Consider the following 107,539-nt stretch of genomic DNA (forward strand, 5'->3'; position numbering starts at 1 on the left):
GGAATTATTGCGATTACGCTGCTATTAAATATTGGAATTGTTGATGTTCGGTGAATGGGGTGAATTACGCTGTTGGGAAGTTCATTTGATTTGATTGAATGAGGTGAATTGTGCATTCATTAGTGACGATTATTCGTTCTATCTATGTGATATTGTGTTAAATCAGGTGAATTATTGATTCATTGGTGCTCATTATTCTTTCTATATATGTTATATTGTGTTATGGTGGACTGTTCAGTTGACTGAATGATGTGATTTATGTTGTATTGTAATGTTCATTTGATGGAATGAGTTGAATTATGCATTCACTGGTGCTCATTACTCATTATATCTATGTGATATTGTGTTAATTAAATGAGGTGAATTATGCAGTCATTAATTGTTTGTGGGTAGATTGAGTTTTGTGGCAGCAAATTTGATATAATCGTTCTTCGGACAGGATTATAAAAATGTCAGCGGGGAATGGTAAGAATAAACGTACAATGGTGAGGGGTTTTGGGATGAAGATTGGGGTTGTGGTTGAAGATGTTGAAGAGGGGTATGGGCTCAGTAAGAAGCGTAAAGTATGTGAGCAGAAGACCATGCATTTGTATCCAGAATTGTTTAAGGTACTACAATACTCAATCTAAGATTGTTCTCACTGTGTTTTTGCATGATTAATGTTTACGAATGAATTAAGTATACTGTTTTTTTGTGTGATTAGGATGACAAATTAAGTTATGGAGGGACTGTCAAAGGTAAAGCGGAGGTGATGGCTGAACATACCAAGGCATCAAGTCGGGTAAGTTTGCTTCCTGATTAAGTGGTCAGTGGGTCTAGGAGAGGATTATTAATGCAATTTCATTGGCAGCCTCCTAACATGGGTTGCTGCATCGAGTCATTTGGGCGCATATGTCAGAAATTTGATGATAGGAGAAGACGTTGGGTTTGTGAGATGGGATTTGGTAGTCTTTTACATCTTGCTTTAGATATGCATTTACAAAGACAATTGGCATATTGGGTCATGACACGGATGGATCCAATTGGTGAAATGTTAAGAAGTCCCAACGGTATAGAGTTTAAGTTTTCAAAGAATCAGGTTAGGTGGGTACTAGGGATACCAATGGGTTCTAGGACTGTTCCTTGTACAAAAACCATGACCCATCATGAACGTGTAAAGGTTCAGAATATAATTTTAAAGTATGGTAAATCGTGGGAGTCCAAGTCTGGGGGACAGTCTAGTCAGATCTACACGTCTGTAGGCATACCATTAAGTTCATATATGATGAGTCGCTTGGAGGGGTACTTTGATGCTGAAGAGGAAGAGGAATTCAAGACGTTGTTCTTGATAATTGCTTTAGAGATGGTGTTGTGTCCCACTCAGTCACCCCGGCTTGCGTCTGACCTACTACCTGCAATAAGCTGTGCTATGGAGGCAGTTGAGTATGACTGGTGCTCTTTAGTGATGTTGAAGTTGCTGAAGAGCGTACAAAGTTTTTGTCGACGTTTCTATGCTAATGGGTTTGCCAGTGGATGCGGCAGGTGTGCAATATTTGTTGTAGTATGTGTGTTTCAGTGTATTATTGCTTGTTTTGTTTTTTCTTTGTGGTTCCTTTCTTAGTAATTGCTTGTTTTCAACATATTGGCAGATATTGTACTTGGATCGGTTGGATAGGGATCCTATTCAGTGGGGTGTTTTTCCTAGAATTAAAGTGTGGACTATGCAGCAGATTGGGATGGCAGCAAAGTCGGACAAATTGCTGTCTGGCGACTACGGGAAACTTTGGGTAAGCACTTTTGTATGTGTTTTATTGCACAGTCCTTCAAACAAATATGGTGTAGAGAGGAGTAACCAATTTTCATTTGAATTTCATTTGTGTGGTCTTTCCTTGTGGTGGATCAAGCTATTATTGGATATTGCCTATGGTGAACAACACCCAAGGGATGTACGGGATAGCATTGGACCCCAAGCTGGAGTGAATAATGTGAGGTTTGATCTTATAGTAGTTGTTTCACATGTGTACATTGAATCTGAATCTCTGTTGTGTGGATGCAGATGCATGATTTACCAGTGCCTTGGATTAACTTCAAGGCTAAGCAAAGAAGGGGTCGAATGCCTGAGGTGATTCTAAACTGCAAGGGAGGTAACAATATGTACAGTGTGTAATATGTAGCATGTGTTGAACGCAATTCTAAGTTTAATGTGTAATGTATTAAGGGTTCTTATATTTGTTGGATTTGGATTTTCTTATATTTACTTATTGGTTATTTCTTGGACAAATAATTTTCAGTTTTGTTTTTTTGACATATAATTTGTAGTTTGTTTTGTGACATATAATTTTCAGTTTAGTTGAATACTCAATTTCCAATTTGGAATGTGCAAGGGTAAAGCCCAGAAAATATACCTGATATCTGGTTTTTTTTGGGCTTATTTTGCTCAGTTTTTAGAATGTGTAATGTTCTGGAATAATGATTATAGTTGTAGGATTTGGATATTCTTAATTACTATTTTTACTTAATTGAATATTCAATTTTCTTTTTTTTGACAAAAGAATATTCAATTTTCAGTTAAGTTAAAAACTCAGTTTCCAATTTGTGTAAGGGTAAAGCCCAGTAAAAAAAGGCCTTGAATACTCAGTTTCCAATTTGGAATGTGTAAGGGTAAAGCCCAGAAAAAAGGCCCCTGATATCTGGTTTGTGGGCTCCTTTGGCCCAATGTATTGGTTAATTTTATTTTTGGCCCAATGTAATGTTCTGGAATAATGATGATAGTTGTAGGATTTGGATATTCTTAATTACTATTTTAACTTAATTAAATATTCAATTTTCTTTTTTTTTGACAAAAGAATATTCAATTTTCAGTTAAGTTGAAAACTCAGTTTCCAATTTGTGTAAGGGTAAAGCCCAGTAAAAAAAGGCCTTGAATACTCAGTTTCCAATTTGGAATGTGTAAGGGTAAAGCCCAGAAAAAAGGCCCCTGATATCTGGTTTGTGGGTTTGTGGGCTCCTTTGGCCCAATGTATTGGTCAATTTTATTTTTGGCCTTATTTTATTTCAAATGGACTTTGTCATAATTTTATGGCATTGTATAATTTATAATTTTATGTTATAGATTTCATAAGTTGTGCTGAAGTGTATAATTTTAGTGTACTGTATGTTTTACAAGTTTAATTGTATCAAAGTACACTTTATAGTTATTAAAATTTGAGCTAATGTGATAATTGCAGGGATAATTGTTAATTCAAACAATTGCATATTGTGCTAATTAAAACAAATTAACATCAAGTTCATAAGAAAGTTAAAAGCTTCAAGTTCAAAAGCAATACATCATCATCATAATGCCCATACTAAGGGGACTTTCTAATACATAGGTCCTTCGGGCTTCCTACAAAAGGCGATTGCATTCACTATCTACCCTAGACCCTTAATACATGATTTTGTTCACACATGACCTACTTGTCTGTGAACCAAAATATTTCATCCCCATTCCTCATGGCCGCACCCCGAACTAGGTGAATTGGAGTAACCTTTTTGTTCTCATGAATCATCAGGATTTTGTTGGGCCTTACATTGACCTCCTCACTCCAAGCTCGAAGCAGCCCGTCCAGAGAGTCGTCTAGCTTAACCAACACCTTCTTCTTCACTGACCGTGTTCGCGGCTCTCGAAGAATGACTAGCTTCTTACGAACATCCATGTTGCCATCAGCATGGTTCTACAAATCAAATCAAAGCAGAAATTAACAACTACATTTTAACTAAATTTAATGACATAAACTATATTTTTTTTAACCACTTTCATTCATTGCTATCTTAACTCAACAACTGTGTTTTAACTCAACTAATATTTTTTTTAACCACTTTCATTCATTGCTATCTTAACTCAACAACTGTGTTTTAACTCAACTAATATTTTTTTTAACCACTTTCATTCATTGCTATCTTAACTCAACAACTGTGTTTTAACTCAACTAATATTTTTTTTAACCACTTTCATTCATTGCTATCTTAACTCAACAACTGTGTTTTAACTCAACTAATATTTTTTTTTAACCACTTTCATTCATTGCTATCTTAACAACTTTGTTTTAACTCAACTAAACGACATTAAGAACTACAAATTACCGAAATTAACAACTAAAATCCAAAAACGTGTTTTATGTATTTAATTCAGTTTTACAATGGATTTAATCCACTTGAGTTGTTCACATTAAGTTAAAATCCATAAAGTACTTCAATAATTAATAACTGAATAATAGTTGCCGAAATTTAAAGACAATAAGATCTACAAAGTTATCAAGATTAATAGCTAAAATTTAGCTAAATTAACAACATAAATAATTTAACGACTATTAACAATAAAATTTGAACGAAATTAACGACTTTAAAAATTAGATTTTAACAGGTTTAAAAATTAAATTCGTGTTTAGCAGGTAAAAGTCAACGAGTTTAAAAATTAAATTTTAATGAAATTAACACCTAAAATGACTTATAATTTTAACTTGATGAAAACAAAAGCAAAATAAAATGATTAAGTTACCCGGTGGCCACGAACCCACAGGACAGCCTCATTCACAATCCCAGCCACTATTGGATTGTGAGTACAATAAATTATCCCACGAGCATTCCTTATAGTAATATCATCCGAATGACAGTCCACCCTCCTAGCATAGTCATATTAAATTTTCAGGAATGTTTCATTAATCCTAAGCTCATACTCGAGCCCTGGATCGTCGTCGTTTAGGCTGCGAATCCTGAGAGAGATCTTAGGAGCTAATACTCCAGGCCTTTTCTTCCTAAACCTTGGCCCTTTCTTAGCAACAGGCGCTGGCTTAGCAGTAGGAGGTGCCATGACAACCACATCATCAAGTTCATCATTTTCTATCTCAACAATAACATCCTTAGAAGCAACGGGCTTCTTTTGTTTAGCACCATCGACGTCCTTCTTCTCCTGATCAGCTACATCCTCCTTGTTTTCTACGGCAGCAACGACGTCCTTGTTCTCTTCAGCATTAGCAACGACGTCCTCCATCTCTTCAGCAGCACCAACGACGTTCGTGTTCTCTTCAGCAGCAGCAACGACGTCCTTGTTCTCTTCAGCAGCAGCAACGACGTTCTTGTTGTCTTCAGCATCAGCAACCTTCTCTTCGGCAACAGTTCCTTTTGGTTTCGTAAGGTCATGTACAGGATCTTCAATGAGGTTAGGAACAGAACGATGAGACTGCAGTCTAGCGCGACATTTTCTTCCTCCGACCCTCATGCCACACACTAACTGCTCCAAGAGGCTGGGACGCCCGCTAGAAGTCTTCCTTTTCCTACGTGGTGGACCGAGTATGGAAGGGATACCATTAGGGTTAAGATTTGAAGGGGCGGAGGAACTCATTTCGGATGAATATCTATGTGTGGATGATGTTGGTGAATAAGTTATTTTGTGAAGTCTTATATAACCCCCCCTTGCGTAGGAATACACCTTTTTTTTCAATTAAAATATTAATTAAATTATGCAAATGAGAATGAGAGTGCAAAGCAATATTTCCATACTATATATAATATTTTTTTCCTAATTATACCACGGTCGATGACTGTCTCAATTGGTTTACATTCTACCTACACACTATATTTGGTTCTAGGTTCGAATCCCAGCAGCCGCATTTCCCATCCCCCAAATTTTTTTATTTGTTGCTTTTTACACTCCTCCAATATTTGTTTTGGACTTTTGGGTTTATAAAAAGGTAGTCCAATTTTATCTTTTTATACATGCAATTACACTAATTGTATCTATTTTTAAAAAGTTACTTTGTATGTATTAGTATAAACAGTTGTATTAAAGATAATTACAAATCATGTCTACACTAATTAAATATGATGATAATAATAATAATAATAATAATAATAATAATAATAATAATAATAATAATAATAATAATAATAATAATAATAATAATAATAATAATAACAACATATAATTTTGTACTAAAAGGAGTTGTCCTTTATCCGCGAGGTATTAACTAAAGGACATTGTCTACGCTTACAAAATCACATTGAGGCCTGCCAAAATTGTTTAACAGAAAAAGGGAAACATGTATCTTCCTATGAATGTTCAGCACTTCAGCTATAATCCTTTCTAACGTCCCAAAAGCATACTCGTAAGTAGCTATCCTAGCTTTATCTTAGGCCAAATCTTATCCTAACACTTCACATTTATCATTTTACCACGGTGAATCCAATTTCTTTTTACCTCTCCAGTCATACTTCCAAATATCTTACACACCAAATTGAAAATCGTATATGTACTGTTGCTAAGGCAATTTTCACATTGTGGTAAATCAATCAACGACTACAATTTAAAACATCAACGCCTATAAACAAAGAAATTACTTGATTAATCAGCTCAAATTCGATTTCATAGTATTTATTGTAAGTTTATGGAAATATTTCATAACCTTACACCTAAAAGTATGATCTAACATGGTTTTAAAAAAAATATGCTTTAACAATAAAATTGGTTACTGGCAATTAGGGTTTCTAGGGTTTAGGGTTTAGGGTTTCTAGGTTTTAGGGTTTGTGTATAGGGAATACATGAAATAAAATTATCAAAGTTGTTACGTTTATTGACATAATTAGAGTTCATTTCGATCTGATAAACCAAAGAACAATTGAGCTTCGATGATCAGCTATATAGAGAAACAATATATGAACATCATTACTACGATCGACTACAGAGAAGAATTCGATCACCAAACAAACTATTATAATTACATTTTACTGTCAATTTTAAAATGTACAATTCTATTTTGTAGTTAAGGCGGAGAGTTTAATTTTTAAAACAAAAATTAGATTTTACTGTCAATTTTAAAATGTACAATTCTATTTTGTAATAATTAAGGCGGAGAGTTTAATTTTTAAAACAAAAAAAGACAATACAATAAGAATTTAGTATGGCTTATTTAAGGATTTAAGAGGGTTTAGGGTTTAGTGGTTTAGGGTTTAGGGTTTGGAGGGTTTGACTTCCAATTCTTATTGTTTTAGTTTTGTACAATAAATCTGACAAACCAAAGAACAATTGAGGTTCGATGAGTTCATTACTTCGATCAACTACAAAGAATAATTCGAACACCAAGCAAACTACGATTTACTACATAGAAGAATTCGATGTCCAAGCAAACTTAAATATTTTTAGAAATATTGTCATTTATAAAATGCATGTACAATTGACAGTTTATAATGCAGATTTAAATTTTTGAATAAAAAGTTGATAGACTACTTAGAAAGTTAGAATTTAAATTGTCAATAATTAATTTTTTTAATTACTAGTACTTTAGAATATTAAATAATTTTTATTTTTTAATCTATTGTCATAGAAATGGAAACAAAAATCCAAAAAATATTCACCCACACCCTTTCCAACGTTTATAAATCATACCTACAACCTACCTAGCCCTAATCATAGCTACCCTACTCCTGACTTACCATGGTGAAACAATGTCCTTTTACCAAACTAAACAATGTCCTTTTTACCAAACTCATACTTTCAAAAATCTCACACAAACATTTGAAAATCGTATCTGTAGTCCTACTAATGCAACTGTCACATATTGAATTTTTTTTTACTGGACTGTCACATATTGATAAATCAACGGCTTTAAATTTAGATCGACTATTCAACGGCTGACGACTGTAATTTGTTTGTGAACACTAAATTTTGTTGTTGATATATATATATATTATATATATATATATGTTATATATATATATATATTGACTTAACAACAATTTATAGCTAAATATATTGAAACAAATAGAAATCAAGTTTATTTTATAAGCGTAAAAAAATACGGAGTATATAAAAGTTTTACATCATTAGAGGTACATAAGAATTTAATTAGTATGACGATTGATCATATATAAGTGTTTGGGGTTGGAGGAGGGTTTAGGGTTTGAAGGGTCTAGGGTTTGGAGGGTTTAGGGTTTGAAGGGTTTAGGGTTTGGAGGGTTTAGGGTTTATAGGGTCTAGGGTTTGGAGGGTTTAGGGTTTGAAGGGTTTAGGGTTTGGAAGGGTTTAGGGTTTGGAGGGTTTGATTTCAAATTTGATCGTTTACAACTTGAGGTGTACATTATTCGGATATACACCGAAATAGGTCAATCTAAACCGAATTATTAATTAGGATTGGATAACTATAAATCGGATCGGATTGGATTGAAACATTTTGAGAAATCGGATTTTTGGATCGGATCAAATTTTGACCTTGTTTGCATCCAATAAATAAATTTCATCGAAATATGAAGCCATGATGTTACAAATGAGGGTTGTTCATCCTAATCATGTGAAATTATTTTTATGATTACGTTGATTGTTTATAACATGCAATTCCATTTAGATTCTAATGCAGATTTAGATTTTAGTTAAAAAAAATGATAGATTTTCATAATAATTTAGTCCAAATGAGTATGGATCATATATATTTAATGATTTCAGGGTTTGAAGGGTTTATGGTTTGTTTATGGTTTGAAGGGTTTAAGGTTTGAAGGGTCTAGGGTGTGAATGGTTTAGGGTTTGGAGGGTTTGATTTCCAATTTGATCATTTATAGGACAACTTGGGGTGTCCATTATTCGGATAAAAACCAAAAAAGTCCAATCTAAACCAAAGTATTTATTCGGATCGGATAAATTTAAATCGCATCGGAATGGATTGAAAATTTTTTAGAATTCAGATGTTTCGGATCGGATCGGATTGACCTTGTTTATGAGTGTAGGGAATAATTTCAAGCCTTTAAATCCCACTAGCTTGAACCCCACTGTGATCATACACTAAAGTACGGTTGCGTCCAAAAGGGAAGAAGATAGAGCAAAAGAGTCGCCAACAAGTTTTTAAGGAACTTGTAAACCGTTCACGAGGTGAAGGTTACACCCCTTAACGATCCAAGAGATCGTCAACTCCATAAGGTCATGAACCAAATAAGGGTTCGGGGATGAAGGTACAAATCCAACCTAAAAGAGATTGAATCTGCCCTAATAATAGGCCTCTACTTTATTCTGCTCGTATTCATGTGCGCTTTCTGATTAACATGCAATCAATAGGTTACCCTAAACCTGTTTAATCTATGTTGGTTGAATTTAATGCACAAATAAATCTATTATTGGCGATCACTTGAATTATAATCTCAATTAACCCTAACAAGATTATTAAATATCTTATTAAGCGTGATCACAAGTACAAATTCCCTTTAACATGCAATAAAAGGTGATCAAGCAATAACAATAAATATAATATGTATAAAGCAACATAATAAATAATAATAACAATAATTATAATCGTTATCAAAATAATAATAATAATATTCATAATCATCATAAATTATAACAATTATAATCATAATCATGTTCATGTTAATATTAAAGCATAATAAAAATAGCAAGATCCTAGGCATGATACTAACAAGATTAATAACAAACCCTAGCATGTCACTAAGCAATAAAAATCAAATCTTTAACCCTAACATGATACTAGCAATCATAAATATTAGGAAGAACATAGGAAGCATCGTAACAATCATATTTAATATATTTGATATTATAACCTTTTCCCTAAACATGATACTAGGAATATCATAATAACTATATAAACATGATTTCTACATCATAACATCAATTAAAACATTAAATTACTTACTTGGATGCCTCGTACCTCTTTCTAATAACAAAATACACACGTTAGTAACTTCAAGGAAAAATAATAAACAAACAATTAAATTAAATAATTGAAAGAGAGATTTGGGACCAAACCCTCAGAAATTAAACCTTTCACGTCTAGGGCGAAGGCAACTTCGAATATGGCTAGGTGTTTCTAGATCTTACGAATGCGGAATTTTGTATGAAAAAAGAGTAAGAAAGAATTGAATGTTAAAGAATGCTAAAGGATTAATGAAAGCTAATTAAAACTAATCGTTGATGAGAATTCGTGAATGAAAGATGATGATTGTACATGAATGAATTGTAGATGAATGCTTGCGAATGAAGAGAATTGGTGAATGAAAACGGAGTTTTTGATACGATATTTATAGAGAAAATCAGCCAAAAAAGATAATTTAACAAAACAGAGTCTGACGATTGCAAAACAGGATTGGCGCCAACCCTGGCTAGCCGGCGCCAGGCACCAGTGGCTAGCGCCAGGCGCCAATGGCTAGCGCCAAGCCTGGTTCCAGGCGCCAAGGCCTGGGGTTGGACGCCAAACTGGAATTCAACGCGTTTTTGAAAATCTGATAAATTTCCCGTACTGGAAGATAAAATAATATAATTTCTTCGAAAATGCTATTTGATCTTGATTAAAACTCTGAAAAGTCAACAAAGTCAACTTATCAATGCTAATTGAATTAGGAATGAAAAGAACCTTCTAGCAGATTCTAGAAGACTAAAACCATTCCTAATTACATTAGGAATGATAAATCATATTAGGCCCTCCCCTAGATCATTGGGCCGTACATAAAGCTCAAACCGGGCCCAGTTTAGTAAATTGGCCATAACTTTCTCAATATTCATCGGAATTGGGCTTATAATATATCGTTGGAAAGGTCTTTTCAAACCCCATCCAACTACACTATTATTGGACCCATATCATGGACCAACCAAACTGGATTTTCTGTTTTCTTAAAATAAGTTTTCAAAAACAGAGAGAAGAGAAATGAAATTAAAACTATCCGCAACACTAGACTTTCCACACTTTCACTTCATTCGATTATGATTCGACGCGAAAGGTACTCATCACTGGGTTTGGTTTTGGGGAGACACAAATGGGTGTCTACAGAAGCCCCCACTTTGACTGAGTTTGGAGAAACGCAAGTTTCGAAAACAAAAGTCAAAGTATCGATAGGGACGGAGAATGATTCAGAACGTTCTGCGATCCTAAATCAATCTTGTAACGCCGATACCTGCAAAACTAGCGTTAGTTAAACAGATAAAAGAGTTAAGAAACGCGTATCTTCTACCAACGAGCACACGTCTCTCAAAGTAACCGATTGTTTTGATGACCTTCTACAAGCTAGAGAATGTCATCCCGCTTGAAAACCGCTACGCCCGTAACTGCTTCCAAATTAGAAGATTGGTTCGCATGAAACTATCCTTCCTGCAATTAATAATATTCCACGTCCAAGGGAATACTATCGAAGATTGCTTCTCTTGAAACAATCCCCAACCGCATAGATAATATTCCACGTCCAAGGGAATACTATCGAAGATTATTTCTCTTGAAACAATCTTCATCTGCATTATGACCATCTTCCATGCCTAAGGGAATATGATCGATGACAACTTCGCCCGAAATTACCTCCAGTTGTTTGTGACAACTCTCCGCAAGCTAGGGAATGTCGTCGAAGATATCCTCACTTGAAGTCATCCTCATTTGATGCGATAATTTCCCAAAGGAAATTACCGAAGACCCACTCCTGTCGATCTTTAAAAGTTCGCCTGAACTTTGCTTCCGCTATGCCTGTATGTCGACACTTCTATTGCTTTGAACCTGTACGTCGGTGCTTTTGCTGTGATGACAATCCTCTTTTCTTTGGGAATAGTTGCCAACACAACTCTTGTATGATGTATGGCAATCCGATTTAGGGAAAGTTGTCAATGCTTCGTAACAATCCATCCTTGGAAATGTTGCCACGATGATGCGACAATCCGTATCTCGGAAAATTTGCCAAAATCCAATTTTTCATAAGAACTTTGCTACGATCGACAATCCACATCTTGGAATAAAACTCTTGAAAGCAATCCACCTTGGAAATTTGCCAACGCTATGCGACAATCCTCTTGGGAAGATATTGCCACAATTGACAATCCGCGTCTTGGAACATTTGCAAAAAAGAGTCGACCGACAATCCACTTCGGGAAAATTTGCCACTTACTGAAATGAATGACAATCCACGTTGAGGAACTTTTGCCGATAGTTATGATGAATAGAAACCTACAACAATCCTTTGGGAAATTTTGCTATAGGGAACTGGGTGTATGACAATCCAATTTCGGAAAACTTGCCAGCGATGACAATCCGAACTTGGAAAAAATTGCCAAACAAAGAAGGAGCACGACAATCCACGCTTGGAAACTTTGCCAGAGATGACAATCCACTAGTAGAAAAAGCCTCATTTGCGTCGCCATATTTGCGTCACTCATTCTAAAGAACGACGCAAATGTGTATTTTTACTATACTTTAAAGTTATTTGCGTCGCTTGTTATTAAAGAAGCGACGCAAAAAACAAATGTATGTTAGCTTTCTATCATTTGCGTCGCTCTTATTTATTAAAGCGACGCAAATAAGTTTATTATTTGCGTCACTCATTTACTGACAAGCGACGCAAATAAGGCACTGAATAATTTGCGTCACTCTTTTAATAAATGAGCGACGCAAATAACAAATTTTCAGCATTTCAGATTTTGTTATTTGCGTCGCATTTTTATTATGAAGTGACGCAAATAACTCTGCTTTAGGTTACCCATTCTGCGCTTTTGACCTTAGCTTTTCACTTTCACTAATTCACTAAACTGCAAATCCCCAGCTTTTCAATTTCGACCCTTCAATCCAACAAATTCGCCCAAAAAACACCCACAAATTCGCCCAAAAAACTGCAAATCCCCAGCAAATTCAACATCCAAAATCGCAATCAAGTTCAACACCCATAATCGGCAGCAAATCCGAGCAATTTCGAGCTAAAATTTAGACCAAAAACCCTAATTAATTCGAACCCTTAAACCCCAGAAAAATTGATTATTTTCGACCAAAAATCCCCCATTTCGAGCAAAAAATGTACTCAATTCCATACGAATTCGAACCGTAGAAACCCCAAAAAATTCAATTAAAAATCCTGCTGAAAAAATTCGAGCAATATCTGATATTTTCGAGTGGAAAAATCGCATAATTTCGCCCCCAAAAACCCGAGGAAGTTCAAGCAAATTACAGCAATGTTGAATTTTTGAATTTTCGAGTGGAAAAATTGCTTAATTTCGCCCCTAAAAATCGATTTCGGCTCGACATTGTTGAATTTTAGAAATCAATTTCACCTATGGTAAGATTGCTTCTATTTATGTTCAATCTTTTCATGGTAGATAGAATGTAGCATTTAACTTGAACTTTTAGTGTTAGTTCACTAATTAGAATGTTCAATCTTTTATGTTCAATCGATTTCGGCTCGGACTTAGTTTAATTTCAGGTTTAGTGTTAGTTCACTAATTAGAATTTATATGGCAGATTTAATTGAATTTTTATAATTTTCAGTCATTGAATTTTCATTTGAGCATATTGCATACTTGTGAATTTCAGTCATTGAATTTTTGAAGTCAATTTTCATCTGAGCATATTGCATAGTCATTGAATTTATATGGCTGTTTTGCAATATTTTACTGGTTGCTTGTTTGCATCTTTGAACAGTCTGTAGAATAGCATAGTCATTTGAGCATATTGCATAGTCCCTAAAAATGTTGCATGATAAGCCAGGCCTCTAGCTTATGTCCTAATAGAGAAGTGATATTGTAATTGGAATGCTAGGCTTAATCATCTGGGATCTTTTCAATATTATGTACGGTATAATTATGGAGCAAATATTGAACTTTTTCTCTTTGGGTCTTTGACCTTTAGAAGTAGGCGGATACTTGTGAAGGTATCACAGCCTCACAGGTTATGTACTCAGCCTTAGTTTTTCTCTGGCGTGTAGGAAATTGTCTTTTACTTTCTCTATGTAGTTTAGTTAAGTAAGGAGCTTATTATTACTTCATGTTATTGGCGTAGGAGTGCAGTCAACTTGACATAGTTGTTCACCTGCAAAGCCTGCTTTTATGCGATCTGTTCTTCCACCCAGTGAAATACTATTGCACTGTTCAAAGCCTGGATACAATTTGCGGTAAAAGTTATTTGGGGCTTTTTTTTTTTTTTTTTGAAATACCATGGTTTCTTTGAAGTTTCAAACTTCAAACTAAAGTAATTTAATAGATTGTGTTCTTTTACTATGGATAATTGTTAGTGCTCCATTTGTTCTGCAAATTTGTTTGCATTTAGTCTGTAGATTTTTACAGTTGCTGTTTTGCAATATACTTGACATCTATGATTCTTTGAATGTCTTATTAAAATTATTTTTTATCATTTAATTTTTTTGTAGGCATCATCATAATGGGCGATGGGAAGCACGAATTGGGTGCGTTTATGAGAACAAGTACCTCTACTTAGGCACTTTCAGTAATGTCCTGAACTCTATTTCTCTCGTGCTCGCTCTTGTTCTATGAGATTTAGGATCACGAGCACACACGCAAATACGTGGTCAGACAAAGTGATTATCATAATCACAGGGACAAAGTGATTTTCAAACTATGTTGGTTTAATATATGTAATTTTTTATGGCAGATTCTTAATTATGCGGAAGTGAATTCCACAAGTTGCTCGAGGTTCTGGTTGTGGACAAACGATTAAGGCGGTAGTACGCATACGAGATTGTCTTCACTTGTGGTATATATATCTGAACCATTCTTTGCAATATTAACTTATTTGTTCTGGTTGGTATAATGATTGTGAATTGTATGAGATTTTTAATTGTGATATAATTGATTGGAATTGCAATAATACTTGCATCATTGACTTAGATACCCGTTCAGGGCTTACTCATTAGGAGTAAGTCTTGAATAGTCCCCGGTTTGGGACTGTTCTTGAATGTTCTATCTCATTTAGGTGATAACTACTTGAATTGTTTTGGATCTAAGAAGATCATGGCTCACTATTTCCCGATTGTTCTCTGGGTACATATGTTGATAGCCGATTATCTACATTGTGTGCTTGGAGAACTGTAGGGAAATGCTGCCGGATTTTCTTTAGAACCAAACTTTACAAGTAGTTATTAGTGAGATAGGACATTCAAGAATGGGTTAGGTTGGAGTGATAAGGACCTTATTGGATCATCCGGAGTTGCATTTACATGATATAAACTTTGAATGAAAATGTTTGATGCCTTATATTCTTGTTTATGGTTAAGGAGCTATATATGTTACAAAATATACACATTATCTTAAAATTAATTTTGTTATTCAGTGGTTGAAAATGGATCGAAGTTGGATGTATGGTAAACGAAATTGTACAAGTTTTTTACGAGGAATTGAAGAGTTTAGCACTGTTGCCTTAAAACACCAAACAGAGAATAAATCAAAGAATATTCTTTGTCCTTGTTGTGACTGTAATAATTCGAGGGGATATCGTGATATAGTTGATATTAAAGATCATCTAATTCGTCGTGGGTTTAAAGAAAACTACACGAGGTGGACATGGCATGGTGAGAGCATATATATTGAGGCAAGTTCTAGTTATTGTCCAAGGGAAGATGAGAATCATTGTGATGATGATAATGACCCCCAAGGTGAGGATATCGATACAGCTGATGATATTGGTGTTGAAAGTGAGAGTGAAGTGGAGAAGGACAGGATAGATGAAATGATGCAAGATGTTGAAGACCATTTCACAGAGTGTCCCCAGACATATGATAGTATTTTGAGAGCTGCTGAAACCCCGTTATATCCTGGTTGTACAAAGTTCACTAAACTTGGTGCTATTATGAAGTTATTCAACTTAAAGGCGAGCAATTGTTGGACTGACAAGGGTTTTACGCAGTTGTTAGAAGCCTTAGTAGAAATGTTTCCCGACGGGAATGAACTTCCAAACTCCACCTATGAGGCCAAGAAACTTATGTGCCCCTTGGGTATGGAGTATGAGAAGATACATGCTTGTCCCAATGACTGTGTGTTGTATCGAAATGAGTATGCTGATTTGCATGAGTGTCCAAGGTGTGGAGTTTCTCGTTACAAGATGAATGATACTGGTGAGATGTGTAAGAAAGGGTCTCCGGCTAAGGTATTATGGTATCTTCCAATTATACCGAGATTTAGGAGACTCTTCTCGGATGAAAAAACTGCAAAATTATTGAGGTGGCATGCTGATGGGAGGAAGAAAGATGGGTTAATGAGGCATCCTGCTGATTCCCCGCAATGGAGGAACATTGATCGAAAGTTCAAGGACTTTGGTGAAGAAGATCGAAATCTTAGGCTTGGTCTTAGTACAGATGGAATGAACCCATTTGGGACACTAAGTACCCAATATAGCACCTGGCCGGTTCTTCTAACTATCTACAATTTGCCTCCTTGGTTATGCATGAAGTCTAGATACATTATGTTGTCCCTTCTAATATCTGGGCCTAAACAACCTGGAAATGACATTGATGTGTATCTAGCGCCTCTCATTGAAGATTTGAAATTGTTGTGGAATGAAGGTGTCCAAATGTTTGATGCATATAGTAAAACCAATTTCACTTTACGTGCCATGATTTTTTGTACGATAAATGACTTCCCAGCTTATGGGAATTTGTCGGGGTACACTGTGAAGGGAAGAACTCCTTGCCCCATTTGTGAAGATGATTTGGAGGCATTGCGCCTAGACAATTGTGGCAAGCATGTATACATGGATAATCGAAGACATCTTCCAGAAGACCACCCTTTTCGATTCAATAAGGGGTCTTTTAATGGAAAAGTGGAGTTGAGAGAAGCTCGTGGCCCTTTACGTGCAAGTGAGGTTTATCAGCGGGTCAAAGACATTGAGAATGAGTTTGGTAAGCCTTACAAAAGCAAATCAACTGGGGGTTACAAGAAGAAGTCTGAGCTATGGTCTCTTCCATATTGGAGACATTTGGAAGTTAGACATTGTCTAGATGTAATGCATATTGAGAAAAATATATGTGATGCCATTGTGGGAACTTTATTAAACATGCCAGGAAAGACAAAGGATGGAGTTAAAGTAAGAAAAGACATGGCTGCTATGGGTCGTTCAGAGTTGGCACCCGAATCTCGAGGAAAACGCTGGTATCTTCCCCCAGCTTGCTTTACCTTGTCTAAAAAGGAAAAAACTAGCTTCTGTGAGTCATTGCATGGTTTAAAGGTCCCGGCTGGATTTTCTTCTAATTTTCGTAGACTTGTGTCAATGTCTGACTTGAAATTGGGTGGCATGAAATCTCATGATTGTCATGTCTTGATGCAACAATTATTACCAGTTGCCATTCGAGGAATTTTGCCACCTCAAGTGAGGTATACAATTACAAGATTATGTGTCTTTTTTAACACTATCTGTAACAAGGTCATAAATCCAAGTATTTTAGATGACTTGCAAGCAGATATACTTGAGACAATGTGTCGATTTGAAATGTATTTTCCCCCATCTTTTTTTGACGTGATGCCTCATTTGGTTATTCATCTTGTACGTGAAATTAAACTTTGTGGACCAGTGTGTATGAGATACATGTATCCTTTTGAACGAGAAATGGGTGACTTAAAAGGAAAAGTCATGAATCCGGCCAAACCTGAAGCTAGTATTGTACAACGAACAGTTGCTGAGGAAGTGGCAGCATGGGTTGCTCAATATCTTGCACGTTCACAAAAAATTGGGTTACCAAAGTCTCGACACGATGGGAGGCTTGGAGGTCAAGGTACTATTGGCAGGAAAAGGATATCCATGGGCTTTGAAATGAAAAATAAGGCCGAGCTTTTTGTGTTGCAAAATCTTAGTGAGGTTCATCCTTACTTGGACGAGCACATGCTTTTTCTTAAAAATAAATATCCTTCCAAAAGTGATCTTCAGCTGATAAAGGAGCATAATTGTTCATTCGTTACATGGTTCAAGGAACGAGTGATGTCCCAACTATCCACCACACCTAACGATATATCTGACACATTGAGATGGTTGGCATATGGTGCTAAATGTCAAGTCATGTCATATGAGGGATACGACATCAATGGGTATTCTTTTTACACTAGCCGACAAGATGACAAGTCAACAATGCAAAACAGTGGTGTTAAAGTAGTAGGTTTGTCATCTGAGTATGTTAGTGCACATGATAAAACACTTGTGGATAAGAAGAAATTTTATTATGGAATCATTGAAGAAATAATAGAGCTGGATTATGTTGATTTCAAGATTCCTCTATTTCGATGTAAGTGGGCTGATAGTAGCCGTGGTGTAAAAAAAGATGAACAAGGGAACTTGACCCTTGTAAATCTTGGTCGACGAGGGCATCTAGCTGATCCATTTATATTAGCTTCACAAGCAAAACAAGTTTTTTACATGGCTGACCCAGCTGATTGTAAGTGGTCAGTTGTTTTAGAAGGTAAAAGAAGGATACTTGGCATTGAAGATGTGGTGGACGAGGAAGAATATGATGAGCAATTTAATGAGTCACCACCTTCCGTTTGGAGCATCCCTCCAATAGTCGATGATTTTGACACAACGTTGAAACGAAAAGATCATAATGAAGGATTTTATATCGCAAAAGAGAAGAATGAAGGCGGTATGAATTCTATGATTTTTATTGTTATTGCATAAATTGCTTATTATTGTTATGTGTTCAAGTTTATAATTTAAAAATGATATAAATCGACGTCTTAATTTATTTATGTCTTTTTTTTTCAGGTAAGTAATAATGGAGGATGAGGATTTGCATAATCCTTCCATGTCTTTGCAAAGTGAGGAAGATGAGCCACACAATCAATCACAATTAGAGCTACAAACAACCGACTCTCAGAAGAAGAAAAAAAAGCCAAGAGGTCCTTCAAAGGGCCTAAAATCCATGCCTGGGGTTCCTAGAGTGCTTGAATGGGATGAATTGTGTCGACCCATTGGTAAGTGGGCAAAAGCATACAAAATTCATGTTGGTGAAATAAGTCGTGCAAAGGTGTCTATATTGTATAAAGATTGGAATCAAGTTCCACAAGGAATAAAAGACACTTTGTGGGAAGATGTTAAGGTAATATTCACTATTATATGTTAAATGTTATACTATTATATGATCATTTTGACATTATTTGAATATGATGAAAACAATTTATTTGAATATGATGAAATTATTTACTAACTTTTTTTATTTTTTTAATTTTTTGCGTAGAGAGAGTTTCAAATCGAAGAAGATGAAGACAAGAAAAAAAAGGTCCTACGCACTTGTGATAAAACTTGGAGAGATTTCAAAACAAAATTGGTCAGTGGTTGGATCACATGTACCAGGAATATGCCGAAGGAGAAAAGAATGCCGTATGTACTGTATGATTTCATATCTGAGGATATGTGGAAAACATTTGTGGAGGGGCATACGACAGATGATTTTAAGGTTTGTGTGTATTAATATCAATGATCATGCGGGTTATTAATACTTTGTTAACGGATTCGTATGTACTAATCTTCATTTATGCTCGTGAAAATAGGAAATCAGTGAGAAGGCAAGACAAAGCCAGTCTTTCAACGAATACCCTCACCATTTAGGAGCCAAATCATATGGTGAAATGAATATTGTATGGCGTAGAAAAGGGTATATTCCCACGACATCTTCAGCATCCAGTACTTCATCTTGTTCTTCGGTTGTGTCTAGTTTGCCGGATAGGACATATGCTTGGCTTCTAGCAAGATCAATAGAAGATGATAAGGGAAATCCTTATTTGCCGGATGAGAAAACAAGAGAGGTGAAAGAATCCATTGTAAGTATATAATAAGTATATGTAATAAGTCTTTATTTCAAGTTTGAATATATTTTGTTAAGTTTATGTATTGCAACCAAAGTTTTCTAACTTGAAGTCATTGTGTAGGATAATTGGAGAAAGCAACAAGCTGAAGGAAACTTTGTTCCTAATAGGCATGATGATATCTTATCTCGTGCCCTTGGGAAAAAAGATCGTAATGGTCGGGCAATAGCATTTGGCAGTGGAATTGGCATTAAAGCTGTATGGGGATCCGGAGAGAGGCGTAGTGGCCGACGGGGTAGGGAATTCGGAGATGATGAGCTGGAAGAATTAGAGGCAAGAGTAGCCCGGAGGGTACGAGAGGAGACTATGCAGGAGATGGATTCTAAAATGGATTCCATGGTTCAAGAGAAGTTTATGTTATTTGCTAAACAGATTGGTATTCAAATTCCAACTGAAATGATAGAAATGAATAACATAGGCCGGACGACTCAGCAAAATCCTAGTAGTTGCCAATCAGTGGGTGATGATCCATTTGCAAACATACAGGTATCCAACACTTTGTTATTTTATATTTTGTATCTTTTTTTTTTTAATAATTTATGACTGCGACATACTTTTAACTTTGTAACTCAGTTTTCTATATTTTTTAATTATGATTTTTTTCTATCTTTATAAGGAACCGGTTCCTTGTCGGCTATCATTGTTGAAAAATGACTCTGAGAAAGTCATTGTAGCTGAAGGTACATATCATCCGGAGTTAATCCTTGATCATCATAGTAACCTCCTTCCGGATCACGTGAGGGTGAGTGTTGATGATTTTTTTGACGAGTTCAAAGAATTCTCGGTTCCAGTTCCTTCTTCAGTCATCAAGAAACTTAAGCATGCTCATGGTACATTTACCCAATGGCCGAAATACTTGGTTTCACTCATGCATGACAAGGTAAATTATTTTTGTAACAATTTACATATAGTTTGCCATACAAAATATAGCAAATTGTTGAATAGATTTGCTTTACTATTGATTAGGAATTCATATCAAATAAGAACAATGGTAACAACAAAGCGGCCAAAGAAAACATGCAAGACAAAATGAAAGTAGTTGAAAGTGGTCGCGAAACAAAAGAGTCCAACACCAATCCAAAAAAAGTTTTTCTTATGGATTATGCTTTGGAAAACTTGTCTCAGAAGTGTGGGTCTTTGAATAGTTTGTTATCTTCATTACCCGAAGGTGAAACTATTAAGGTTAAGGCTGATGCTTGGACCTTTAGTTATGAAGACAGTAAGGACATCATTATCAAACATGAAGATGTCAATCAACTTCTCACAGGAGCTTGGCTGAATATTTCAGTTTTGCAAGTTTTTATGATGTAAGATATTCAAATTTCACTCTTCCCATATACTTATTTATTACCATTTATAATGTTATTACATGATATATATGTAGGGCCTTGAGTGACTTACTCGATACGGAGGAAGTGGCTTCCATTGGATTCATGTGTCCGGAAATGATTTCAGAAACCTATTTGCATAGTGATGCTGATCGTATCCTACTATACATGACACATGTGATGGAAAAACAAAAATCTAAGCAGTTCATCTTATGCCCATACCATGAAAAGTATAAACTTTGAACTTGTATTTATTTGAACTTTGCAAATTGTTGATATTATTTTACTCTTTTACAAATGTGTGTCTAATTTATTATGTAGGAATCATTGGGTTCTTTTGGTCTTATGCATGGCTAAGCGTGAAGTCATCATCTTTGATTCTTTGAGGCAGAAGCGAAATTTAGCAATTAAGTTTGCAATGACAAAGTAAGTCTAGTTTGTTATTAATGTCATGATTTTATGTGTGTAAGGGTAATATATATGTTATTTGTTTCAAATGTGTAGTGCTTTTCGAAGTTTTAAGGCATTAAGTGGACAATCTAGGGGAAGTAAATTGACATGGCATTTGGGACAGGTTACCTTAATTTCTGACCCTAAATTTTAGTTTCTTAATAATTGAAGTATAGCAATTTAATTCAACTTACAAATATATTACATGTAGTGTCCTCAACAATTGGGTGGACGTGAGTGTGGCTACTACGTCATGCGTTATATGTACGAAATACTTGAACATCACCATAGCAGTGAAGATCTTATTCAGGTATGAGTTGTCAAATATTTCATTTTTTGTTTGATAAATACAATTTGATGTTAGCTACAATCTTGAATTAAAACTTTCCTCTTGTATATTTGTTGTGTTGATAGGATTTTTCAAGAACTACACCGTACACCGAGGAGGAGATAAATGAGATCCGAGATATTTGGGCAGAGTATTTTATATGTAATGTTGAACTTTAGATTTACCACTTAGCGCATGTTTGACTCTTGTTTTGGATTATAGGCTTGAAATGAAGTAATTTGGTTAATTGGTGTTGGGATTATGAGTATAATGTCTATGATATTGAGATGTAATCTTATTGGACAGGTTGTTAATATAATGCCGTCATTCCCAATTTTATGGGTAGGCCAAATTACAAAGGAGACTCTGCCGAAATTTACATTTGCATTATTCAATAATATTGCATTTTAATTTCAATTATATTAGCGTTAGCATATTACTTTATACCTAGGAAAACAGGTACTACAAACATATACAAGGCAATTATTATATTATAATTAAAAAAAAAAAATTCACCTCATTTGCGTCACTCATTAAACAAACAAGCGACGCAAATAACAAAAAAAGTTTAGCAAAAGAGTCATTTGCGTCGCTTGTTTATAAAGGGGCGACGCAAATGACTTAAAATAAGTTTATCAGAAAAGTTATTTGCGTCGCTCTTTTATAAAGGAGTGACGCAAATGACTTAAAATAAGTTTATCAGAAAAGTCATTTGCGTCGCTCTTTTATAAAGGAGTGACGCAAATGACTTAAAATAAGTTTATCAGAAAAGTCATTTGCGTCGCTCTTTAATAAAGGAGTGACGCAAATGACTTAAAATAAGTTTATCAGAAAAGTCATTTGCGTCGCTCTTTTATAAAGGAGTGACGCAAATGACTTAAAATAAGTTTATCAGAAAAGTCATTTGCGTCGCTCTTTTATAAAGGAGTGACGCAAATGTCAAAAAATAAGTTTTTAAAAAAAGTCATTTGCGTCGCTTGTTTATAAAGGAGCGACGCAAATGACTCTTATTTGCGTCGCCCCTAGGAGCGACGCAAATGACTTAAAAGTCATTTGCGTCGCGAGCAGTTGCGTCGCTCATAGAAGCGACGCAAATACACTATAAATGAGCGACGCAAATGAGGCTTTTTCTACTAGTGATCCAATCTTGGAAAAATTGTCGTTGAAGAAGATGCACGACAATCCATTTTTGGAAATATTGTCAGTTGGGGATGACAATCCAATTTTTGGAAAACTTTGTCATTTATAAGAATGCGCGACAATCCATATTTTGAAATATTGTCGTTTAAGTGCTTGCTTTTGAACCGATTGTAATGAGCCAGTGTTTTAGGCGCTTAAGCTAAGTGAGACGATTTTTTGTCAGGTCAATCACTTACTACGATTGTAATCGAGCCGACTACTAATCATGTCAAATTGCTTATAGGGGCTAACTGGCGTACCAAGGAACCCGAAATTGCTGCATGAGGTCGAAATCACCTTTCTGGGAGGCTTCGAGCTTTGTCGCTGCTGAAATATCTCTGGCGCCAGGAATTGGAGTAGGGTCTTCCCTATTCTGCTGCACCTGTATTATTTTTTACTATAGAGCTTTGCCAATTTCTTTAATTATCTTAGGGTTGACCTAAGGCTTAATGTTGCTTGACTCATCGACTTGACACAACTCAAGGTATAAACTTGACTCGATATGTTTGACTGACTCGAGGTTGACTCGACTCGAAGTGTAATGAAACATGCAATATGTTAGACTCAAATCAAAGTGATATGGCACGACATGACTCAATGTGTACATGACTCGTGTGTGCATTGTGATGTGATCGTGCGACTCGAAAAATGCAAAAAAGCAAAAATTTTCCGTCAATTTTGTGGAGGGTACCAACTTTCTCCCGAAAAAGAAAGACGTGAAAAAGAAAATCAAAAGTTTGAAGATGCATGTTGAATGAGCTTAGTCAAATGTTGTTTGATACTATCTCTCAAGGTTCAAGGATTAATTCATCCTAGGCTATCTCAACTGTTGACTCCATGATGAAAGTATTTGGGTAACTTAGGCACGGAGGCTAAGCACTTCATACTTCGTGATGCAATGACAATTATGAGTGATTTTGACGAAGCATGCTTTAGCGTTAAGATTTCATGACAAAGGGTTCCTAAGGGAAATATATTTGGTCATGTATGCGTGATGTGTGTGATAGTGACACTAAAGTTAGGCCGCAAGAGCTAAGTGTGTGGAAAAATATATTATTGAAAAGAGTCAAATGGTGGTGACTCTTAGGCTAGGTAAGCTAATGATGAAGGGATTAAGCCCCCAAGTCTAGCTCTAAATGAATAGGGATGAGCATAGGATATCCCTTGATATGATCATGGTGTAAGTGTGTGAATGTGAATATGAATGCATTTTTATTATGACCGCACCTCGATGTGAGGTTGCCTACGTATTCGTTAGGAATCAGGCCGAACGTAGCTCTAGCCGAACCTCGCACAAGTGTGTATACCTCAAAAAAGGTTTTTCTAAGGGTTGTAACGTGGTTAGGCTAAAGGTTTGAAGAAGAAGGGGATAAAGGCTCAAGACCCTAGATAAGCCCCCAAGGTGTGCAACCTTGCTTTTGAATATTTGTATTTTTATGCTTGAGGTTTTCTACTCTTTTCTTAGCTCTTTCTTTTGCTTTAGCATTTATTTCATTTTTATAAGTGTGGGCAATCTCGATCATGCGGTCTATCACTCACTTAGCATTCATGTTTCTCGAGCACTCGATAAGAGACGCAATCTGAGACGTGTTCATATCGAAGATATTTTCATATCAAAGACATTGGAACACTTGCCCTTTTGTACACTTTTATTTATTTTTTGCTTTTGCTTATTTTTACTATTTTTTTAATTTCTGAAATCACTCAAGCTTTGTTCTTTGAAAATTGCATAAGTTGCACACCATCCCATCCCAAGGTTAGATAGATGTAGGTTGAAAAAAGAAAGGTCTATCGTTAGACGAGGCTCAAAGTGGTTTATGAAGAAAGGATTTGTAAATTAGAAAGGCGAAAGGAGATATGATGTGGCTACAAGGGGTGCCTCAAATCATTGGTATACCTTGTGCTTAATTCGACATGGATTTTTTTTCTTTTTTTATTTTTTTTTATTATATTTGATGCAATATAATGAAATGATCATATATAAGGAAATAAATGCTCATTTTATTAAAAAGGGAAAAGAAAAGAAAAACTACAAAAATAATCTAAAGGAAAAGAAAAGATGCCTATGCTAGACTTATTGGGGAAAGGAAAAAATGAAAAAGAAATAGAAAAAGAGGTCATGAAATCTTGTCATTGAAGCTCGCCTCTTGTCTTGTGTTGTTTGCTCCGACATCATCCAGTCTTCTCGCTAGCTAGAGGCAATGGGATCTTATTTGCCTCTATGAGATCTTGAATGAGGTTTTGAAACCTATAGCATTCATCAGTAGTATGACCGCGCCCTCGATGGTACTTGCAGTAGGAGTTTGGATTCCATCTCGAAGATCGATTTTCTGGTGTTGGATCCTCGGTAGGGCCAATAGGTTTGATTAATCCTCGATCATAGAGATGATCGAAAGCAGCATCGTAGGTCATTCCAATGGGTGTAAACTCTCGCCTGGGTTTCCTTTTAGATCCTTGATTGTCCATGGATAAGATATCATTATGGTCAAAGGTACTAACATTATTACTAGAGTGGGCGTTTTCGGAAGAAGAAGGATTGTCGCTCTTCTTTCCTTTCCAGCCACCGTGGTTACTATTGTTAGTAGCTTTTTGCTTCGCGAGGTCATCTTCGATTTCAATTCTAATGTCATAAACGGCCTTGAAAGTATTCAAGTTGTGTTGATATTTTAAGTGCTTTGAATACTTTTCTTGGAGATTCTTGATAAACATCCTCACAGACTCCTTTTCGGTGGGGACCTCAATCATCTTGGCGGAAGTTTCCCTCCACTTATTAAAGAAAGAAGTAAAGCCTTCATTCTCTTTTTGTCTTAGCATCTCAAGTTGTCTATGGTCGGTTTTAACTTGGATATTGCACTTGTACCTATCAACGAAAGCGTTCACTATTGATTCCCAGGTAGAGGTTTTTTCCTTGTCAAGGGAGAAAAACCATTGTTGGCAAACGGTTTCAAGAGATAGTGGGAACAGAGAGGGAAAAACCTTCTTATCGATACCCTTAATGTTCATTATTGTTTCGAAAGCTCTTAAATGGAAGTAAGGGTTATCTGTTGCCTTGAATTTTGGGATGTCAGTGGCGTTGAACTTATGTGGAAGAAGTTCCTTGTCCAGCGAGACCCCTTGTGAACTCATGCCTTGGAATTTATAGTCACTAGATAGCTTGCTGAGACTCTCTTGCATGAGTTCCATCTGTTGTTGCTTTACGGGGTCATCGACCCTAAGTGCGAGAAGTTTCAGTGTCTCAGTCACAGTAGCCAATTGGTTCTTAAGATCATTGACTTCTTCTTGAGTTTCCATTATCTTCTTAGCCTTCCTCCTTTGGCGAATCGGTTTATCAAAAAGCGAGACTTGAATAAAGAGGTTGTCCTTGATTAATCGCCCTTCTCTCCTCGGCCAAGTACTGTGGAAAAGGAATTTGGGGATACTTACTGTTAATTATTGACTCAAACTTTATTCAACATGCAATGGATGGAGGAAATGAAGAAAAATTGGAGGGATATGAAGAATTAGGAATAGAATGTACCCCCCAACTCAAATGACGGAAAGACCGACTCATGCATGGACCTACGACATGGTCATGGTGATGTGTACTCAAAGTGTGTGCTAAGACTAGTGAGTGTAGGTGACATGTTAAGACTCGTGTCATGACCATGTGGCTAGACTATGTAACTAGACTCAAGCAAAGACTAAGTTAAGACTTCACATATATGCATTAAACTGGACAGACTGTGGTATTTTAGTCATAACTTTTGATCTGCGACTCTGATTGGGATGAAACCAACGCCAAATTAAAGAAAAAACTCGGGGCTACAGATCCATAGGGTGTACGACTCGTATTTCTTTCTATAACTCCAGCTATGACCAAAACAAGTTGACGTTTGTGCAGTATACGGGAATAAAAATCCGGGTTGACTTAAAGGAACTATGACTCGATTTTATGTTTATTTATTAGCTCAAATTAATTAATTAATTAAACAAAGTCCTTTAGTCATTAATCAGTTTATTTAGTCTTAACACAAGTCAAACAAACGGTTAGGAAAAATCACATAGAGTATGCACAACAAATAATGCACAATTAGTCAAGTAGGCACAATATGATGCAATGAGTTTGCAACCTAACCATGGCTCTAGTTCTCTAAAGTTCGGGATATGGTTTAGTCAATAGAGGGTCCATGGTTAATTGTCCGGATGCACCGCGCGGAAGCCTAACCGTGAAGGGTTGGCGCGAGTGGATGGGACACCGCAAGCTTTAGAAAAAACTCGCTTCCATGGTTTGGTGAATTCAACATCTCGGATGTACCCTTTGTTGCACGGAGCGTTCAATCGGGTAGATGGAGCATGAATTCCCAGAGGGTTATTTCCATATGTAGAACACATATGGGTTTCAGAAAAGTGAGAAAAAATTCAATCAGGAAGTAGGATCGAGCAAACAATACGAAAAACTGGTCGAAATTAGAACGCATATTTCTGGCTCGGTATTGGGAGAAATTGGCGCCAGCAAACAGAGACTGGCGCCAGCTTTTAACTGTAGCGCCTGGCGCCAATGCTGGCGTCTGGCGCTACGGCTAAAAGTCTGGCGCCAAGCTCTGGCCCCTGACGCTACTTCCCACATGCCTCAGCAACTTTCTGTGCTCGATAAAATTTTCCAGTTTCGCGCGGTGTTATTTCAGTCCTAGTTGTGAAAGACATTCCTCAAATTTCCTACGTGTAAAATCCTATGTTTTTAACTCATTACGGATGGTCTTTCCAATGAGATCTTTTTTATGCATATGACAATAATGTTAATCAAAATTACGCACATGAAATACTTAGAACTTTTCGAGTCTCATCCACTCATTCTAAATCATTGCCGAAATAAATTTCAGAAATTAAAATAGAAATCCTCCCCAGTGGAGTCGCCAAAAAACTGTAGGGAATAATTTCAAGCCTTTAAATCCCACTAGCTTGAACCCCACTGTGATCATACACTAAAGTACGGTTGCGTCCAAAAGGGAAGAAGATAGAGCAAAAGAGTCGCCAACAAGTTTTTAAGGAACTTGTAAACCGTTCACGAGGTGAAGGTTACACCCCTTAACGATCCAAGAGATCGTCAACTCCATAAGGTCATGAACCAAATAAGGGTTCGGGGATGAAGGTACAAATCCAACCTAAAAGAGATTGAATCTGCCCTAATAATAGGCCTCTACTTTATTCTGCTCGTATTCATGTGCGCTTTCTGATTAACATGCAATCAATAGGTTACCCTAAACCTGTTTAATCTATGTTGGTTGAATTTAATGCACAAATAAATCTATTATTGGCGATCACTTGAATTATAATCTCAATTAACCCTAACAAGATTATTAAATATCTTATTAAGCGTGATCACAAGTACAAATTCCCTTTAACATGCAATAAAAGGTGATCAAGCAATAACAATAAATATAATATGTATAAAGCAACATAATAAATAATAATAACAATAATTATAATCGTTATCAAAATAATAATAATAATATTCATAATCATCATAAATTATAACAATTATAATCATAATCATGTTCATGTTAATATTAAAGCATAATAAAAATAGCAAGATCCTAGGCATGATACTAACAAGATTAATAACAAACCCTAGCATGTCACTAAGCAATAAAAATCAAATCTTTAACCCTAACATGATACTAGCAATCATAAATATTAGGAAGAACATAGGAAGCATCGTAACAATCATATTTAATATATTTGATATTATAACCTTTTCCCTAAACATGATACTAGGAATATCATAATAACTATATAAACATGATTTCTACATCATAACATCAATTAAAACATTAAATTACTTACTTGGATGCCTCGTACCTCTTTCTAATAACAAAATACACACGTTAGTAACTTCAAGGAAAAATAATAAACAAACAATTAAATTAAATAATTGAAAGAGAGATTTGGGACCAAACCCTCAGAAATTAAACCTTTCACGTCTAGGGCGAAGGCAACTTCGAATATGGCTAGGTGTTTCTAGATCTTGCGAATGCGGAATTTTGTATGAAAAAAAGAGTAAGAAAGAATTGAATGTTAAAGAATGCTAAAGGATTAATGAAAGCTAATTAAAACTAATCATTGATGAGAATTCGTGAATGAAAGATAATGATTGTAGATGAATGAATTGTAGATGAATGCTTGCGAATGAAGAGAATTGGTGAATGAAAACGGAGTTTTTGATACGATATTTATAGATAAAATCAGCCAAAAAGGATAATTTAACAAAACAGAGTCTGACGATTGCAAAATAGGATTGGCGCCAACCCTGGCTAGCTGGCGCCAGGCACCAGTGGCTAGCGCCTGGCGCCAAGCCTGGTTCCAGGCGCCAAGGCCTGGGGTTGGACGCCAAACTGGAATTCAACGCGTTTTCGAAAATCTGATAAATTTCCCGTACTGGAAGATAAAATAATATAATTTCTTCGAAAATGCTATTTGATCTTGATTAAAACTCTGAAAAGTCAACAAAGTCAACTTATCAATGCTAATTGAATTAGGAATGAAAAGAACCTTCTAGCAGATTCTAGAAGACTAAAACCATTCCTAATTACATTAGGAATGATAAATCATATTAGGCCCTCCCCTAGATCATTGGGCCGTACATAAAGCTCAAACCGGGCCCAGTTTAGTAAATTGGCCATAACTTTCTCAATATTCATCGGAATTGGGCTTATAATATATCGTTGGAAAGGTCTTTTCAAACACCATCCAACTACACTATTATTGGACCCATATCATGGACCAACCAAATTGGATTTTCTGTTTTCTTAAAATAAGTTTTCAAAAACAAAGAGAAGAGAAAAGAAATTAAAACTATCCGCAACACTAGACTTTCCACACTTTCACTTCATTCGATAATGATTCAACGCGAAAGGTACTCATCACTGGGTTTGGTTTTGGGGAGACACAAATGGGTGTCTACAATGAGGATTGTTTATCTTAATCATGTGAAATTTTGTTCATGATTACGTTGATTGCAATGTATGACGCGAATCTTTAAACTAATTAGTGTATATAAATTGTTGCAATTTAATTTATGATTGTAAATGTTGTTAAAAAAAATTAAATACAAATTTTCTGGTATTAACAATTTTTAAAATAACAAAGGTTAATGAATTTGTTTAGGGTTGTATTGGTTTGGCGCCCAAACAACGGATGAATTTCAGACCTTGTTCAGGAGTGTTTTAGCTACTTTATTTGACGAAAGGACAAAAGGAGGTTACTTGTCAAAACTGTGCAAAGTTGCAGACCTTCACAAAAGCAAGTACGGAGTATTATCGTAAAAATGGAAACAAGAATCAAAAACATATCCACCCACATCCTTTCCAACGTTCCAAAATCATACCTATCCATACTAGCCCGAATCATACCTAAGCTACCCTACTAATTACCATGGTGAAACCGTGTCCTTTTACCAACGTCCTTTTACCAATATCTCATACACCCATTTCAAAATCGTATATGTAGTCCTACTAATGCAACTGTCACATATTGATAGATCAACGACTGTAATTAGTTTGTAGAATTCTAAAATTTTGGGGAGTATATTATTTGTGGTTATGTTTTCACTTAAAACCGTAACAATTAACAAAATCATAGTAAATCTACAAAGCTAGAGGCAACTAAAGCTATAAGGCAATTAAATCTACAAACATAGTAGGCAACTAAATCATATTCATTCACATAGTTATTCTAATATAAATATTTATGATATGAATACGTACGGATTATGTAATGACCGACATTTCAAAGCATGTCACTGTTATCGACTAAACTAGGGGTGTAAATAAGTTGGAGTAAAATTGAAATCCAATCCAATCAATTCAGATCGGAACTCTTAAACGGATCGGGACGGATTGAGACTTTTTGAAAGTTCAGATTAGGATGTTGATGGATTTATTGACCCTAACTGGACCGAATCCAATCCGAAAACCAATTAACGTTAAATTAGCTTGTTTAAATATGGATTTATTTTATTTTAAAAGTTTATCTCAAATACTTACGATCGACTAGAGTAGGTGGAACAAACGCTACTTCCGAGCAACTAGGAGGAACAACAAGATCAATAAAAGGAACCACATGATTTATATATTTAACAACGTTTAATGGATCGACGGAACACAATTGAACTTCAATGATCGACTTCATTGAGGAATTATACATATTAATTGCTCAATTTGTGGAGTATAAGTATTAAAAAGTTTATATCACTATAAGTACATAAGAAGTTAATTATCATGATCAAATATAAGTGCTTAGGGTTTGTAGGGTTTGGAGGGTTTAGGGTTTGAAGGGTTTAGAGGGTTTAGGGTTTAGGGTTTGGAAAGGCTTTAGGGTTTGGAGGGTTTGATTTCCAATTTGAACTTGGGGTGTCCATTATTCGAATAAAAAACAAAATAGTCCAATCTAAACCGAATTAATAATTCGGATCGGATTGGATTGAAATATTTTGAGAAATCGGATTTTCGGATCGGATCGGATTGACCTTGTTTGGTTCCAATAAATCAATTTCACCGAAATATGAAGCCATGATGTTACAAATGAGAGTTGTTCATCCTAATCATGTGAAATTATTTTTATGATTACGTTGATCGTTTATAACATGCAATTCCATTTAGATTTTAATGCAGATTTAGATTTTAGTTAAAAAAAATGATAGATTTGCATAATAATTTAGTCCAAATGAGTATGGATCATATATATTTAATGATTTCAGGGTTTGAAGGGTTTATGGTTTGTTTAGGGTTTGATGGGTTTAGGGTTTGAAGGGTCTAGGGTGTGAAGGGTTTAGGGTTTGGAGGGTTTGATTTCCAATTTGATCATTTATAGGACAACTTGGGGTGTCCATTATTCGGATAAAAACCAAAAAAGTCCAATCTAAACCAAAGTATTTATTCGGATCGGATAAATTTAAATCGCATCGGATTGGATTGAAATTTTTTTAGAATTCGGATGTTTCGGATCGGATCAGATTGACCTTGTTTATGAGGATTGTTTATCTTAATCATGTGAAATTTTGTTCATGATTACGTTAATTGCAATGTATGACACGAATCTTTAAACTAATTAGTGTATATAAATTGTTGCAATTTAATTTATGATTGTAAATGTTGTTAAAAAAAATTAAATACAAATTTTCTGGTATTAACAATTTTTTAAAATAACAAAGGTTATTGAATTTGTTTAGGGTTGTATTGGTTTGGCGCCCAAACAACGGATGAATTTCAGACCTTGTTCAGGAGTGTTTTAGCTACTTTATTTGACGAAAGGACAAAAGGAGGTTACTTGTCAAAACTGTGCAAAGTTGCAGACCTTCACAAAAGCAAGTACGGAGTATTATCGTAAAAATGGAAACAAGAATCCAAAACATATCCACCCACATCCTTTCCAACGTTCCAAAATCATACCTATCCATACTAGCCCGAATCATAGCTAAGCTACCCTACTAATTACCATGGTGAAACCGTGTCCTTTTACCAACGTCCTTTTACCAATATCTCATACACCCATTTCAAAATCGTATCTGTAGTTCTACCAATGCAACTGTCACATATTGATAGATCAACGGCTGTAATTAGTTTGTGGAATTCTAAAATTTTGGGGAGTATATTATTTGTGGTTATGTTTTCACTTAAAACCGTAACAATTAACAAAATCATAGTAAATCTACAAAGCTAGAGGCAACAAAAGCTATAAGGCAATTAAATCTACAAACATAGTAGGCAACTAAATCATATTCATTCACATAGTTATTCTAATATAAATATTTATGATATGAATACGTACAGATTATGTAATGACCGACTTTCAAAGCATGTCAATGTTATTGACTAAACTAGGGGTGTAAATAAGTTGGAGTAAAATTGAAATCCAATCCAATCAATTCAGATTGGAACTCTTAAACGGATCGAATCGGATCGGGTCGGATTGAGACTTTTTGAAAGTTTAGATTAGGGTGTTGATGGATTTATTGACCCTAACTGGACTGAATCCAATCCGAAAACCAATTAACGTTAAATTAGCTTGTTTAAATATGGATTTATTTTATTTTAAATGTTTATCTCAAATACTTACGATTGACTAGAGCAGGTGGAACAAACGTTACTTCCGAGCAACTAGGAGGAACAACAAGATCAATAAAAGGAACCACATGATTTATATATTTAACAACGATTAATGGATCAACGGAACACAATTGAACTTCAATGATCGACTTCATTGAGGAATTATACATATTATTTGCTCAATTTGGGGAGTATAAGTATTAAAAAGTTTTATATCACTATAAGTACATAAGAAGTTAATTATCATGATCAAATATAAGTGCTTAGGGTTTGTAGGGTTTGGAGGGTTTAGGGTTTGAAGGGTTTAGAGGGTTAAGGGTTTAGGGTTTTGAGGGTAAAGGGTTTAGGGTTTGGAGGGTTTAGGGTTTGAAGGGTTTAGAGGGTTAAGGGTTTGGAAGGGTTTAGTTTTTTGAGGGTTTAGGGTGTGAAGGGTTTAGAGGGTTAAGGGTTTAGGACTTAAGGGTTTGGAGGGTTTAGGGTTTGGAAGTGTTTAGGGTTTGGAAGGGTTTAGCACTTTAGGGTTTGGAGGGTTTAGGGTTTGTAAGGGTTTAGGGTTTGGAGGGTTTATGGTTTGGAAGGGTTTAGGACTTTAGGGTTTGGAGGGTTTAGGGTTTGGAGGGTTTAGGGTTTTTTAGGGTTTAGGGTTTAGGGTTTGGAAGGGTTTAGGGTTAGGGTTTAGGGTTTGGAAGGGTTTAGGGTTTGGAAGGTTTGATTTCCAATTGTCTTTTAGTGCATTATATTTTATTCTACAATATTATTTTGCACAACATTTATTTTTGGCCTTACAACCAAGAATCATTTCAATTAACTTTATACTGGATCACTTCCTCAAATGCAATTTTTTTTTTACAATGGCAAACTTCGTGGGAAACAAGCACCAAATATCTATCAACCCATAACCGTAGCAGTTGTATTTTAACTAAAACTCTCAACTAGGCACGTGCCAGTTTAGTTTACTTTATATATTTTTTTTTCTTTTCCTTTGAGAGGAGTTAACTTACCTTACCAAACCTCGAGTTAACTTACCTTACCTAAGCTAGGGTGTACTATGAGTGGACTTAAGTTAACTACAGTTGCTTTTCAAAAAAAAAAAGAAAAAGAAAAAACTAGAGTTAGCTACTTCATTATCAGAAGTTAAAGTTTTCAGACAGAAAAGAAACACACCCCAATACTTTCCTCCTTTCTTCCCCAAGTAATATTTTCATTTCCCACCATGGAACCCAACCAAGAAGTGTCTTACCCTCCTGGGTTCTTCCCGGCTACGGCCACTAATAATGCCAAACACTGTTTCAAGTACAACACGAACACTGAACAAGAAATAAACTTCAATGATTTTGTCTATTTTCATAGTCAAAATGGAAACTTGACCTTGCATGATGTGGAGTATGATATTCTGAGGAAAATTGTTGCCAACCCTAAAGAAGAGAAACACTGTATGGACAAATTGATGATGGTCAATGAGGCTGGTGAGATTTTTCCGGCGCACGTACCCAACATTACTGACGTTGTTGGTAAGCCGGAGGTGCAAGCTGCCATTCGTGAGCTGGAAAAGGATGATGTTGTGGAGTACAATGGTACTGCAAAAATAATTCCAAAATTGTTGGTAGACAAGATGGATCCGAAGCCAATTATACCCACGAGTGGCCCTGTTTACTCCCTTGGATTGGCTGGCTTCATCACGGATTTTGGTAGCTACACCGATGATGTTATTTTCCTGCAGGTACCATTTTAATTAGTAGCCAAATAATAATTTAATTTTAGATAATTTATGTTAATTTTATTGCCTGCTCTTTGATTTAATTTAATTGCCTGCTGTTTGATTTAAGTTAATTTAATTTGGGAAATTGATGTGCCATATAATGGTTGAAATTAAAGTAGATTAGAGTATTAGAGTCCCATGAACGATTTTTGAATAGATATGTTTGACCAGTGAATGGTAATTTAAATTTGGTATGTAATTTGCTAATATAGATGATGGTTTAATTTTACTCATGGTAATTAAGCATTTTCATTAACTTGTTTACGTAATCATGTTGTTATTCAAATTAAGTTAATCCAGATAATTTATGTTTTTGTTCAAATTAAGTTCAGGTAATTGTTATCATTCACTTAATTTTTACATAATCATGCTTTAAATTTTTATCATTCACTTAATATTTAAAGTGCAGTATATTAAGTTAATTTTTAAAGTTAAGTATATACGGAGTAAAAAGTATATAAAGTTAATTGAGTAGTGAATCATTATAACTATGAACCCGTACATGATAATTTAAGTTGATTGAGTAGGTTAATTATGAATATGACATTCACACACAATAGATCGAGCCCCATCCCCCAAAGTTTTTTTTTTTTTTTAAAAAAAATAATTTTTTTAAACAATTGATTATAAATTTTGATCCAATAAAATAAGTTGGTTTGAGTAGCTTATAATCTGCACTACATTTAGGTGAGGTCTCCTATCACGGAGATCAATTACTCGGTTGTGAGGGACCAGTTCATCGAAGAAGATCTCACAAGCCGTTACCAATCTATTAGACTTCACCCGTTGGTAGAAGCTAACAAGAAAAGAGTGGACATTGGATCGTCTGTTGTGCTATGGAATGGTCGTAGGATCACCCGTCCTTCCTTTGTCGACCACTTTAAATAAATTGTTGCAACCCATAACCCAATTCTGATGATAGTGACAGAGGTGGGGGCAACATCCACCAATTGTGAAAGGATTCTTGCCAAACTAGGCACAACTATGACTTGGAGGTTCGTTGCGGGTGGAGGTGTGCTTGGAGGGACCGTAGTTTTCTTTGACACTCGTAGGGTAGACTCAGTCGTCCTCCTAGCTGCAGATGAGTCGAATGATGAGCGTGTCATGGGCACAATTACCCCAGTTGAGGTTGAACTCCCTCACTATAGATCAAAAAAATATTGTTATTATGTTATTTAATTAAATTACTAATCCTTTAATTTTAATGTCCAACACAGGTTTCTGGTGATGGTGATGGTGAGGAGAACTAGTATCAAGTGCAAACACTGATGGGGAAGGCTGCAATGTGAAGTTAGAAAAACTGTACTGTTACGCGTACTAATCTATGTAAAATAATGTGTGTTGTTAGAGACTTGGAGTTTGTGTGTCATGGAATTGTCTTGCTATGGTTTGTGTCTAAACTTGTTGAGTTTGTGTTGTTTAAACTTGATCTGTTAATGTTTATGTATGAATGTGTTATGAGGCCCTAATTATATTTAATAACTATCTCATTACTACGTTTTGCCCTTTTAAATTTGGTGGCTTATAGTTTAAACCCTATGTTTTTTTAGATTAGTAACCGAATAGTGATATAAGAAAGATAAAACCTAAATCATAAACACCATTTAGTGATCGATTCTTAAACAATAAAATAAAACATAAAAAAAAACCCTATCTTATAAAAAGTAAAAAGTAAAATTAAATAATGTATATACTTCGTTCACATTAAATCAGTGATAATTTACACCATTTAATTTTTTGTTTTTTAACTAAAACACCTTTTAAGTTATTTTAAATAATGTATAATTGTTTTTTAAAAATAAATTTTACGGATAAATCCAAGTTTAATTAATACATCAAATACAAAATTTCATTAATTTAAGAAAAGGACTCCTTTGCATTAATAATTGGACATAGTATGTTGCAATAATTCATAACTTCTAAAAATAACAAAGGATCAGGGGTACAACTCTAACAAATATATTACATTAATTACTACTAGTACAACATTCCTTCATTCAATGAAAATCAGACAGAATAATTCTCCTAGCTTTTAGGGTTTGAAGTTCAATCATTACCACCATTACATTAAAGACACTATAACAAATGTAAAACCAATTGATTTCACCGCCGAATTACATAGGTTAAGTTTAAATCCTTGGCTTGAACAAGTCAATTGCACCTCTTCCCACAACATTTGAATGAAGGTTTAGTAATTCCGAGATTGGGTTTCTTCAACAAAGGCTGTGTGCCCTGTGATGGTTAGGAAAAAAAAATGATTAAATGTACAAGATGGACTATGATTTATCTTAATATAAACGTGTTTAATAACAAAAGGTAAATAAAGGTAAATAGTAGTAAAAACTATGGTAATTGGACTTTGAAGTTTACCTGAAGCACCACGTTGATTACGTCAGGCCCGGTAAAGGTAGGGTGCTGGTTGATTTTGATATCCTCTGGCTTCCACAAGACTGCGACACCGCCGGAAAATGCACGAACAGGGGAAGTGACGAAACTAAAGTGGCGTGGAAGCCGACGTATCATCTCAGTGACATTTTCTAAGAAATGCCTTGTCTCAAGTAATATAATCACGGATGGTTGCATAGCTTCATAAATTGTTGAGAAATTACGAAAGAAGGACTCCCTAGTGATACCCCGAACATTCCAGGTGAGAATGCGAGTGTTTAATGGCACATTGTTGACATTGGGAACCCATGGAGGGCATGATACCGGATCCAATGCAGCATAATGCTAGGGTGCACGCTTCGTAGACTGTGGCACTAAATGGTGGGATGCACGCTTCTCAGACTGTGACGCTTTTAAAACGGTTAAGATTACTACACTTGGATAGCGCGGAACATTGACCACTTGAATGGCGTCTGAGAAGCTGGCCATGAACAAGAACAAAATGTCGAAGTCAAGTTGAAATGTAGGAGAAGTTTGATCAATAACGGGCTCTGGATCAATTAAATGTTGTAAGAAGTAAGGAACGGTGAAATAATTCCTGAGATAGAATTCAAGGATAAATTTTGCGGTTTTAGGCAACGGATAACAATCATCCATGTGTCGTATGTGAGCCGGTTGGAGCTCATAAGTGAGATCCTTTGACCGCATTTTCAAGGTCGAGAACTCAGGTGTCACATTAGTGGGATTGAGTATGAAGTTTGCAATAGTTCGTTTAGAGACATATGAGGGGTTGTCATTAGCGTCCCGGCATAAGAACAACTTTGAATCGAGGTCCAATTCCGGGGCTAAGCTACGAGGGGGGTCGAAGAAAAGCAGCGCCCGACTACCCTCAAGAGTTATCGCAGCTCTGGGCATGATGGTTGAGTGCTTGGGGTTGAAGATGGGTTCTGTAATTGGGGTTATGTAAAGGGTGAATACTAGTGATTTGTAATGTCAGTATTTGTTACTAAACAATAATAAAATCCTCATGCTTCCCCACGCAAAAAGGACAGCATAAAGGAGGGAAAATAAGCAAATTTTGTTTTTTATGTGTGGGATGTCTGACTTACTCCAGTAAGGTAAAGGGAAGAGCTCTTCCACTCTCCCACTGACATAGACCCACAAAATTGCAAAAGGACCTCAAAGAAATTATATAGTACATCTATGATATATTGACAAGCTAAGGGTATTGATTTGTAAGTAGAGGTGTCCATTATTCAGATAAAAACAAAAATCCAATCTAATCCAAACCGAACTATCAATTCGGATCGGATCCAAACTTTAAATCGGATCAGATCGGATAGAATTTCTTTTTTAATTTGGATTTTCGAATCGGATCGGATTGACCTTGTTCGGATCCAAAAAACTGAAATAACCGAATTATGATTTTTTTTTTTTTTAATATTAAGCATGTTAAACTAAACTATGTTCATGATTATAATAATATTAATAACGTAAACATATGTTTTCAATACTGGTAAATAAATCATGTAATACTATACTTTCAAGAATTGTAATTCGTATTGGATCGGATCGGATCAGATTTGGTAAGTAATTCAGATTGGATTGGGTAAGTAATTCGGGTCAGATTGGATTTGAAAACTAAAAAGATTGGATTTGGGATAAATCCAAACCGATAACCGAATGGACACCCCTATTTGTAAGCAAAGGAAAAGAAAGTGATATTACTTATTGGGTAATCGAGTACCCAACTGGTTCTGGTTCGAAAAGGTAGATAATTGGAATTGGAACCACCGGTTCTAATTCCGCCTCCGGATCAGCCGGTTCCTACCCGGTCCCAGTTCCAATTGACAGTTACAAAGACTTTTTGCTCACCCCTAATAATACTTCAAAATTACACTTGGATTTACTAGTTTCAAATAAAAGTAGTACAACGACAAAAAATATAAATAAGACTAAGTAAAATAGATTGTACTTCAAAGTTAGAGAATTACCATATCACAAAGAAATAAGGTACATGATCTAAATTGTTTCACTGCAACGAACACAAACAGCACATGATCTAAGTCCAACCGCGCGGATTAATTCTAGAAATCCTTTCTTTATCATATATATATTTTTTAAAACATTAGATTATTAAAGGAGAAACATTGATTGACGAAAGTTAAAACGAAATTCAAACAGCGTATTATTGAAATTGTAAAGATGACAAATTTGGAAATAAACAATTAATTATACGGTTAAATGGTTGGTTAAAGCTATACTTATATACGTAGTTTATAAACAAAACTTGTTCACGTGTCACCTCTATCAAGTCCGACATTTCATAAACGTAAATAAATCATGTAGTACTATACTTTCAAGAATTATAATACGGATTGGATCGGATCGGATCGAATTTGGTAAGTAATTCGGATCGAATTGGCTAAGTAATTCGGATCGGATTGGATTTGAAAACTAAAAACGGAAAATTATTTCGGATCGGATTGGATTTGTGCTAAATCCAAACATAAAACCGAATGGACACCCGTATTTGTAAGCAAAGGAAAAGAAAGTGATTTTACTAATTGGGTAACCGGGTACCCAATCAAGAATTATAATTCGGATTGGATCGGATCGGATCGGATTTGGTAAGTAATTCGGATCGGACTGACTAAGTAATTCGGATCGGATTGGATTTGAAAACTAAAAACGGAAATTTAATTCGGATCGGATTGGATTTGTGCTAAATCCAAACATAAAATCGAATGGACACCCGCATTTGTAAGCAAATGAAAACAAAGTGATATTACTTATTGGGTAACCGGGTACCTAATCAAGAATTATAATTCGGATCGGATTTGGTAAGTAATTCGGATCGGATTGGCTAAGTAATTCGGATTGGATTGGATTTGAAAACTAAAAACGGAAAATTATTTCGGATCGGATTGGATTTGTGCTAAATCCAATCATAAAACCGAATGGACACCCGTATTTGTAAGCAAAGGAAAATAAAGTGATATTACTTATTGGGTAACCGGGTACCCAATCAAGAATTATAATTCGGATCGGATCGGATTTGGTAAGTAATTCGGATCGAATTGGCTAAGTAATTCGGATCGGATTGGATTTGAAAACTGAAAACGGAAAATTATTTCGGATCGGATTAGATTTGTGCTAAATCCAAACCTAAAACCGAATGGACACCCCTATTTGTAAGCAAAGGAAAAGAAAGCGATATTACTTATTGGGTAACCGGGTACCCAATCAAGAATTATAATTCGGATCGGATCGGATTTGGTAAGTAATTCGGATCGGATTGGCTAAGTAATTCGGATAGGATTGGATTTGAAAGCTAAAAACGGAAAATTATTTTGGATCGGATTGGATTTGTGCTAAATCCAAACCTAAAATCGAATGGACACCCCTATTTGTAAGCAAAGGAAAAGAAAGTGATATTACTTATTGGGTAACCGGGTACCCAACCGGTTCTGGATCGAAAAGGTTGATAATTGGAATTGGAACCACCTCCGGATCTGCCGGTTCCTACTCGGTCGCAGTTCCAATTGACAGTTACACAGACTTTTTGCTCACCCCTAATTTGTTCACGTGTCACCTATATCAAGTTCGACATATCATAAACATGATATGTGAGTATGTGAGTTTCACAAGTATTAAGTTTGACATGTATTAAGTTTACATTTTAAAAATGCTTATAATAAGACTTGAACTGAAGACCAACATGTCTTAAGTTAATTAAGAGTCTTGCCATCTTAGATAAGTTAATTTGTGTTTTCAAATTAAAACAATTCAAATAAAAATTTCTTCAAAGTAAGAAAATGTACAAATAAAAAAACAAGCAAAAAAAAAAGTACAAATAAAAAAAAAAGCACAAATCAGAAAAAGTACAAATAAAAATAAAGTACAAATTAACAATAAAGTACAAATAAAAATAAAGTACAAATAAAATCCAAAAAATCTTTTAACCTAAATTGAACTCGTATAGTGTTTACTCTTTACAGTCAGTCAATCAAGTGTCATCCACTCATCCTTCTCCCTCTATTTCCTTTGATGCGCAGTTAACGTTCTCCCTTGTGTTAGCTTCTGAGGTAAGATGTTACTTTCTTTTTGTCGTTAACCAATTTCAGTTTCTAAATATTGGGATATAACCTAAAATTTAATAATCCAATCTCAGTTACAAGAACAACTCGAGTGATGACGTCAAATGTAGGTAAGTTTGATTTGAATTGAATTTTGCTTTCACATATTTGCTTTCTTTTTTTTTTTTAAATTGTTTGGCTGGTACATATTTCTGTGAATAATCTTGATAATTTTGGGAAATTGTAATTTGGAATTATAATTGCTTAAATACGTGAATCTATAGTCACTGCTGATTTTATAATATAGAGATTTTAAAATCTTCATATTGAGATTAACCAATATGCAAAATTTGAGTTCAATTCATTTGAATCTAGATCTGAAATTCAATTGCAAGCATTTGGGGATTATTTTACGCGTTAATAGTATTGAAAAACAAACTTACTAGGTTTTAGTTCATAACATACTTATTGGTACATCATAATTTAAAAAAAACATAGCAACACCTGAAAACATGGAAATCATAAAAACTAAACAAATAACTACTCAGGGGTGGGGGTTGGCCGATTGTACTTGTTTTCATTTTCTTTCAGAAACTTGTCTAAGGCAAGATGTTCTGCCTTCTGTTTAACACGGCGCTGCTCAGAGCCATGTGCCACCCCATGGGCATTTTGTACGAGAGACGTGAAATTGTAGTGCTTAATTTTCTTCCCCAGGCAGAAGGGGCACCTCAATCCCTCTACTGACTAGCGGATTTTGGTCTTGCCGTCGACTAAACGCTTGTATGGTTTTTCTGCACACTCCTCTATTTCAGATTCACTGTACTCACTTTCATCACTTGAACTCCCCATATTCTCCTAAACTTTTTCTTTGTAAGATGATACTCTCTTGTCTCTACAAATGTGAGTCTTTAGTTTATTGGTAGTGAGTATTTATAGGAGGGTGAATGTTGGTACTTATGCTTTGTAGGATAAGGCAGTAGTCAATTGGTGAACTATATTGGTCAAAAACTCTATTAATTCCAGAGTCAATGTTAACTTCGAAGTGTTGAAAAGGGTTCAAGTCTTAGTTTCCAATCTTATCCCAAATCAGTACACGTCATACTCTTTGCAAGCATTACAAATTTTTATTTTTATTTTTAATTTTTTTTTTAATCATGGAAAGGAAAAAGAAAATATAAAAACTCTAAAAAAAAAATTATCGTTCAACGAAAACTTGAAAAGAAAAAAAAAATTGTTTGGGGGTGGGGTGTTGGTAGGAATCGAACCGCTGACCTTATGCTCAGTAGCGTGCTAAGAGTTGAGAGTGAGTGACCATTGGGACGGTACCTCGACCGTGATACATTGGCCTTAAAAAATGTATATGTACCTTTAGAAATTCTCATTTTTGTTTATAGTCTTATAGAGTATCATTTTTCAAGCAATATCAGCTTTTTTTTTTTTTTTTTTTTTTTTGGTTTTTTTTTTTTTTTTTGTTTTTAATCTTGGAAAGGAAAAAGAAAATATAATAAATTTTAAATTTTTTTTATCAATCAACGAAAACTTTAAAAGAAAAAAAAAATTGTTTGGGGGTGGGGTGTTGGTAGGAATCGAACCGCTGACCTTATGCGCAGTAGCGTGCTAAGAGTTGAGAGTGAGTGACCATTGGGACGGTACCTCGACCGTGATACATTGGCCTTAAAAAATGTATATGTACCTTTAGAAATTCTCATTTTTGTTTATAGTCTTATATAGAGCTGTCAATTCGGGTAAATGGGTCGGGTTTGAGTCAGGTTAGTGTGGGTCGGGTCATCTCGGGTCGGGTCAGTACGGGTTAATGTCGGTACCTATGCGGGTCGGGTTCGGGTTGGGTCATGATTGAGTCGGGTCACGTCGGGTCATACATCTTATCGGGTTTGGGTCGGATTTCGGTGGGGTCAATAAAAGGTCGGGTTACATTCGGGTCGGGTGAAAAACAGATCGGGTAACATTCGGGTTTTTACGGGTTTAAACGAGTTAGGGTCCTGTTCGGGTTCGAGTTGGGTTCGGTTCAAGTCAGTCATTTGCGGGTTATAATCAGGTCGGGTCATTATCGGGTTCGGTTCAAGTCAATAATTTGTGGGTTATAATCAAGTCGGGTCATTTCCTAGTCGGGTCATTCTCGGGTTCGAGTCAGGTTCGGTTCAAGTCAATAATTTTATTTTTTGATTTTTTTTAAAGCTCCAAATCAAATTGCATAATTTAAAACATTTAAAAAAAAATTAAAATAAACAAGTGAATACTAAAATTTGAAAAAACGGATCAATAAAAGGATTATAAGTAGTTATATGGAAGTTTATTTTGAAGATAAATTTAGAAAAAAAAAAACATTTGGCTGATTTAATTAGACAAAATCACTATCATCGATTCACCTCACTCACCTCATATAGCCTCAAATACGTTTAAATTCGGGTTAGTAATAGGTCAGGGAAATAACAAGTCGGGTTGAATTTGGGTCGGATCAATAACAAGTCGGGTTGATTTCGGGTCGGGTTTGTAACAAGTTGGGTTTAAATTCGAGTCGGGTTAGGAACGGGTCGGGTCCTCTCTAGGTCGGGTTATGGTCGGGTTTGGGTCTCACATACTCGGGTTCGGGTTACCATTTTTTTCGGGTTCAGACGGATTAGGGTAAGGGACGGGTTAGGGTCGGTATTTCGGGTCGGGTCAGGTTTTGACAGCTCTAATCTTATAGGAGTATCATTAGGTATGTAACTGATGTACTGTGGTTAGCTTACTAAATGATGATTGAATAACATTGGTACTTATTATTTTATTTGGGTTGATCATTATGCCATCTTTGAATTTTCTTGACTTGTAATTATGGTTGGTATGACCATTGGGAAGGAATATTGAAATTAAAGATTCTTTCAGTTACCGAAAAATCAGATTGTTCAAGTCTTTTCTTGTCAAAGTAATATTTAATTGCAATTAATATACTACATAATTTTGACAATAGCTTTGTTATATATGTATATATATATATAGCATAATTCTCCTATCATGCAAATTAGCTCCTGAATTGTGCGAAAAAGCTAAGTATAAATAAAAATCTTAGTAAATTGTTCAGAATATTGAATGGCAAATACTGCGATGACATTTACCATTTGTTATGAGGATCATCACAAAGATAAGCTGGTATGAAACATATAATTATTTCTTTATTATTGCTGTAGTTATGTGTTTTGGTGAGATTACTTTCTGACATGTGTATGTTTGGTTGTTGCCTATATTTTGAGCTGGTATTTTGCTAATGTGTATTAATTTCCAGCGTATTCCTGATAAATTTAAGAATATCTTGAATGATGGTAATAAAGGGGTTGACTTGCAACTACAACAGTATGGCAGAGTGTGGGAAGCTACAATGGCACATGAAGAAGACAGAGATGGTTGGATGACTATCTTAGCAGGTGGTTGGGTTGATTTTGTTGAAGAAAATGAGATAATGGTTGGCGATGGTCTAAAGTTTACATATAGAGGGAATAGCTGTTTCTTGGTAAAGATTTTAAGGCGATCAGGAAGCAAGAAATCACAAAGATCTGAAACTGCAAAGAGCACTGGTGGCTCGAGCTCGAGTAAGAGGCCAGGACCTCGCTCAAGCTCGAGTAAGAGGTCAGGACGCAGACCTGCTTACCATGGTAGCTCAGCAAATATAATTGAAACAAATGAATGGATTGATGACCTTGCACGTTCCTGTTCAGAGCCACATTTCAAGTTCATTTTCAATGCAGCTTACCTTAAGAAAGGAGTAATTGTATGTGATGCTAATAACTATTACACTTTTTTGACCTGATAAAATATTTGTACTTATTCCGGTTCAATTATTGCAGAATGTTTCTGTTGACTTTGCTAACAAATGGTTAAGCAACTGTGGTGATTCAACTAATGTGCTGCTTCAAAACTCTGATGAGCAAATTGCTGCGAAGCTGAAAGTTGTGAAGAAGGATGGTCTCATTACCAAGTGTGAACTAAGTGGTGTTAGGGAATTTACTGATCGGTACAACGTTCAGGTAGAAGAAGGTGCATTGATTAAGTTTCAAGAAGGACATCCTACAGTGTTTGTTGTAGATCTTGTCTTAGTGTGAGCCACTAAAGATGATCAACTGTATTGTTGGCTTTATTATGATTGAATGCAGTTTCAGTTGTTTATTTTTTTTTCTTTTGTTGATTTTGGATCAAATTTTTTTTTTTTTAGTGGTTGTTTATGCATGTATATTCTGTTGATTGTTAATTGTTCCAATTAATGGGATATTTTAAACTATGGCATTAGAGTTTTAATAAAACCAACAGTAAAAAAAAACTAATTCTCTTTAATTAAAACCAAATAAAAAATAAAGTGAACCGAACGGGTTCAAAGGAATATAAAAAATAAATAATATCCTTTCAAATCAATAACATTAGCTAGTTTAGGAATTAAATTTTATAATTAGCCGTTTTGGTAAATACTTTTGTCAAAATAGCCATTTTGGTAAAAGATCCAATGCTATAGGGCTATATATAAGGATTAATTACATAGTTTATTCTCTTACAATTTCTAGAAAGTATAGAATATGACTCAATAAAAATGCATGCAATTGAAATTGGACGAATATAGCCTAATTGAAAAACATCCATACGAGAACATGAAATTTGGCCTAACTTATTTGACGACTTTTTTTGTTTTCTTTTTTTGTACACGATGGTAGGATATTAGCTACGGAGTAGAATTGTTTATTTTCCTAAGAAAAGTAGTTTAGGAAGTGTTATTAAATGTAGTGTTATGAAAATCTATCCTATTAATAACACTACATTAAGTAAATCAATTGTTTAATTCAATTATAATATTAAATTCCATTGGAATATGAAAAAGTGCATTAATTATATGAAATTGTTGTTTTTTATATTTATGTATAGCAAAACCCAAATTAAAATACTCCATCCGTTTCATAATGTTAGTCCCACATACTATTTTTGGGCGTTTCAAAAAGATATACCCATATTGAATATATTTCATTTATAACTTGATTTATTTTTGAATTAATAAGTTGTGGATTGATGACATGACTCTAAGTAAGGAAATTTTTACCTTAAATTATGAAATTTTGAGTTATGTTTTCCTAATAAAAATTAAAAAAGTTAAACTTATTATTAATTATGTTGTACTTTAATGTTACATTCCTAATATATTTCTTTTCTTATTTCACGTGATTGATTCTATATGGGACTAACATTATGAAACGGAGGGAGTAACAAATTATTAAGCTTTAAAACCTAAAATCTTTATGTATTCCTAATGAAATTTGGCCTAACTTATTTGACGACTTTTTTTGTTTTCTTTTTTTGTACATGATGGTAGGATATTAGCTACGGAGTAGGATTGTTTATTTTCCAAAAAAAAGTAGTTTAGGAAGTGTTATTAAATGTAGTGTTATGAAAATCTATCCTATTAATAACACTACATTAAGTAAATAAATTGTTTAATTCAATTATAATATTAGATTCCATTGGAATATGAAAAAGTGCATTAATTATATTAAATTGTTGTTTTTTATATTTATGTATAGCAAAACCCAAATTAAAATAACAAATTATTAAGCTTTAAAATCTTAAAATCTTTATGTATTCCTAATGAAATTTCTTGCAAATTATAAGTAAGAAAATTGCAAATTATTAAGCTTTAAAATCTTAAAATCTTTATGTATTCCTAATTCCTAACTTGCAAATTATAAGCTAGAACTCGTAATTGTTACTCACAACCATAAAACAATAAAATATGTACTTGTTACTCACAATATCTACTTATTACTACTTAATTGTTCAACACATAAAACATAAATTAGACATGCAACAATAACATATCTAGTAATTACTACTTAATTGTTCAAACTACACGCATAAAACTTTAAACAAACATAAAACAATAAAATATGTACTTATTACTCACAATATCTACTTAATTGTTCAACCCATAAAACATAAAACAGACATGCAACAATAAGATATCTACTAATTACTACTTCATTGTTCAAACTACACACATAAAACATCAAATAAACATAAAACACTAAACATTAAACATTGAGCATAATTGTACAAGCTAGTCAAACTTTTCGATGGTAGAAGCAGAGTGACCGTAAGCACCAGATGCATCGCCAGAAACCTCCGGAGACCAGTGATCACGGACATGATATGGAGCATGGGGAACTACCTCCGTCGGGCTTGTGGATCTCCTCTGCCTCACTGTCCACTGCCTCGGCCTCCGCCTGTTCCCAACCGGTTGCACTCCTCCTGCAACAGCGGGTCCCTGTCTAGTAGCAACACCCACTATTTCTTGCCCATCACCAGCCCCACCAGAAACCCTTTTCATTGCCTCCGACTTTGCCCCCTTCGTGGGTCTCTTCCTACCCCTTGTGCCCTGTTCCTTTTTTGTCAGTGCTTCATTGGCCTCTACCTTATCTTTGTGAATTTTAGATATGGCCGTATCAACATCATCCATTTCAGACTGCAGGGATTTGCACATTAACTGGTAGTCAGTCAATTGATCTCTTATCATTTTCTTCCTCAACTCAAGGAATTGCAATTCAGAGTATTTGGGTTGATCGTGCTCTGACAGAACCATTGGTTGTTTGCCCTTGTTTTGTTTAACCATTTTTGGATTAATAGAGAAAGAAAGTAAGAAATTGGGAATAATAGAGAGAAGTTATGTAAAAATGGAGAGCAAATTTAAGGGGAAATTGAAACAAATAATGGAAGTTAGATTTATAGAGAGTGGGAGTGGAAGTTATTGATCATGGGGATGATGTCATACATACCCTTTCAACTCCCTCTTTCATTCCCTCTTTTTTTGAGCCAAAAATGAGAGTGCAAAGCAGTAGTTTCATACTATATATAATATTTGTTTCCTAATTATATCACGGTCGATGACTGTCTCAATTGGTTTACATTCTACCTACACACTATATTTGGTACTAGGTTCGAATCCAAGCAGCCGCATTTCCCATCCCCCAAATTTTTTTTTCTTTTTTTGCTTTTTACACTACTCCAATATTTGTTTTAAACTTTTGGGTTTATTGGTTGAAAGGGGTGGCAGAATATGATTAGACATGAAAGGTTGCTTGTTCATGTATTAGATTTTGGTGGCATGTTTATTGAAAAGTTTGTTCTATAATTAAATCTACAAAAGTAAAGTTATTTGTGAAGTCTTATATAACCCTCCTTGGCCCTTGTGTAGGAATACACGTTATTTTTTTTCAATTAATATATTAATTAAATTATGCAAATGAGAATGAGAGTGCATGCAAAGCAATAGTTCCGTACTATATATAATATTTGTTTCCTAATTATATCACGGTCGATGACTGTCTCAATTGGTTTACATTCTACCTACACACTATATTTGGTTCTAGGTTCGATTCCCATCAGCCGCATTTCCCATCCCCCATTTTTTTTTTAATTTTTTGCTTTTTACACTACTCCAATATTTGTTTTGGACTTTTGGGTTTATTGGTTGAAAGGGGGGGCAGAATATGATTAGACATGAAAGGTTGCTTGTTCATGTATTAGATTTTGGTGGCATGTTTATTGAAAAGTTTGTTCTATAATTAAATCTACAAAAGTAAAGTTATTTGTGAAGTCTTATATAACCCCCCTTGGCCCTTGTGTAGGAATACACGTTATTTTTTTTCAATTAATATATTAATTACATTATGCAAATGAGAATGAGAGTGCAAAGCAATAGTTCCGTACTATATATAATATTTGTTTCCTAATTATATCACGGTCGATGACTGTCTCAATTGGTTTACATTCTACCTACACACTGTATTTGGTTCTAGGTTCGATTCCCAACAGTCGCATTTCCCATCCCCCATTTTTTTTTTTTTTTTTTTTTTTTTTTTGCTTTTTTCAGTACTCCAATATTTGTTTTGGACTTTTGGGTTTATTGGTTGAAAGGGATTGCAGAATATGATTAGACATGAAAGGTTGCTTGTTCATGTAGTAGATTTTGGTGGCATGTTTATTGAAAAGTTTGTTCTATAATTAAATCTACAAAAGTAAAGTTATTTGTGAAGTCTTATATAACCCCCCTTGCGTAGGAATACACCCTTTTTATTTTCAATTAAAATATTAATTAAATTATGCAAATGAGAATGACAGTGCAAAAGCAATAGTTCCATACTATATATAATATTTGTTTTCTAATTATATCACGGTCGATGACTATCTCAATTGGTTTACATTCTATATACACTATATTTGGTTCTAGGTTCGAATCCCAGCAGCCGCATTTCCCATCCCCCATTTTTTTTTTAATTTTTTTGCTTTTTTCACTACTCCAATATTTTATCTTGTACATATACTGTTGTACAAGAAGGAGTTGCTTATATTTTCAATCTTTGGTAATGTTAATAGCCTGATTAGCAAGTATGCTAGTGTTTTGAGCCTCAAGTGTGATATTATAAATCCTAGATTCAAATCATGTTCATACATTAGATTCAACACATAAGACTCAACTCATAATAGATCAGACATTAGGTTTTTGTTACTAATTTAAATTTTTTTTAACCAACAACGCTTCACCATTAGCTTAGTACAATAAACGCACAAATCCACATCAGCAAACTTGTTCGCCTCCCGGGAATACGTATGCCTTCCGGTTGATGTAGTATCCAAACTTACAAGTCACGCCCCGTTGGCCATTAGTTCCACAAGCCTTTTCTGTTTCACCACCTTATGCTTCACCACCTGTGAGTGATGTGTTAAATATGATATAAAAAATAATTTAATTGGAACCACATAAATGACTGTATAAACTTACAGGTTCAGCATTGCCCTTGCCCGTGCCCTTTTCCCTTTCCCTTTTCCTTATCTGGTTCGGCATTGCCCTTCCCCTTTCCCTTAATTGTTCCTGCCTTGCCCTTGATTGGTTTGCCCTTTCCCTTGCCCTTACCTTGTTCTGCCTTTCCCTTGATTGGTTTTCCCTTTCCCTTGCCCTTACATTGTTCTTCCTTTCCCTTTCCCTTTGCCTTTACCTTAACTATTCCTACAGTCGGTGCATGTTCATCCTCCTCATTCGCATCCTCTTCACCCTCCTCAGCACAATTTCCTGCATCCTATATGATATCCAAGTCAGCTTATTCCATAAATAAAAAGTAATGACAATAAAAGCATAAATCTTACTGGGCTAGGCTTCTTGTTCTTGTTGGGTTTCTTGTAGCCAGTTTCAGCTAACGATTTGTGCCTTGAACCCTTAGGCCTGCCCCTTTTCCTTTTCTTAATTATAGGGTCCTTTATAACAGGCACCATGGCAGATGGACATGGGTCTATAGGATCAGCATGAATTGAGACTGATGAAAACGTTCTGTCTTCTTCAGCGAGTGATGAAAGTGTGCTAACTACAGGAACATGTTCCTGACTCTTCTTTTCCATACAATCATTAACAACTTTTTGAAGCTTTGATAATGCTTCAATTACAATTTGGACTGTTTGATCTTTGAGCATGGCAGCAGTGTCACAGATGGGCTCGAACTTTTTCATGATTCTGTTGAATCTCTGCACATTCTCTGTGTCGCTCGGATCATGGTAGGACACCTTGACCCTAGTGTGCTTACGGGGTACATCCTTCCACCAACGGTCTAAAATGTACTTTTGTGGCAGATCTTCAACCTCGTTTTTGTCGAGAATTCTAATACAGTGTTTGCAAAGTATGCCACTTGTCTCAAACTTCCTGCAAACACATTGAACCTCCTTAGTCATAGGATAGTAAGTAACTTGGTAAACCCTTTGCCTATCTATAATAACCTCCTCACTAGCACCTGGAGGTACTATCCATACACGATCGATCAGCAAATACTGAATAAGGTTTTCAGACAAAACCTCCTTTCCTCGGAGGCTGCAATACATCAATCTCGAACACTCCGTTTGAACTTCTTGAAACTTGTTGTCTGTGTATAACTTTTGGAAATTTTTTTCGACTTTGAAGCCACTAACCAACCTCCTTAGGTACTTCGAGCAACGTTCATCTGCACTCACTTCATCTGACACGCGTTGAGTTAAGGACATGTCATATTTCTGAGGAAACTCGTGGAGTTTAGTTTTGCGGTTTACGTAGCCATCAAAAAACCGATTAATGCTCTCCACCCTTAGTGTGGTCTTCATACCAGCCCAGAAATACTCCTTCATGTACGCAGGCACCCACATATGACTCTCCTTGTGGAGGCTATGCAGCTGACAAGGTAAAGTCGTATCCCCTAATAAAAAATAATTACCTAATTCACTAACTAAAGTAGATAGGGAAGTAGGGTCGATCTCCACAGGGAAACAAGTCTTTTTACTCCTAATTAAATATTATAATCTAAATTATTTAAGTAACCAATATTAAAAGTTGAATATGAAACTAAACTAAAAAGAGTAGGAAAAGGGAGAAAATAATATATAAAAGGATCTAGGGCATAGGTTCACCAATAAATAATACTCCGGGGCAAAATAGGGTAATCAATCATTGACATTGCATAAATAACATGATTAACAGGCTCTCGCAATTTATTAACCAACATAGATCTAACAGGCTCTCGCAATTTACTAGATCTAAGTCCTTATCGAAAATAGCCTTTAATATCAAATTAACATCTGCTCAATTCATCAATTTAATATTGCTATACTTTTACAAGCCGCAATTGTAAAACATTAAAACAATCCAATAAGAAATCATCATGCAATACCAACAATCAATAATAGTCAATCATCAATGCATCAATTAACCAGATTGTAAAGGGCTCTCGCTACTTATTACAATCACACAATTAAATTACCGGTATTAAATCTCATCTCTCGAATCTTGACTTAACCATTTATAAATTAACTTGCCTATTGAAACTAGACCTAAACATTAATTCTCATCTCTCGATTCTTGAATCAATATTGTCAAACTCATGCATAAAAGATAGGCCTAATCTAGTCACAGAGCATTAAATCAATCAATAGGAAATTAATCTAGCATTGATAATCAACAACAATAATTTACCCCTTCATATTATTTATTAGATCCCCATAAACCCTAGAAATTGAACTACTCACACATAATTAAATATAAACTAAGCAAAGCAATAAAATAAATCATGATCAAAGGAATAAAATAAATAACTAAGATTAAGGGAAGAGAAATCGTCACCAAAATAAATCTGGAATTAATCAAAGAAATAAGAACAAAGGTTTAGAGAGAGATTAAGAGAGAGAGAAAACTAAGTAGAGAGAGAAAGTCTAGGAGAAAGGATTAAGAGAAGAAGAAGTCGTCACTAGTAGAAAAAGGCTTATTTGCGTCGCTCATTTATAGTGTATTTGCGTCGCTTCTATGAGCGACGCAACTGCTCGTGACGCAAATGACTTTTAAGTCATTTGCGTCGCTCCTAGGGGCGACGCAAATAAGAGTCATTTGCGTCGCTCCTTTATAAACAAGCGACGCAAATGACTTTTTTTTATAAACTTATTTTTTGTCATTTGCGTCGCTCCTTTATAAACAAGCGACGCAAATGACTTTTTTTATAAACTTATTTTTTATCATTTGCGTCGCTCCTTTATAAATAAGCGACGCAAATGACTTTTCTGACAAACATATTTTTTGTTATTTGCGTCACTCTTTTCTAAAGGAGCGACGCAAATAACTCTTTAGATAAACTTATTTTTTGTTATTTGCGTCACTCCTTTATAAAAGAGCGACGCAAATGACTTTTTTGATAAACTTATTTTTAGTCATTTGCGTCGCCCCTTTATAAACAAGCGACGCAAATGACTCTTTTGATAAACTTTTTTTGTTATTTGCGTCGCTCCTTAATAAACAAGCGACGCAAATGACTCTTCCAATAAATGGATTTTTTTGTTATTTGCGTCACTTGTTCATATAGGAGTGACGCAAATGAGGTGAATTTTTTTTTTTTTTTTAATTATAATATAATAATTGCCTTGTATATGTTTGTAGTACCTGTTTTCCTAGGTATAAAGTAATATGCTAACGCTAATATAATTGAAATTAAAATGCAATATTATTGAATAATGCAAATGTAAATTTCGGCAGAGTCTCCTTTGTAATTTGGCCTGGCTTACCCATAAAATTGGGAATGACGGCATTATATTAACAACCTGTCCAATAATTTACATCTCAATATCATAGACATTATACTCATCATCCCAACACCAATTAACCAAATTACTTCATTTCAAGCCTATAATCCAAAACAAGAGTCAAACATGCGCTAAGTGATAAATCTAAAGTTCAACATTACATATAAAATACTCTGCCCAAATATCTCGGATCTCATTTATCTCCTCCTCGGTGTACGGTGTAGTTCTTGAAAAATCCTATCAACACAACAAATATACAAGAGGAAAGTTTTAATTCAAGATTGTAGCTAACATCAAATTGTATTTATCAAACAAAAATGAAATATTTGACAACTCATACCTGAATAAGATCTTCACTGCTATGGTGATGTTCAAGTATTTCGTACATATAACGCATGACGTAGTAGCCACACTCACGTCCACCCAATTGTTGAGGACACTACATGTAATATATTTGTAAGTTGAATTAAATTGCTATACTTCAATTATTAAGAAACTAAAATTTAGGGTCAGAAATTAAGGTAACCTGTCCCAAATGCCATGTCAATTTACTTCCCCTAGATTGTCCACTTAATGCCTTAAAACTTCGAAAAGCACTACACATTTGAAACAAAAAACATATATATATTACCCTTACACACATAAAATCATGACATTAATAACAAACTAGACTTACTTTGTCATTGCAAACTTAATTGCTAAATTTCGCTTCTGCCTCAAAGAATCAAAGATGATGACTTCACGCTTAGCCATGCATAAGACCAAAAGAACCCAATGATTCTCCAAGCACACAATGTAGATAATCGGCTATCAACATATGTACCCAGAGAACAATCGGGAAATAGTGAGCCATGATCTTCTTAGATCCAAAACAATTCAAGTAGTTATCACCTAAATGAGATAGAACATTCAAGAACAGTCCCAAACCGGGGACTATTCAAGACTTACTCCTAATGAGTAAGCCCTGAACGGGTATCTAAGTCAATGATGCAAGTATTATTGCAATTCCAATCAATTATATCACAATTAAAAATCTCATACAATTCACAATCATTATACCAACCAGAACAAATAAGTTAATATTGCAAAGAATGGTTCAGATATATATACCACAAGTGAAGACAATCTCGTATGCGTACTACCGCCTTAATCGTTTGTCCACAACCAGAACCTCGAGCAACTTGTGGAATTCACTTCCGCATAATTAAGAATCTGCCATAAAAAATTACATATATTAAACCAACATAGTTGATTCAACTTAATCTGCCATGTGACATAAAAGTTGTTATTCGGCATTGATTCTATTCTTTAATCCTCTTTTTGTTTTCTTTTCTGATAAAATTTGACTTTATTACATATCTTTATAAGTAAAGGTGGGGGTGCATAACTGCATATGTAATAGTCAGGTGTGACGGGGTTCAAGCAAAGAGCAGGAATCTTAGTGGATCATAATTTTCACCAAAACCTTACCTAATTAATTAATCATACTAATAATTTTCTTCATAAAATCAGATCAAGCAACCCATTCCTAAGAGGTATTCACAATATTTGACTCACGTGACGCCATGTGAGTCCGTAGGAGCAATTTTTTAATTAATGGCATATCTACTGGTACCGTACTCACCCCCTTTCCTTTATATCTTATTGTTTATAGTGGACAGGAATACATACAACATATACTATATATGATGATCACAGAAAGTGACCAAACCAAAAGGGACAGTCCAAATATTAAGTATCTTTGTCCCTGTGATTATGATAATCACTTTGTCTGACCACGTATTTGCGTGTGTGCTCGTGATCCTAAATCTCATAGAACAAGAGCGAGCACGAGAGAAATAGAGTTCAGGACATTACTGAAAGTGCCTAAGTAGAGGTACTTGTTCTCATAAACGCACCCAATTCGTGCTTCCCATCGCCCATTATGATGATGCCTACAAAAAAATTAAATGATAAAAAATAATTTTAATAAGACATTCAAAGAATCATAGATGTCAACCAGTAGTATATTGCAAAACAGCAACTGTAAAAATCTACAGACTAAATGCAAACAAATTTGCAGAACAAATGGAGCACTAACAATTATCCATAGTAAAAGAACACAATCTATTAAATTACTTTAGTTTGAAGTTTGAAACTTCAAAGAAACCATGGTATTTCAAAAAAAAAAAAAAAAAAAGCCCCAAAAACAGTGCAATAGTATTTCACTGGGTGGAAGAACAGATCGCATAAAAGCAGGATTTGCAGGTGAACAACTATGTCAAGTTGACTGCACTCCTACGCCAATAACATGAAGTAATAAGAAGCTCCTTACTTAACTAAACTACATAGAGAAAGTAAAAGACAATTTCCTACACGCCAGAGAAAAACTAAGGCTGAGTACATAACCTGTGAGGCTGTGATACCTTCACAAGTATCCGCCTACTTCTAAAGGTCAAAGACCCAAAGAGAAAAAGTTCAATATTTGCTCCATAATTATACCGTACATAATATTGAAAAGATCCCAGATGATTAAGCCTAGCATTCCAATTACAATATCACTTCTCTATTAGGACATAAGCTAGAGGCCTGGCTTATCATGCAACGCCTTCTCGGTTTTTTAGTTTATAAAAGTTACTTCTGGCTTAAATTGCAAAGTTAACAATTTATTCATGCGTTATTGACTATGCTATTTAGGCTTGGGTATGCCGGTATGGTACATATCCGTTTTCAGGGACTATGCAATATGCTCAAATGACTATGCTATTCTACAGACTGTTCAAAGATGCAAACAAGCAACCAGTAAAATATTGCAAAACAGCCATATAAATTCAATGACTGTGCAATATGCTCAGATGAAAATTGACTTCAAAAATTCAATGACTGAAATTCACAAGTATGCAATATGCTCAAATGAAAATTCAATGACTGAAAATTATAAAAATTCAATTAAATCTGCCATATAAATTCTAATTAGTGAACTAACACTAAACCTGAAATTAAACTAAGTCATTGTTCAAGTTAAATGCTACATTCTATCTACCATGAAAAGATTGAACATAAATAGAAGCAATCTTACCATAGGTGAAATTGATTTCTAAAATTCAACAATGTCGAGCCGAAATCGATTTTTGGGGGCAAAATTAAGCGATTTTTCCACTCGAAAATTCAAAAATTCAACATTGCTGTAATTTGCTTGAACTTCCTCACATTTTTGGGGGCGAAATTAAGCGATTTTTCCACTCGAAAATATCAGATATTGCTCGAATTTTTTCAGCAGGATTTTTAATTGAATTTTTTGGGGTTTCTAGGGTTCGAATTCGTATGGAATTGAGTACATTTTTTGCTCGAAATGGGGGATTTTTGGTCGAAAATAATCAATTTTTCTGGGGTTTAAGGGTTCGAATTAATTAGGGTTTTTGGTCTAAATTTTTGCTCGAAATTGCTCGGATTTGCTGCCGATTATGGGTGTTGAACTTGATTGCGATTTTGGATGTTGAATTTGCTGGGGAATTGCAGTTTTTTGGGCGAATTTGTGGGTGTTTTTTGGGCGAATTTGTTGGATTGAAGGGTTGAAATTAAGCAACTCTGTTTAGTGAATTAGTGAAAGTGAAAAGCTAAGGTCAAAAAAGCGCAGAAAACCTAAAGCAGAGTTATTTGCGTCACTTTATAATAAAAATGCGACGCAAATAACAAAATCTGAAATGCTGAAAATTTGTTATTTGCGTCGCTTATTTATTAAAAGAGTGACGCAAATTATTCACTGCCTTATTTGCGTCGCTTGTCTGTAAATGAGTGACGCAAATAATAAACTTATTTGCGTCGCTTTAATAAATAAGAGCAACGCAAATGATAGAAAGCTAACATTCATTTGTTTTTTGCGTCGCTTCTTTAATAACAAGCGACGCAAATAACTTTAAAGTATGGTAAAAATACACATTTGCTTCGTTCTTTAGAAGGAGTGACGCAAATATGGCGACGCAAATGAGCCTTTTTCTACTAGTGCGTCCTAAAATCGTATTACGGAGGAGTATTTATACTCCGTACAAAAATCCTAAACTAAAACAAATTAATACGACTCTAATTGTCTCCTAAATAAACACATGCCCGATCGGGCGAGGCACCGCCCGATCGGGCGCGCCTTTTTATCTTTAATAGCTAATCTCACGCCCGGCCGGGCGCGTCACCGGGCGCTTCTCCCGCCCTTTTTGGCCGGGCGGATCATTTGGGCCAATATTTGGACTTCGATTGGGCTCCAATTCTTCGGGCCAATCTGGGTTTCCTCTTTGGGTCTTGAATACTCGGTCCAAACGCCCCGGTATCACCTCTACCGAGCCCTTAATCACCGGTTCGATGGCTCCAACCGGCCCTGGGCTATAAAATCTGGTCGTGCTTCTCCAGTGCTCGTGATTGCTCCAAAATATCTCGGGAAAATACTCCAAAAGCATAAATCCCTGCAAAAGTCAACCAAATCTACGAAAACACTAGAAAACACCAATTAGTAATAAAAGTGGCTCTAAAGAGCCAAAAACACTACTAATTATGACCAAGGGACGGGGGTAAAATACTATATAGAATGGACACATCAGCAGCCATTCATTGTCCTCCAAGTTATACTCCGCTATGAACTCAGCCCATCGGGTATTGAACTCCTCGGGATCAAAACTCTCATACACCTCTTTCAGGGGGTTGACAAAGTCTTGGTACCTAGACAAAAATTAATTTACCATCACAACATATACAATGTCTAAAAAAACTATGGTCTAAAACTATAACATCTTGAAAAAAACACAAATGCAAGCAAATTATATTTAACAAAACAGCACAGCAACTTGAAGACTCTAACTCTGTCTAGTGTGTTTAGCAGCAATCTTTTGTATACCACCAAGCCTCCTGATCATTTTGCTATTGTATATATTTGCTCTAAAGGCCTAATAGATCAGACTCCTCTTCACAAAAAAAAAATAACAGAAAAATAATACTCTGGCTCTGATAGTTCATATATTTTTATCCTGCACCCAACTTGGCATATCATTAAACTATTACATCAGATTTGAAGGCCAAATATTAGCCAGCATCAGTCACAACAGATCATATATCATTAAACTTATATTGTACTCTCAACAGTTCATATATCATTAAACTTATATTGATCAATAATTATCTAACTCTTATTCCGAAGCCTGTTAAGGCCTAATAGATGAGACTCCTCTTCACAAAAAAAATAAAACAAAAAAAAAATTAATTAACTTATATTGAACTCATACAACAGATTATTGTACTCATTGAAGTCAAACAACACCTAATATGAACTAATAATTGCATAAGCCACTTACCGTGCGCACTTGCCAAGTTTTTCAGGGATCTTGCTCATTATATGCCATATGCACCAAAGATGAATCGTGTTTGGCATGACTTCAGCTAGGGGCCTCCGCATAGTTGCCGCTTGGTCAGTCAAAATGGCACTAGGAGCTTTGTTGTTCATACAAGCTAGCCACTACTGAAATATCCACCGAAAAGTATCGCAGTCTTCATGAGAAACAAGAGCACATCCCAACAACAACGATTTCCCGTGGTGGTTCACACCAACAAAGTTCGCAAATGGGAACTCGTACTCATTTGTTAGGTATGTTGCGTCGAAGCATACCACATCCCCAAAGTCCTCATAAGCAACCCTACTTCTTGCATCCACCCACATCACATCCTTAAGCCTCCCTTCTTCATCCAACCGTTGGACATGGAAAAAAATTTGGTTGTCGGATTGCATTTTTCCAAAAAACTCCATTATTGCCACCGAGTCCCCTCCAACCATCTTCAACCGCTTTACCTTGTACACCTCATGTTGTAAGTCTTTGACGGTGAGACGCATTTTGTCCAGTCCTTTTCGTTTGGATGCCATGCAACCGTGTATTTGAGAAACTGGTACACCTAGCTCATAGTAATCCATCAACGTCCTCCTCAATGATGGGGTCAGGTGCTTCATGCGGTACTCCTTCACAAGCTTAGAATTTGCTGGATCAATCTGGTGATTATGCTCTAGGTGCACTGTCTTCAACCCCCACAAGCCATCTTCATTCATTCTAGCATAAACACGGGCCTCACATTCACACTTTTTCGAAGTCCTCTTCATATGACGTAACTGATCCTCACATACCACCCCATCAACTAAACCACCTGAAACTCCAACAACCATTGCCTTTGCCCTCTTCTTGGCTTCCCTCCTAGCCCTCATGTCTGGTTTTCCCCAACACTCACACTTCCACATGTTAGCTATTCTTTTTTTCCTGTTGTCCTTCTTACAATTTACACCTGAACCCTAGACACTCCAAACCCCATCTGCTCAGCATACTCCTTATAGTAGGCTTCAACATCTTCCGAAGACGGGAAGACCATCCCTTCCTTAGGCTCTTCAACAATTACTGTCATGTCATTGCTACCAACTGCCATATCGTTGCTACCAACCATAGTGTGAGTTGTCTGAATTGTATTCAAGGGGGATAAATACCCAACATTCATGTTAACATCTTCACTAACACTATCTGCAACAACTGTGTCTTCTAAAACCTCCATATCAATACCCTCCATATCAATACCCTCCAACATATCAATGTTACTCCTCCTTACCTTAACTCCACTGCCCCTATCACCAACACAAACATTACTGCCCCTTATAACATCTTCACTAACACTATCTGCAAGAACTATGTCTTCTATACCCTCCATATGAATATCCTCCTAAACTTAACTCCACTCTTATAACATCAAAAACAATTCACTTCCACCCTTCAAAAGAAGATCACCAACAAAATTATGATACAAATTGAAACAATCATAACTCTCCGAACAAAGTACGACAATTCAACCAACACGTTTTGGCATCACACAAGACTATAACACAGTTTTATAAAGTATGAATTGAATTTTTATCCAAAATCAATCAGCAATTATCAGAACTTCAAACCCCATTATAATAGATCGCATTACATATCATTATTGTACAAATTAAAACAACCATAGTCTGTGTAACTACAACCAATTTAAAAAAAGTATGAAAAATCGACCAAGACAACACCAACACGTTTTTGTAGTAACAAGACAACAACACATTCGCATATTTTCCATTTTACACCCTTTAAACCAAAATCAATCACCCATTTTCAGCCAATTTGTACCATTTCAACATAGGAATGTCAACGCATAACCCTATTACTTTCAATTATTCTGATTTCGGTCTCAATTGTGAATTCAATTTGACCAAAACTCTGGAACCAGAACAACATATTAGAACAAAAATTAACATGAAGGGACGAAGAAGAAAGAATAGAAAACTTCACCAACCTGTTATCTTCGACGGATTTCCGACAACTTGAAGACCCAATTAAGTCATCTGGGCAGGTGAGGAGAGGTTAGGAGCTCTGATAGAGTTGAGGAGAACTGTGAGCTAATTCTGAAAGTGGTGAGAGGAGCTCAGCTAATTCTGTTATTCCGTTTTCTTGTTACGCCATTATTCAACCAATTTGACACATAAGCTGTCCCCACGAAATCCAACTCAGCATCTCAGTAAGTGGAAAACATCAAAATATTTTCAAAACTGCCATTGTGAGGAACAACCTTGTTTCTCACGATGAGCAACTGGGGCTCGCTCCATCTTGAAGGGAATCAAACCCAAAACATTCCAAGACTTGGTGACTCGAGCTCATGATGGAGTTTACGATAGCCAATCGTGAAGATAGATCTGATTAGACGATCATCAACATCTAAAGGGGGCAAAGATGATTTCCTTGACGAATTTTGAAGATCGGGAGAAGACTGCAGAAGCACCAGCAGTCCACCATTCTTGAGATTTGAAGAAAGCACTACATCACCAAGTCAAATAAACAAACTCGATTTGACATGGATGATGAATAAAACTCCCATCAAGATTTATCGTTATTGCCTCCTACTTCATGTAAAAGTCGATCAGAGGAAGTTGTTCTTGTTGCACCTATTATAAAAAATAAAAAAATAAAAAAAGAAAAAGAAAAGAGGGAGTTACGTGATGTCATGATCTTATTATGATCATGATCATCATTTAAAAAAAAAAAAAAAACAAAAATGACATCGATATCATGATCCAAGCATGATAGCCATTTTCATGATTAAAAAAAAAAATGTCAGTCACGTGGCTTGTGACGTTTGCTGTTAATATTTCATGATCACCATGAAATTAATATCAAGTGTTCGATATGATATTAATAAACAAGAAGTGCTCCACTTAGTTTCTTTCTCAGCCATTAAAGCGAGCGTAGATACCCACGACGAGAAATACTTCGTCTAGTTCTCTGTCCGTCCAAGATGTACGAGAGGCTTGACGTAGCTCCAATGTGAGGCGATCAAGACTTGGGTGATGAACTCCGGCATGGTGTCTCAAAGACTCAGGGTCGAGGCTCTATAGTGCGGCTTGATGTGGTGAGGCGAGAAAGAGTAGTTCCGGCAGTGTTGTACGTCTTCCGTAGTGTCGCACCAGTTTCAGAGTCTGATGAGTGGTCGATGCTCTAGCAGCGTCGTCCGTATGAGGTGCACTTCTGGTCGAGACACAAGACTTCCGAGATTGATGGTGGCTCTCCATGGAACAAAGATCACAAACCTGCAAACAAAACAAAGCAAAAAAAAAGAAAAAAAAAAGTCATCGCAAAGGCATCGACGAAGACAACGACTTTCGATGTTGGATCCTCATCTTCTTGGCATGGTGTTGCGGCGTGGCATCAAGTAAGTTGTTGTGGTGTGGCTTGGCTTGACAAGTCCATATAGTGTGGCATTAAAGTAGCTATTGCGGGCGTGACGTCAAATAAGTTGTTGTGGCGTGGCGTATCCTGGTAGCTCCCTCTAGTGTGGCATCGTTTGTGTCCCGTGGTGTGACGGCTTCCTCATGCTATTGATGTCAAGTAGGTGGTGCTCCTCCGTGGCTCCATGGCGGGTGTCGGTTCGAGACCTTCAAGTAGCAGCTCTCTTCATGGGCTGTTGCTAGAAGGCAAGTCATAAATAGTAGCGGACACTAATACACTACGGTGACTTGGTTTTAATTTGGTGACTTGGTGTAATTTGTTGTAGAGAATCCATTCACCTTTGGATGTATATATAGCCAAAAGTGTGGTGATGATGACAACTCTTAATAGTTGCTCTCAAGTTTATCTCCCAAGATGTTGAGAATTTTGTGAAAATTGGTTGAGCCATATCCAATTTGTTGCATTTAAAATTGAGGGCTGCCCAGTTAATCTTCATGATTAACGTTTTTTGTCAATCTTCGCTGCCACATCAGCTTGCTGCATTTGAGGGAGTCCAGTAAGCAACCCAATCAGCATCCTAGTCACATGTTGAAGTATACAACTTGGATGGAAATGATTAACGGCTCCGTCACTTGTTTTGTCACTAGTTGCATTTATTGTTGGTTTGACCATGCAAATATATGTCATGAATGTTGGGTACATGTCATGACCTTCGTTAAACAATCTAAATTTGAATTGCGATAAATAATCAAAATCACACCATAAGCCAATTTACCATCTATTAAACAAACAACCTAACCCATTTCAATAAGATTATTAACATTAGGGCTGTCAAAAGCTGACACGACACGATAACTCGATATGAAATAAGCGGGCTTGGGTCAAGTATTCTCAACCCGTTTACATAATTGGGTCAACATGAACCCGACACGAAATAAAACGGGTTAGGTTTGGGTTGAAATTTTCAACCCGAAACCGACACGCATAACCCAATTATATAAATGGGTTGAACGACAACTCGCTAACCGAACCCGACACGATTAACTTATTAATTAAGTAGTAAAAAAATGGAAAATTTTATTCTAAACTTGTAATTTTGTAAATTGCCTTGGCACCAAGTATACATTTACGTAATTTTTGGCGGTTAATTTCGCGGATAAAATAAATTTCAACTTTTGTTAATTAAAATTTGACTATTAATTTGGGACAATTCTTATGCATAGTTGTGCTGCTAAAGCAACCAATTTTAAATTCCTGTAGTACTTTTGCTATATGGGTAAAAGGTTACAAGGGTAGCCCGTTTGATAAGCGGGTTAGGTTTGGGTCAAGGGTTTTCAACCCGTTTAATAAATGAGTTAGGTTTGGGTCAAGAGTTTTTCAACCCGTTTAACATCTATCGACACGAACACGAACCCGACACGACATGACCCGTTTGACAACTCTAATTAACATTAATTAATAGATACTCCGTAATAGATTGGAACTATAACTCTACAAGGATAATTTGACAACTTTTACCAAAAAAAAAAATACTCCTTTGTATTTTAAAATTTAAATGTCAATTATTACTTCTACTTACAACTAATCATTCTAGTCAGTTGTGACTTCTACTTACAAGTTTCAACTATGGATAAAGCATGCACATTATAAGCTAGGGTTGTTACTTTTGTTATGAAAAACAGTTGTTAGAATGTATATATGTATCATACTAAATCCAATAGTAATGTATTTAATACGAATGAAATACTACAAAGAACAAATTTATGAGACCACCGTACCCGAATGAGCATATTACATAGAAGAATCTCTAATCTTATTATCTATGAAAAAAACTAAACTTATGAGCAGGTATTACTCAATAAAGAAGATTAAAATGCTAGACATAAGGTATGTAAAAACAATAAAATGATAATGAACCAAGAAAGTCGTTCATGAAGCAGTAATTATGCACGTAAATTAGTGCCTTCTTAAGGTGTTTCAGTATGTGATAAAATGATCCATCATTACCTGAAAATAAGCTAACATAAATTATGTAAAAAAAAATGAGAGATATTACCTCTCACTTAATCCCGTACAATTAAAGGTTAAATTTGCTAACATCATTTAATTAAGATTAAACAATAATCAAACCAAAAAAAATTTAATCAAGTTTCAGTAATTATTTTATTTGAAAATTTAATATCATTTTTGAATATTAATTATTTAATTTAATTACAAATATACGTACACTTACTATCATAACATGAACAAATAAACAAAAATACTTTTTATTAAATGGATTAATAATCTTGTTGTACACATTTTTGAAGTGGTTTTGCATGTATAAACTGATGATATACATTTATATAGAACCACGTTTTATAATTATTTAATTATTTTCTAATAACTTGTCATAGGAGCCAAGATCATCTATTGGTTAATGGACAAAAAAAATCAAAGGGTGCATGATACCATGAGTCCATGACAATACACTATGCAAGTCTTCATTTGTTACTCAAGTCTAGCTTCTTGTTGAAGTCATTAATAGCCAAAGTCATCATTGAGGTCATAGTCTTGCATGTTGAATTTAAACAAGCTTTGCATGTGGAACACAAACTACTCTTGCATGTTGAATTGAAGTCTTGCATGTCCAATACAAAGTTTTGCATGTTTGAGGTGTAGAGTGTAGATTATACCCTTAAATGACCTACTCTATACTACATACTAGCTTCTTATGCATCACTAGTTTACTACCTATAAATTTTTAGCAACTTAAACAATGTATTAAAAATGATTTTTGCTAAATTTACAAACATATACTTCACTTATGAATAATTTACAAAATCATGTATTGATATCAGTATTGAAATTTACTTTTGATATAATAATTGATATAAATTTTGTTAATTGGATACTTTCTCAAATAAAATAGCATTCAATATTTTACAATTACATTCGTATTTCAATGAGATATAAAATATAATTTAACTCACTAATTCAATTTTATATATTATTACAAAGTCACTGCCAGGCAATAGTACAATACCATGTACAATTATATACATATTAGTTGAAATTAGAGGATTATATACATTTTAGGTGAAATCGATTTACTTCAGTTATTTTATTTTTTAACTTCAAAAATGGCCATTTTGGTAAATACTTTTGTTAAAATGGCCATTTTGGTAAATACTTTTGTTAAAATGGCCATTTTGGTAAAAGAGGATTATATACACATAGGCACGGGTTCAAATCGGTGCCTTAGGCCGGGTTTGAACCGGTGCCAAATGCGTTTTTTCTACTAGTGTTTAGCTGTAGTGCCTGGCGCCAATGCTGGTGTTTTGCGCTACAGTTAAATGCCTGGCGCCAATGCTCTGGTCATTGGCGCTACTTCCCACATGCCTCAGCAGCTTTCTGTGCTCGATAAAATTTTCCAGTTTCGCGTGGTGTTATTTCGGTCCTAGTTGTGAAAGATATTTCTCAAATTTCCTACGTGTAAAATCCTATGTTTTTAACTCATTACGGAGGGTCTTTCCAATGAGATCTTTTTTTATGCATATGACAATAATGTTAATAAAAATTACGCACATGAAAGACTTAGAACGTTTCGAGTCTCACCCACTCATTCTAGATCATTGCCAAAACAAATTCAGGAATCAAAATAGAAATCCTCCCTAGTGGAGTCGCCAAAAACTGTAGGGAATAAATCTCAAGCGTTAATCCCCTTGCTCGAACCCCACTGTGATCATATACTAAAGTACGGTGGCGTCCAAAGGGAAAGAAGATAGAGCAAAAGAGTCGCCAACAAGTTTTAGGAACTTGTAAACCGTTCACAGGGTGAAGGTTACACCTCTTAAACGATCCAGGAGATCGTCAACTCCATAAGGTCTAGAACCAAATAAGGGTTCGGGGATGAACGTACAAATCCAATATAAAAGAGATTGAATCTGCCCTAATAATAGGCCTCTACTTTATTCAGATCGTATTCATGTGCGCTTTCTGACTAACATGCAATCAATAGGATTAACGTACCCTAAACCTGTTTATCTATGTTGGTTGAATATTAATGCACAAATAAATCTATTATTGGCGATCACTTGAAATTATAATCATATTTAACCCTAACAAGATTATCAATATCTTATTAAGCGTGATTACAAATACCAATTCCCTTTAAACATGCATAAAAGGCGTGATCAAGCAATAAAAATAAATAATATCAAGCAACAATAAAGAATCATAATAATAATCAAAACAATAATCATCATAATAACAATTATAACAATAATAAAATTATAATCATAATCAAAACAATCATGAAAATAATCATAAATCATGTTAAAGCATAATAAAAATAGCAAGATCCTAGGCATGATACTAACAAGATTAATAACAAACCCTAGCATGTCACTAAGCAATAAAAATCAAATCTTTAACCCTAACATGATACTAACAATCATAAATATTAGGAAGAACATAGGAAGCATCGTAGGAATCATAATAAGCATATTTGATATTATAACCTTTTCCCTAAACATGATACTAGGAATATCATAATAACAATTTAAACATGATTTCTACATCATAATATCAATAAAACCATTAAAGTACTTACTTTGATGCCTCATACCTCTTTCTAATGAAAAAATACACACGTTAGTAACTTCAAGGAAAATAATAATTAAAACAATTAAATTAAATAATTGAAATAGAGATTTGGGACCAAACCCTCAGAAATTAAACCTTTCACGTCTAAGGCGAAGGCAACTTCGAATATGGCTAGGTGTTTCTAGATCTAATGAATGCGGAATTTTGTATTTGAAAAGCAAGTTTTAAAAAAAGAGAGAGAGAGAGAGATGATGAATGATTAAAAGAGAATGAGAGAATTAATGATTGCAAATGAAAACTGGTTGTAAGTCCATGTAGATGAATGTTGATGAGAATTGGTGAATGAAAACTAGTTGTTGGTGAATGAAAACGGAGTTTTTACGACGTTATTTATAGAGAAAATCAGCCAAAAAGATAAAATTAACAAAACAGAGTCTGGCGCAACTGAAACAGAGCTGGCGCCAACATTAGGCTATTGGCGTCAGGCGCCAATGCTTAGCGCCAGACGCCAATGCTTAGCGCCAGGCGCCAATGCCTGGCGTTTGGCGCTAACACCGTTTTTGACGCGCTTTCTCAAATCAGATATATTTTGCCGTACAGGAGGATAAAATCGTATCTTTTCCTCAAAAATGCTCTTTGATTTTAATTAAAGCTCTGAAAAGTCAACAAAAGTCAATTTATCAATGCTAATTGAATTAGGAATGAAAAGAACCTTCTAGAAGAATCTAGAAGACTAAAACCATTCCTAATTGCATTAGGAATGATAAATCATATTAGGCCTTCCCCTAGATCATTGGGCCGCATATAAGGCTCAAACCGGGCCCAGTTTAGTAAATTGGCCATAACTTCCTCAATATTCATTGGAATTGGGCTTATAATATATCGTTGGAAAGCTCTTGTCAAGCCTCATCCAACTACACTACTATTGGACCCATATCATGGACCAATCAAACTGGATTAGTTGTTTTCTTAAAATAAGTTTTCAAAAACAGGAAGATGAGAAAAGAAATTAAAACTATCCGCAACACTAAACTTTCCACACTTTCGCTTCATTCGATTATGATTCGACGTGAAAGGTACTCATCACTTGGTTTGGTTTTGGAGAGACACAAATGGGTGTCTACAGTTACGGTTCATACTAAACTGTGTACATCCCTAATGCGAACTATTCTTACAGTAAGAACCACACATATGGTACATGCAATAAAACTAAAAAGTACATCAAAACTTTTTTTTTTTTTCATTTTTTTCCCTTATGAAATTCCTTTCTATCTTTCCCCTCTTCTTAAAATTAGTGTTCACTCCTACAGTCATATGTTGCAATACTAGGAGAATGTAGGAACTAGGAAGTATATGCAAGTACATACATGTATAATTATATTTTTGTTAATTCATGCAATTAAAGTCCAATGATTTTTTTTTTCTTGGCAAGACTAAAGTAAATGTGTGTCACATGACATGGAATAATAAAATGGAGTATGACAAGTAAAATAAATAAACGTGAGCATCGTGAAGTAATATTCAATAATTGTTAATGCAGCAAAGAACATTATTAAAGGAGTAAAAGGATGGCAAGGCATGTTAGAAGCTTTCGATAAAAAACCAAAACTTAAATGAGGTCTCTATAAGCTTTTCACCTTGGTAAGTTTGGCATCGGCAAAAGTAAAAAGCATGTTTAAAAGATTGAAAGATTGTATGGCCGGCTTCATATACTACGGGCCTATTCATATTTACTGAACTGAACTGATTGGAGCTTAATTGAACTGAAGTGAACTGAACTGATTGGAGCTGAACTGAATTGAGCTGAAATGAATATTTTATGAGAGAGGGAAATTAGGAGCTGAACTGAACTGAACTGAACTAATTGGAGCTGAATTGAACTGAACTGATTGGAGCTGAACTGAAATTTAGTAAATGTGAACAGTCCTTACCACTTCCTTTCACATGCTTGTTAATTAATGATCTTAAGAATTAAAATACCATATACTACCTCCATTTTTTTTAAAGTTGAAACGTTTTGACTTTGTGCACTATTCACATAATCTATTTTGACTTTGTTTTAGTATTAGATAAATACATAATTATATGAGATCTTATTAGATTCATCTGATCTCAATGTCTATTTTTCAAATATCTAAATTTCATAATTTTTTCTAATACATAACTAAAGATACTTACATTTAAAAGTATGTGCTTGCAAATGTTCCTAAATGAAATTAAATGTGCCAACTAATAAAAATAGAGAAAGTATTAATCTAATTAATCTTCTAATTTATTTATTTATTTATTTTTCAACAATACATTTGATAGAGCTATATTGTGTAATAATAATATTGTCACAAAAATGGTTCTCAGAAAAATAAATAAATAAATAAATAAATATTGTCACAAAAATACAACTACTTATATCAACCAAAAAAATCTTTATCTGTACTGTCTTAGAGTGCTCACATGTCGGATAATTAAAATCCAAAATCCAATCCAAAGTGAATTAAAAATTCAGATTGGATATTAGTATATCAATCTCTTATATTTTGGAAACTTTATTTTTCTCAAGTAAATTAGTTTGAGCAACCTACTTTTATTTTAAGCTCTAATGGTCACTTTAAAATGACTTGGTTGAAAGGAGTTAGGAAGGATATGAAGTATATGGATTTGCATGAGGATGAAGCATTGGATCGTAAGGGATAAAGGAGAAAGATTTATGTCGATGACTACACGGAATAATCAAATTAAATTTGGTTCATGTTAGCCGATCCCACTTATGGGATTAAGGCTTTGATTGATTGATCGATCTAATGTTTACTTTCAAAATTAGAGTTATAAACAACATAATTGATGAAAAAATACAAAAGAAAAATGAAAAGTAGATTATATTTAGGAATAAAATAAAGTACAAAGTAATTTGTTAAAAGGAATTCATACAATCTTCCTTGAAAAAGAAACATATCTTACTCGATCATTACGTAAAGAATATGAGCAAGTTAAGATCCCCAGCAAGCTAAGGTAGTAGTATATATGAACAGGGAAGATGAAATCAATTTACTAATCAACCAATTTAATTGCTTTTTTTTTTTCCCTTAAAAAAATCAAATAAACAAACAAACAATTATAAACTGATAATTCATCATGTCATCCATGGAAGAATCAAGGGATATGGATAGGCGGAAGCTTTTCATCGCCGCCATGGACGGCAACATAGGCTTCTTCGAGGAAGCACGAAACAACGAGTTAGAAAATTGTGATGAAGGCTACTTTTTGAGGCAAACCTCATATGATAAGTACAATATTCTTCACATTGCAATCAAATATCGGCAATATGAGTTTATTAAGAAAGTGTTTGTAGAGGGGTTATTGCCAAGAGCAGTAACTGATGAGCTGATTAATCAGCGGGATAATTACGGGAATACCCCTCTTCATGCTGCGGCAGAGGAAGGCCACATCGAGGCATTGGAGCTGCTCCTTGAATATGGAAAGGGGCAGCAGGAGGACAAGGATAAGAAGCCGCTGGATTGGAGTGTCAAGAATAAACACAGCAACACACCGTTGCATGTTGCACTTATCAAAGTCAAGTTTGAGGTTGCTGAATGGTTGGTGAAGCGGTATCCTGAGCTGGTTGTTGTAACCGACGAAGATGGAAACACCCCTCTTCATGTTGCGGCAGAGGTGGGTGCCATTGACATTTTCTTGCTGCTCCTTGATGAATATTTTATTGAAAATGTACAATGGCAGCCAACTTGGAGGTTGCAGAATAAAGAAGGCAACACGCCGTTACATGTTGCAATTATCAATTTATGTTATGATATTGAGATTGCTACATTGTTGCTTGAACAAGATCCCAAGCTTGCTCGAGTTACCAACAATTCCAAGGAGACACCTCTTCATCTTGCAATTATCAAATATCCATCTTTTGGTAACTACTCAATCTCTCTTTTTTTTACAATCTCTCTACTCTCACTAATAATACATAGTATTTCATAAGGTATCCCTACATAAATTTTCTATGAAGAAATATACTTGTATATTTCTGTTTATAAGTCATTAAGCCGTCTCTGTTTTTTATATACAAACTTTTTTTTTATAAATAGGGTGTTTATAATAAATATGAGTATTATATATTGAAGATAAAATAATCAAAACTTACAATACAGAATACACTGCTAAAGAGTGCGCCTTTACCAATGGGCACGTTTAACTATTAGTGATTTTAGAAGTACGACAGTTTGGGTCGGACAACCGTCGCATATTCACGATGACCTTAAAAAAACCCTAACGATTTATAGATGTTGATAAAAGTCTTTATTATTTTAAAAATGATACTCCATCCGTTTTAATTTGTTAGTTCCATATACTATTTTGTACGTTTAAAAAAGATATACCTATATTAAATGTATTTTTTTTAAAAAAAAAAAAACAAATTAAATGTATTTCTCTTTTAACTTAGTATTTGTTTCCTATTTTATTCATATTAAATTCTGATTGGTTAAATTAATCTAGTGTGAATTGATGACATGACTCTAAGTAAAGAAATTACTCCTTTGATTTATGCAATTATGGCTAATGTTTTCCTAAAATAAGTCAAAAAAATTTAAATAAGGAAAAAAACTATTTATGAATTGTTTTTTATTTTAGTATTAGATACCAAATATTTTTCTTTCCTTATTTTATGTGATTGATTCCATGTGAGACTATCATATTGAAACGGAGGGAGTAACAAAACTTTATCAATAGCCTAATTTAAAAAAAAAAAAAATAATTAAAAAAAACTTTTGTATACATTTCAATGTGGGAAATTTCCTATTTCTCATATTGAAAAACAAAATTTGTGTTTCTCATGGAGGCATTTTTCGTGAATAAATCAACAACTTTTTCATTATTTGGGCTCCACAATTGAATAAAATTGTTGGTTTATTTACGAAAATGTCACTATGATTGGAGCTCAATCGAACTGAATTTAAAACTGAAGAGAACAGGTCCAAAGTGTTTGAAGCTAGCAAATTACGTCATTGATTTTATTTTATTTTTCTATTTTTCTTTTATTTATTTATTATTTTTTTTACAGGAAGAAAAAGGAATTTCGTTCATAGAATATCGCCAAACGACACTTACATATGATTCTTAAGAAATCAAGAATTCCAACACAAGTACACACCTTAAAACTAAATACATCATAGAATTAATTAATAATCGCCTTTATAAAAAACTTCATTTGAAGCAATACAATTTGTGAGTTCACAATGATTCGGCTTGAAATCCACGACTGCATAGTCGTTTGAGTGAAAATATTCATGTGGTCTTCCGGATTCTTGTAGAGAATATGAAACCCTAAATCTTCAACTCTAACCATAGAAACATAAAAAGAAAATAAACTCAAGAGAAAAATCATCATCTAAAGGATGAAATCTGTTTATTGAAAGCAATTGAAAGGTTTTTAGGGCTTACCACCGGCAAGAACATCAGTGGATCGAGGCCCCTACAAAGATTCACAACTGAGATCAATAGAAAAAGAGATGGTAAAAATGAAAAGAAAAGGAAGAGGAGAGAAGTAAACCTTCCAAAAAAAATGAAAAAACCTAGCAATGGAGGCTAGGAAAATCCTTCCAAAGGAGAAACGCTAGAGGGAACCAAAGAAACCCTCCCAAGGACAAAACCTAGAGGGAACTACTAGGTTGTTCGGAAAATTTTGTGGAATGCTTTTATGAAAATTTGTTAAAACCCATCTTATAAAATTTTTTGTTAAAAAGCATCTTATAATTTTTCTTTATTTATTTTGTCAAAACACACTTATTTTTAAATTATTTTATTGTAATGTCCCACCACTCCCCGAATTTCGACCACTGACTGCATTTCCCGACATTGACTTGGACAACGTGACCTCCCCTCTTCTTAATTTTTTCCCCTTTTCCCTCCATTCTTTCCTCTCTCTGCTTTGCCAAAAAAGAAAGTGTATGTAACAGGGGCGGATCTATTAAGGTGCACAGTGAGTCACGTGACTCACCAGCACACAAAAAAAAAAAAAAAAAAAAAAAAAAAAAAAAAGAAAAAAGAGACCGCCTATTACAGATAGGCAGTCTCTTTGTTACTTCTATTTGAGATTAGCCTATTGTCAGTTTTCTAAGTATCAAAGAGACCGCCTATTAAAATATCAGATAGGTGGTCTCTTTGTTGCTGTTATTACCACCACGTCATTAAAGAGACCTGTTATATTTAATAACCGGTCTCTTAAGTTATCTAACGATTTTTTAATAATTCTTGTTTTTAAGTAAAAAATCATAAAGTTAGTTTAATGTAATAGTTTTATAGTATGTATTTATATATATATATATATATATATATATATATATATATATATATATATATATATTTGAGGGAAACGGATCTCATACTTCAATTAATCCAAGGATAAAATATCCATCGTTACATAGGGCGAAACTTCATGTGGGCAATGATTATCCCACACTTGTTCGGTGCCGAAAGGAATTAGCCTAGCAAGATGATGGGCAACGAAATTACCCTCTCTTTTGACATGAGACCAACTAATCGACACAAAACAATTACAAGCATATAAAATATCCCCTAGAACCGAGTCCAAATCTGTAAAGAACAAGGCACCCTTCGAGAGACGTTTAACAAGGAGCTAGCAGTAAGATTCTATAACAACATGCTCGAGTCCACGCTGCCCACCCAGTTTGATAGCCAAATCAATGGCCTTCGCTTCAGCGATCTCAGCAGGCCAGTTGGCCCTGATCCTTTGAGTACCTGCGAAGACCACATCCCCTGCACTATCTCTCGCCACCACACCCAAGCCCACCCTACCAACCTCAGCCAAAGATGCATCAGCATTTATTTTGATCACCCCAACAGGTGGTGCAACCATCTCTTAGGACTAGAAGCAGGCTTCGCCCCAATTGATGTTCGAACAATGGAGCTATGGTTCTCCAACTCTTCCACCCAACGAGCTACCCTTTCCAGTAGCACAAAATTTGGGGTGATTTTATTTTCAAAAATCTTCATATTTTGTTCATGCCAAATGCACCAAGCCAAAAGAACCCCCTTTTGCACCACCTTCGGGTCTAGCTCACTCCATTGCACCACAAGATCACACCAGCTATCCGCATCTTCCCACCGATTCATAGCAATACAACCACTGTCTTCCCAAAGCTCTTTCACTCTAATACAATCAAACAAAGCATGACCCAACGTCTCTTCTTCATGGCACCATGGGCAGCAAGCAGAATCAGTCATATGGCGCTTAAGAAGGAGCTTCCTCACAGGGAGAGTGTCAGTGCAAACTCTCCAAATGAAGTGACGAGTCTTCGGGAACACATTCATCTTCCATAGGTCCACAAAAGCTTTGTGAAAGACATCAAAATTGCAACCCTTGCCCAGCATATACGAAGTCTTCACAGAATACTCCCCATCCATTGAGAATGCCCATGTGATTTCATCTTGTTGATGGCGTCAACTCAAAGGAATAGCCAAAATGCAGCGGACATCCCTTTCCTCAAATACCTCTTCAATCAAATCGGCCTTCCACTCCATACAATCAGTGTTAATGATATCCGACACCTTCTCGACCTCAGCCCTGTGCGCAGTCGTAACAAACCTGCCTGCCTCATCACACACCCAAGGATCACTCCATATGTTGATGTTCGAACCAACACCCACCCTCCAAATGTAACCCTCCTTCACTAAAGCCTTAGAGCTCCACACACTACGCCACGAGTAGCTATTAGAGTATCCCAGTCGTGCCTCTAGAAAAGTGGAGTTGGGGTAGTACTTTGCACGCATCACCTTCCCCAGTAAAGATTCGGGCTTACAGATTAGTCTCCAAGCCTGGCGCCCAAGTAGAGCGTCATTAAAGACACTTAAGTCTTTGAAACCCAACCCTCCCAAACATTTTGGGGTACACATTTTATCCCAACTCACCCAATGAACCTTTCGACGAGTACTACTCTGTCCCCACCAGAATCTTGTCATAGCTGATTTAATACTTTGAATAACATACTCCGGAACTTTGTACACCCCCATGAGATACGTGGGTATAGCTTGAATCACAGATTTAAGAAGTACTCCCTTCCCTGCTCTCGATAAAAAAATTTTCTTCCAACCTTGCAATTTCTTCCAGATTCTGTCAAGAAGAGCTCCAAATACTGCTTTTTTCGATCTATCAACAATTGTGGGGATACCAAGATATTTTTGTTGCCTAACCACCAGTTTCATATTAAGGAGACTCAATAACTCGTCCCTGCGATCGCCCATTACCCCTTTACTAAAGGACACCTCCGATTTATCATAGTTAATTTTCTGCCCGGATGCTACTTCATATTGGTTGAGAATATCAACAATTACTTCACATTCCTGTCGGTTTGCCCTTGCAAAGAGAAGACTATCATCAGCAAATAAGAGGTGAGAGATCTCCGGCCCATTTCTACTTGCCTTCGCTCCATGAAGCTTCCTATCTCGTACTTTATTCTGTAACATTCTTGAGAAAACATCTGCAATAAGAATGAAAAGGTACGGGGATAGGGGGTCTCCTTGGCGGAGCCCTCTAGTCGGTAGAACCGACCCATAAACTCCTCCATTAATCACAAAAGAGTATGAAACCGAAGAGACACACTCCATAATCACATTAACCCACCTACCATCAAAACCCATAGTAAGCAGCAGTTGTCTCAAAAAGCCCCATTCAACCCTGTCATACGCCTTGCTCATGTCAAGTTTCATCCCAATCCAACCCTTTCGACCTTTGCATCTCTTTTTCATCGAATGAAAAATCTCCAGGGCTACTAAAGCATTATCTGTAATCATTCTCCCTGGAACAAAAGCACTCTGATTTTCCGAAATAACTTTCGGAAGAATATTTTTCAATCTCATCACAATGGCCTTAGACACAATCTTGTAAAGAACATTACAAAGAGCAATTGGTCTAAACTCAACAGTATTTTTGGGGGAGTCAACTTTCGGGATCAGAACAATGTTAGTATTATTTACATGTTTCGGGGAACAATCACCATGTAAAATATTACTAACAAATCTAGTCACATCATCATCAACAATATGCCAGAAACGTTGGTAAAAAATAGCATGCATACCATCGGGTCCCGGAGCTTTACAGGGTTGCATTTGAGAAATAGCGGCAAAAATCTCCTCCTTTGTGAATGGCCTCATCAACTCAGCATTATCTTCCGGAGTGATCATGGATGTCATATTGTCCAAGACTGACCGAATTTCCTCCTCCGAAGGGTCAGACGAGGTGAACAAATTTTTATAAAATTGGCAGACCACTTTTTCAAGCTTCTCTTCCCCATTTTGCCATACACCTGACTCATCAAAAAGGCCTACAATAGAATTCTTCTTCCTCCTTTGAGATGCTTTATGGTGAAAATACTTCGTATTTTTATCACCGTCTTTTATTTCTGCGACTCGAGATCGAATGTGCCAATAGGACTCATGTTTAGCATTAAGGACATCAAGTTTCTGTTCCAATCTTGAGCACTCCAAGCAGCTCTCAATCGACGTGGGACGCTGTTGGGCAGCCCTGAGCTCCTTTTCGGTGTCATCTATCTGCTTCCCCAAATTATTAAATTTCTCTTCACTCCATACCAACAAACCCCTACCCACCGCAGCCACTCTAGCAATTGTAGGCAGCCCCGAAGAAGAACTCCACGCAGATTTTACCACAAGCTCACATGACTCATCAAGCAACCACCCCGTTTCAAACTTGAACGCTTCTTCTTTTTCTTTTTCTTGATTTAGGCCTTTGACTTCAATAGAATTGTTGTGTGGTCTGACTTGTACCTCACCAAATGCTCAACTCCATAGTTCGAAAAGAGATCAGTCCATGACAATGAAGCTAAGAATCGATTAAGCCTCTCGCGTACTCTAGTGTCCACCGAATTACCTCTCTCCCAAGTATACCACGAGCCATTATAACACAAGTCCCTAAGTTCACAATCACTCACAACATTTTGAAAGCCCTCCATCTCCCTCCTCACCCTATCCGCCCCTCCTTCCTTTTCACCATAGCTTAAGATTTCATTAAAATCACCTCCGAAAATAATAGGCACCGTGGTACTTTCACAAAGAAACTTGATCAAATTCCATGTCTTATATCTCTCCTCCTCTTTCGGCCAGCCATACAATCCCACAAATCTCCATACTACATCATTCTTTTTAATATCTCCACAAATGTGATTTTGTGAATAAGAAACAATAGTGCAATCCACGCCCTCCCTCCAATACAAACACAAGCCTCCACTCTCCCCCCTGCTCAAAACTCTCATCGCACTAGCAAAGCCTAATCGGTCTTTAAGACCTTCCACAATATTTTTGTTCACCATAGTTTCCGACAAAAACACCATGTCGGGGGCATGAAGTCTACTCCACTTACGGAGTTGTCGAACTGAATCGGGGTTGCCCATTCCCCGACAGTTCCAGCACAGAATATTCATTGAGCTCGGCGGGGCTGCTCAATGACAGCCTCCGCCACACGCAATCCGGTCAGTTCATTCTCGACAATCAGTTTCTTGCACTCCCCTTCTTTGCTTGCAATACTCTTATCAATTTCCCTCTCACGTTTGCCTAGTACTTGTTCACCAGTCGCCGACATGTAAGCGTCATAAGTATCATTTTTCCTCTCAACTCTCTTAAACCTCTTCCCTCCCCCTGCTAGTATCTCCTTCACAGTCGCTACAACACAAGAATCCCCCTCCCCCCTCATCAAAGTAGCGTGCTGCCCCTCAATAAATGCACCTTCCTCCCGCCCCTGACACTCACTACTCCCCAACATCACCTCCTGCTCCCCTGTATTTCCCTCCCTCGAAATTCCCAGAATGCTATCCTCCTCTACCTCAACCGGCTCCTCACTCGCCTTCTTCTCAGATTCCTTCGTGACAAACAATTGCTTAAGGGTCGATAGAACAGCCTCGACCTCTCCCACCTCCCTCTGTCTCCCCTTTCTTGGTGAGGCTCTCAGCCAACGGCCCCATCCTAGTTTTTGCTTCTTGCTATCTTCCGAGACTACATAGCAATCTTTCTCAGAATGACCAATAACACCACAGGAGAAACAAAAGAAAGGCAAACGTTCGTAGACAAATTCCACCAGCACAATATTCCCTGCTTTGTCTAAAATTCGTTGACATCTACGCAAAGGTTTCGTGACATTGATTAAAACCTTCGCTCGTCTAAACCTGTCAAGGCCCAGAACATCATCTTCCAGTTCCATTAATTCACCCCAATTTGCAATAAGTTCTTTCACATCAGCGTCTGACCTGCAGTTGAAGGGTAAATTCTTTATCCTCACCCAAAAAGGTGAGTGATAGAGGGAGACTTTATCAGGTTGTTCGCCCCCCTCAATTTCTTTGAGCACAATTAATTTGTTATCGAAACACCACGGCCTTCCCTCAAGCACACGTTCACGGTCCCTCCAATGGAAAAATTGGAAGGCGTAAAGGTTCGGTCCTAAGGCACGAATCAAAAGTTTATCAGCCAAACCCCACGATTTGATCATGGTATTTTTAAAAGCCTCAACATTGTAAGGCCTCTCTGTCACTAATCTTCCAATTAGCATTAGGTGAAACTTGTCAGACATTGGAGCCGAGTCAACCACTCCTAAGTCCACTACTCCACCGTCTTCATCGTCCAATTTCAAACTAGCATAGCGTTCTATTATGTCGTCAGCCATAATCACCACCAGAATCACCGAGAAAATTGAAGCGAAAAAATCAAAGAGCCGTCGAGACGGCAGCCAAACCCTACTTTCTAGAGAGAAAACCCTTTCTTTCGAGGGAGAAGGAACTTTGTAGTATGTATATTTATATCCTATTTTTGGATTGAAATCATTTTGGTGAAATATAATTTTTTTTATATAATTTTTGTATTGAAATAAGTGATCAATTATTAATGTTGACTCATAAATTCGAAAATCCTGGATCCGCCACTGGTATGTAATACTTATATAATATTTGCGTTTGGTAAGTGTAACAATAACAATTAAAAAAAATGGTGGGAATAGTATGGTTTTCTTTCAAGATTAATATCTAACTTGAAATTAATAGAAAAAGAAAATTTATTATTTAGAAAATTGTAAATTGCCCATGATTGGAGAGAGGAAATGATTTTAGTTTATTTTTATCTTCTATTTTCAAGGGAAAAAAATCACGAAAGAAAAGAAAATTCCAGAATCCTCGGTGATATCTATGGAGGCGCACCTTGAGAACGCCGCAAAGAAGGGAGATGTAGGGTTCCTCAAGGAAGCACGAAACAAAGAACTGGATGATGGCAACTATTTTGCTGGGCAAAACTCTAGTGGAGACAATATCCTTCACATAGCAATCAGATCAGAGCAATATGAATTTATAGAACAAGTCACAAAGAAGTTGTTGCCAAGATCAATAATTGATAAGCTGATAAATCAGAGGAACAACCAGGGCGAAACCGTATTTCATGTTGCAGCTGAGGTTGGCAACATCCACATTTTCAAGCTGCTCTTTGAATTTGATGAAAGTGGGAAGTTTGATATAAAAAATTCAAATGGCAACACACCCTCACAGGTTGCACTTTTAAATAGCAAGCTTGACTTGTTCGATGATGATTTACTTATAACGGAATACGTGGCTGTTGATGAGGATTTGATAGAAATGCTGGTAAGAAAAGACAGTAGTGTGGCATGTTGGCATGACGAAGGAGGTTTGACCCCGCTGCATAGAGCTGCTTTCATCACCAATATTTATAAGCTCAGAGTCATCAAATTGATACTTGAATGCTGCCCGGAGTCTGCAAAGGAGGTTGATAAAAACTCTGGCAAAACCATCTTACATTTCTTGATAAATAGGATATCTACCTATCAACAAGCCAAAGAGCTGCTGCGAATTCCAGGAATTAGTCTCCTTAAGGATGTCAAGGATAATCAAAGAAACACACCGTTAGATTTAGCTTGGAAATCCAACTTTAAAATGGCGCGACTTCTACTTGATTCCTCCAGTAATTCATCTCACATTCGACAACTAACTCATTTTGATCAGGTTAGCTGCCTTTTCCCGAGTATTATTGTTTCAATATTGCAAAACCTCTTTTTTCTTTCTCGAAATAAAAGTAATTGTCCAAGTTATTATTATTATTTTTTTTTATTAAATTATTGGTATAATTGTGTTAATATTAAAAATTAGAGCTTATACTTGAATTATTACTCTGTCCGTATTTTGATAAGTATTACACTTTGACTGGGACGTATAATTACATAATTTAATTGACTTAGATAAAATAAGAGATGAGTGGGATAGTTGCAATATTAAAAAAATTGTAAAAAAAAGATAATGAAGTTAATAATTTATTGAAAAGTGATGAATGTGAGACGAAATAAATTTGGGTGGAGTTTATAATTTATTGAAAAGTAATGAATGTGATAGGGAAATATTATATCAAATTAAGCCTCCGTTTTAATATGATAGTCCCATATGGAATCAATCACATAAAATAAGTAAAGGAGAATATTTGGAATCTAGCATTAAAGTAAAAAAAAAAAAAAAATCATAAATAGTTTTGCATTCTTTATTTAGAGTCATGTCATTAATTCACAATCAATTAATCTAACAAATCAGAATTTAATAGGTATAAAATAGGAAATAAAAAGTAAGTTAAAAGTGGAATACATTCAATATGAATAGATCTTTTTGAAACGCACAAAATAGTATATGGGACTAACAAATTGAAACGGAGGGAGTATAACTTTTTGCCAAAAAAAAAGGATATGTAACACATATTAAACATATAGTCAATGTGTAAAACTTATTAAACCTCGGATCGGAAGAAGTAGTCTAAATTGAAAATGGATGGAATGATGATAATAACTTGTACAATGCAGATGAAAAAGAAGAAAAAGAGGGCATTGGAAGAATATGGAGTAATCGACGGTGTAAATATCCAGTTTTTAAAGGAGAAAATATCGAAGTTTGGAATAAACTTTTTGTCATCTCGAGATTCCCAAAAAAGAAATGTGCTTCATAATTTGATGCGATTAGAACGGAGAACTCCTATCGAATATGATGAATATTTGGATTTCATCATACAAGTTGTTGATACACATCCGATACTTAGTGCTCAAACAGACAACAATGGGGACACTCCAATTCATACTCTCATGCAAAATTCTCATGATACAAAGATTAATCGTTGCATTGACCAATCATTAGCTGATTATGACAACGATAATGTTACCTATACATTATTGACTAAATCATCTCTTCCATTTGAGTTGCTAGTACCATGTGTGTTTTCTTTTAGTAGGGCTAAAGATCAAGGTGAAGCCTATGCCTACGCCAATGCCGAAAAAACAAAAGAAGAGTGTGGTTGTCATTTTAAGTATGATATGCCATTGTTGGTACAGAACATACAAGGAAATACACCTCTTCATGAAGCACTCAAAGCAAACCATATCCTACCTGCTTTGTTATTAATAAGATTTTATTCGTCGACTAGCAGAAAAGCTTTTGGATTGACTAACAAACGTAAAGAAACACTTCTCCATCTTCTAGTAGAAAGCTCCTTGGCGGGTAAGTATCAATTCCAATCTCTGGCCCATTAATATTCTTCAAATATATACCTGTTTAAAGTCCATTGTGTGTGTGTGTGTTTTTTTTTTTTTTTTTACCACGAACTAAATTCATAAGATTTATTTGTCATTTTTGGTTGTCTAGAAACTATCTCTTCTTACTGTTTAAGTGTGTAGCCAGACAAGCCACCAAGACGTCTGCCACGCCGCACAACTTTAACCAAAAATCTCTTAGTTACCCTGCAAAAATCCATCACTTTCTGTGCTCCACAACCTTAAAGTCGTAATCTCCTTTGCTATCCACCACAAAACAAATGACTTTCCATTTTGGTACTCCGTACAAAAGTGATGTTTAATTAGTTGGTACCAATCTTAATATCAAATTCGACTTGTTGTCAATCAATATTGGAATTCAATTAGTGCCAACACTACACAAATTTGTACCAAAATACATCTTTATTGATACCAATTAGTTTAAACTTTGTTGGTGACTATACTTCTTTATCTGTATTCTGTACCCAATTTGTACTAATAATACGCCATGTAAATTTTTACTCATTTGGTAGGCTTATCTTAGATATATAAGATTCGAATCCTAGTGTAATTGGAAATGTGAAATCGCTTACCTTATCCACCTACTTGGTATTTACTAGATTATCGATGTATGAACATAATAGAGATTGGATCGACCAGTAGATTATCATAGCATTTTTTCAAGTTCTTGTGATCTTTTGTTTACTATGAGATTTTTGTTGTTGTTTTTTTTTTTGTTTTTTTTTTAAATCGTTATTAAAATTTATTAATTAAGTTAAACTCTAGATTTAGCCACATGTAATGAGTGATAAATTTTTTATCTAAGATTTTGTATATTTATTGCGATTCGTTATATATTTTGATGAATACTTAAAACCATTAGATTATTTTTTTTATTTTTTTATTTAATTTAAACACTATCCAATTGTTAAATGTTTTTTTATTAGGGAAATTCTCAATAAAATCCCTTTACTATTATTTATTTTTTTATTTTTTTCCCGATTATCATTGATAGTCTTGAATTTTTACATTTTTTACAACTGCGACCTTAATGATGATTTTCAGTCAAATTTTTGTTAAGTCTAAATAACTACTTAACCAAGTTTAACTATTTCTATTTTCGAAAAAAAAAAACCACATATAAATATCCCAAAAACCCCACAAATTTATATACCAATATATGGGTCATTTGGTTGGAGTTTTTAAATTGGATTGGAAGAGAGTTAAAATTCATTCTATCCATTTCGTTGTTCGGTTTTGGTGGATGGTGGACCAGTGGTTATCCTAGGTCGAAGGTTTCATGGATGGGAATTTGGTGAGTGGCCAGTTTTGTAGTGGGTTCATGGCCAGTCACCAAGTGAAACCCACAAAAAAAAAAAAAAAAAAAACCCACGAAACCGGCCACCCGCCAAAGGGCGTGTTCGACGTTAGGTTTTGAGTAGCTTTTAGGTAGCTTTTAGTGGTTTGACTTAGTCAAACCACTACTCAACAAAAAATGTGAGTGCTTGACAAAGTAGTGGTTAGGGTAGCTTTTAGTGGTGGAGGTACCTTTTGTGAAAAGTTAGAAACATTAGCTTTTGAAATTAGAGGTAGCTTTTCAAGTAGCTGTTGAAAATTTAATCTATAGTTTTAAAAATAAAAAATTGATTTTTATATTTAACAGCTAGTCAACCACTACTTTACCGAACACTCATATCTAAATTATTTATCTTCACAGCTAACAGCTTGTTGACAGCTAACAGCTACCTCCACAGCTACAGCTACCTTCATAGCTATATTTTGCCGAACACGCACAAAACCTCACCCAATAAATCTCCACCCGCGACAAATCAAGGTATTAATCTTTGATCAAAGAGAATACGAAGGCTATTAGTGTTAATCTTTGAGGAGAGAGAAAATCAAGGCCTAATAAATCTTGATTGAAGAAGAAGAGGGGAATGAAAATGCAAATGGGTTGTGGTGGTTTTAGTTCTTTGTTTAGAATAAAGTTATATTTAACATTATTTTAACGGAAAATCATCAAAAGCATAGGACTATCAAATCAAAGATAATTGGGATAAAAATGGCTACAATTGAATGAAAAAAAAAAACCAATAGTAGAAGGTTACTATTATGAACTTTTCCTTTTTATTATTATATTTTATTTTTACTTATGTGGCACTTTAATTTTAACTCTTAGCTTTCATATGTTAATTTTGGTTGTGTAGTGATTGAATTATATAGTTATGTTATACTCTTTGTACCCCAAATATTGCAACAGGGAATGGGACATAGATTTTAAGAACAACATAGAGATAGAAAGGAGTAAACATAAGGATCCATGTGATGCGGAGAGAAAAAAGAGAAAGCATGTGCAAATAGAGAAATAATATAATATGTATAAAACTTTCTTTTTTTTGAAGGTATATATAAAATTTTATAAAATGGTAACTATTGTAATATTTGTGGAACGGAGGAAGTAAATAACAAGCTTCTTTTTCCATTGATAAAAGTTAATAATTTTCTATGTGGCGCTCTAAATAATATGTCTCGACAATGTTTTCGTATTATATATTTACTAGGTTAGGTCCCGTGCCATGCACTGTATATTTTAATTTTCATTATTAAATTAGCATTATATTTAATAAAAAACATTTTTAAAACTATTGTGAACAAGTTTTTACCAAAATATAGTTATTTTCTTCTTATTTCATGTCTTTACAAAAATTTAAATATTGAATATCATGTCAAAGAGTTGATTAGTACTTTAGTCAAATAAATGAGTATTTTAACATTATGTTGAGTGACTCGGTAATTATATAGCGGCCGATTATCATCTTAACGGTCGGTAAAATCATGTGCTAATATTTCATTTTACCTTCTGATCTGACGTCCGTCGTTAATATTGATCACTAAAAAAACTCGTTTTTTGTAGTGAAGTTTGAACGTATCTGTAATTTTAAATTTTTAAAGACAAAATTGATTTATCCTTTTTTTTTTTCATTTTATTAATCAAAGAAGTATTTATAAATAATTCATATATAGGCTTTATTTTTCCTAATTCAGTAATTATTATTGTCAAGTATACGAAGTAATTATATGTTGCCAAATCACATACTTATAGTAGTTGCATATCCATCTATAGAATGTAAATGATCTTTACTTATTTTATACAGTTAACTATGACAATTATTGTTGAATATCATAATTTCCTAAAATATAAAAGTTTTATAAAATGATTTTTTTTTTAAGAAAAAAAGGCTAAGGACATAGCAGAAATTGACACGTGTCATTGCATCCCGTGCCTGCAGGGTGATCTGAATAATATGTAAAAGTATGTGATATCTTGATTTTTTAATTGTAGCTTCTAATACACATAGGCAAAATATCTGAACAGTATACTATTTTATTGTTGTAAAATAGGTCACAAATTATTTTAAGAATATGATTTTTGGTTTATAGTTTTCCAAATTTTAATTTGTAAGATTTGTGAAATCTTTTTATTTTAAATATAATATATATTACATATTAATTATATGGAATATGTATATAAAATAATACTCCGTATTATTCTTGTAAATAATTTTTTTCATTAATCAATAGATTTTTTTGAAAAAAATTATATAACTAAGGATACACGAGGTGACATGTATCATTGCTGGTATGTCTTTCGGTATATAGTTATTAATTGATTGATATTGTTTTATCTACTTTAATTTGTATTAATTAATTAGAGTATATGGTTATTATTTTGCATTTTGGGCCTAATCAAACAAGGTGGATTCAGTGCAGTGGCCCTATTATGCGATAGAGGAAGTATATGATAAAAATGTGGAGGCGGCAATCAGCCAAGATCAGGATGGCCTAACCCCGATACTAAGAGCGGTTCAAGCAGGTCACATTGAAACAGTTAAGATATTGGATGATCTTAACCAAAAAGCATCGAAAATTGTTGACAATAATGGCAAGACACTCTGGCACATGTTAGTAAACCAGCCATCATACAAGACACAAGAATTTGTTGATGACATTGGAGAAAAACATCATTTGATAGATTTATTGAAAATCCAAGACAAGGAGGGGAAAACCCCATTACATCTGGCGCTTGAATCTCGACGCTTTACAAATGCTAGTCTTTTCTTGAAGTGTTCATTTGATGAATGGTCACCTGCAGAAAAATTGGGTTGGCTGAAGAAACTTCTAGAAATAAAGGATGGAAATGGTATCACTTCGGGCGATCAATTAGCGTCTATACTGGATCTTCCGCAAGATGTAAGTACATTTATACTACTACGTATATGTTATTTTAACCTATTGGTGTGATATTTAAATATAATCCATCTATAATGTGATAATTAAACAAGACATAGGAATTACACAAGTTACTTGGTATCTAGTTTTATTTGCTCCAAAATCTATTAACTATTATTAAAAAAGAAAATTGATAACATCATCCACATCTCAAACAGCATATGTGTCACTCTCTCATAAAAAACTTTCCCGCCTAATGTACTTATGAAGTCATATATCTTTTTTTTTTTTAGGATTTGGTTATTCATTTCAATCTTTTGACTATGTCAATCAATAAATAAAATTCTTTTTTGGTTGGAATAAATAAATTGATATTGAGCTAAAACATTTTAGGTGATTACGATATTTTTTTTAGGTTTTACTTTTATTTAAGCGTGTGTTTTTACTAAGGAATTGTGCAAGCAACTTAGCTATGAAGTCATGTACTAATAATATGGATTTTTGTTATACAAAAATTAACTAATTTATAAGTATGCACATAGTTTAATTAGATCAGATTGACTTTCATTTTTATATTTTATTACTCTTATTAATTTATGATGAAAGATACTCTATGTTTCAATGATCTAATTTAAAAGTATGTATGGGAAAATAATAGAAACAATTTATTTCATTTTTAATAAATTTTTTTAATTTGTGCATCGGAAGGGTCTAATCTAGTTTATCTCCTAAAAATAAAAAATCAAAATACTGTTACTTAATTTTTCTTCATATTTCTTTTTATTGACGACATTTTTATGGAAAATAACTATATTGACTTCATATTTATATTAACATCAAAAGATTTGTGGTAGCTAGTAATCTATAATAATACTAATGTAAAATGATTTTCTAGTACATATTAGTAAAATGGATTAAATTTATAATAGAAAAAACGTCACTTATTATATTATATCAAATTAACATTAAGTATCAAAAGTTTTAACTTTATGACACATTATTAATCATAAATTTGCATGAATTAACAATTTTGATTTGTTTAATTAAGTATATTATTTTCTAATTAAAAAAAACAAAATCCATATTTTATCAATAAGATTATGCTAAAATAAACAACAAGAATGACTTATTTCACTTCCTTTTAAAATTAAAAAAAAAATAAAAATCATACACAATTGTTTCATTCTCTATCCTTTTATTTTATTAAAATAAACTTTCATATGTTGTTTGTCACATCATGTGGCTAACCACATATTTTTTTCTTGAAATGATCGGGGTTATTTGGTCAGTCATGGGTTACTCACTCGATCAAGGGTTACTCACTCGATCAAGGGTTATTCGGTCATTACTTGGTCAGAGGTTACTTACTCAATCAAAGGTTACTTAGTAAAGGGTTAGTTACTCGGTCAGTCATGGTTACTCGTGTGTTAGCTTAGCTGGTCACACTAACCACACACAAAAGTTGTTGTTTTATTAATCACTTATTTATGAAAAAAAAATTCTCTTTACTTACGCACATTTTTTTTTTTTTACTCATAATGCATATAAAATACCTCAGTTACCTAATATATTAAATATACAATATTAGATATATGAACAATACACAATTCTTTAACTCAATGTTGTTAGATTAAGGGTCTGTTCTCTTTAGCTTAATTTCAGTTCCTAATTTCCTTCTCTCATAAAATATTCAATCAGTTCATTAATGCTCGATCAATTCAGTAAACCAGAACAGGCCCTAACATTAGAAATTTACAAATCTTTCTTACATTTTTTACAATATAATTTTTAACAAATTTAGGAAATAATTATCTAGCTTTATTTTGAGCAATTTCCCTAATTAATGCAAAAATATTAACTAATATCTTATAAAAGTCATTTTAAAAACTATTTGTCACATACCGTCCATGTAGGCTCGATTTCAAGGTTCGGTATTTGCTAGTATAAAATAGCCAATAATGTTAGTGGTTTTATACAAACACATAATGAACCTTGGAACCGTACCTATATGGACGATATTGTGAGAAATAGTTTTTAAGCCGGATTTGGTGTTAATAAAAATATATATTATGAAAATAGTGCTCTCTTGAAAATGGTATTCACAAAGTAGTGTACATATAGGATTGGAAAATACAAAGCTAGGAATTAAAACTTAATGGATAGAAAATGATTGAAGAGATAATTATTTCTAATAAAATCCTAATAAATACGTACACAATATAGGTGTACATCAAGTTCTTCACTCCCTCTTTTTAATAATTAGAAACCTATTTCTTTTTTATTATGCGAGTAATAAATGTTAGAAATAGGATTATAATATAAAACGGAGGGAGTATCATGAACACTTACAATATCCTGATCTCTATAGCCTTGAGCATTAATAATTAATGCTACTGTATTTTAATAATGTAGTAAAAATTGATACAATAATCACTAACCAAGAATATGGACCATGAATACAAAGTATTATACATGCTTAATTAAAAATGTCTAGTATTTTTGTATACATGCATTTTTACAGCTCATGTAGTTAGAGCTCGCCCCTGGTTCAAAAGATCTTGGGATGAATTCTCATCAATCATCCGTCCTAGTAGCTCTCTAACATGGACAAAAAAATAAAAATAAAAAAAAATAATGGATGTTTTGACTTCGAGTCTAAGCTAAGTGCAAGTGCAAGTGTAAGTGGGGCATGTCTGACAAATTCCACTTGCAAAATCTAATTAACCAACATTATATGAGTATAATTAGGCAACATGTACGGATAATATTCATTTTAGGTTAAATTTTACAATACCAATTTTATACTCCGTACAGTCCGTAGTACCCATAGAAATCTCAGTCATAAAAAAGGAAAACATACCTGATTAGTACAGACAGAGCGGTAGTGATATCGTATGTAGATTGATTGTACTTGTTGATTTTGCTGTTTCTAACATTATGTCTGGAAAAATGGTGACGTGAAACCTTAAGAGGACTAGTTTTGAATAGACTCCATTTTTCAAAATTTGTGGGTTTTTTTTTTTTTTTTTTTTTTTTTTTTTTTTTTTTTTTTAACAACTATGTAGACTTTTTAAATGAAGCAATATTATATGTTTAGGTTATTTTCTAGGGTAATGCTATATATGCAACCCTAAGGGATGATATAAGCATTTAATATACTCCTTTTTAGTATTAAGTTGGGAATTTATCGACAATTTACGAGTAAATTGATGTAATAAATGTTTATATATTGTCAAGCTTCTTATATGCAACTCTTAGGGCTGCATACATCTTTTTCCTATTTTCTAATTGACACTACTTTGAGAACTATTTTTAAGTGAACACTATTTTCATAATTAATTTATATTTGGGAAATTCTCAACGGTAACCCCCCAACTTTTGCTACGCACCAATGGTAAACTCCCCTTTTTTTTAGTATACAAAATGACCTTAGTTAAAAAATTCTTGTCACTCATAACCTAATTTCATTAAATATTAACTATAGTTAGATTTATATTAATTTTTTTTTTTTTTTAAAATTAACCCTAACCACCAAAAATCAACCACCAACTGCCCATCCACCATCTGCCAGCCACCATCTCCCTTCCGGCATACCATTCCAAGTCCTCCGATCTCCGGCGATGCTACCCACCCAGACTCCCCCGACCGCCACTGATGATGCGCCAACTCCACCTCAAACACCGCCACAACCCTTCTTCCCTCTCCTCCTTCTCACCGTCACCACCACTAGATCACCGATCTCGGAAGCCCGATCACCCCCAGACCGATGAACCCAAACACGAATTAGATTTTGTAGATCGAACAAGGAGCGATCGCTTCAATGGAATGAGCGCTTGGAAGGGTCTTGCGGTGGCTCTGCTGTGGAATGAGTGCGACGGTGGCTGTTGTGGTCGAATTGGAGGTGCTGGTGGTTAATTTGGCGGCTGCCGGTGGTTGTCTCATGGGAATCAGTTGTTTGTCTGCTGTGTGAAGGAGTTATTGCGCTGGGGTTGTGCGGTGATGGGTTGAAGGTGGAGGTAGGGAGGTGGTTGGTTGCAGGCTATTGTGCGAGGGAGTTGTTCTGCTGGGGTTCGGCGGTTTGGGTGTGAGGTCGATGTTTCAGATGAGGGGGTTGGGTGGGAGGTAGATCCGATGAGGGTGGAGATGGTGCTGGCTAGATCTGGTGGGGATGAGGGTGGAGGTGGTGGTTGGGTTGGTGGTTTTTCTTTTTAGTTTTTTTTTTTCCAAAGCTAACCATAGTTAGGTTTTTTTTAATTAATTAACTCTCATTAATGTTATAAGTGAGATAAGTTTTTTAATTGGGGTCATTTTGTATAATAAAAAAAGGAGAGGTTACCATTGGTGCGTAGCAAAAGTTGGGGGTTACCGTTGAGAATTTCCCTTTATATTTTAACTTCACTTTGTCAAATGTTTCAAATTAAATGATGTTCAAATATTAATACCTATATGTTCAAATATTATTTTTTAATATTTTATAATCGAATGTTCAAATATTATTTTTTAATATTTTATAATCGAATGTATTATTTCAAAACATTGGGCCAGTGTAAGGTGCACTTGGACTGTATAAACCTACATATAGAGACTTTTTTTTTTCCTTCAGAGTATTGTTGACATTTTACAAAGGTGTTTGTAGTAAATTTGATTCTCCTTTAAACCTAGCTACCCATAATCATAGGAAATAGTTAATTTAATAATAAGAGAAATGAAAATGATGTATACTGTACATTATTAATCGACTCATTCCATAATATTTATATAGGCTATTATAAGGAAATTTTGACAATTACCACCTTCTGTTATGTCCATTTTAGCAATTACTACCTTCTATTTTTTTTTTTTTTTTTGAAAATTACCACCTTCTATTTTAAAAAACATCAAAAGTTACCACCTTCTTGTCTTCCAACTACCACATGACGTCATTTTGGGCATATTCTTTCCCTTCCCTCACATTTCTCATTCCTATTTGGATTCTCATCTCCCCTTTCACTTTTTTTCCCCCAAACCACCAATAATTGTTTGTCAATTTTGATTTGGAGGAGTGAATTGAAGTGTTTTTGATTGGTTGGGGAAAAAAAAAGTGAAAGGGGTGATGGGAATCGAGTTAGGAATGAGAAATGTGAGGGAAATAGGGAGGAAAGGGAAAGAATGGGCCCAAAATGACGTCATGTGGTAGTTGGGAGACAAGAAGGTGGTAACTTTTGGTGTTTTTGAAAATAGAAGGCGGTAATTTTCAAAAAAAAAAAAATAGAAGGTGGTAGTTGCTAAAATGGACATAACAGAAGGTGGTAATTGTCAAATTTTTCCTATTACAATTGTAAGTATATAACAGCATTTGTTCATTAGTACTTTTTACATTAACATTGTGATTTATAAATCGTGCATGGAAACTATAATACTCCCCCCATCCCATAATATAAATCTTGTTTGTGTTTTTCCACGGTTTTTAAGAAATAAGAGGAGAAAGTGGATAAAGTACATTATTCCCTCCATTTTTTTGAAGTGTTACACTTTGACCGGCACATAGTTTTAGGCAACTTAATTGAATTAAATAAAATAAGAGGTAAGTGGGGTAGTTGGAAAAATAAAAAATCGTAAAAGAAAGATAATAGTGGGGTTAATATTTTATAGAAAAGTAATGAATGTGAGAGAAAAGATATAATAATAAAAAAAGTACTAGTGGGTTTGGATGGGGACCTTGAGAGGAGAGAGATATAATATTATAATGTAGTTTTTTGCCAAAAAAAGAAGTGTAACACTTATTAAAACACGGAGGGAGTAATTATATATAAAAGTGAAAAATATGACCATAGACAAAAGTTAGAGAGAGAAAGTGAAAAAAAGTATAAAGCATGTGCAAAATTCAAGGGTAATTAGGAAGTATAATGAATAAAGTTAAAAAAAAGTGAGGGCGTATAGGTCTTTACATACTATAAAAAAATAGAAACATGAACAACATTTTGGATCTCCAAATTAGAAAAATAGGAACTATATTATGAAACGGAGGAAGGATATACCAAGATTTTATTTTAAAGATTTTTAATTAGATACTTCATAATTGAAAGTAGAAAGGTACTGATTTGCTTTTAAGGTTGGTTTGGTATCCAAATAATTAAAGTCAATGTGATTACTACCCTTTAATTAAATAATAATTTACTTTGACCCTTTAAGTAGGATGGCTAAAGTAGTTAGAGCTTTTCTCCATCCTCCTTGCTCTCTAAACACCAATAAAAAAAACTATGACCCTTTACAGAGCCACCCCCCCCCCCCCCCAAAAAAAAAAAAAAAAAAAAAAAAAAAAAAAATTACTCGTGCTACATTAGACGCCGGTTGTGGGCGTTGAGAGTTACCTGTTAAAATTATAATGAGAGAAACAAAACTGATTTTATTAAATAGCATATGGAATAACAACCTAAAGCTAATAATTAGGAGTATGATCTTATCTAACTAACCTAGTAACCTACTATGCATGACTCCAGTAACAGTAACAAACTAACAATGACTAACTTCCTACGTAATTAATTAGCCACTAACCCTTTGCTCCTTAAAAACTCTTAACTTATCAAGGATATTTAACAAATTAACCTAAAGAATAGCTAGTTACTTTGAATCAATCCAACAATATCAACATTATTTTTGGTATTTCTGAGATTTTTAGTTGCAACTTTAGGGTATTATTTGAGAGATATAAAACATTCTAAAGTTGCAACTGAAAAAAATCCAAGGTAGTATATGGAATTATCATGCATAACACTTGCACTTATTCATAGCTTTATTTATTTATTTATTTATTACATACGGTATTTCTTTGATCATTTATCTAAAAGAATAACTCGGATCAATTTTATTTGATGCAGTTGGAAAATCTTTTCACTGAGAATCCTGTAGAATTGATGGGTTACCGAAGTGTTTATGGTATTTCTACGGTAGAGATGAAAGACTATGTGAACATGATGGGTGTAATAGCAGCACTTTTGACAACAATAACTTTTACAGCAGCATTTACCGTTCCTGGTGGAGCAGTCCAAGATGATAAAGATGTCAAAGATAAACATGATGTGGGGACTCCACTTCTTGTAAATGCGGTAGCTTTCCAAACTTTTATGTTCTTTGACATATTGACAATGTGCCTATCAACAATGGTCTTATTCTGTCTTCTTTGGATCTTGGCTACTGGAAGTAAACGTAAATCGGTGATATTAATGGATTTTAGCATCCTATTGCTCTTGATATCATTCTACACAACTCTTTTATCTTTTATAGCAGGAGTGTATGTTACAATCATTCATGTTAAGCCCTGGATCGCCATCTACACTTTGGTAATGTGCTCTTCGTTGATGCTGCTTATGCAAAAATATCTTATCATCAGGTTTCTCGGACCTATTGGTCCAATTGTGACTTCTACCACTCGTAAATATGCTCGACATCTTCGTCATCTTGAATTGTGTAAGAAAGTGAAAAATATGGTTTGTTATGCCTCTAACTCCTTTTGATTCTGCTCTCCTCATCACGAATGAGCAGTCAGACCATTCGATCCTAAATGTAATTTATAGTATATATATACATGTTTATGCTACTTGTTTTTATTCAGGATTGTATAAGTTTGTATTCCTCGACACTACTTTTTAGCATATAAATTTGTAACTTGTTATAATTGCTTGTTGTAATCTTAATGCTAGATGCATGGCTTAATGTTACGATCACATTGCCACTACATTCTAGAAATAGGCCATTTTCCGACGGACCCCAAATTCTGTCGAAACTTTGATTTTCCAAGGGAATATATTCCATCAGATTATTCCGATGGAACGAGCTATTTGCGATGAAATTGCTGTCGGAAATTAGTACTTCCGAATGAATAATCCGTCAGAGATTTGTTTTCGACGGAATATTTCGTTGGAGATTTGTTTCCGACGAAAGTACAATTTTTCGACTTAAATTAATTTTGTCAGAAACTTTCGACTTAACAAAAAGGGCTCAGGTTATGCTTTAATTCAAAACATAAAAGAAAGGAGAATAAAGAAACCGAGAGAGAGAGAGAGAGAGAGAGAGAGAGAGAGGAGAAAGCGAGACTTCAAGCACCGCCATCGCCACCCCGGTTCAACGCTGCCCCCTTGTGAGTCCTTGTCCACCGCTTAATAACTCATCAACCTTTGGTCTTTTTTTTATTCCTCTAAACCCTAACTACCACTACCTACATCCCTTTGTTGTGCATGCAGCCTCCACCCTCTTCCCTCGCCGCAACCAGAACCACCACCAGCTTACAACCTCCCCCGCTGTGCTGCCGGTAAGTCTCGCCCTTTTTTTAAAATTTTAATTTTAAATTTAAATTAATTAATTATATATTAATTTTAAAAAACAACCACCGCCTTGCAGCCACCACAAATGCCTCCTCCACCAAGGTTTCTAGGAAGCCACCACTGACGCCTCCTATACCCTTGGTGAGTTCTTTGACTCTTTTTCCCTTACTTTTAATTCAATTTTAAGTTGTTTAATTAATTAAAAACCCTAATTTAGTTTAGGAAAAATGGAAATTAAAAATCCAACCTTTGCGCGGTCTGACAAAAAAAATCCAAACTTTCATTAATCTCAAAAAAATCCAACCTTTATACCACACCTTCTCCAAAAGATCTATTTGACCTTTAACCTGTTAAACAGGTTATTATTATTATTTTTTTTTTAATTCTCTTAATTTCCCTTCTCACTCCTCTTTCTCTCTCCTCTCTCCTAATAAACAAAAACAACCCACCAATCCACCAACTCCGCCACCACAACAACAAATTACAAAACCGGAAACAACCCCCACAACCCACCACAAAATGGAAACAACCCCCAACAACCCACCACAAAACCCGCGGCGCCACCCTCCTGCTGCTCTGAAACCCAACCCCGATCCCAAAATACACCTCTAGTGATTTTCCCTCTCCTCTATGTACCACCGATTTTGATTTTGATTCTTGGGTGGTCGGTTTCTTGGGTGATCGGTTTCAAAGCCCTCAAAGGTTGTTTGTGGGGGCGGGTATGTATTTTCGTGCTGGTTTGGTTTCATGGGTTGGGTGGTCGTGTTTCATGGGTTGGGTGGAAAAGGGTATCTATTTTTTTTTTCTTTTTCTTTTAATGTTTTTTGTTTTTTAATAATTAAAAAGAAGACTACTAAGATTGATTTTGATGAAATCAATCATGTATTCAACCTAAAATGGCAGAGAACCATACTATCCTACTGGCCGTGTGTGTTGGTGAGTGGGCGTCGGAATTGGTGGCTGGGCGTCGGAATTGGTGGCTGGGCGTGTATGTTGGTGGCAGGGGAAGGTGGAAGGTGGTGGCGGTGTGCATTGGGTTCGTGTGTAGGCTGTGCGTTTTTGTTGGTGGCGCACGCATTGGGTTCCGATGGGCGGTGGGCACGCAGGGGAGGGAAGGTGGTGGTGGTGGTGGAAAAGGGTATCTATTTTTTTTTTCTTTTTCTTTTAATTTTTTTTGTTTTTTAATAATTAAAAAGATAATTGACCTATTATTAGCTGACACGTGGCATATAACCTACAATCAGTCATCAATAGGTAATGGATCTTTAGATGAAGGTGGGGTATAAAGGTTGGATTTTTGTGAGATTAACTAAAGGTTGGATTTTTATTGTCAAACCGCGCAAAGGTTGGATTTTTAATTTCCATTTTTCCTTTAGTTTATAAATTTAAATTATTTATAGGATTTGTAGATTTAGTTGGTTTAATTGTAAAAAAAATGGAAAGAATAATCCCACCTTTAGCACATATGCTCAAAATAATTCTACCTTTGTTACATCTGCTCAAAATAATCCCACCTCTAGATTCATGGACAAGGATTCAATCAGAGCACTTCTGCACTGTAAACTTGTAATACTATAAGACCAAAGTGTTGAGAAGATACATATAGTGACAAATTTAATGAGTTGAGCAGATAGATATGCAAAAAAAAAAAAAAAAAAAAAAAAAAAAAGAATAAAAAAACTTTAAAAAAAAAATGTAACATACCCTAATCCAAAGAGCTGAGCAATCAAAATTTGTAAGGAGCCATTTATGCGCATTCATGCAAAATGAGTCAGCTTCTTCAACACCATCAAGATAGTGGCGAAATTCAGGACATATACAAGCACTTCCAGGATAGGCACCATCAATATGAAACCAAATTCCATTACTCTATTGACATTTTAAACAAGAAAACTTCTGAAGATATTAAGATTGAAACAAGCCTAGTAAAATTTAATTACAAGACTAGTAAAATTTTATTTTAAACTCATGTACCATTCCGAACTCTGAGAATTACTAGTTACTTAGTCATTTCAGTATTTAGGATTTTAGCTGAATACATACCTTAGCAATCTTTCATAAAGCAAGCAATGGATCAACTGCAGTTTGTTGCCCTTGATGTTTTGATGATAACACAAGACAAACAAGTAAACTGATGAATTTTGTGAATCTTGCAGTTTGTTTATAAGTCATAGGATTCACTCAAGGCTAAGGCAAACGAAGAGCTAAAAGTTCAAGGGATCAGCTGAAGAGTTCCTGAAAAGGAACTGGAGCTTCGGAGGAGAAGCTAAGGAAAGATGACTCGGAGAAGAGACTTCTTAGAGAAGCATAAAGTCTGAAGTATTTTTCTATTTTAGATTTTATGTAAGTAAAAGATAATTAGGATTAATGCTAAGTGGAATGCATTTGAAAAAGGATAATTATTGACTTGCTAAAATATAGGAGAAGTTATTTGAGAAAATATTTTCTGTTTTTATCTTTTAAACGCTGAGGAGCTATCTTTTGGAAAAATATCTTTGCAAAATTAATTCTCCTAAACTTGCGCTACTGGTTGTTTGATTTAGTCTTCTCCACTTACGAAAATACTGCTTCCTTAAGAATTAAACGTGTCCTGGTTTCTAAGACACGATTAAGAGTTTTGTAAGTGGTGTTGAGTAGTGGAGTTGATATGAAACAGTGGTGGCGCAAGTGGTGGAGATTATGGCGTTTTCTTCAAGCAACATTTTCCTATAAATATCGAAGTTATTTTCTGAATAACTTCACCTGGCTCAAACACTTTTATCTATCTTTCTTATTTAAAGTCAAGAGTCACATTCCACTTAAGTATTTTTCTTAATTACTTTCACTAGAAATTTGTCATTGAGTTGTAATTTGGGAATTGGGAGTTTGAGTGAACTCTTAGAGAAGTTAGAAGAGAAAGAGAGAGAAGAGAATAGAGAAGAGAAGAGCAGTAAGTAGTGGGACTTGCTGCTGGGTACTTCAAGTTCGTAGAGGAACTTGAAGTCTGATTCTTTAGCCTGTAATAGGTGGTTTGCCCTGTTATAGTGGAGAATCTTTCCTGAAATCCCAAGTGGTCGTGGTTTTTCCTCTTGTTAGGGCCAAGAGGTTTTCCACGTAAAATCTCTTTGTGTTCACTTCTAGTTCTTGTAGCTTAATAGTTTTCAATTCCGCAAAAAGTTACCTCAATTCTCTTAAACTACAATTCACCCCCCCTCTTGTAGCATTCTTCTAAAGTAACAATTGGTATCAGAGCCTAATCCTCTCGAAATCAGGACACCCTGAAGAGGAGAATCTTGGCACAAGATGAATACTCATGAAAAGCTAGAAGAAGGGTACTCTACGCAACGACCTCCTATGTTCAATGGGAAATTCTATACCTATTGGAAGAACAGAATAGAGATCTTCATCAAAGCAGAGAATTACCAAGTCTGGAGAGTTATCGAAGTAGGAGACTTCGAGGTAACTAAAACCAATGCTCAAAATGAGGTAATTCCTAAACCTATGTCTGAATATGAGAAAGAAGACTTTGATAAAATGGAAATTAATGCAATGGCTGTGAAATTACTTCACTGTGGACTTGGACCACATGAACACAATCGTGTTATGGGGTGCAAGAACGCAAAGGAAATTTGAGATCTCCTTCAATTAACTCATGAAGGAACTAATGAAGTGAAACGTTCTAAAATTGATTTACTCATGTCTAAATATCAACGTTTTGAGATGCAACCCAAAGAATCTATCCAAGAAATGCTTACTAGATTTACTAACATTATTAATGAACTAGTTTCTCTTGGTAGAAAAATTCCTACTGATGAGCAGGTTAGAAAGGTGTTGAGAAGTCTTCCTCAAGACGAGCGTTGGAGAGCTAAGGTGACAGCCCTCCAAGAAACAAAGGACTTCACAACGTTTAACATTGAACAACTTGCTGGTTCCCTCATGACACATGAGCTTCATCTAGGAACCAGTAACAGTGAAGGAATCAAGAACAAAGGGCTGGCTCTGAAAGCTGATCAGGAGGAATCTGAAGTAGATAAAGAAGAAGCAGCTATGCTAGTAAGGAGATTCAAGAGCTAGAATGTTCAACAGGAACGGAAGGAACTCCAGCAATTTTCAAAAGAAATCTTCTAACTCCAAACCAGACTATGGATGTCACAAGTGTGGATCAACTGACCACTTCATCAGAGACTGTCCTCAATGGGAGACTGAGAAAGGAAAAGGGAATTACAAAGAACAAGGAAAAGAGAAATACAAGACTCCTTTCTCAAAAACCGATGTCAAGAAGGCTATGATTGCTGCTTGGGGAGACTCTGAAAGCGAAGAAGATGAAGATAAACCTGAAGAGGAAACTGCCAATCTCTGCTTGATGGTAAAGTCGGATGACAGACGAGCATACCTCAAGGAACTTGAAAAGGAGGTAAGTGAAAGTAATTTTGATAATGCTAAACTTAGATCCTTGCCTTAAGATGCTTTGATTGATCTTATTGCTGAAATGGAAATAAATCTAAGAGATGAGTGCATGCAAAGGAATGAATGTCAAAAGACTCTTCAAATCTGGAAAGATCATAGTACATGGCTGGAATTAGCAAGGAATGATATCCAAACCAGATTCGGAGAGCTACATGACAAATATCTCTTATTATCTGAAATGCTTGAAAATGTTAAAAAGGAAAATGTCATGTTAAATGTCGAGCTTTCACAGTTTAAACTTGTTAATGCTGATTCTAGTAGTTCCTCTGATGATTCCATGCTGAAATTCAATGCTGATTTTGAAAAACTCAAGCTAGATCTTGAGAATTTAAAAACTGACAAAGATAAACTGGAAAAAGAACTACAAGGTAGAAAGAATAGAATCATTGATCCAAAAGCTACCCCAAAATGGATTAAAGATGCTCAAGTCAAGAGAACTGAAGGACTTGGGTATGAGTCCAAAAGGAAAGGGAAACAGAAAAAATATGTATACCTTCCAAGTAGCAAAGTATGTACTTTCTGTGGAAAGACAGGATACTTACACTTTGACTGTAGAAAGAAACTGGAACATGATAAAAGAAATGTTAAGCAAGTATGGATAAAGAAAACTGATATTGCCTCAACATCAAAGGAACCCAAGGATCCCGGGGTTCCTGAAACTAACGCCTAAGTTTTCTTGCAGGTCCTAGTGAGGGGGAACAACCTATGGTACCTCGATAGTGGTTGTTCAAAGCATATGACTGGAGACAAATCAAAATTCCTTTCACTAGAGACCTATCCAGGAGGAACTGTGACTTTCGGAGACAACAAGAAAGGAGAAATCATTGCTAAAGGAAATATTGGAAAGTCATCCTCCCATGCAATTGAAAATGTGTTCCTGGTCGAGGGATTGATGCACAATTTACTTAGCATATCGCAATTTTGTGATAAAGGAAATTCGGTAAGCTTTACTTCTGATGAATGCCATATCTTCAATAACATTTCAGGGAAGGTTATTCTAAAAGGAACGAGAAGAGGAAATACCTATGTGGTTGACCTTGACTCAATCTCAAAGAATAACCTCACATGCTTGAGTGTTATTGAAGATGATTCTCTACTTTGGCACAGACGCTTTGGACATGCTAGTTACGCTTTAATTGATAAACTCAGGTCAAAGGACTTTGTTGTAGGATTACCCTCTATCAAGTTCCTGAATGATAAAATCTGTGATGCCTGTGTAAAAGGAAAGCATGTCCGAAGTTCCTTTAGATCTAAAAGGATGGTCAGTACCACTAAGCCATTAGAATTAATTCATATGGATTTGTGTGGTCCCATGAGAGTCCAAAGTAGGAGTGACAAGAAATATGTGTTAGTTATAGTTGATGATTACTCTAGATTTACTTGGGTGATTTTTCTAACAAGTAAAGATGAGACTTTTGATGAATTTGTAGCATTTGCCAAACATGTGCAGAAAACAAGTGGATTTTCTATAATCCATCTACGATCTGACCATGGTACAGAGTTCGAAAATTCAAAGTTTGATGAGGTTTGTAGGGAACAAGGTATAAATCATAATTTCTCTGCTCCTAGGACTCCTCAACAGAATGGTGGTTGAAAGGAAGAATCGAACGCTGGAAGATATGGCAAGAACAATGTTGATAGCGAGCTCCCTTCCAAGGAACTTCTGGGCTGAAGCTGTCAACACCGCATGCTACATAATCAACAGAGTAACCATCAGAGCCATAACTAACAAAACTCCCTATGAACTGTTCAAAGGGAGGAAGCTAAATATCTCTCATCTCAGGTCGTTTGGATGCAAATGCTTTGTTCACAACAATGGGAAGCGGAGCTTGGGAAAGTTTGATGAGAGAAGTGAAGAGGCCATATTCCTTGGCTATGCCTCAAACAGCAAAGCTTATAGAGTCTACAACAAGAACTCCTTGTGTGTCGAAGAAAGCATTCATATAATATTTGATGAAACTAATTCTCTTATGAATGTGCAGGAACATGACAATGATGATTTTGAAATTGGATTAGTCAGGAACAGGGATGAAGATGAAGAAATCTTCAAGCAAACCAGAGAAGAGCAAAAAGATCCAAATGAAGGAACTACTGAAAATCCTCAGGAAGGAAATCAAGAAACCCAAGATGATGAAGGGCAGAACAATGAAGAACAAATTCCTGAAGAACAAGAAGCAGAAGAAGAAGATGGAAATGCAAATCAAGAAACTCCTCAAATCGGAGTCCCAGTAAGAGAATTCCATCCTAAACCCTTCAAATATCAAGGATCTCATCCCACTAATCTAATAATCAGTGACATAGGCAGAGGAACTCAGACCAGATCACATATGAGGAACTTCTGCGCCTTTAATGCATTTCTCTCCATAATGGAACCCCGAAATTTTCAGGAAGCCTTAGAAGATGTTGATTGGATTGTAGCCATGTAAGAGGAACTGAACGAGTTCGAAAGGAACAAAGTTTGGCATCTTGAAGTCAAACCCAAAGAGAAGAAAATGATTGGTCTCAAGTGGGTATTCAGGAACAAGCTAGATGAATATGGAACTATCGTGAGGAACAAAGCTCGTTTGGTTGTAAAGGGATACAATCAACAGGAAGGTATTGATTTCGAAGAAACCTTTGCTCCTGTAGCTAGGTTAGAAGCTATTAGAATTTTAATTTCTTTTGCTTCTTACATGGGTTTCAAACTTTACCAAATGGATGTGAAATGTGCTTTTCTTAATGGTTACTTGATGGAGGATGTATATGTAGAACAACCTCCTGGTTTTGAAAATCCTAAATTTCCAAATCATGTGTTTAAGCTTGACAAAGCTCTTTATGGTCTTAAGCAAGCCCCAAGAGCCTGGTATGAAAGGCTCTTCAAGTTCCTTTTGCAAAATGATTTTAAACGAGAAAAAGTTGATAAAACTTTGTTTTTGAAATCAAAAGGAACTGATCTTTTAGTTATACAAATATATGTAGATGATATTATTTTTGGTGCAACTAACGATGTCTTGTGCAAGTACTTCGCTGATCTCATGAGTGGTGAATTTGAAATGAGCATGATGGGGGAATTGAACTTCTTCTTTGGTCTACAAATCAAACAGACAGAGAAAGGAATCTCAATTATTCATCAACAAAAATACATCAAGGAACTCCTGAAAAGGTACAACCTTGATCAAGCAAAAACAAATCACACTCCAATGGGAACCGGCACAAGATTGGATGATGATCCATCAGGAACTAGTGTGGATCAAAAGATGTACAGAGGTATGATAGGTTCCTTGCTATACTTAACTGCTAGTAGACCTGACATTGCATTCAGTGTTGGACTATGTGCCAGGTTTCAGTCAAATCCTAAGGAATCTCACCTCACTGCTGTAAAAAGGATACTGAGATACTTGAAAGGAACTGACGAGTTATGTATCTTTTATCCTAGAAGTGATTCTTTTGAACTGAAAGGTTTTGCAGATGCAGACTATGCAGGAGACTTAGTCAATCGAAAAAGTACATCAAGTATGGTCCAGTTCCTAGGGCCATGCTTAGTCTCATGGGGTTCTAAAAAACAGAACACTGTAGCTTTATCTACTGCTGAAGCAGAATATGTAGATGCTGCTGCTTGTTGCTCTCAAGTGTTAAAACAACAACTCAGAGATTTTGGTATGAAATTCGATTGCATTCCCATTTTCTGTGATAAAACAAGTGCAATCTGTATCTCTAAAGATCCAGTACATCACTCTCGTGTTAAGCATATTCATATTAGACATCATTTCTTAAAGGATAATGCTGAGAAAGGCTTAATTAAATTAGAATTTTGTGAAACAACTAATCAAATTGCTGATATCTTGACTAAACCTTTAAACAGAGAAAGACATGAGATGATGAGGAAGGAGCTTGGAATGATTAAGTTGTGTTAAGGAAAAAGCCTTGATGTTCCCTCAGGTAAAATCTCCAAACTAATGTACATTTTATCTCACACAAATACAATATGTTTAATTACATAGATATGGCAGATGAATTAAGCATGTATGTTCAAAGTTGTGCATAAATGTATGATATTTCTTGAAATCCTTGACTGATGGCATGAGCTATGTTGACTTGTTCCGTGCATTAATTTGTATATTCACACGTTTATCCTTTCAACAATCTTAATCGTTTTGATAATTTTCTTTTATTTTTTTATCTTTATCTATCAAACACGGTTTATCTGATGAATACATTTAATATTCATCCACTTCTGTTGAAATAATCCCTTTACATGCTAAATTCATTTCATATTATAGAGTTATCTTTTATTTACCCAAGGCTATAAATGCAAGTGACGTATCATCATAATTCACCTCACCTATCCTATACTTTGAAGCGACACCTCGCAAATTACTTCAGTATAGAAGGTGATGGGAAGTTCAGGAAAATTTACACCGCTCAAATCAATTGTACCCTTTTCTACAAAGAGCCACATTCATACTCACCCATGGACATCTCACGAAAACCCCAAACCCTAGAAACCGATCAAGCCTCTGCTGACAAAATCAAAGAAATTACCACAGATAAATCCTCAGAAACTCTCCACCAACTTCTTCTCGAATATCCTCCATCTCCAAATTCTTCAAAAATGGAAGAGGAACCAGCTCAGCAGCACAAAGAAGAAGAGATCGAGGAATTGGGGGTCTCCTACAAGCATAAGACAACAGCTATCAAACGACTTGAGGACAATGCTACACATTTCGTGTCTGGTTTGAGCCTCAACCTTCCATGGTGTAAAGCGAGTAAGTTCAGTGAATTCCTTGAGTTAATTGAATTTCAGAATTGGACTTTTCTGTTAAGTGAATGTTTTAATAAGCCTTTGTATGCTGCTGCTCTGAAAGATTTTCATGCATCTTTTTCTTGTGAGAAAGGAAAAATTACATGCAAAGTGTTAGGAACTTCAATTGAATTTGATGCTGAATATTTAGGGGAGTTATTTGAAGTTCCTAATGCTGGTTATGAGTTGTATTTCAAAGGTTCTGTGCAGAAACCTCTTCCTAACATTTCTATTGAGTCAATTATTGAACATTTTCAAGGAAACCCTAAAGCCACCTATGTCAATCACAATAACTTCAATCCTCTCCAAAAATTGCTGTTTTAAATCGTACACAATGACATTGTACCAAGAACCCAGAAAAGAGATTCAACCAACAAGCTTGATTGTATCTTCATGTATTGCCTTGAACACAAAATCCAAATCAACTTTCCATCTATCATGATTCAGCACCTAGCCCATTGCGTACCCAGAAATTGGAAAATTGGGTATGGTAATCTCCTCACCACCATCTTTGAGAGCTTTAAAATTGACCTCACTAAGTGTGAGCCTCTGTTCCTACAAAATAACCAGTATGTTCAGAAAACATTCTTTGAAAATAGAGGTCTGCATGTGGTTTGTGGTCATTTAGAGGTGTTGCCTGCAGAAGAAGAAGAAAAGGCAAAAGTTGAGGGGGAAGCATCAGTAACAAAAGGTGTTGAAAGTAGAAAGCCAAAGGAGAAAAAGAGAGAGAGAGAGAGAAAGAGTCAGAAAGTGAAGTCCAGGAGGAGGAAGTATTGGAGACAGGGGGAAGAAAAAGAAAGAGTCTGAGACTGTCAAAAAGGAAAGAAAAAGAGCTTGAGCCAGTTCTCATTGATCTAGGGGAACAGGACATTGTGAAAGAACCAGCAGTTCCTACTCCTCCAGAGTCACCCAAGTCAGAACCTAAGGAAACTGGGTTCCCTGAGATGAGTTCTCCAGCTATGTTGAATGAAGCTGTCACTCTTGAACTTCAAGAGATTAAGAAGATGCTGAAGGATGCTGTCTCAGAAGTGAAGACAAATTCTAAGAGGATGGATTCTTTGGAAAGGGATGTCTCAAGCTGTGCTGGTGATGCCAAGTCACTACTTCTTCAAGTTGCTCAAGCCAGAGATGAAGCTATCAAGCAGGTTGTTGAGAAGATTGCTGCCAAGCTTGATGATCTGACTGCTGAAGAAATCTGATCCTGTTCTCTGCCCTACCAGCCTTTTATGATGTTACTGTGTTTCTCTTGTTATGCCTGAACAATTTCCTTTTATTTTGGGTCTGTAAAATTAAAACAGGGATTATGTTTTTTAAAACTTGTGGATTTGATGCACTTTTGGCCGATGTTTTCATTGGTCTTGGATGATGGTTTATCTATATATTTTGTGCATATTCTCTGCTTTGCATTGCTTATATGATCTCTGCCTTATCCTTAGGCCATGTTATGGTGTTGTGTTTGAGATAATTTGCTATATACATTATGTTTTTGATAATGCCAAAAGGGGGAAAGTATACAGGCAAACTACTTACACACTTATCATCCATCTCTCCTTCAAAGTTTTGTGTCTCTGGATTTTCAGTGTCTCTCTGGATTTTCAGTAAGGTATAAAACTTGTCTTTTCATAGTACTTTTAAGTTCTTTTATTCTCTGCTCTAATATGTTTGCCTTGTTTGTCATCATCAAAAAGGGGGAATATTGTTGCCCTTGATGTTTTGATGATAACACAAGACAAACAAGTAAACTGATGAATTTTGTGAGTCTTGAAGTTTGTTTATAAGTCATAGTATTCACTCAAGGCTAAGGCAAACGAAGAGCTAAAAGTTCAAGGGATCAGCTGAAGAGTTCCTGAAAAGGAACTGGAGCTTCGGAGCAGAAGCTAAGGAAAGAAGACTCGGAGAAGAGACTTCTTAGAGAAGCATAAAGTCTGAAGTATTTTTCTATTTTAGATTTTATGTAAGTAAAAGATAATTAGGATTAATGCTAAGTGGAATGCATTTGAAAAAGGATAATTATTGACTTGCTAAAATATAGGAGAAGTTGTTTGAGAAAATATTTTCTGTTTTTATCTTTTAAACGCTGAGGAGCTATCTTTTGGAAAAATATCTTTGCAAAATTAATTCTCCTAAACTTGCGCTACTGGTTGTTTGATTTAGTCTTCTCCACTTACGAAAATATTGCTTCCTTAAGAATTAAACGTGTCCTGGTTTCTAGGACACGATTAAGAGTTTTGTAAGTGGTGTTGAGTAGTGGAGTTGATATGAAACAGTGGTGGCGCAAGTGGTGGAGATTATGGCGTTTTCTTCAAGCAACATTTCCTATAAATATCGAAGTTATTTTCTGAATAACTTCACCTGGCTCAAACACTTTTATCTATCTTTCTTATTTAAAGAGTCAAGAGTCACATTCCACTTAAGTATTTTTCTTAATTACTTTCACTAGAAATTTGTCATTGAGTTGTAATTTGGGAATTGGGAGTTTGAGTGAACTCTTAGAGAAGTTAGAAGATAAAGAGAGAGAAGAGAATAGAGAAGAGAAGAGCAGTAAGTAGTGGGACTTGCTGCTGGGTACTTCAAGTTCGTAGAGGAACTTGAAGTCTGATTCTTTAGCCTGTAATAGGTGGTTTGCCCTGTTATAGTGGAGAATCTTTCCTGAAATCCTAAGTGGTCGTGGTTTTTCCTCTTGTTAGGACCAAGAGGTTTTCCACGTAAAATCTCTTTGTGTTCACTTCTAGTTCCTGTAGCTTAATAGTTTTCAATTCCGCAAAAAGTTACCTCAATTCTCTTAAACTACAATTCACCCCCCCTCTTTTAGTATTCTTCTAAAGTAACACAGTTTACGAGGTTGTCCCAATCTGCAAGAATCTTAATGCTTATTAGTCTTGTTAGATTTCAAAAGTACTTTTGGTTCCACTCCCAGTAGTTCAACGATTATCCAAACACACGAAAGAATACTTGCAAAAAGGGATCGGTTGCAACATCCACCAGTAGTGATACAAACATTAAACATTTTTCTTTGTCAATCTGGTAAAACTTTAGTAGTTTACTTATTTGGTTATTGTTTTGATGCAAAATTGCAAACCCTAATATAGATTTTAGGGAGCATTATTTTAGCCTAGATTTCACACCACCTTGGATATGTGAGCTTACAATAGTTTACTGATCTTAAAATCAACATTTGTGCAAGTATTTTAGAGATTATAGTTGTTAATTAAGCAATTCTAGAATATATTGATAGGGTAAGGAATCAACATTTAATTAAATTTTGCTTATACTTGGTATAAGTTTTAGTGTAGAGGAGTTGGTTTTTGCCATGTGATAGTAGACAAGATGTCTGATAAGTTGTGTATAGACGTATAGTACGTGTTTTTAGAGTCTATTTAGGTAGTTTTCGAGCCTAGATTAGTTGTTCATAGCTTATTTTCGCTTGATTTGGTTTAGTTGTGATTAGGGTCTTGTGATCATATGATGCTTTTATGTGTATATATTCATTGTTTTTTATGTATTTCAGGAACTAATGAGGTTATATAAAGGTTTTATGAAGTTGCGGATCTTGATCATAGCTTGCAATTCACTTTGATGGCCAATGTTTGATGTTGAAGTGAAAAGAAGCTAAATCTCAGCCAGACACGCCCATGTCACGTAGGACATGGACATGTCAATGTGTTTTAAAGAAGCAGAAAGTTGGATTTTGATGTTTTACATGAGGCATGCCCATGTCTTTTTTTTTTTTTTTTTTAAATAGAGGCATGCCCATGCCTTTTTGAGTGAAGTTGGCCCAGCGAGACACGCCCATGCCAATATGGGACACGCCTATGTCGTTATGAGTGACGTAGCTGCTGAGAGTGTTATTCCAGCGAGACACGCCCATGTCAGAATTTGACATGCCCATGTCTTGCTGGAAATTGAAGAACAAATGTTTCTGACTTTTGGCACGGACATGTGACACGCCCATGCCTGGACAAATTTGGTCGTTTTAATGCGATTTCTTTCCTTATTCTATCCTCTCTTTTGGCTTTATTAAAAATACTCTTTAGCATTATAATTTTTTAATCGGTCATCTTAGAACCCTAGTTTTCTCCCTAGACTTTATTTTCATTGTAATTCAAGAATATGGATTAAATACAAATTGATCAGAGTACTGAAGTTTGGGAAAAGTTGCAGTCAAAGTATTCAAGTTACAAAAGTTGCAGTTAGAGTACTCAATCCTTAATTAACCTACTATAACAGTTTACCAATTGCTAAAAAACACTACTAGAAAACAAGCAAATTACGACAGAATGGTTCCGACGGACCCGAAATTCCGTCGGAAAAAGTGAAATTTCCGACGGATATAAATTCCGTCGAAAATTTCCGACGAATTCACTATTTCGGTCGGAAATTTCCGACGGAATTTATATTCGTCGGAATATATGTGCTTTCCGACGGAATTTTACGTCGGAATTTACAATTTCCGACGGAATTTTCTGTCGGAAAGTAATTAAAAAAAATTAAAATTAATTTCCCAAACCCTAAAGCAGCCCCTTCTCCCTTTCTTATTTCCGCCTCACTTTCTCTCTCTTATGTTTCTACTCTCTCCTTCACTCTCTCCCCTCCTTCGTTCTCCTTCTTCTCCTTCCCT

The 107,539-nt window shown here is 35.2% G+C and overlaps 7 protein-coding genes across 7 annotated transcripts; 3 read left to right on the forward strand and 4 right to left on the reverse strand.

The window, feature by feature from the left end:
- The first annotated feature begins 15,434 nt into the window (after positions 1-15,434).
- On the forward strand, positions 15,435-18,365 carry LOC145625323 (uncharacterized). Its single transcript, XM_081678382.1, has one exon. The coding sequence runs from the start codon at positions 15,435-15,437 to the stop codon at positions 18,363-18,365; it is 2,931 nt and encodes a 976-aa protein (XP_081534508.1).
- A 2,282-nt stretch (positions 18,366-20,647) lies between these two features.
- Positions 20,648-22,136, forward strand: LOC145625324 (uncharacterized). The gene is made up of 6 exons (XM_081678383.1): positions 20,648-20,859; positions 20,937-21,110; positions 21,202-21,306; positions 21,385-21,454; positions 21,542-21,640; positions 21,745-22,136. The coding sequence occupies exons 1-6, from the start codon at positions 20,648-20,650 to the stop codon at positions 21,835-21,837; spliced, it is 753 nt and encodes a 250-aa protein (XP_081534509.1). The 3' UTR covers positions 21,838-22,136.
- A 27,819-nt stretch (positions 22,137-49,955) lies between these two features.
- On the reverse strand, positions 49,956-51,315 carry LOC145625325 (protein FAR1-RELATED SEQUENCE 6-like). Its single transcript, XM_081678384.1, has 2 exons — positions 50,314-51,315; positions 49,956-50,246 (listed from the first exon to the last, which is right to left on the reverse strand). The coding sequence occupies exons 1-2, from the start codon at positions 51,313-51,315 to the stop codon at positions 49,956-49,958; spliced, it is 1,293 nt and encodes a 430-aa protein (XP_081534510.1).
- A 1,926-nt stretch (positions 51,316-53,241) lies between these two features.
- On the reverse strand, positions 53,242-54,026 carry LOC145616287 (uncharacterized). Its single transcript, XM_081670985.1, has 4 exons — positions 53,927-54,026; positions 53,777-53,846; positions 53,591-53,689; positions 53,242-53,487 (listed from the first exon to the last, which is right to left on the reverse strand). The coding sequence occupies exons 1-4, from the start codon at positions 54,001-54,003 to the stop codon at positions 53,395-53,397; spliced, it is 339 nt and encodes a 112-aa protein (XP_081527111.1). The 5' UTR covers positions 54,004-54,026; the 3' UTR covers positions 53,242-53,394.
- Positions 54,027-58,726: 4,700 nt separating this feature from the next.
- On the reverse strand, positions 58,727-59,494 carry LOC145625326 (protein FAR1-RELATED SEQUENCE 8-like). The gene has a single exon (XM_081678385.1). It carries the CDS (start codon positions 59,492-59,494, stop codon positions 58,727-58,729), a length of 768 nt encoding a protein of 255 aa, XP_081534511.1.
- Positions 59,495-73,433: 13,939 nt separating this feature from the next.
- On the reverse strand, positions 73,434-74,006 carry LOC145625327 (uncharacterized). Its single transcript, XM_081678386.1, has one exon. The coding sequence runs from the start codon at positions 74,004-74,006 to the stop codon at positions 73,434-73,436; it is 573 nt and encodes a 190-aa protein (XP_081534512.1).
- A 4,768-nt stretch (positions 74,007-78,774) lies between these two features.
- LOC145616294 (uncharacterized) lies at positions 78,775-93,004 on the forward strand. The gene is made up of 4 exons (XM_081670997.1): positions 78,775-79,606; positions 80,446-81,133; positions 84,932-85,416; positions 92,253-93,004. Exons 1-4 carry the CDS (start codon positions 78,782-78,784, stop codon positions 92,886-92,888), a joined length of 2,634 nt encoding a protein of 877 aa, XP_081527123.1. The 5' UTR covers positions 78,775-78,781; the 3' UTR covers positions 92,889-93,004.
- The last annotated feature ends 14,535 nt before the right edge of the window (positions 93,005-107,539 follow it).

The sequence above is a fragment of the Chenopodium album genome, chromosome 3 (assembly GCF_948465745.1).
Source record: "Chenopodium album chromosome 3, dcCheAlbu1.1, whole genome shotgun sequence".
Classification (NCBI taxonomy): Eukaryota; Viridiplantae; Streptophyta; class Magnoliopsida; order Caryophyllales; family Amaranthaceae; genus Chenopodium; species Chenopodium album.

Excerpts from the sequence above, each read along its gene's own strand:
- LOC145625323 (XM_081678382.1), top strand. The coding sequence starts at position 15,435 with ATGATGCAAGATGTTGAAGACCATTTCACAGAGTGTCCCCAGACATAT.
- LOC145625324 (XM_081678383.1), top strand. The coding sequence starts at position 20,648 with ATGGATTATGCTTTGGAAAACTTGTCTCAGAAGTGTGGGTCTTTGAAT. Across the intron at positions 20,860-20,936 it reads GTTTTGCAAGTTTTTATGAT|GGCCTTGAGTGACTTACTCG; the intron begins GTAAGATATTCA and ends ATATATATGTAG. Across the intron at positions 21,111-21,201 it reads TTATGCCCATACCATGAAAA|GAATCATTGGGTTCTTTTGG; the intron begins GTATAAACTTTG and ends TTTATTATGTAG.
- LOC145625325 (XM_081678384.1), bottom strand. The coding sequence starts at position 51,315 with ATGAAGGAGTATTTCTGGGCTGGTATGAAGACCACACTAAGGGTGGAG. Across the intron at positions 50,247-50,313 it reads AGAACAAGAAGCCTAGCCCA|GATGCAGGAAATTGTGCTGA; the intron begins GTAAGATTTATG and ends GATATCATATAG.
- LOC145616287 (XM_081670985.1), bottom strand. The coding sequence starts at position 54,003 with ATGGCTAAGCGTGAAGTCATCATCTTTGATTCTTTGAGGCAGAAGCGA. Across the intron at positions 53,847-53,926 it reads ATTAAGTTTGCAATGACAAA|TGCTTTTCGAAGTTTTAAGG; the intron begins GTAAGTCTAGTT and ends TCAAATGTGTAG. Across the intron at positions 53,488-53,590 it reads GCAGTGAAGATCTTATTCAG|GATTTTTCAAGAACTACACC; the intron begins GTATGAGTTGTC and ends TTGTGTTGATAG.
- LOC145625326 (XM_081678385.1), bottom strand. The coding sequence starts at position 59,494 with ATGTGGAAGTGTGAGTGTTGGGGAAAACCAGACATGAGGGCTAGGAGG.
- LOC145625327 (XM_081678386.1), bottom strand. The coding sequence starts at position 74,006 with ATGGATGGGGAGTATTCTGTGAAGACTTCGTATATGCTGGGCAAGGGT.
- LOC145616294 (XM_081670997.1), top strand. The coding sequence starts at position 78,782 with ATGGAGGCGCACCTTGAGAACGCCGCAAAGAAGGGAGATGTAGGGTTC. Across the intron at positions 79,607-80,445 it reads AACTAACTCATTTTGATCAG|ATGAAAAAGAAGAAAAAGAG; the intron begins GTTAGCTGCCTT and ends TGTACAATGCAG. Across the intron at positions 81,134-84,931 it reads AGTAGAAAGCTCCTTGGCGG|TGCAGTGGCCCTATTATGCG; the intron begins GTAAGTATCAAT and ends AGGTGGATTCAG.